Raw genomic sequence first — 144,179 nt, 5'->3', positions numbered from 1 at the left:
ATTGAATATATGCTTTTATATCAACACACAATAAAACTTCAGCCATTCAAACATTGTTCAGGGTCAAAGCCCCATGCATCACTAGAGAAACCCTCATTTTTTAGGGCTTGTTTTCAGAGAGGCAGCTGGCAATTTTTGAAGGAGTTTTTATGGTATTTATTCATTTTTTTTTCTTGGGGTGGGGAGGGGTGCAGGGTCAAGTCTGCTGATCAAATGTTCCACAGTACATATTTATGCTACTGAGAAGGGTTTCACACTTCAGGCTGTGCCCAACAAGTTAACCATCAAACGGTCATAGGTATCTGTGGAAACGAATGATTTTTCATTCATGCATTTCAGACAAAATAATGCAGTATTTATAGTATACAATCCTACAAAATTAAGAAACTAAATTACAACAAATCAAGTCATTAGCTATTTCCTAAAAATCCTCTACCTTACAAATCAAGAAAATGAAATATGAAGAATGATTTTTCATTCATGCATTTCTGACAAAATAATATAGAATTTTTAGTATACAATCCTACAAAATTAAGAAACTAAATTGCCCAAAATCAAGACGTTGGCTAATTCCTAAAAATTCTCTACCCTACAAATCATGAAAATAAAACAGGGAAGTATACAACTATACAATTTCAAAAATTAGGGAATTAATTCTATACAATTATACAATCGCAAAAATTAGAGAATATTGTCAACACTACCCCTTAAGCTAGTTAGTGGATATTAATCTTTTCCAACTTACTAGTTATCCTTTGAATTAGTGGATATTATTCTTTTCCAACTTACTAGTTATCCTTAGAAATGAGTTACTCGATAGTCCCCTTATTAGGATATCAACAAATTGTACATCTATTGAAACATAAGGAGTATAGATCAGTCTACAATAGCTTCTCTTCAATAAAGCGTCAATCCACTTCAACATGTTTTGTACAATCATGTTGAATTGGATTATGAGCAATACTGATTGCTAGTTTATTATTGTAGTATAGCTTCTTAGTCCTCTTCTACTTCACTTCTAGATCACTAAGAATTATTTTGAGCCCAAGTAGTTCACAAATTCCTTATGCCATGACTTTCTACTTCTGCACTGAACCTGACAACTACAATTTGTTTCTTATTTTGCAATGTCACCAAACTTCCTCTAAAAATAGTACAATGCCCAAAAGTTGATATGCAATCTACGGTTAATCCTCTCAATCTACATCAATGTAGGCTTACAAACTTCTCTTCACTTTTCTTGGAGAGTATTCCCTTACCTGAAATGGAATTTAAGTATCACAAAATTTGTGTGCAGCCTGTAAGTGAGCCTCTTCAAGAGAGCGTATGAAATGGCTTACTACAATCACGACATTGGTTATACCAGGCCTCATGTGAGACAAATAAATGAGTTTCACAACTAGTCTCTAGCAACTTTCCGTGTCTATGGTTATGTTTTCAGATGTTTCTCCAAACTCATGATTTGTTCATTAGGAATGTCAATAGGCTTACATTCGAGCATGTAAGTTTCTTTGAGAAGGTCGAGAATATACTTTTGTTGGGAAATAAAAATACTGTTTCTTGAATTAGCCACTTCAATTCCTAAAAAATATTTGAGTTTGCCCAAGTCCTTTATCTCAAATTCTTTGGTCAATAGTTTCTTCAATATCATCCCTAGTCACGATCATATCATTCACATAAACAATTAAAGTTGTGACTTTACCAATTGTTAACCATTTGATAAATAGAGTGTGATTCCCTTGGCTTTGTCAGAACTTCCAATTTCCCATAACTTAACCAATCTTCAAAACTACACTTTAGAAGATTGTTTTAGACCATATATTGCCTTTTTTAGTCGGTATTCTGCCCTGAATCCATCACTAAAACTTGGAAATGCTTCCACAAAGACCACTTCTTCTAGGTTACCATGCAAGGAGTTCTTAATGTCAAACTATTGCAAAGACCAACCAAGGTTAGCTACTAACTTCAACAATATTCATTTAGTATTCATCTTTACTACCAAAGCAAAGGTTTCCCGATAATCCACTTCATATGTCTGAGTGTAGCCTTTGGTTACAAGTTTAGTTTTATATCTCTCCAAGGTTCCATCTACCTTATATTATACAGTAAAAACCTGCTTATACGGTTATACCCTATCAGTTTCTTCCCTTAGAGTAATTCAACAAATTCCCATGTCTTAATTTTTTTTCAAGAGCACTCATCACCTAACACATAACTTTCCTCCAATTCTTATTCCTAATTGTCTCTTGGACAATAGATTTAATTGGGTAATGAAGACTCGATGTTGTGAGGATAATATATCAAAAGATATGAAGTTAGAAATAAGGTGTAGGGTGCATTTTCTGATTCCTTTCCTGGTTTGTTCCCCAATGGTCATCAGTTCGAGTCCCCTCAGGGCCACTGGAGGTTTACCCGATCGTTAACTTCAGGGCTCCGTGGGATTAGTCGAGGTACGCGTAAGCTGGCCCGAACATCCATGGTTATCAAAAAAAAAAAAAAAAATTCTGATTCCTTTCCTAAAAGCTATTAGCAAATTTAGGTCTTTGGCTAGGATTAGATTCAATACCCATCACAGTTTTGGATTCTTGGGTTTGCATGGAAATAAGGTTTGTTAGTCTTCTTGAGTAGACTTGTAGCGGCAGAGCAATAATGTTACCATTTCTCTTGTCCCCATTCTCAAGTTCAAAAGTGTCTAACCATAGGAGTAGATTCAATGATTGCTAATGGGGAAATATCTAGAATACATATAATAGGGGTCATAAGAGATAAATTTGGCAGATCAAGTAAGCTCAAGTTAGTCTAATCTCCGTTTAATGACAAGGACTCCCCCTAAAGATTAGAATCAGTGAAAAAGGTTTGTTTGTTCAACAAAAGTGGCATCCAAGGAAATGGAAAAAAAAATTCATAGAAGTAGGATGATAACATTATACCTATTCTTTATTGGTGAATGACCAATGAAGACACATTTAAGAGCTCGAGGATCAAGTTTACATCGACTTTGAGCATGAAGAAGGACAAGGAGACACATTCAAACGTTTTAGGTGGGATCTTGCTAAATCCATGAAAATCAAGAAAGAATTCAAAGGGAACATTTACTAAGGCTTTGTTACCCAATACCTTAGAAGGTAACCAATTAATGAAGTAAGAAGATGAGAATTTTTTCTTTCTGCAACTCCATTTTGTTATGGAGTATCTTTACATGATGACTCATGTTTTATTCTCTCCCTTCTAGATAAGAAAATAGGGTCATGTTAAAATATTCTTTCCCATTGTCAAGTATGATATTCTTTATTTAAACGTCAAACTGAGTACTAATCATCTTGTGGAAAGTAGAGAAAGCAGAACTAACATCAGATTTGTTTTTTAAAAGGTATAATCAAGTGGCACAAAAACAATCATTGATCAAAAGAACAAACTAACAAGCTCTATTGATATTTAGAATTCAGCTCCCCAAACATTAGTATGAATTAATGTAAAGATATTAGATGTTCTATTATTGCTCAAAGGGAGAGAAACTCAATAATTTTTTTTCAATTAAGAAACTTCATAATAGAAGTCATCAACATTCAAATCTTGAAATAACAGAAGAAACATAATCTTTAATAGCAAAAAAGATGGATGTCCTAAATGTAAATGATGCAGCTAGATTTGGATTTTATTAGATAAAAAACCTCGAAAGATGAGATAAAGGTATATGATCACTACCATTGTCACTCCCAGCATCAAGATAGTAAAGCCCATCTTGTTCCCAAGCATGACCCATCATCATCCCCATATCAAGGTGATGAGGATGAATCTTCAAGATATATATCAAGAAAGGGAATTAGTATTAGTTGTAATTAAAGTAGGATTAATATTACTTGGAATTAAATTAGGATTAATATTTGTTGAAGTCTAATTAGGATTAGCTAGTCGAGTTATAATATAATTAGAATTTAAGTCATGATAGGTTATTAGAGTCCTAGTAGGCTTTGGATGTTATAATTAGAATTAGAATCATAATAGGTTATTAGAGTCCTAGTAGACTTTAGATTTCTTAGAGAAGCCTATAAATAGGCTAATCAATGTAAATCAAAGGGATGAATTTGATGAATAATATTATACTTTCTTTCATTGCAAGGTTGCAACCCTCAATGGTGAGACTCTATTGATTTTCTTTTAGGTGAAACTCCTAGAAGGCCTTAGTGAGACACTAAGGTTTTCCATCTTTTCTTCATTGTTTCTTCTTTCTCTCTATTTCTTATCTTATAATTTTCTCTACCATCAAATTTATTCTTTATTCCTCTCCTTACACCCTAAAAGTAAAACCCTAGCCCACCTACCCTTGAGTGTAGGCAACCATCCTAGGGTTGTCCTACATCACAAGGTCTTGAAAAACAAAGCGGGATGAGAAAATTGTTACTTTGAAATTTAGGTCTTTGGTAACTTGATAAATTGATAGAAGATTTATTGAGAATTTAAGAATGTGTAGAACTGATTTTAGGGAAAGATATGTGTTAAGGGTAATAGTCCTTTATCCAGCCATAGTAGCTAAACTACCACCAGCTACTTTGATTTTTTGGTTTCCATGACATTAGCTAGAGGACAAGAAATGATGAGAGTTATAGGTCAAGTAGCCAATGGCACTAGAGTTTATAACTCAATTTTCATATCAACAATCTTGTAAGGCACTAAAAGAACTAGTCATGGAGCAATAACCTGATTTGGACAAGATGCATGATGCTTTGGGCTTATCTAAAGAGGTGAGGAAACTCCAAAGTCTTTAATCTCTTCCCCTTTTAGTCCAATAAATTCTAAGCTGTTTGAATTCTTATGGTTGGGTTTCTCCTCATTCTGATTAATTCTAGTTTTGGTTCCCACCATTCCTATCGAAGGACTACAGTTTCCCACATAACTACTAACACATCTCTTTTATATACCTTGGTTTTTTGCAATGAGTACACCAACGGTTATCCTTGTTACTTGAGTGCCTAGATATCTCTCCTCCACCAAAAATTGTGCAAAAGGATTGGACCACTTTGAGAGGTTGAAACAATAAGAGTAGAACCTTCACTTACATATTGTCCAGCATTACACTCCTCCATTTTTTAACCTTTATGATTGAGAATATCTCATTCAAGGGTGTTAATTATTCCTTCCCAAGTACTTGAGCAGATACTTTTTTTTTTTTTTATAGATAAAAAAGATGTATATATAGAAAAGAGGAAGCACCAAAAGCAGTGCCCTCAGAGTATACAAAAGAAGCCAAAAGGCTCAAACCGAAGGGGAAGGGATAGAAACAAAAAACATCACATGCCCTTACTTAGAGTCTAATCAATCAATGAAGCTTACAAGTGAAGAAGGGCTCAAAACTATAGACACCCTAACCTAAGATCAAAGATTACATATAAAAGAATTTTTCAATCTTTGGAGCAAAAGCTCCTTATTACCAAACGCTAACATATTCCTTTCCTTCTAGATTGTCCAAAATATACATAAGGGTGTCATTTGCTAAGCCTTTTTATGAGCTTTCCCCACAAAAGCCCCATGCCATCCAAGAAGAGTTTCCTTCACTAAACAAGAAAGAATCCAGGCCACACCAAAGAAGGAGAAAAGAAGATTCCACAAAACCCAAGTCTTTGCACAATGAAGAAGAAGGTGATCCACCGTTTCTACTTCAAAGAGGCATAGAAAACACCTATTTGCCAACGAGTGCCCCCTCCTTTGAAGTTGGTCCAAAGTTAAGACTTTCCCCTAAGAAGCCTCCCAAGCAAAGAAAGGCACCTTAGGAGGCACACTCACTCTCCAAATACTACCACTAGGGAACAAAGGAGAATCTTCGGGCTCCAAAATAGAACAAAGAGACTTGACCATAAAGGTGTCACACCTCGAAGCTGTCTAAATCACTCTATCTTCCACCTCCCTTTGCACCCTAAAAGCTTGGATCTTTTGCAAAAAACACTCCACCAACTCTACCTCCCAATAATTGAACACCCTTGAGAAAAGAGGGGTCCAACCACCCCCATCACCATCAGGGTTCCAAACATTTGAAACCCAAGCTTCCATAGACAAAGAAATGGAAAATAAGGAAGGGAATGACTCACAAAGTGGCTCATCTCCACACCATTTGTCCATCCAGGATCTCACTCTCTACCCATTACCCACTTGGTAGGCCAACCTACCACTCAAATAAATCCACTCCTTCCTAATTGTTTTCCACAATCTTGAGCAGATACTTGATCATATTCCGCGTTAAGTCCAGCCAATAATTCCAATATTTGCTCTTTCAATAAACTTAAGGAACATAGCAACATCCACACTAATATTCATTTTAAGTTTTTGGTAATAATCTAGTTCAAATCACAATCCTTTTATAATATTATAGTACTTAATTATGGATAAGGTACCTTACTTTATAAAGTGAATCTTGGTCTTTATCTTGTAAATCTGAGTAGCATCTACAACTTTGGAATAGGTCTGTTTCACTACCTCCTAGATTTCCTTTGTCCTGGTTAAGAACATGCATGTTCTGCTGATTTTGGATTGCATTGTGTTCTATAGCCAGAACATGATCATTGAGTCCTCCTAAACCTAAGGAGAAGACTTGGAATCATCTTCACTTGATGCTGGTCCTATCAAGTGGTTGAGCTTGCCTTTTTCCCTTCAAAAACATGTGCACATGTTGCAACCATACCAAACAGTTTTGGTCATTAAGTTTGAATGAGGGTTGAAAGTTCTGATATTTACCGATAGGTAGTTAGTTCAAGAAGACAGTGTCTAAGTTTGGATTCCTAAGGTTTTGTTTTCTGAGCTTTTCAACATAGCAGGCATTGAAGTAGAGACCAAACTTGAGTGCAATTTCTGAATTCAAAAAAAACTATTGAATGACAACAGTCTAGAAATGATCACAGTAAAGACGGCCTCTGAGAAGAGAGGAAAAAATACAATGACAACAATGAAGGTCATTTGAGGCAGAAAATAGCAGCAATGAAGGTCATTGGAAGTTGGTGATAATGAAGACCACTAGGAAAAAAATAAAAGAAAACTTAGAGGCCTTGAACAAGCTTTGATACCATGTGAAAAATTAAAATCCATGCATTTCTGACAAAATAATAAAGTATTTATAGTATACAATCCTACAAAATTTGGAAACTAAATTACACAAAATCAGGAAATTGACCGATTTCTAGAGATTGTCTACTCCACAAATGAGGAAAATAAAACAAGAAAGCATCCAACTACAAAATCTTGAAAATTAAGGAATTAATTCCATACAAGTATACGATCTCAAAAATCATGGAAAATTAATTCCCTGGTATGTTCAATCAGATCATCAAGAGTATTAGTGTAAGACACGGTATAGCATTTTTGGCAAAGTAACCTCCAACGATCAGGAATAGAATGCAATTATGCCACAATATGGAGGCCCCTGTCTAACAGATAAAAGGTGTGTCTAATTCAAGAGGAAATAAAAAGACAAAAAGTGTGTCCTTGCTACACAAATGCCTTTGCACCAGTTATTACTACTGAATGCAAAACAGATCAACTTAAGCATGAATATTTTGTAGATTTTCAAGTATCAAACGTCATTACATCAGTAGGTTTAAAAGATCCCTGAGCTATCCAACAGTCCAGAGAAAACAAATTATGGCAGTTTACCTTTTTGTACAAGCTTGGAAGGTCTATCTCATTAAATGGAAGATATCCTGCCATTAGAACATAGAGAATGACTCCACATGACCACACATCAGCAGCTGCACCGTCATAACCTTGGTTACTAAGCACCTAAACAGCAAGGATTTAATGTAAGAAATTATATAACATTAGAAACTCGGAATATGGTCTTTATTCATCTCATAGGAGACAATTAAGAGAAATTTTTATTCATGATTAAGTTCATTAAAGCTTAATAAACACCCAACTTACAAAAAGTTAGGGGTGGTTACAAGTAAGTTATAAAGCCTCCCAAGTGATCATAATACACAAAAGATCAAAAGTTCAGTACTATGATTATCATTCTTTTTATAGGTAAATTTTTGTCCAAAACTTGAACCTGGAACCACCCACAAACCCTGCCCAACCGTTTACCACTTGAGTCAAGCCTCAATGGTTGTACCATACTTATCATTATTTAGTAAATCTAAAGGAGAAGAGACATAAATTACTGATATAATACAAATGACAAGGGTGAGAAAAAAGAAAGACAAGGAATAAAAGATGAAATTATTCCCATAGAAGGGAAGGTAAATCCAGAAGAGTGTAGAATATATGTGAATTCAAGGAAGACATCAGGAGAAACTTCTCCACTACGCTTCTTATACTCAATCAGGAATCCAAACACAGTCTGTTCCCTTTTCCCATTCCCACACCTCACCAACCCCACCACACCCTAAAATGGGTTAAGGGGGAAAAAGGGAGAAAAACAGGAAATAAAAAAAGAAACAAAGTGCAAATGCAGCATGAACACTAATTTCAGTGTTGAAAATATCTCAGATATATGAATTAAGTAACATGACTTTTGTCTCCTTATTGGACAATGATATATATTCAACTTTTAACATGGACAAGTTGATTGTAACCAGAAATAAAGACTTGAGCCCTTGAACTAGCAATAAACAAAGTACACCCTTTTCAAAATTTCTAACAATTATCAATATAATGTCTTCAACATAAACTTAACACAGAAAGATTGCTTATGTTTGAGAGTATGCACCTTAACAATTAAATTCAATCTAACAGCAGAAAATGTAAAACATTGTTAGCATAAATAACAAACACAATGAACTGAGCATAGCTAACCAAATTATACAGTTATGTTAGAAAGCAAATGCAGAAGAAAAGCATGTGAGACCATGTTAGACACATATTGCATTATCTTTTAAATTTTTCATACCATACCTCAGGTGCAACATAATTTGGGGTTCCACATGTGGTATGAAGAAGTCCAACCCCCTGACATGGATATAAACATAAACAATAGAGTGAGCACGCACACACATTTATAAGGTTAAAGGCAGAATTATCCAGTGTCATCTGGTGCAAAACAAAAACAATCATGCTTACTTGTTTAGGCAATGCACTAAGTCCAAAATCAGAAACCTTCAAATTTCCATTCGAATCAAGAAGTAGATTTTCAGGCTAAAATTGAAGGAGAAGCAAAGAAAGATTACAAGGGATCAGATCATGATAGCATGAATTCTAATCATCAAAAGAGATGAGTCACATGCCAAACATTGTGGTGCACCTTCAGATCTCTGTGGTACACACCCTTACTGTGACAATGTGATACAGCATCTATAAGCTGCTGAAAGTATCGCCTGGATTCGTTTTCAGAGAGTCTTCCTTGGTGAACCTGTATATGCATGGCCAGCATAAACAAGAATATTCTGCATCAGAAATGATGGATAGTTTTTTACCTGAATGACATTTTTGGAATGATGTGCAAAACCTACAAGCTTAAAGAAAGTCGATATTCCTGTAGAAGCTAAATACTATATATTACCCATCCACCAGTCCATATATGTAAACATAAACACATATCAACAAAAATGTATCTTACTGTCCAACCTTTACATCCATCAGTCAATTCAGCAACAATTAAAATGTACTTACTGAAGTTATTATAAGCATTAATGAAATGTTAAAACAAAGTACAACAGTGAAGCTAATCCAACCAATGAAATAGCACATGCTCATAACAGAATGCAATATCAACAAAAATGTTTAAAGCTGGAAATTATTCCAGGAAACAAAGAAGAAAAAAATTAGAATCTCAGATGTTACAGAAGTACCACTCGTTGATGGACCAGTGTCTGAAATTGAAAGTCCTCTCTTCCCTCAACCAGATAGATTCTATCAAAGTTTAGATAGGCCCACACATTAGCCTTTTGTCAAAATTGCCATATTCGCTAAATATTCAAATAATTATCATATTCACTTTCTAACTTACATTATCAAAGTAAAAGTGGAGAGAATAAAATAAAGCTGGAAACTACTGCAACCCAATGGTGCAGTAAATTGACGTATGACAATGCAGGTAAGCCACCTGGCTTAGGAAGAATAATGGAGCTGGAGGCATAGCTCACAAGCCAAAAAAAATATGCTACTTTACGACCATACAAAATCATCTGATGATTCAAATAACATATCAACCACCCAACAAGACCAAGCAACATATTCCTTTTTCCAAACACTAGAACAACCATTTATAAGTTTGTTAATCAAAGTAAAATATTTAGGATGCTCCTCATTGAGTGAAACATGATTGAAGAGTTGTCATTTAAAAAGAGTGTAACTCCAGCAGTAGAAGGAGCCTTGAACAAACTGCAGCTCTAAATGTCCTGGTCTTCAATCAGGACCATAGATTAAGCTCAATATTTTTTTTCCTTTTTTTCTCCTGCATCAAATTGTAAGACTTGATTGACTCTTTAAAACACAACCAAGTTAAGTACTTGCTAGAACCAAAGAGTGTGCAGGAACTGTGTTCAATAAAGTCTAACCTTGTCAAATCAATCTCAATTAACAACATGGGGATGCAACATGTAAAAAAATTGGTCACCATGTTGCAAACTCTACATGCAAGAATCTAATAAGAAATTACCCCATGAATATTACAGAGTTCCTCAAATAGAGAGCCTATTTAAAGGAAATAGAGGGGATAGCAAAGTGTTATAGCAGGGAAAAAGCACACAGAAGGTAGTGTAAATTAGAATTGAGATGCAATCAACATGATGAATCATTTAATGACTCTTTTCACTCCAATTAATAAACATATTTCCAAAACTGCCTGAAAACTATGGTCCTTTCTAAGAATTGTGTGATTAACACCTTTCAACGTGACAACTTAGTCTAAGACCAGTTTTGAAACTCAAAACTGGTTTTAGAATCAGAATGAGGAAACTTTCAAACAATGTGACCAAAAGAAAATAGAAACTTTTAATGTCTTATTTCCTTTGTCCATCAAAAAACAAAAAAGAAAAAGGAAAACCCAAAAATAGTTGTCTACAATCAAATAAGAGTGAAGTATGGGGATCTTACCATTAAAGAATAAAAAAATGCAAAATTATCATCAGTCATTCTTTCTTTTTTTCCCTCTTATATCAAATAGCATATTAGAAAGTCAACCTATAAGAACTCCCATTATTTTTCCCAGAACTTCTAAACATTCCAAACAATGAAACCGAAAGAAAAGAAAAACTTATAATGTCTTATTTCCTTTTTCAATCAAAAAAACAAAAAAGAAAAAAGAAAAAAGAAAACCCAAAAATAGTTGTCTACAATCAAATAAGAGTGGACTACAGTTCTACTCTTTTAAGATTTAGGAAGGGGATGATGAATTAAGGTTATGACATCGAAAAAAGTTAAAAATATGAAAAATACAGAGAAGAAAGAGAGATGGAAGAAAAACCTTACAATATCGCTAAAAGCCTTCTAGAAGTCTCAAATAGAAGAAAAAATAAGAAATAGAAAAACCTTATCATCTCACTAAAGCCTCCTCAAAGTCTCATCTAAAAAATTAAAATAACGGATTTAATTATTGTGAAAGATGTTCCAAATATGGAGGAATTGGCTTCTTTGTTGGGATGTGGGGTGGGAAAGTTCCTTTTTACCTTTCTTGGTCTTCCTTTTAAGCCACTTCCAAGTCTTCTACCATGTAGGATGTGCTTGAGAAGAGATAAAACAAAAAACAATCAATGTGAAAGCAACAACGCCTCTCAAAGGGCAGTAGGCTAATTTTGATAAAGGGTACTCTATCAAGCTTACCAATTTATTTTATAGGCTTTTAGTTATTCCAAGAAAAGTGCAAGTGAGATTAGAAAAGATCTAGAGGGATCTCTAGGGGGTGGATCCCTTGAAAAAAAGCCACATTTGGTGAATTGGCAACTATTCGCTTGGATAAGGAGAGAAAGGGCTTTACCCTACTGCTCTTAGATAAAACTTTGTTCAGTAAATGGTGTTGGAGATTTGCTTCAAAAAGGGAGACATTATGGATGTGGGTTATTATTGAGAAGATTGAGGAAGAAATGGGAGGTTGGTGTTCATGTGTGGTGAAGGATGTTTTTGGGATGGGTATGTAGAAAATTATAAGGAGAGGATGGGAACACTTTAAAAATGGAATCAACTTAGTTGTGGGAGGTGGAAGGAGAGTGAAATTTTGGAAAGATGTTTGGTGCATCAATTCACCATTGCGTGTCTTTGTCCCTTCCTTGATCTTCATTGCTACTTCTAAGCAAGCTTGGATGACTAGTATTGAGGAATGGTGGGGGCAAGTTGATTTGGAGAGAAGTCCAGGATGCTAATTTTTCATTTAGAGCTTTCTATCCATATATGGAATGAGAAGGATGAGAGGTGTTCCCTGTGTGGGCAGTTTGAAACTTGTGGGCCCCTATGAAAGTGGACTTCTCTGCTTGGGAAGCTTGTGTTTGAACCTGTTAAATGGGAGAAGTTAGACCTTGGTGAATCAATACTATCTTTGCAGAAAGTGAGGAAGAATCAACTAACTACATTCTCTTTCCTTGTGATAAAACAAGGATTCTCTAGAACTTCTACTTCTTTTTTTCTTTTTCTTTTTTTGTGTTAAAAAAGTTACTTCATCTTCCGCAGGAGGGGCTTTATTGAGCTGGATGGAAGTTTTGTGGGGAAAAAGGACAGGAAGGTTTGGAGAATTGCTCCATTATGCTTATTGAGCTGGATGTGGCTCCCTTCTCCTTGTTAGACTCTATTAATTTGTTGGGCTTTGGTTAAGGGAAGGGAGGTTTTCTCTATTTCTATTCTCTCTCTTTTTTGTCATGTGACTCCTTTTGTATATTGCCTGTGTACTTTGGTTATACTTTTTTGTTGGGCACTTTTAAGAAACATTATCTTTTCCTATCAAAAAAATACATACAAGCTATCCTCTCTACAACACTGTTTGCATCCACATTACCTAGTACTTACACAACTATAGATTTCAAGATATATAAATTTTATAAGCAATGACTCTTAAGCTTCTTTCATTCAAAATATGACCAATATAAATAACATGTTCTGTCCACAAAACATCTCATTACTCTGTGGTAAATCCAAAAAAGAAAAAGGTACATATAAAAGTGTACTAGAAATGAGCAAAGCAAAAATGCAACTTCTAGTTTTCTTATAGATGCAGAAAGTAATAAGTAGCTCCCATTCAAACCAAGGTTTCCATGTAATTGATTCAATACTATGATATGATTTCACATCAAAACTCACCAAGCAAACATAAAAGTAATTAGAAGATAATCATTTCCTATGTACATATATAAGAATAGAAGAAGCCTTACAATTTTATCATATAGTTCTCCTCCAGTGACAAACTCAAGAATAATATATATCGTTGTCTGGCTGGCCAAGACCTAGCATGTGAAAAGATATATATACATATAAATCATCAGAGAGAGAGAGAGAGCAAAAAGTTTAATTGATACACTAATGGAGTTGTTAGACAACCAATTTTCCTAAAAGTTTAAGTTTAAGCCCATAATATATATCATGCACTCTAACAATTACTAGATAGAAGGAAATTTCAAAATGTCATATTATACATTACAAAAAATGTAAACATACCTCATGCAATCTAACTATGTTAGGGTGCCTGACAATCTTCATTATGGATATCTCTTGTTTAATCTGGAAACAACTAACAAAAAAGTTAGCCAAACAATTTACATAGAAAAGGAAGAAGAATCAATAAAACTCAAAAGCATTATACTTTTGGAACATAATTTTATAATCATATCAAACACTTATAGCATGCATAAGCATGACTCATAAAATCTTTTCCAATGGTAAACTAGTGTGAAAGTTGAAATTCCAATAACTAGGAACCAGGTCAAAATTTTTGTTAATGGAGAAACAAGAGTTAAGTGCTTGAAATTCCAATAACCTTAATTTTCTTCAAATCCACCAACGACGCTAACTATGCTTAATAATCAATGTTCTCTATGTTTCTTCTTAAACCATCAATATTGGCATTCAAAATGTTAGTGTACTAGCATACCTAGATTAAGTTCAGAATTTTGTTTTAAAAGCACTTGATCCAATGTTACCACTTCTAATGGTCTTATTGACTTGAAGGGCAAGATTGAAGATTCAAGGAAGTAAAATAAATCAAAGTGACTATGTAATTTTGGATTTGGTTAAGTAATGGCAAAATTAATAATTGAATCTAATGTAAAAAGAAGTTTAAAATATTGTTTTCTTATTAGTTCTCACTTTCCAATTTTATTAGACTTCCTATCATATTCTAACAAGGGTTTGCACTTATAAATAAAATGAAAAAATAATTAAAAATATATATATTTTTTGTAACCCTTATAGAAGGAAGGACACACACTAAAAGGAAATACATACACACACAGACACACATATATATATGCATGAATTTTCTATTACTTCACCAATGTTTCTGAACTCTAAAAAATCTTTCAAGTTGGAAACTTGAAAGTCCTTTTGGTGGAGAGTAATTGGTGGGTTGTTGAGGTGTTTACTAAGGAGTACAAGTTGTTGCATCATGGAAATGAAAGCACGGTGCAGGAGCTAGCCAGAGTAAATCCCCTGGGAGAAGATTGTGTCTTGGTTAGGAAAATTCTGTGTACTTTTCATATTCAGTGGATTTGCTTTGTAGTTGATTGAGACCCATGGTTTTACATTTGTAGATGGTTTCCATGTATATCTCCTAATCATTTTTTCTTTTATCAAAAACAAGAGATGTATTAATTACATATAAAGAGTTCATGAAAAGGATGAAGAATCCTCCCAACAAATACACAAACATAATCAAAACATAAAGAAACCTTCGCTATACAAGGAATTTATACAAAAAGATGGATCACAAAAGAATGTACAAGGATTTCATCTCCTCAAGCCCAAGTAGGCTCCTCTTATTGTTGGCCCAACCCCAACGGGGTACATATAGAATGCCAACTAAACTGGAGGACATTCAAAGGAATGCCTTTAAAATCATCGGTACAAGAGTGCCAAGAAGCCAAGAAATGAAATTCCACAACATCTCTGACATCCTCCATTTATCCTCAAAGATCCTAGCATTTCTCTCTCACCACATAATCCAAATTAGGGTGAGACAAGCAATCTTCCAAACGATCTTGACTCTAGTGGAGTTTCCAAAACTCACATAAGAAATAATCATCATGTCACATAAACTCTTAGGTTGAACCCACACCATCCCAACCTATATGAATAGCCTGTGCCATAACCCCGATGTAATCAAACAATGTAAAAAGTGATGGTCAATTGTCTTTCCACTCCCCCATATATAAGATGCACCAATTAAGACCAAGGGCTTTGAAATATTTTCTCAATTGTAGCATATCATTAGTTCTTGTATCCTAATCATTGTGATTTGTTCTTCTATACTATATATATTGAACAAATTAGGTCTAATAATAATTCATAAAGTTAAAGTTGGGATTAATCAAATTTTCATTTTCCTCAAGTCCACTAAAATTGAATTAATAAATTGGAAAATTAAGAAATCAGAAAATTGGATTTTGACCATATAAATTGAACTACCTATTCACCTCCCTCTAAGTAATTTATGTGGATTAAGAACACTTTCACAAAAGTTCAAATTTTCTTCAGGAAAGCCGCCTGATTTCTCATGGTTAAACACTAAACTCAGTAGGCCTTGCCCATATTTGACTATGTAACTATCAGTTCTTACTTCTAGACACACTAATTAGGTAGTTATTGACCATGTTCTGTCATATGGAAACTTGGGTGCGACACCGCACCAAATGCAACCATCCACACACACACACACAAAAGGAGAAAACAAAACAAAATAAAAGCAACAAACAAGAGGCCAAAGGAAAAGAAAAAAAAAACGCTTCATGGTAGACAGTCTAGCATGGACCCCTATCAATTTATTAATATAATAAAAATATGATGTAGATATCAACTCATGTAAATTCTCTCTCTTTTTTATTTGGCTCATGACATTCTTTTTTTCTCTTTGTCTATTGTTATGTTCTGACATTCAATTTTTCCGTTTACAATCAAATTCATTGTCATTGAAGATTGATTTGTCAACTAGTTTAGCAAAATACTTGAAATTCTAACCACACCCCCCCACCCCAATTTTTAAAGTAAGTTTATAATTTTCCTAAAAGGATATAGTACGGTTTACGACTGAACTTTTCTGCAAGTTTGAACAGGAAGAAAATTTCATATTCTTCTGTGGTTTTCTACTTGAGCATGCATCTCCACATTAATTGGCTGTCAAGAAATTATTATCAGTTCGTAAAAAATCCTCATGCCACCACCATGTAGCTTGTTGATGCAAATACTAATCACAGAATCTGTATTACATATTTTCTAGTTCACTTTAGGAGCACTAATCATTCCATGCTACTTTATTATTAAAGCCATTAAAATATTTCCCCAGCAATGTAAAATAGTAAAGAAGAAGAGGGGAACCAAAAAGATGGGAACCAAACTAACATAGATCAATGAACTGAAATTTTGAAACCTTAGAAACAAGAAATGGTAGACAATATATTGCAACCACAGAAAGGCTTGAAATGATGATGGTGATTGCAACAATGAGGTCCTTACAATTATTCAATTGCACAGGTGAGACACATCTTATTCATGCACATTTCTGCCCTGACCTTCATTCTAAAACCATCTTACAGAGGATTAAGCCACTTTCACCACTCTATAAGCTTATATGAAGTAAGAGATAATGTTAACAGCTGCATCTGTAGTATGCACCCATCTTACAGCAACAAGCTACACCATTACTCAATATTTCGTGTCCTTAGTCAACTTATCATTCCTCTGTTTAGCACATTCTTTTCCCCTATTATAGTGTGCATTTTGAGAAACGAAGACCCAATTGACTTCATTGAGGTATCCACACTCAGTATAAAAAAATAAGATATCTACTGAACAATTTCAACATATTTCAATTTCCGCTAATCAAAATGCAATTCTTCATTCAACAGCCAATACAAATAAGCACTAGGGACTGAAAATTTCACTCCAATGTCCCAAACCAGTTATAAGGTTGATTTCAATTTGCTGACTTTAGGAAGAGCTCCAATGTCCCAAACCAGTTATAAGGTTGATTTCAATTTGCTGACTTTAGGAAGAGAGAACGCACTCATAATTAATAATGAGTAAGGTGTTGTTTGGTTAGAATTTCAGAAATACTTCAATCATATTTTTAGGAGCTAAAAATCAATGCAATTTCCACTTATAAACCCAATCAAATAAGCTGGGAAATGGAAAATGCAGCATACAGCTACTGTTGAAAGTTGAAAAATAACAAGAGAATATGATTGACGATCAAAAGAGAAGTGAAAGGCTAAAGAGATGCACACATGCATACAATATATACAAAATAACTCCAAATTCATAAAGGAAGAGAAATTTGATACCTGATCGACCATCCTATGCTTAAGAATGGTGGACTTTGCCATAACCTTCATAGCTACGCTCTCCCCAGTCTCGGTGTTGTGCGCAAATTTAACCTTGGCGAAAGTTCCTTCGCCAAGTGTTCGGCCGACCTCATACTTTCCGACCTTTCTCGTGACCTTTTTCATGGTGACTCCACGCTCATTTCCCACTAAAAACCCAGTGTTTGCTCCAGTTATCGATCAAAATAGAGATCTGCCAATCAATAAATATGCATATTACCAGGGACTGACTATGAATTAGAAGGAAATCGGAAAACGAATTGATTGTAAACAACAAAAAAACATGTGTTGTGTTGTTGAGAAAAAGAGGAGAGGAAACTGCAAAAGTAAAATCAACCTTGGCTTTTTCCCTTTTTTGCCTAAGAAGAAAAAACAATACAATGCACAGTTTGTTTGCGAAAAGGAAGGAAGACAAAGAAGGAAACAAATGATTTTTCTATTCACTTTTCTCATGTTTTCTTGGGAATCAAATTGAGAATAACTCGGGAGACAAAAAGGTAGAGAATCAGAGAAAGGAGGCGAATGCCAAGACCTAAGAGATAATTGGCACAATTTCGACGGAAGCACGGTGACCTGGATTCCGTCAGCTCCGGCGCGATGCGTGGTGTCCATAAAACAGAGGAAGCGGCCGTCCGCGGTCACAGCTAAAGCTGAGTTGTCAAATACCAACATCTGATCCTCATGCGAAAAAACTCAAACTTTTGATTAATTACAGTGAAAATGCACATATACGTGTAAATTGATTTCAAATAAATAAGTCCACGTCAAATATTCTAAAATTAAAATCTATAAATAGAATACATTTATAAAAATGTTAATTAAACAAATTTAAAACTAATTATGATAGTAGGTATATACACCAAACTTTAAATAAATTAAATTAACAAAAAATATAATTTGAATTCAATTAGGTATTGTTTGGTAACGGGTTTTTAATAACAATATTTTATTTTTTAGTTAAAAAATATAAAAAAAAAAATGATGATTACAAACTATTTTCTATTTTTTTTCTTGAAAAATAAATGTTTTCAAATAACATATATTTGAGTTGTTTTAAAAAGTAAGATGTTTTCAAAAAAACATATTTTCTAAGGATTGTTTTAAAAATTAATTATATATGTATATAAGATAGAATGATTAAAAATAAAAGAATTAGATATAAAAATTATTTTTAAAAATATTTTAGATTCTCGAATATATTTTTGTTTCATAAAATCAAATGATAATTTTTAAAAACTGTTTTCAAAAATTACTTTTTAAAAATGGTTACTAAACACGACCTCATTCTTCCAAAACTTTCATTTTCTTATTAAAAAAAAAATCAAATGCCTAAAAGTGATATCACTTGTAAACATGGTTTTATTTTTTCTTTTTTTTAAAAAAAAAAAAAAAAAAATATATATATATATATATATATATATATATATATATATATATATATATATATATATATAATAACAATTGATCTTATTATTAAAAATTTATAAAAGACTTAAACTATTAAAAAAATTAAAAACTAATTTGAAAACATAATAAATATACTTTGTTAGAGGAAATAAAATGTGGGGAAGGAGGGAGGGATTGGGTGACCAAAAGTAAGATCATCACATTTAGAAGCTGACTAACGAGGGGCGAATAATTTAGTGGCTGCTTTGGGTTTAAGCATGTTTAGGAACTCTTCTTTTTTCTTTAATTAAATTCCGAATGTAGACGTTTGGAAAATGACGTGTTTGGCGTCTTATATTAAAGTATTTGGCTAAGTCCACGTTATGTGCTGGGGTAGATAATTGCCCCTTTCCAAGTCTCATCTTATCTTATTAAAGATTTATGAGTTGACCTGAATAAACATTTAGAAAAAAAACCAAGACAGAATTGTGAAATACTTGAACCTAAATAATTATTTTCTTTAATTACGTTAAGAGTACGTTTTAATTACGTTAAAAAGTATGTTTGATAATGATTTTATGAAGCATTTTTAATTTTTTTAACACTTAAAAATTTTTGTCTTTGAAGTATTAAAAATAGTAAAATTATTTTCTAAAATTACTATCATACACACTTTAAGAACCCGTTTGACAATAATTTTAGGAAGCGCTTTTAACATTTTTAACAATTGAAAAATTTTATCGTTCAAGTGTTAAAACAACTAAAAACGTTTTCTATAATTACTATAAAATACACTCTTTAGAGTGTGTTTTGGTACTAATTTTAAAAAACAGTTTTAAATTTTTTAATACTTAAACGACATAATTTTTCAAGTGTTAAAAAAGTTACAAATGCTTATTAGAATTACGAACCTCTAAAACTTATTTGAAAGTGATTTTGATAAATATATTTTTATAAAAAAAAAAAAAAGTATTTTAATATGTATTATATGACTTAATATTTGAATATAAACTACAAAAGAATCATGCTATCTTTTTAAAATCACTCCCACATGGGTTAAAGCGTTAACTCAAGAATCACTTTAACTACTAATTCTTTCAAAATTATGCCCTTTATACTCAAATTAATATAAAAAAATAAAAATAAAAATAAAAGGCTATGAAATTTTATTGGATTGGTTTTACTTTTAAAATGAAGAGAAAATATTTAGGCTTGTTTTGGTAACTATTTTTTAAAATAATTCTAAAAAGTAGTTTTTGAAAATTGTTTTCTAATTTTTATAAAATAAAAGTTTGTTTGGAAACCTAAAATATTTTTAATATATTTTTAATAATTTTAAATATGTTTTAAAAATCATTTTTATATGTAGTATTTTATTTTTAATCATTTCACATGTTTGTATAATTATTTTTAAAAATAACTCTTAAAAAACAAGTGAAGACAATATAAAATAACTAAAAGATGTTCCCAAAAAATAACTATTAGAAATTTGAGGCTAATCCAACCTATGGTAATCACCCTAGAGGGGGGTGAATAGGATAATGGTCTCTTTTCGCAAATTTAAACAAGTGAATGCAAGAGACAATTATATGCAAGTATATAATAATCAATATATAGACAATTGCATATAAATTAAAGAATAGGGAAGAGAGAATGCAAACACAAAAGTTTATAGTGGTTCGGCGCAACCCGGCCTACATCCACTTTCCTCTAGCTTTAATTCCGAGCTTGAGGTTCCACTAATCCAAGGCTTCCAAACCAAGCCTTCAAGTAATATAATTGGATTATGGTTCCAATTCACCATCTTGGACTTTTGGCTCCAAGCACCCTTTACACTTTTCAAGAGATATCCCACTCTTGAACAACCCCTCAAGTGATACCCCACACTTGAGAAACTTCCTCTCAAAGATTTACAAATGAATGATCTCTCAAAAATCCTAGCACAAGAACTTTAAGCTCAAATGATACAAGAAAAACTAGGATTGAATCATGCACTAAAGATATGCAAATTTTGAAATAATGGTGCACTCAAAAATACTATTCCAAGGCTCAAATATAATTAAGAAAGATTTGGGAAGGTTAAGTTATTGAAACAATGAAGATTGGAGCATTTTTATAGAAGAAAAAAACCAAACTAGCCGTTAGCATTTAATGTTTGGCAAGTGACCGTTGAGCCTCTACCGGACCTCAACTGGACCTCAACCGGACCTCAACTGATTGAGGTTCAACCTTGACCGGGAAGAGAAAGTCACTAGGAGAGAGAGAAATTTTTTTGCCTCCCTCAACCGGTCCTCGATCGGACGAGCACAACCGATCGACCGGTTGAACCGGTTGAGCCATTTTTTGGCTCAACACCCAACCTTTTTCAACTTAAAACCTTTTAACACAAGTTTGAAAATCATTTAACACAAGGTTTTAGTTGAAAACATGAAATCATCCAATTCTTAAGATATTTAAAACAATATTACTCTTGGATAATTTTGGTGCATAAATAAAGAATGAAATGCATAAAAGTCCTAGTGCACCAACAACCTTATAAAGAGATCTTATGAAGCTTTGGTCTTGAAAAACTCTTCTCTTTGAGGTGGTTTTCTTCTTTATGGTTTCTCCTTGACTTGATTTGTCTTTGTGATTGCCACTTTGGAAATCATCTTGCCTAATCACACTTGAAATATGATCATTAGTTCTAAACCTTGTTTTGTTATCATCAAAATCAAGATTAACCAAACCTTAATTTCACAATAACATATTTTTCATTTTTTTTATTCTTAAGAATAGAAAATAGTTTTTTATTGTCAAACATGTTTTCAATATTTTTTGTTATGAAGAATAGAAAAATATTTTAAAAAACAATTCTCAAACAAACCCTTTATCTTTGTTTTCCTTTTAATAATCAAATTAAGCACATAAGACCACATGAATAATTTGCTTTGAATCTAGACTAATTTTCTTAGTAAAATAAGCTCAAATGAAACGCCAGCGGGATATCATCAAATTAACATGTCATTTTCAATCCTAATTGTGAAGTAGGTGGGTATCATTCATTTTCAAACTTTGCATTCATGGGTAAAAAGACTTATGATTAATGGTGTGGAAAATTGAATGCGTGTGCTGTGAAGAATCATATCCATTCCATAATATTTTATTAATAAAGTTTATTAATCATATTCATTTTCTTAGTGATCTCTATCATTTTACAACAAAATTGACTCATCATCTACCATTATATTTTATTAAAAAAGTTTAGTAAAATATTATCGATGTATTAATGTAGGTTGACAATTCTATCACATTTTTTGCCGATCAAGATTCGATATCCTTCCTTTGGTCTTATACATGCTTAAAGTCATTAAAGCTTATGAAAATTCTCAAGAAACAAAGTCCATAGTAGTTTTTGAAAAGGTACATTCAAACGTCTATTAGGAAACATTTGAACCATTAGGAAATGTTTGAACATCGGTTCTTTTTGTAGTGTAATTTCATTCCATCTTCATGTTTTTTTTAGGTAATGGCAAAAAAAGGTTTAACTGCGTTCAAAAAATTAACCTAAGGTTTTGTCTAGTATAAAAGGATTATTTTTCTGAAATTTGAAACCTTTGAAAAAATAGATATTCATTAACTGGTGCATCAATCTCTCAAAACTTTCAAGATCTTTTCTTGCAAGTTTTCATCGAATACAGTAAAAGTATACGACTCGCATCGTAACTTTGATCAAGACTTTGAGTAATACATGAAGGAGCATGAAGAATATCATGTCAAGGATATGAAAAATGAGTGTAAGTGTCATTGTATAAGACCTTAAGAAATATGAGTACTTGATCAAGTACAACTGTGTACAATTTTCTCATATTTAGTGAATTATTTAATTATTGAAATATCATTTATGATTTTTTTACATTTAAGGGTTTTTGGATGGTTTTTCCACATTATATCTTGCGTTTAAATTTGCAATTGAATATTCTTTTATATGAAATTTATCATCTTTTAATCATAATTGATATAATTATTAAAGAAAATTAAAAAGTTGGGGTTAATTGTTTCAACTACCTATTTACCCAATCTTTGGTAGTTTTATTTTATAATAAGACAAAATTCTTTCAAATATATATACATAAAACATTAAATTTAGTAATCATTGGTACGAATTTATATAAGCTTGCAAAGCTCCCTCTTAATAAGCTCATTTCCCCTTAAAAGAAAAAAAATTAAAAAAAAAGGAAGGTTGCTTCAATTTTGTTAAATTTTAATGGGTTATTATTTGTATATTAAATTTTGAATTTTTTTCTATTAATAAATTTGCATTATCTTTGTTATATTTTAATGGATTCTTGTTTGTATATTTTTAATACAAGTTATTTAAAAACTAATGTGAAACAAGATTTTTTATATGAATTTTTGAAAATCATTTTAAATTATAAAATATCATATTAACATATCTATTTTCAAATAAAAAGATATTATTTTTTTTAATATTTTATACATTATATCACATATTAGTTAAGTGTAAAAATTCTTGATTCTATCTATATAGTCAATTTCTCTTAATTATAAAGACATATTCTAAAGTCATAATATTAACTCAAACTTTACACTCTATATTAATATAAAATCAACCAAAAAAAGATTTATATAATCAATGGTAAGTTTAATCATCGTCCTTACAAAACAACATAAAGCATGTTTTGATTGTTTTATTACTTATGGAACTTATTTTCTTGTTACTAATATAAATCAAACTCTAATCTAATTATTAATTAATTACAAATATAAAATAAAAGGCCTTAAACCTTGGAGGTAATTATGATATCTCACATCTCTTTTTAAATATCTAGAAACATTTTATCTACATGAGAAGGTAGAGCAAGTAATCACAAATGATAAAGTCGGATGTTTTTGTATCTAGTCTTGCAAGCTTATGGGACATGATGATGATGTCATGGTTGCATGAGGCATATATGATATCCTACACCAGCTAGAGATAAAAGCTTCTGATAATACATATGTAGTATATTTTTTTTAACCATATAAATGCATTTTAAAATTGTGAAAGTTTATTAAACCTAAAGTAAAAAAATATCTATAGGAGAGGGAGAGGATCATCACAAATGGTGTCAAAGTCAATGTTTAACTTTGATGTGAGACTATGTTTGTTTGTTTCCACAATATGTGTGTCTTTCTCACCCTACAATATGACACAGTAAAGACATCATGTTTGCATCGAGGCGATGATTTCAATATTCCTAGAGTTTCTAATACAATAATATAGTGGACATTTAATTGCATAGATGAATTTTTAAGCCATGAGAATCCATTGGGTCAAGAGTAGACAATATTTATAAGGGATGAAACAAAATGTTATAAATAGTATTAAAATCGATCTCCACTCTAATGTAGACTCTATTTGTGTAGTTTTATAAGCATTGTTTGTTTATCTAATCCCATAATAACATAGGACATAACAAAGACATCATGACTATATAGAGGATGATTATGATATCTCACATCGATGAAGGATAAAAATGTCTAACATTAAATATAAGTGAACTATTTTTAATTATGTAAATACATTTCAAAGCTACGAGAACCCATTAAACTCATAATAGGCAATATTTTTATGAGAATGTACGAATAATTATAAATAATACCGAAGTTAATCCCAACCTGTCATAAATGATATTAAAGTCAATCATCGACTTCAATACGTGATTCTATTTGTCTTACTTATAAGAAAATATCTATCTATTTGATTCTACAATTTTATGGAAATTGAGAATCACCTCTCTACAAATTTTATATTATAAAAGATACATAAAAAAAAATTGAAATTTTATTGGGTTGACTTGACGTTTGAAAGTAAAAAGAAATGTTTATTTTTTCCCCCACCCTCGTTAATCGAATCACGCACATAAGACTAAATTAATAATTTGCTTTGAAAGTGAGACTAGTTTCATATTAAAATAAGCAGGTGGAATAGGCTCTGATGAAAGCCCCCGGCCAGATGTTATCATATTCATATGTCATTTTCAATCCTAGAAGGGCAATGTTAATTATTTAATTAAAAGAAAGCAACTATGAATTGACACAATTGAAAGTGGATGGGCATCTTCATTTTCAAAATTATATTCAAGGATCAAAAGATTTATTATTAATGGTACGGTATGCCTGCTGTGAAGAATCATATCCATTCATAGTTTCAATCATCTTACAACAAAATTGAATGATTATTCACCATTACATCTAAATAATATACATTGATAAAGCATTGGATTCAATAATCCTTGTAAAAATTTATTTAGGGCTGCAAAGCTCCCTCATCATAGGCCCATATGTCACGCACACAAAATCCAACACCAAATTTTTGCGTCCCTCTATGCCAGCCTTTTAATAATGTGTGTGTGACACCATTTAGTATATATATTTAAAAAATTACATTATTTTTTTATTAAATTTGAATTAGTTATTGTTTATACATTAGAAAATTGCATTAACTCCACACATTTTAATTAATTATTGTCTATATAATTTTTTAATTTAAGTTACTTAAAACTTAATGCAAGAGTTTTCATATAACCTTTTGAAAGAATTTTAAATTATATAAAGAAAATCATCATATAACACATTGATTTTCAAATGAAAAACACTATTTGTTTAAATATTTTATATGTGTGTCCCTTATGGCTTAGGGTTAGAAGTTCTTGAGAGTATACGTATTGTGTGAAGTGTAACTAATCCAACTTAGGTATACATTAAAGAGGGAGGGAGAAAGGGGAGTGGGGAGAGAGAAAGATAAGTGTTGTTAAAACTTAAGCCTTTTTTATAAATGTTTTTAGAAACAGTTTTGAAAAATAGTTTTTGAAAGTTATTTTATAATATTTTTATAAAACAAAAGTTAGTTTAAGAACTTAAAATATTTTTAACATGTTTTTTATTTTTAAAAATGATTTTTATATTTAATGTTTTATTTTTAATCATTCTATATATTTATATAAATATATTTTAAAATAGTCATAAAAAAACAACTAAAAAATATTTTCTAAAAATATCTTATTCTTTTTTTGTTTTAAAAAACAGAGACTATAAAACATTTTTTTTTTATTACCAAACATATTTTCTTGGTTTTGTTTAGGAAAAAAAAACTTGAGGAGGTGGTGAATTTAGACGAGTTATATCAAACCATATTAAAATTATTATCTCCATTCTATAATATTTGCTTTTTTATTATTTTCTTATTATTGTTATTAATTATTATATTGTGTCTTTATCTTATAAAAAGGTAAATTTAAAAAAATGAACATCACTTAATTGATCACCATCAATTTGCTATAGTGGACTTCTCAAGGATGAGGAAGGGTGACAACTAAAGGTATCATGATGTTAAGTTTGATTTTATAAGATTAAAAAAAAATTACATGGTTATGTGTTATTATATTTTTATAAAATTATGAATTTTGCTTATGTGGCATTTTGATTTTATAAAATAAATTTTTTTAAAAAAGTTTTAATGTGAACATCTAAAAATTCTAGCATTTTATATAAAAATTAATAGTACTATTTTCTTATTTAAAATATAGAAAATAAGAAATGCATTCAAACATATACTAGTAATTATATTAAACATTGAAGTAATTATGTCCAATTTTATTAGTTTGACAATTTAAAATTTGGTAATCATAGCTACATTAATAAGAATCATACACCCATTCCACTACAACCTTTTGGAAGACATCCTAATTTCACAAAGGAGGGATTGATGTAACCCAAAAATATCATAATAACTAAAAATTATTTATAAAAGACAAATTTCATGTAATTAAATTTCCAAATTGATGATAAATGTATTTCATATAGGGATGGCAATGGAACGAGTTTTTTTGAATATCAGTTCTATCATGTCTCTAACGAGATGAGTTTGAAATTAAATAAATGAGTTTAGGATGAATTTGAGATTTTTTTTTAATACCTGAAACAGGTTTGAGGCGGGTTTGGGTATTACTTTGTCCCGCTCTGCCCCACCCCGATTATATATAAAATTAATTTTAAAAATTAAATTTAAATTTTTTTCTATTTTTAATATATAGATAATAATAAAATAATTTGCAATAAAATAACTTATAAACAATTATAATAATTTCATTATTCATAAAATATATTTATTTTAATGTAATTAAAATAAATAAATAACTTTAAAAAAAATACAATTTTTGAAAGAAAAAACAAAAAGTTAAATGGGTATTTCATACCTACCCGGCTTCACCTTCTCCCCTTTAATTGTTTTAAAGGGATGAGAATGAAAATTATTTTAAATAAATGGGATGGAGCTGGGATCGGGGCGACCTGTCTTGAAGCTGCCTCATTGGCATCCCTAATCCCTATGTAGCATTTCAAAGACCCCACAAACATAATCAAAATCAAAATATATCATTAAAATTTGTAACCATAAAAATAACATTTGTCACCATAAAAATAACATGTTCCTAACATGATGATTGACATAATTATATGCTACATGAATCAAAGATGATACATAAATAACATGTTCCTAAAATAAGTTAGGAACATGATAATTGACATAATTAGATATTATAGCAGTTGACAATGATATATAAGTAATAAATATTAAGTTTTACTAAATACCTTCTACTTTATCAATAAAATTTGATTTTAATAAGAGGTATGTCCTTTCTCAGTTTGCACCCAAGGCCCAATCCCTTTTGCAATTTGAAAGCCCACATGAGTCTGAACAATTAGATCAGGGAGTGAAAAGGGCTTGGGTTGGAATTGCTCCCAAGCCCTTTAAAGCAAAATGAAAAGTTGTACAAAATGGAATTTGCAAATTATATTTTTGAAAAAGTTGGGTAATGTGGAATTATTTAAATTGCCAATAAAATTATACCAATGGAACTGAAAATATCACTAGTTGTTGATCAATCAAATATCCAACTGTACCTTTAATTCAACTAATAAATGGGACCATTCCTTCAATGCTCTAAATAGCCAGAATAGCACTTAGCTTCATCTTCATCAGTAATCATATTAGGAATATTTGTGTTCCAAAGAATATTAAAATTGTTAAGGGGGATAATGTTGGTATTACTTAAAAAATTATCTAGATATTTTTAGACTACTTATCTGAATGGATAGGAATTTGGGGTATTATGACCCCTTAGGAAGTTTAGCTATTTAGTCAATGTGTTGGTTATATAGAGTCTACTTATGCTATAGCCTATAAATAACAACTCTGCAAATCATTTCTGCACCTTCAATACAATTGTATGTGTCCCATCTTGATTGAGAGAGGTCAGGAAAAAGTTTGGTTTGAGAGGACAACACATGAGTTTATAAAAATTAAATTTGAAGTAATTATTTAAAAATTATTAGTAATTTATATATTTTTTTAGTTAAATATATTACATTTAACTATATTATCTTTGATCATATGAAGTATTATATTTGATCGATCAATATATGAAATTTAAATTATTTTTAGAAGGTTCATATTTTGTAATTATTTATATATGAATATGTGAAAACATATTTTTTTTCTAATTAGAGTGTATAAAAAGTTAATTTTTAATTTTTATCCAATTTATTAACCCTAGTTTTTAAAAAAAATCACAATTTTTAATTATTTTTAATTTTTTACACTTTTTCTTTAGGTTATGCAATGTAGGGCTTTGGGATTCGTAGCTTTGAAAATAACAATGATAATGGAAGTTCATGGTAAGGGAAAGTATTTTTCTTAAAAAGGTAAGTATTTCAAGAAGCTTTGAAAATTAATTTTAAATATTTAGTGAATTTAATGTGATTTTCACATTAATATTTAATTTTAAAAATCATTTTTTATATCATATATCATAAAAAAATTTATTAAAACCTTTTTTTTGTGTTTATAAACATGTGATCATGATCTAATTTTTATATAAGCTTTAATGCTAAAAGTGTTATTAATAAAAATATACAAAAATATTAGGACTACGTTTTGTTGCTAAACTAGGTTAAGATAAAGATAGTTTATATATATATATATATATATATATATATATATATATAAAACTCATTTTTATGCCTCCGCCGCAAAAGGAGGTTTCAAGTTATTCGACTTAAAACTATTACTTAAGGATGCCAACCAACTCGGATGGAGTGAGTTCATATCTTATAAATTAGGGAACTTCTAAATGACAACTATCTTGATCCATGTCCTGTGAAATCGTTACTACTTATGACTTCAACACTCTTTATTCTACATTCCAAGCTATGATGAACAACGGTTGAGAGATAAATAAATCCACTTTTTTATTATTATTATTATTATTATTAATCTCATCTAACTCACTTTATGGATCTTAATATTTCATATCTAAGGATATATAATTTTTTTTTTAATATTACATTTAATGACATATTATATCATGCTTATATTTAAAATTTAACATACCATACTTCAATTTTTGATATGTTTTTTAACAAAAGTTTGAAATATCTCTCAAATTTAGTATTATACAATTTATTATTTAATAAATATTTTTTATTTCTTTGTTAATAATATTAATGATTAAAAATTTAAAATTTATAAATAATATATGAAACTATTCAGTATATATTAAATAATACATATGTTAATATTATTTTATGTTGCATTTTGTACATAATTTTTTAACTCTTTTATGTTTTTAACAACAATTTTGCCTTTTACAAAATGCATAATGTAAAAATTGAACACTAAAGAGTAAACTCACTATCTAATTATCATAAAATTTCAATTGAACTTTAAATATAATAAATGATAAAATAACTTATTATATGTTATTGTGAATCCAACGTAATCTTGTCATCAATAATCCAACATAATTATATCATGGACTCACTTAGAATATGATATATTATTTGAAAATGTTAAGGGACTGTAGCGGTTCTTATTGAATAAAAGATTCAGACTATTAAATATATATGATAAGATTTAGATTGTTAAATAAGAACATAAATAAATAGAATCAAAGTATAAAAATATGAAAAAAAAATAAAATTAGAATACAAATAATAAGATCTAAAAATAAAAAAGTACACCATGTATTATAGCAGACCATATATTATTTTATTTTTTTAGACTTGCTTTTTTAATGGTTTTTTAGAGGTAAAAATGCTTTTACAAGGATGGTTGGCAAGGAGGCCTAAACAGTTGGACGAGGCAATAGGAAGAAGTACACCCTTGTGCCCTTTTTGGTCATATAAGGCACCAATAATTCTGATTTCTCAGAACCGCCAAGGGGAGAGCAATCAAGGACAACTCAGAAAGGTAAGAAAAAGAACTGAACTGGTCAATTTTCACATTCCCATTGGAGGAGACAAGGAAAAAAGAAACAAGTACATTTAGTGTGAGATAAGATGGTGGGCAGTGTGGGCTGCCCTTGACCTCCACGACACCTTGTGACAGCTTCCTGACTCCTGAGGGTTGAGGCTGATTTTTGGAAGCATGCCACGGTCAAATCCAATTAATCTCCTTCACACAACTCACTCATCTCCTTCAAATCTCTCCCTCTCTCTGTCTCTCTCTGTGGTCCATTGTAGGTTTATAGAGATGGAGACATGGGTCTGTTTCCTTCTCTGGGAATGTTTATTTAGGGTTGATCATGCAGCATAATTAATCAATTTTGTACTTACAATTTTCCTTTTATTTTTGTTCCTCATAGCTTGTGAAAATCAACATGAGCTTAGGGAAATTTTGAATTAATTTTTGTGATTTCTTTTCCAATTTGGTGAAGGTCAATTCATATCTCACCCCCATTGCTTGTAAAGGTGGCAATTGGATGCTCCCATCTCTCTCCACCACCCGACATTGCAAAAATGGATACACATTTGCCCAAAACTATCCTTTTTGTTCTTCATCTACATTTTGTCGTATATTTTTTATGAACCAATTTTTAAGTGCAATAATGTCATTTTTGATACATTTTTTTTTCTAACAATATAATCCTATAGTCAACTGCAAATTTATCAAATTATAATACAAATTATTGTCTTCAAAACAAAAATTTCCATTTGATAGTGTTTTTAAAAAGTAATTAAACAAAATTTAAAAAATCACTTATAGTATTTCTTGAACCAACATTTAATCGATGAAAAACACTTATAATAAAAGTCAAATAAAACTACATGTCTTCCAAATAAGAATTAGTAAAATAGTAACTGAATTATTTGTTCAAAATTTGTCGATTACCTTTAATACAACCAAATTACTTTCTAATTATGATTAAAAAGATTAAATGGCTATAAACAATTAGAAAGGGGTGTCATTCTATGGTCAAACCAAAAAATGTGACCCTTGAATATTAAACACCTTTAATACAACCAAATCACTTTTTTAATTATGATTAGAAAGATTAAACAACCAAATTACTTTTTAATTATGATTAGAAAGATTAAACGGCTATAAACAATTAGAAAGGGGAGGTGTCATTCTATGGCCAAGCCAAAAAATGTGGCCCTTAAATATTAAACACCTTTAATACAACCAAATTAGTTTTTAATTATGATTAGAAAGATTAAACAAGCAAATTACTTTTTAATTATGATTAGAAAGATTAAACGGCTATAAACAATTAGAAAGGGGAGGTGTCATTCTATGGCCAAGCCAAAAAATGTGGCCCTTATGACATGATGTAAATCAATATAAAACAAAACAAAAAAAAAAATTCAAAATTAATCCATGATATTTTTATTCAATAAATTTTTCATTATTATTCATATGAATTCTTATTTAAATTATTTGATTATGAATATTTTTCTCAATCCATATGGATTGATTCATATTTATTTAATTACATAATTATTTTAATAAATTAAATAAGTTCATTATTTTAGTATTAATTTTTTTAAAATTAATATACAAACAGCTATTATAGAGAAAAGAAAATGTAAATAATTATAAGAAATTCCTTTTTTTTTTTCTAAATGTGCAAAAAATATTAAAATTAAAAATTTAATTATATGTAAGTAACTTTGAAGTTCCTGTCATAAAATATTAAAATTGAAAACAGAAAAATAGCTTGTTATATAACAAAGATTTGTTTTAAAAAAAAGCGGGTTTCAATATCCTTTCAATGGATTTCTTTAATAGATTCAAAATCTTCTTTGTGAATGTTACGAGGTATTTGATAATTACATTTTAGTTTCTTAAGCTTCTAAAATCACTTTAATATCTCAATGACCGACCATGATGTAAGATGACAACCCCTTGAGTAATATTGATCAACCTTCAAAATTAACTATTATTTTTTAAAAATCTTTTTTCAAAAACCGTTTTTTAAAGCAGTTACCAAAAAATACCTTTTTTTTTTATATCTATTTTCTATTTTTTTTTCTTTTATTTTCTTCCTCAAATATTTTATTTTTTATTTTTTGTTTCAATATGGAAAAAAAAAATTTGAGGAAGAAAACAAGGAAAAGGAAGGAGAAAAAAAAGAAAGAAAGAAGAAATAGACTCACAATTTTGGATAATAAATATAAAGAAGTTGGAAAATAAGATTATTTTTATAATTTAATGTTTATATTTTATTTTTTAAAAAAGATCAGGGGATGAACGGAGAGTTCAAGTGGTTGGATTTAACCGTTTAAAACGTTTTAAATATAATTGAAATGATAATTTTGCCCATCCCATTCAAATTGCACACAAAGACAAGAGCCCATATTAGGTGGGCCACACAAAAATCTGTCCAACTCTATGCATTGCATGCGTCCGCAGCCCAAAGAGATCAGTCCAAGATGTGATGGCTAACCTGAACCGTCTATACAACGTATGGGCTCCACCCACGGGCGCTGAAGTTTTTGCGGCTAGCACCACCTGGACCCACCCCAGCAACAATGCCAGCCACTGAATGAGGTGCAGTGGCAGAATCGTCAATTCCGAGACCTTCAAGGTCTCTTTTGTTAACTTTGGCGGAGCCGCGTAAAAATCTCCTGCTGTCGCTTTCAGAACGACAGTGGTTTTGTGGAGGAGACGGCTGAGGGAGGGGAGCTTCACATGATGAGACTGAATCAGGGCCTTTGAAGCAACATCAGGCGGGGATCGGACGGTTGGGATGGGTTCGTGACACGTGATAGTGTCGAAGTGGGGTCTACCTGGTGGAATGTGAGCCGTACATCAGCGGAGAAGTCGACTTAAGACTCTAGAGTTTTGTTGGGACTTTACTTCCCTTTCCATGGTGGGAGCCTCCATAAACTGAGGATGACGTCCATTATTCGTAAAAAGTAATTTAATGTTTTTAGTTTAAAAAAACATGTTTTTAAAGAAATCATTTGATAAAATTCTAGAAATATTTTAAAAAATTTTAAAATACGTTTTAAAAAATATTTCAAATAAAAACATTCTTAAATTAAATTCAGAAAGAAACGAAAGTATTTTTTTTTTTTATCAATCATCATAATTTTGTTTTTTAAAAATTTAATTGTATGACAAATTTTTAAAAATTTAGAAAATCAAGTGATTTTTAAATAATCAAGATGTTATTTTAAAAATTATTTTATCATTGTATAATAAAACATAAAAAAATATTATCATAACATTTTTTTTTATCCTTAAAAGGTATTTTTAGTGGAAGCTAAACCACTCTGTGCTAATTATTTTTTAAAACAATTTTAAGAAAATGGTTTTTATGAACGATTTTTAAAAATGGTTTTATAATGTTTTATAAAATAAAAATTCGTTTGAAAACTTAAAATATTTTTAACATATTTTTTAATATTTTTAAATATGTTTTAAAAATAATTTTTATTTTTATAGTTTTATTTTTAATCGTTATATATGTATTTATAATGATTTTTTAAAATAAATTTTAAAAATTGAAAAAAATATTATTTTTTTCTGTTCTTAAAAACATACGTAGAAAGCTGGAAATAGTTTATAATTGTTAAACATGTTTTTTTTTATGAAAAATAGAAAACCGTTCTAATAAACAACAATCAAACAGATCATCCGAATTTTTGGTAAATTTGAGTTAATAATAATTTAATTTAAGTTATTAAATATATTTACAACATAATTCAAATTACTAATTAAAATAAAAAAATTTAATATTAAATTTCCAATTTTATCAACCACTTAAATTTAATAAAACTAAAATGATAAATATAAGATCTTGTTTGACAACTATTTTTAAGAATAATTTTATGCTTTTTTTTTTAAAATATAACTTTTTTAGATAATTTCTTTTAGTTATTTTTAATTATTTTTTTGAGTTATTTTAAAGAATAATTATACAAACATATAATGATTAAAAATAAAGTTACAGACATAAAAATAATTTTTAAAATATATTTAAAAATATTAAAAGTAAATCAAAAATAATTTTAAATTTTCAAATAGACTTTTATTTTATAAAATATTATAAAATAATTTTCAAAAACTATTTTTAAAACCTATTTTTTCATAACTATTTTAAAACAAAATGACTAAATTAGAGTCATACTTCTTCATTTAACCAGGCTGCAGTAGATCCTATTCATTCGATGGTTAACAATCAACGGCTGAGATCTCTTCCCACTTCCTCTATAAATATCACACAAGCAGTCCTTCTCCTTCCATCATCTCCTACGGTCGGTGGAACAGAGTCTTAAATTTACCTGTTTCTAAAACCCCTTTCTAGGGTTTAAGCCTTCCCTCTCCCAAACCAACGTCTAGGGTTTATCATAGCTATGCTTCTCCGAAGTTCATCGACGCCGATACTGGATTCATGGCCCCCCAATTCCAAAGAATCATCATCCGAGCCAGAGATGGTACCCCAAATTCTTCTCAGTCGTTCCATTTCATTGACAACGAGTTCTTTGTCTTCAGTGGAAGGCTCATCCAAGAACATGTCCAGAGCGCTGTCTGAGACCGATCTCCGGGAGCTTTCGCTCCCCAAACGGAAGCCTATAACGAAAACTGTAAATCGGCTCTCATCATTGCCGGTTGACGAGAGAGAGGAAGAAGATTCGTGTCCGATTTCGAGAACGGCGTCGTATGGAGGGTTGTGGTGGGGTGTTGGATCGGATGCAGGGTGTGAAGGTGTTTGTGTTGAGGGTGGGAGCGAAGGTGGCGGAGGTTCGGACGGTGGATATGCGCATGGGAAATCAGGTTATGGAGACTCCAATAACGGGAATGGTCATATGGAATCTTATTATCGGACGATGATTGAGGCTAATCCTGGGAACGCCCTTCTTCTTGGCAATTACGCAAGGTTCTTAAAAGAGGTATCTACATATTTTTCCTGTTAATTCATGCATGTCCTGTTTGGTTGCCGAGAAAGCAATGAAGTATCTAATGTTTGCAAATTTTTTGTTGCATTTTTTCTTTAAGCATAACTAGCTTTCGAATTTTCCAAGCTCTGCTTGCAAAACAATTCCCATATATGCTAATTTGTTTGTTTATTTGGAGTGGGCTCAGGTTCGTGGAGATTACATCAAAGCAGAAGAGTACTGTGGGAGAGCAATTTTGGCAAACCCAAATGATGGAAATATTCTCTCACTCTTCGCTGATCTCATATGGCAGGTTCACAAGGATAGTGATCGCGCTGAGAGTTACTTCGATCAAGCTGTTAAAGCCTCCCCTGATGACTGGTAAGTATTCTTAATTTTCCCTGCATGCATGCTATGAAAATCCAAGCGTTTGGAAAGTAAGACCTTGTTGTAATTGCATGTGTTTTGATTATGCAGTTTTGTTCTAGCTTCTTATGCCCACTTTCTTTGGGAAGAGGAAGAGGAAGAGGAAGAGGAAGAAAAGGAAAGGGTAGAGGGAGAATACATGAAGGAAACATCATCACACTCAGTCTTCCAAGGCGCTCCTCCATCACTACCTCCTTTAGCTGCTGCCTACTAGGCTATATTTTCCTCACCCTACTACTTGTATAAAAGCGTGGTTTTATGAATCTCTGTTTTCTCATTTCTATTGTAAACCTTTTAGTTATTCTCGTTCCGTAATTATTTTTGGAGTTTTGTAAGAGTTGTAAATTTGCTGGTGAAATGAAAATTCTTTTTGGTATCTGGAAAAAACTGGTTGCAAATATGAATGGAGCTAATTTTTCCTGACCCAGTCGCCCTCTTTTCCCTTATTTTCCATTCACTTGAGACAATGATTTTGGAAAGGTATTTATAAGGAGACAAAAAGGAATTTGGGGGCCGGCGAACAACCCCTTAGCATCAACTTTGTTATCATTTCTATGAAGATTCTGTTGTTGCGGCAGCATGATGTCATGCTCCGATAATTTAATTAATAGAATACAGTACACAAGTGATTTGGTGCCCAAGCTTGGGTGGATATACATGGTGATGGCTTAAAGTATAAGGGTATATAAGCAAACGGGATTAGAGTATGTAGTATGGTGATGGCTTATCGGTAGGAGGCTTTTCTACACGGTGCCCTTGAAGATGAGGATAGTGTTTTCAGAGTAGTCAGAATAAGTGCCAGGGAAAAAAAATCAACATCCTAGAATTTTCACCCAGTTGTGTCATTTAAGGCAAAGTAAAAGAATCCCATGCAAGAGATCATCATCCCACAAAAAGGTTTAATCAAAATTTCACCCAGTTATTTCAGTAAAAACCAAGGTCAAGCATCACCTGGATAACGACTGAAGAGCTACCAAATTAAGTTACATTCATTCATTCAATTTGCAGGAGTTTTTCCACCAGCCCAGATCTTCTATAGAAATTATATGCTGAAATTGTGACCAAATATTCTGGCTTGACTAAGTGACCGATTCAAATGATATTTAGTGCACATGAACTGTTAACACTACATAAATGTCTAGGTGGTTAGGTATTTTCAGATTTTGATTTGACTTCTGGGCCAAATTCAATATAAAATAATCATACAGGTTTCAGCCATCAACAATCTTGAATAAAAGAGCAATTGTCTATTAAAAACAAACTTGATGAGGAAGCTTAAACCCATACTAATAAACTAGGGCTGTAAGACCATTTGTTTATGAAGACGAAGCAAGAACTGAGGTCAGTTTCTCCTTGTGATTTATATTCCCATTTATAGTCTATTACTGGATACATGACTGGAAAACACAAATATGCAAACCCGGTCTTGGGATGAAAAACCTTTTATACGAGTTAAGAAATTTTAGCATAACATAGAAATTTATCTGAAGCTTGATTCTTTCTTCTTCTTCTTTCCATGGCTTAAGATTCGGATTCCAGAGAACCTTTGTAGCTTTAAGAGTTTTATCATGGATAAGGACTTTACTCACACATAGAGATCATCCCTTCTGTTTCAAGTTTCAGTCTCTGACAGCCTGACAGTAACAATGTATTCTGCGGGTGAATCCATAGACTTTATGTGGCCATAGAAATTCTGGTTTTTCCAATTTTACAGGTTCATGTGTTTGTCACCGACTCACTTGTCCTTCTTTCTGATGCTACTCTTGCCAGTCTTCAGTTTATTGGTCCCAAACCCTTTTTATGAGTTTAGTACTGTAGCATAACACAGAAATTTATCCAAGCTTGTTTCATTTTTTCTTTTTGCATGGTTTAAGATTTTTCTTGAAGACAATGTGTCACATAAGAGTTTGTTCATGGTACAGGGAGTTGCATTTGCTACAAAACATCCTTTCTCTGCAGGTGAACTCATACACTGTATGCAGGATGGAAATGTTGGGTTTCTTCCAATTTTTTGGGTTCATGAGTTTGTCACTTGTTCTCCTGTCTGAAATCTCTGTTGCCAGTCATTTTATTGGTAGAATTTACCCAGGTTTTCAAGCAGCTCAGATTAATTGGATTGATAATAATGGAAAGTTTTTGTTCTCTAACAACTCGAATTTTGCTTTTGGATTCTCTTCTACAAAGAACCCCTCTTTGTTTCTGTTGAATGTTGTGCATGTGGGCAGTGCAAGAATTGTCTGGACTGCTAACAGAGGCTCTGCTGTTGGAATTAATGACAAATTTGTTTTCAACAAAACTGGGAATGTGCACTTGGAGACACAGGAAGGTATAATCTGGGAAGCCCTTACTGCTGGAAAAGGAGTCTATGCTATGGAGTTGCAAGACTCGGGCAATTTGGTTTTGCTTGGTAATGATTCTAATGACAGTAAGCCTGTCTGGCAAAGTTTTAGCTATCCCACAGACACCCTTTTATCAAATCAAGTGTTCATGGAAGGAATGAGACTTGCAAGTGATCCTAACCCCAATAACTTGACCTTCTACCTTGAAATGAAGTGGGGAGACATGATTCTATATGCAGGATATCAAACTCGTCAAACCTATTGGTCTATGGCCAACGAGGTCCGGAAAATCATTAACAAAAATACTGGGGTAGTTACCTTGGCTTCACTAACTTCCAATTCATGGAAATTCTTCACTCAAAACCAGACTCTAGTTTGGCAATTTATATTAAGAGACAATCTTGATCCCAATACAACTTGGGCTGCAGTTCTAGGGTCTGATGGGATTATCTCATTCTACAATCTTCAGAAAGAGCTATCTGCTGTTACCGGGATACCAGAATACCGGTGCAGCACACCTGAGCCTTGTGATCCTTATAATATTTGTTATGCTGGCAACAGCTGCAAATGCCTTCCAGTTCTTAGTTCTCAGCAAGATTGTAAACCAGGGATCACCTCTCCTTGTGATGGCTCAAGAAGTTCTGTGGAGCTTGTAAATTCTGGGGATGCATTCAACTATTTTGCTCTTGGGTTTGATCCTCCCACTTTCAAATCAACTCTGGGCCATTGCCAAGAAGCTTGCCTCGGTAACTGTTCATGCATGGTCTTATTCTTTGAAAACAATTCAGGGAATTGCTTTCTGTTCGACCAGATAGGGACCTTGCAGCAGAGCAACAAACAGGGTTCCTCAGAATTTGTTTCATACATTAAAATCTCTAGCGGTGAAGAAAGCAGAGGTCAGAACACTCAGAATCACTGGGTGCTTGTTTCAATTGTAGCAGCTACTACTTCGTTGGTTGTTGTAGGTTTACTTTGTTTGGGGCTCTGGTGTAGCCAGAAAAAGAAAAGGCTGCTGGGGTCTCCACAAAATTTCTCTAGGGAGGGTAATTTTTCTTCCAAATATGCCTCAGAAGAGGATGATCTATTTGAGAATATGTCTTGGTGGCTAGTCCGCTTCAGTTACAAAGATCTTCAAACTGCGACTAACAACTTCTCGGTAAAACTTGGTCAGGGTGGGTTTGGTTCAGTCTACAAAGGAGTACTCCCAGATGGAACTGCCATTGCAGTGAAGATGCTGGAGGGAATTGGTCAGGGTAAGAAAGAATTTCAGTCTGAAGTAACCACCATAGGTAGAATCCACCATGTCCACTTGGTCAGGCTCAAAGGCTTCTGTACTGAGGGGTCTCACCGGCTTCTTGCTTATGAGTACATGGCAAAAGGGTCTCTGGACAGATGCTTTAAGAACAATGGAGAAGGTTTAGTTTTGGACTGGGAGACAAGATTCAATATAGCTTTGGGTACAGCAAAGGGACTGGCTTATCTCCATGATGGCTGCAGTGTAAAGATAGTTCACTGTGATATAAAACCAGAAAATGTGCTTCTTGATGACAATTACCAAGCCAAGGTTTCGGATTTCGGTTTGGCAAAGTTGATGACAAGGGAACAGAGCCGTGTGGTGACAACAATAAGGGGTACTAGGGGGTACTTGGCACCTGAGTGGGTCACGGACTACGCCATATCAGAGAAGAGTGATGTATATAGCTTTGGCATGGTTTTGCTTGAAATCATCGGAGGAAGAAGAAACTTCGATCCTGAGGAAAATTCAGAGAAGGCCTATTTCCCCTCTTTTGCCCTCAAGATGATGGAAGAAGGGAAACCAAAAAAAATAGTTGACTCAAAGCTCAAGATTGAGGAAGATGATGAGAGGGTTTATACTGCAATAAAAGTTGCTTTGTGGTGTATACAGGGGAATATGTCCCAAAGGCCATCAATGGCCAAAGTGGTTCAAATGCTTGAAGGTAGCTGTGTTGTACCTCAGCCTCCAAGTTATTCTCAAATGGGTTCCCACTTTTTCGACAATTTCGTTAGGCCAGTCAAGAAGTTGGGAACTTTTTCCGGATCACCTTCTTGTCATATTGATGCATCCCTTTCATCTACGCAGCTATCTGGTCCAAGATAATAGAAGACATATGCTAAACATGAAGGAATGGCTATCCAGATTGGGGGTAGAGGTGGATATATTTTAGAAGCTTTCAGATTTATATTCTTCTTCCATCTTCTTGGCAAGCAAACAAAGTATTTGAGAGGTGTATAAGTATATATCATATTTGGAAGCTTTTTTTTGTTATGGCTGTTATGTTTATGAAAAGTAATTCGTGATATTTATCATCCTCTAGAACCCAGAAGCATAAGCTTTCATATAGATCATTAATTCTTGAAGTAACTTACCAATCTTAATCCCTGTTCTTTATGTGTCCTCTCAATTATTTTCTCACAATAATCTTGAAGTCAATAGACACTAATAAATGAATTACAGGTACCACTTTTTGTCATGAGGGTGTATTTATGTTGTGGAGGATGCATCACATCTACTATAAGGGAGGCAATTTTGACATGAATTTTAGCAGGTTCGGGTTAGGTATAATTGTGTTCATGTCATGATCATGTGGAAGGATGGGTTCTCAACCAAATGGTATCTCAGGTGCATACATCTTGTGTTTGGAAGTTGTTCATATGGATGATATGATTGTAAAGAGTTATTCATCATTCTATAGACCACACAAGCATAGACTGCAAAAAGAAGTCGTCTAGCAGATGGCCAAGGTTCTGACATTTCAAACTACTGATAACAACTAACATATTCTTAGAATTTGACATATTGTGCTGGTCATTAGAGCTCAAAGAGGGCTCAAATAATCCAAAACCAACTAAGAACTGAACCACCAACCAATCCCATTCCCAAGAACACAGTCATCACAATTGCAGCTGTTTCTGCTTCCAAAACTGGCACTGATTTAGGGGTGAGGATCATGATGACACTTGTGAGATACCCATTGGTGACTCCAAGCATGAATGTCAGAACTACCACTGGTGCCTCAGTCTTCAGCCACTTGGGTCCATGGAGACAAGCTGCAAAGAGGGGATAGAACAAAAGCCTGGCAACACATGCGAATGTAGCCTTCCCAATACTCTTCAGAACATATATTGCAGTCAAAGACTTCCCTACTAAATCTGAGATATTATATACCGTTATCAGCAAAATAGGATACCAGTCTCGCAGAAGCTTGGATTTCAGATTTTCAGCTAAGAAGCCTGGAAATATGGACAGAGTTACAACATATATCATGAAAACACCCACAGCTGGCCACCGGATTTTTCTTGCCACTTCCCAGAACTTTGGTCTTGGGCTCAGCCGGTCATCTCCAATAAGTCTCTGATGATGTCGCATGACTGGTAACTTGTATAACAGGTTGCAACTGAGAGTGCAGCATAGCAAGATCATGGTGCTTACTATGAAGTATAAGTGTGCACTTGTTCTGAGGCCCTGCGGAGTCTGTGGAAGCGATGCCTTTGTTATAATCCTCAAGATGGAAACCAAAACACCTGTTACAAAACATTGGATTTAATCAGGGTAGGCAGCCATGGTAAGTAGAATTTGAAGTTGATGATGTAGCATAGACTCCTACACAGCTTGAGCTGTTTTCTAGTTGAAGCAGGAACATCAGTAAAATCAGAAAGAAGAATTTTCTTCCTTCAAAGCTTGTTCAGGGCAAAAACAAGGAAGAAATTGGAATGGAATATTGTTATATCAGTTTGTCTCTGGACTTGGTCTCTGAAATCACTTGATTTTAATGGAATTTTTCGAACTACAGTATGGTAATTCTTGAACCTTTTCCAAGGAGACTAGGGATGATTTTGCCCAAAAACAGTTCCCATCAGTGATTGCAGGAATCTAAAAGAAAACTTGGAACAGCAAGGAATGAGCACTCTATTTTGAGGAATATCTTCTTAAGAAAAACAGTGGAGGTGAAGATGTAGTGTCTGGAAATTTAAATCTTGGAAAATTCTTTCCAGCTGGAATCTTTTAACTTATTTCTAGGTATCACTTCAACAGTATGTACAAGCAAATTGCATACAGAACCATAGTGACTGTTTTGGAAGTTAGCATTACTAGAACATATATTAGATCTCGGTGAATCAATGATACTTATTTGGCAGTAACTCAACTGATCAACACAGCCTAAAGCTTTGCATACAGTTTTGAATTCACTTTCCCAAGCTTTTGACCACCTTCTTTCTGTCTTGGTTCAATCAGAAAAGAAAAGAAAAGAAACCAAAAGAAAAGAAAACAAGACAACAAAGCCAAGATCTTCAGAATACCTGAAGAAGCTGTCCCAGCAAAAACAGCCTGCATATACTGTTTTGGAAGCTTTCCAGCAGATCCTATCAAGCTTCCACCGACCAAGCCGTCGGCCAAACCGCAGATCACAACTGATGCAACAGTCAAAGCATAGGCTCCACTTGATTTCCTCATTGATAAACTCCTGCACCAACTCCAGTCTAACATGGGAGCCACCATTAGGGAGAGAACAAGCATAGAGAACCCCATGTTCATCCTCAGTCTAAAACTAAGCTTCCTACTCCAGCAGCCCCAACTCAACATCAGAACGAGAACTAGCACCGAAGAACTCATGTAAGCTATGGAGAAAACCTTCTCCACATGTTTGGCTGGATAAAAATAGCCAAAGTAATCAACAGCTGTGATTAAAGCATTCCATGGAAGCAAATTGCCAGCACCAAGCAAGAAATGAATAGCATAAGCAATTCTGTAGGTGTCTCTAGGCAAATTCTGATCTTCTTGGCACTTCACTCCTTCCATTTTTCGGCTTTCCTACAGACTTCCAAGTTGCAACCACCTTCACTTTATTTTAAGCATCTCAGTTAAGCGGCGATGGGACATTGTAAAGATTAATGATTAGTTGATGATTATGAGGAGGGTGCAAATTAAACTCAGCATAGTTAAGCTCTGTTTAGCTGTTGGGGGCTAGGCTTCACAAGAATAGCTTCTTATTTCTGTGATTCAACCTTGCTTGCCTACGACCAATCCGGAAAGATGAAGCCAGCTCAAGTTGCTATCAAACGGGATGGGCCAATGGGGCTCTTGAGCTTCTACTTACTTGACCATGGATTTGATTGATGGATTGGATTTGGAATCTTGAAGCCCATGTATGTTGAAAAATTTGTGCTATGTGGGGACGGCAATGGATGGGTGGTATTAGAAGTACTGTACTCTTTATTCTACTGCTACACATGGGAAAGCTTGCTGGCATTGTCAAAGCTTGCCGGAACCTTACAGGAATCATTGGAAATTAACTGGCAACTGATTAACATTCATCCAGGAGTAGTTGTGTCCATCAAATATTGTTCATGTGTCTTTTTCAGATGTTCTAATCTTCCCCTTCATCTTTCACCTAGTTGCAATAATTCCCAACCCCATGAAAAAGGGGGAAAAAATCAAGTACCTGACATCTCTATCAAGAAATTCTCACATTTTAGTATCTCCTCATGTTGTATGGCCTATACTAATCCCTTTGATGTTGCAGTAAGACAGAATTAACAGGGATGAAGCGGACCATCTACAGTACACTCTCACTTCTCTTTTGGGTTGGCAGGCAGGAGGGGATGTAATTGGCTACTGAAACTATCCTGGAGGGGCCTTGGTGCCACCATTGGTGATCGGTCAGAGCTCAAGAAATGATGGTTGTGAAATGAAAGAAGGGTCCTTTCGCAAGTCGACGGCCCTTGGTGAGCAGAATTAGATTCCATTCTCTACTGTCAGGAATCATAATTGGAGAGCCTGCTCAATCACCCCTCTTTGACATGTGTCATTTCGGCCCATCGGCTACTGTTGTATCCCTCCTCCCTGTGTCCTTTTTTCCCAGCTCCACATTTCTGACTTTCTACTACCTTTCTATTTCAGCTGCCGCTACTTCATTGCCCAGCACACAGCCAACTTCACAGTGCTGCTAGTACAAGTGTTGGTGACAGCCATGCATTACATCTGCTTCTTTACTTTGGATCAATCATATCCGACTCAATTCTATAAAATGAAGAGAAATCATGATAGCAGAGTATTGTAAAGGAAGGCTTGAAAGGAAATTTGAGTTTTGGGTCAAAATGGCCCTTTTAAAAAAAAAAATTGTAACATCTTACCATTCTTTGAAACTTATATGTTTAAATTGGCTTATTTAGTGCCACGAAAACACCGTATCATTAAAAAAAAAAAAAAAAATTGTCATTAAAAAATTTTAAAAATATACTTAAATAATAAATTATTTATATTTAAACTTATTATATTTAAATATGAATATAAATAATTTATTATTCAAGTATATTTTTTAAATTTCAATCATAAATTATAATTTAATAGTTTTTAATTAAATTTGAAAGTAAAAAAATAAAATTATAATTGAAATAATTGCGGCTTAAAAGTATATTATTATTTTGATAAAGATAAATGTATCATAATACAAATAAATTAATATCTTAAAAAACAACAAATCAAATATTTTAAATTAATAAATTATATAATTTTATATATTATTTATATGTTATATAAGTTTATTATTTTAAGATTATTAATTTATTAATAAATAAAATACTAATTTATAATATCTTCTATTAATCAATTTATGTTTATTGAAATAATACTAAATTTTTAAATTTAAATATAAATAATTTATTATTTAAATATATTTTTAAATTTCAATCATAAATTGTAATTTTATAATTTTTAAATTAAAAAAAAATTAACTAAAGCCTAGCGCAGCTGCGGCTTTAACCAAAATGATTAAAAAAAAATTTAATGATATGTCGTTTACGTGACACCAAAGAGGTTAATTTGAACATAAGTTTCAAAGAGTGGTTAGATGTTATAATTTTTTTTTAAAATGAACATTTTGACCCAGGAAATTTAGACTTCTGGTTAAGAAAAATTGTAGAGTGTCCGAGCATGGAAAATTGTGCACTTAATCCAAACCCATTGTCCTTATCAAATCTCTCATTAATCAAAAGTTAATTATGAAGTCAATCAATCACTTTGCTGAAAAAACTTTCTAACAAAAGTGTAAGACAAGACTAAAAAGCAAGAGGCATGCCCAACTAATACGTTCAATCTGCCATAATTGAAGAAACAAAAGTGATGGCTTTTTTCTTTTCTTTTCTTCTTCCTTTGTTAGGATAGATTAGCTATACATCACCTACTCATTGTCTCATGGAGATGACACAAGTGGATTAAATTGATCTTCTGTTTGAAACCACGCACTAACAATGAAAAACATTGATATATAGAGAGCCAGTTACATCACAATTGATTAGGTACAAGTCAAGCTATATTACAATCAAAGCAAAAATTCGTGGACTACCTGAAAGACTTTTGTGAGAAAAGGGCTTTTAAGCTTTAGAGAGCAGGCCTAAGGAAAAAGGGTGATTTACTCCAAAGTCTCTAAAGTAGTATTAATGGCTTGTCTCTACCCAAGCAAGTGGCTTACTTGAATCAAAATTTAACGAGTCAAATGCACTCACCATGGATTGTTAAGATCAAAGGTACAGGTATGGCCTAAAGAGCTAGAGATTAGCTTCAAAGATAGTGATCAAGATTGAAATTTAAGTCCAAGATTTTCAGTATTCACAATTATCCTAAACTGGGCACTTGATTAAAAGTTCCCTTTGTATACCAAGTAGTACTAGATTTATTTCCTTCCAAAACCATATATTAAAAGATTGACAGGTCAACCAATGGATCAAAATATCCAAAAGTCTTACATGTAAGAAACTAAAAGTAATTGTAGGAAAATGGAGTGGAATCCTTTTAAGTGGGTAGATGTGTTTTAAATTCACTAAGGTTCATTAGATTCAAAGTAGACAATATTTACATGAGAGAGAATGAATTATTATAAACAGTATCAAAATTGATTTTTGATATGTTGTGAGCCTTTGTTTATTTGGTCCCACAATGGGTGTTTGTCTTACTAGCCTTGCAATTCCATGAGTAGTATGGAAATGTGCTTGTGATATCCTATATCAAATAAACAAGAATGTTCCTTACATTATTTACGTAGTAGATTTTTCTTAATTATGTGAATATGTTTTAAAGTCATAAAAACCCATTGAAGTTAGAGCAAACAATATCTACATTGAAGCTAGTGAGTTATTATAAATGATATCACATCAAAGTCAATCCAACAATGAGGAGATTTTGTTTGATTATGATATCTATTATTGGTTAGAGGTTCCTTTTATTGGGTTGATGCATTTTAAAGTCATTATGATGGGCAATATCTACATGGTTGAAACGATTTAATAATGAGGATATTATGTTTACATGAGGGTTATGGACAATATCTATATAGTTGAAACAATCCAATAATGAGAATATTATGTCAACATAGGGGTTGTAATTATGATTGATAAGGAGAAGAAGTTCCTAGTGATAGTGTATTCCTCTCTTCTTAATTTGGTAGATGCATTTTAAAGTCGTAATGGTCTATTGGCCCTAAAGTGGATGATAAAAGGGTCCAATAATGAGAACATCATGTTGGCATGAGGGTTGTGATTATGATATCTCATACTGGTTGGGGAAAAAACTCCTAGTAAGGTGATATTCCTCTTAATTGGGTAGATGTGTTTTAAAGTTGTAATTTTCTATTGGATCCAAAATGGACAATATCTACATGATTGAAATGGTTTAGTAAATGAGGACATTGTATCAAATATTATGATTATGATATCTCATATTGGTTAAGGGAAGAAGTTCCTAGTAGTGAAATATTCCTTTTAATCGGGTAGACACCATTGACTCCTAAATAGATAATTGCTTAATAAAACAAGTCCTTATAAACTTGTAATTTTACATAATTGTATAGATAATGGATGAAAAGGGAGGTGGAAGGAAAAAATGAAAAGTTAACCTACAAGTCATTGATGGGAAGACCATGTGATAGTAATGGTTTAGTACTAATCTCTGCATGTTTAATTGAATCTTTTGGAAAAATTAATTAGTTTTTGATTTAATAGTTTTATTTCATTATGTTGTCATTCTACATAATATGAAGGCTTTTTAATATAAGTTTCTTATAGGCCTATTAGGATTTATCTAGGAGAGGGGCTATACATTCCTCCTAAATGTCATGGTTCAACCGAAAAGAAATGATGGTTTAATGGGAGTTAAAAGTTTATGCACATCATATCTTGTATATAGTGCTAATTTGTTCTATGTATATTTGATAATGAAGAATTTTAAAATTGCTTTATAAGATTTTAATGTGATTTGGTCAATATGTTTATGTCTACGGAATAGAAAGAATTTTTTTATTAGACCATAGAAAATATTACAAATGATAAAAACTGGATATAACTTTTTGTTTCAAAACATTTCATGTTTCAAAACTTCTCGTATCCACACCCTAAACCACAATTCCCTTACTTCATCAGCTGTTTCATATTGTTCTTCGATCTCTATCCACCTCTTATAGTCTTTATAATTCTAGGTCCATCGAGTGTCTCTCAATCTTCCTTAGTCTCTATCCATCTCTTAGAATCTTTATAAGTCTATTTCTATCTTATAATTTTTTCTTCTTATAATCTAGAATATTTATAGAAATATTCTTAATAACTTTCATTATTTTATAAGGAAATAAAAAGAATTTATACTAATTAGGAATTTAAAACATTTTCTATCAAATTCCAATAAGTCAAATTTTCATCTCTCCATAATACATACTTCCTGTATCACATTTTGATGGAAAACACTCTACTTCACCTTCAACTAAAATTCATCTTGTACGCTGTATTTTTTTTTCTTGTTCTTCCATAAATCTTTGTCCTGAGTTATGTTGTGTCAACAGAAGTTTTAATATAAATAATCTTAATTCAATAATATAAAGATAAAACAATCCACACAAAAGTACATAAGGTTTTAACTTGGTTTAGCTAATATGCTTACCTCCATGGACGAGAAAAAATCTTTTAACTATACCATAAAGAATATTATAGAACATATCAATTATATACAATTATTGGGTTCCTAAAACATTTCATATTTTTCACTCCTTGTATTATATCTATACCTTGAACTATGAGTCATTGTTGCTCCATCGAGTGCCTTTTATTTTTCCACACATCCCTGTCCATTTAATATAATCTTTACAAGTCATCTCAATCTTGTAAATTTCCCCCCTCATAATTTAAAATATTTATAAAAATATTCTTAATAACTTTTTTTTATAAGAAAATTTAATATTAAAATGAGATATGAATATAGGAAATATTCTTTATAAAAAATATATACGGAATTTGAAACATTTTCCAACAATCTATCACCTGTAACAATATAACATGAGATAACTAATTTATAAAGTGTGTTATACATTTAGTTCACACTTACAAGTTATGAACATATGCTTTGGGAAAGAATGAATAGAGACAATTGTGTCTCCTAGTAAATTGATCACTATCATTTATATAATTTTTGTACAATGTCACATGTGTACAAAACATATACAATGTAAGCTATGGACAAAACATAGTATCTTAATGTGAAGTTAATAATTAAATTCATGTATTTGGATATATTAATGAAGTTAATTTTTTAAGTAATATCACTTATTGGCTTTGTACCCAATAGTGTTTCTAGTAAAGATTATTCAAAGATTATAGGTCTAGTTTGGATAACACCTAGAGGTGGTGAATAGGTGATTGTAACATTTTTAAATCAAAATTGATTATTTTTAATTTTGTAACATTTTCCTTTGATAAAGAAATATAACAAATGAAAGTAATAAAAAAGACACAAAATTTTTTTATGTGAAAAACCATCCATATAGACATTGTGCAAATGAAAACACCAAGAGATCAAATATTTTTAATAAAAAATTTACTATTTCAAAGAATAATCCATGGATTTATCTGATAGATGTTATTCTTGAATCTTACTCCTCAACACCTATATTAAACTTCATGTTAGTAATGCGGGACTACATGTGGTTACAATGGAGATCATCTCAGTGTTTGAGGGGATGCAGATCTTCTTCTCAATCCAACGAATATTAGAATAAATGTTTTTGAGGGTTTTGAAAATAAGAAGGCAAATTAAGTTTTTTCGTTTGGATCAAAAGCCCAAAATCATTTTTATCATAGTATTTATAAGATACAAATAACTAATGGACTCAAATTCGGATTTTCAAAATAAAATCCATTAAAATATGAAATAAAAATACTAGTAGAGATTAAAATCTTTCAAGAAGTTTTAAAACACTTAAAAAACATTTTACCTCAATTTAAAAATAAATGATCCACACCATTATTTAATCAAATCTAATTTATCTTTCCCAATCTTTCTATACTTACCAGTATCATCCAATTGATTATGCGATAACCTTAGTTTTTAACATAGAAGTGAAGTTACCTAACTTTAAAATACATAGCCTAATGTACCAATAGTTATCACTACATCATACATTGAAAAGAGAGTTCCAATAATATAGCGGACTAATACCATTTTATCAAATTTCTTTTTTGTCAAGTCTCTTTTCTTATTCAAACTATTCCAATGTTCAAATAGAGAGAATATCTTTAATTTTTTTTAAAAATTAATTTGATTTTTAAAGAATGACTTATCATTAAACATATTGAGATCTCAAGGAACTTAAAATAAGTTTTTGTGGATTATTCAATGAAAAGATTTTATATTATTGTCTTTTTGTACCTCATTTATTTAAAGATATTGCTTCTGATTTCATTATTTTTTTTAACCTTTGGAAGCTTTGTTAATGAAAGAGAAAAATTGTAAGCTAATTGGGATTCTTTGGGTGACTTGGCATTTGATGATTTTCCAAAGAAAATTATTTATTTTAAAAGATAGGGTTTGAAAGAGTTTTTATTTTTATTCAATTGACTTCTTACCTCTTGCAAATGAAATGAGATTGACTGGGTCATTATAAATTCAACATAAAGTTTCTAAACCAATATTTTCATAATTGAATTAGTCATTAAATTAAAAAAGTTATCAATTCACGGTTTAGTGATAGGATCGGTTCGTTGAACGGTAGTTGATAACGTTACAAATATATAATTTATATTTTATTAAAATTAAAAATAATTTAAAATTATATATATAATTTAAATTTAATAATATTTATTTTTTATCTTTTATATAAATATATTAATATTTTAAATTTTATTAAATACAAAATATATATAATATTTAAATGTCAAAATATATATTGAAAATGGAAGAGTATTATGTTATATTATATTATATATATACTATAATTTTAAAAAATATGTCTTATTATTTTGTAAGTTTAAAAATATAGTAAATATTTAATAAGAATTTTCTAAATAAAACATCTATTTTATTATTTTTTACAACTCTTAGCACAAGCCAATGAGTAGCCGGTTGGTGCAATCATGCTTAACTTGAAAGGTTCACGCTCGAGGCCCACAAGTTATGCATGTTTAAAGATCAAAAGACCTTTAAATTCCTCATTCACTTAATTAGATCATAAGTGGCTATTGGGTCATGGAATGCAAGGCCATGAATGAATGCGTGGCCCAATAGCACAATCAAGGCCCAATTTCGCCAAAAATTAAAAGCCCAGTGCAGAAAATTTGTTGAACCCAATCATCCGGTTCTTTCCGGATTGACTTCCTGGTATGGGGAATGAATAGTGAGGATAAACATCTTTCCTTCATTCATTCTTTCCACTTATTGAAATTTCAATTAATTAAGAGGTATTTTGATTCTTATTTTTAAAAATACTTTTTAATATTAAAAATATTTTTTAAATATTAAAAAACTAATGACTTTTTTAGATAATTTTTTTTAAAAATAATTTTTTATTTTAATTTTATAACATAAATTGTAAATTCAATTTATATAATATAAATTAAATTTAACTCACGTCTTATTAAGAATAAATAAATTGACTACAAATAAATATAAAAAATAAATAGTTTTTAATGAAAATGAATATTAATAATATAATAAAAATCATAAATTATATTGTTATAAATAATATAAAAAATATAGATATTAACATTAATTGATTTATTTTGTTAAAAATAAATAATAATTAATTAATAATTTCTAATACTATTTATGCGATTTTATATATTTTATAAATATTATAAAAATATGGATATTAACATCTTATAAAATCATAATTAATTTATTTTGTTAAAAATAAAGAATAATTATTTAAAATTAATACTTGGTAATACTATTATATTTTAAATGAATATAAAAGTAAATAAATTTTAATTTTTTAAGATATAAATGAGTCAAATTTTTCATTATATGCATACATTTATTACTCAATTATGAAGATGACATTTTGGATTATTTTATTTAATCTATAATTAATTAATCAAGTTTTTAAATTTCAAATTATAAGATTTATTAACCGGTTTAAAGCATTAATTATGTCTATTATTTTTTATAATCATTAGATATATTTTTGAATTTTAAATTATTTTTTAAAATTATTAAACTTATTAATAAATTCAATACAAAGTCTCACTTGATTTGAAATTCATTTTCTTGGTGAAAAAAAATCAAAACAATTTTCTATTTTACTTTGTTTTTAAAAATTATTTATAAAAAACATTATTAAATTTTTTATTTAATCTATAATTAATTAATCAATTTTTTGAAATTTAAATTTTTCATAAAAATTATAAGATTTATTAAAGAATTTAAAATATTAATTATGTCTATTATTTTTTATAGTCATTAGATATATTTTTTGAGTTTTAAACTATTTTTAAAATTATTAAACTTATTAATAAATTCAATATAAACTTTCACTTGATTTGAAATTCATTTTCCTCGGTGAAAAAAATCAAAATAATTCTCTATTTTACTTTATTTTTAAAAATTATTTCTAAAAATTAATAATTTTGTTTTAAAATCACACATCCAAATAGGGTTTTATTATTTAGCAAAGAAAAAACTCTTAAGGATTTTTTTCAAATGAAAATAAAAATATATTTTATTTACAATGTGAGATTTTTTTTTAATTAAAAATAAAGAATTATTTTAAACCATATGTAAGGATATTATTGATAATTTTTTTTTTCATTTTCATTTATATTTTTACTGAATATTGAAATGAAACAAATTATCATTTCAACCTTACATTTCTAGATGTATCCAAACACAATAATTGAAATTACAAAATTCATTCTTATTTATGGATAATAAAAATGGAAACAAAATAATAATTCTCATTTTTCATTCCTGTATTAAAACACATCGAATAAATGACCTTCTTACAACGTTATATTCATGTCAATTCTTATTAGATAAAATTATGTTTCATCCCAAACATAGAATAGATAAAAATTATTATATTTCATTCCAAAAATATAATAGATAAAATTATTCCATAAATATGTACTTCAATAATAATCATATAAAAATTTCATAATTAATCTTTTTGTGATAAGTCAATGGGAAATGGGGTAATTCATGCGTTCTATTTGTTTTTTTAGTAATGATTATTTTTATTAATTAAGAATTTTAAGATATCTTTTTATCATTTTAACTTCTCCATAAAAATAAATTTATAAAAATACTAATCTAGAAAATTCAATATTTAATAATTAATTGATTAAATATATTTATACAAAGATTAATATTTTACCCTATAACACAAATAAAGATTATTTAAATGTGCATAAATCACAAATAACTAAAAAATCATTTAAAAATAAATATTTTAAAAACAATTCTTTCCTTGTTTTGAGATAAAGTATTCTTTCCTAATAGAAATAATAAGAGGAATGAAGAGTGAAAAGAAGAAAAACAGTGAGAAGAAAAAGTACTTCTCAAAATATTGTTGTCATTTAATGGATGAGATATCCATTCTATAGGTTCAGAAAATGCCCTTAAGCTTTCAAATTCACTACTTCATTTATGTAAATGTTTTAATTTACAAATTGAAGTGGTGCTTGGTCACCATTAATGACCATTTATAAGACTACCCTTGAACGTTCACTACATAAACAATCATATACTTCATTAAAACTTAGTAAAAAAAATCTTATAGGAAAAATTTAGCCAAAAAAAGTACGATATTCTTATGAATTTTTAGATTATTCTTAATCTATTAGGTTTGTTTTGTTAAAAAACTTTTATAGTAAAACCCAATGAAACAAAACATATATGATGGGAAAAATAGTACAATATATTAATATTATTTTATAAACATGGTCCCCTCATGTCAATATCCTTATGTTGACGGATTTTAATTTTGTATATTAATTTTTGAATACTGAGGTTGACAATAACTTTATAAATAAATTTAGTAGATTACCATAAATAATTTGAAAATATTTGTGTATACGATAAGTATGCGATTAATGTTTGTGTGTGTGTTTTCTTTTTTTCTTGGGAATTTGAGGAATGATTACCATGGACATCATGGTATTAAGTCTTCATTTCATGACCATACCCTCATCCTTGTCCACATTTTTTTTTTTAATAAAAAGCTTGTTATTTTGTTTAACAATAAAAAATACATGATATTAATTCAAAGTATTTTGTAAATCTACACTTTAATATTGTTATTACATAAATAAATTTGAGACATAAAAATGTATTAAAGCTTTTCCTCTAACATGTTTTCTTTTATGATTTTATGACTTTAATGTTATAATCATTGACAATTTTAAAATCTTACAGGTATACCTAATCATATCGAGTTTTCAAGAGAATCATAATTTTGATTATATATTTCCTTCAAATTACTCTAAGGGGGTGTTTGGTACGTCGGAATAGGAAATGGAAATAATATTTTGTTTCATTTCCTATTTCTTAGTGGAATGGAATGAATTTGATGATTCCATTTCTAGCATTTGGATGAACTTAGGAATGTAATATTGGAATGATTATTTGTTTCCATTCTAATGTTTGATAATAATAGGAATGGAAATGAAAAAGAAATAAATTTACAATAATATCCTTACATATAATTTAATTTTTTTTTTTTACTTTTATTTTAAAAAAGTAAAATTTGAGAGGTTTTTTGTTATTAAATAATAAGACTAAAAAATATATATATACTCAATAAATAAAAAATTAACTATAAAAAATCGTATAACCCTAATGCACAAATATTCAATTATTATTTTTATTAAAAATTTGAATAATTTGTCATGCTTAAGTAGTTATAAAATTATATTTTTCAAAAAAAAATTATTTATTATAATATTTAAATTCTCAAAGCTAACAAATGTTTTTCCTATTTTCAAAAGAGGAAATAAAAGAATTCAAATCTATTCTGCGAGACGGCAGAATCCATAGCTTTAACTAGGAAAGGAAGACGCCGATAATAATAAACAAAGGGGAAAAAAAACCAAAAGTTTTGTTTTTGTTTGTTTTTTTCTTTTTATTTTTTTCCTAACCATTAAAAATTTTCAATATTGTAAACACATGAAATCGAAAAATCTTTTTCCAACCATTTCAATTTTTCTCTCTAGTTTTCATTAATACAAGATAAAGAAACATCAAAGATTCCAAACATAAATTAATAAAAAAAAATTAATCAATTTATAGAGAATAAGAAACACATATAAAGAAGTAGAAGAAAAAAGAGAAAATAAGGTAAACCTGATCGAAGATGTAGAAGGGAGTTTTCAGAATCTAGTTGCAGCAAACAATGATGAATCCTAGATCCAACAATCAAAATGAACATCCAAAACCCTATAAATTAAAAATTGATTTTTTTTTTTTTTAAATATCGTGGAAGGTTTAATTGATTCAATTTGGAAGAATCACTTGTTGCAGAGAATTGGATGATGAGTGGGTCTCTAGCTTTGCAAAGAAGATAAGAAGTGGATGATGAATAGATCTCTACCTTTACAAAGAAGATAAACATCGGGTTTGAAGAACAAGATAAGAGGGTAAAATAGTAATTTAGGTTATGTGGACCCCGCATTTCGGTGCTCATGCGTTTCCCACTCGATGGCGAGCTCGATTTTTATATTTGAAAAATTGATTTTTTATTGATTAAGAAAATGACTTGGAGTCGCCACTTATTTTTGTTTTATTTTTAAAGGGTAAACAAAATAAGAAAGAAAAACCCTAAGTGTGACTCCTTATTTTTGGAAAAGGCGGTCTATGAAAAACCGGATCGGGTTCGGGGGCCAGGTTACTTATCGGGAAGGTACGGTAAAGACCGTAGCACCCCTCTAAATCCCTACAGTCGGGTCTCTACTAATAAAATGAAGCTAACGTGGCAATCAACAAGAAAATCGATGAATACTCAAATCGATCATGCACAATATGAGAAGCAAAGCATGTATAAAGAATGAGCGAAATATGAATAGATACGTACCTGGGCGGCAATCACGAACGCACTATCATGAAACATGGTTAGTGAACAATGAACAAATATAATTAAGCGCATAGCAGGGAATAGAGTAAATCAATCATGCATGTCAAATAAATCAATCAATCGGTCAATCAATCATGAAATCTCATATGTAGGGCCCCCACCAAAGCCCGATTTATTTTGAGCGAATTAATTTTGTAGATTCCATTATTTGGAATTACAGAAAACAAATTCACACTTATTTTAAAACATCTCAAAATCATGGAAGTTGTGAAAAGCGTGTTGCCGAAGAAAATGACAACGAATTTTATTGGAAAATGGATTTTTCGGGACCTAAGAAGAAGGCTAAGGATGGGGAAATTTGAAGTTGGGATTATTTAAAAACCAAAACCAGGGAACTTATTTGAAGAGAAAGGATTTGGAAAGTGATTTTTAAAAAAGTTAAAGATGGTAAAAAGAAGATAGCACTCGGGTCAAAGGTGGCCACACGTTGACGCACAAGTGGAAAGGTGATGAAGAAAAATCCAATGAGAATGTAATCTATTTCCCTTGGTTTTTTCAATGGAAATGACGAAAAAGTCCCTGGTTTCCACGGGCATCATGCTGAGCCTTCATCCAGATGCGCAACTCTGGCAACTCTCAGTGGCATATCTATGGCATTGCGGAGCAGACTAGAGCTTGCATGGACACTAATGATATCGGATTCGGCAGGCCCAGTAGAGAGAGACTCAAATCCAGATCAACACCTGTCTGCAGTTCCAGTGCTTTCAGACTTGTGTCAGAATATTTCTTTGGGCTGGGTGCTTGCTCGTTGCCAAGCCGCAGAGTGAAGTCCGATTCAGGATTTATAGAGGACTTCACTTCATTTTCTTTGGCGGAGGGCATTGTGGTGCAAGCAGTGGCTGAACTCCCTTTGTTGTTTTGTGGGGATATATTGAGCTGTATTTCTCTCTTTCAGTTCAGAAAACCTCCTGGACAAAGATTCTCTGGAAGGCATCTTGGTGTAGATGACTGCACCAACTCTGGTGAACGAAACTGCTTGCCTTCCGGTCAATGAGAAACTGAACGAGAGGGACGATCTCGACGAGGTCATTATAGAGGAGCCTGTCAACATTGGCAGCAGTAGCAAGTCTAGTCTCAGCAGCCAATTTCTGAATATCTATCACCTTGTTGTGAGATCTATCAACTGCAATAACCTCCCCTTGATCCTTCATAAGGATAGCAATTGCAGTAGTTTTCCCTCCTGGGGCTGCACACATGTCCAATATCCTCTCATCCTGTTGAGGATCTAGGGCATGTGCAGCGACAATGCTTGGCAGGTTTTGAAGAAATATTTCCCCTTTCTCAGCATGAGAACTGCAAGCCAATACACCAGGGACGTATACCTGAGCCCCTCGAAGAACTGCCTCAGCACATTTACGACTCACAATAACCTCCTTTGGAGGTCTATCAATTTCATAGCCATATTCAATTGTGTGTGGTCCTGAGCCTCTGACAAAGTCAACATAGTCTAGCCCGGGTAACTGGCACTTAGAAATTGAACCAGTTTCCAAGCTTTTCTTCTGAGAATCCAACTGTTCAAAGTTTCCAAAGGCAACCTTCTCTTGCTCATCCAAATTCAGGTGATTATTATATTCTCTCAGAGAGCTTTTTAAATTCCCTCCCATATCAATTTTGGCAGTGGCATTACTTTCACTTAAATGCATGCCATCAACAGTGTTACCAAGCTCTGTTTCCTGTATAATTGCCAATAGCTTCTCAATAACAGCATCACTTGTTGATTTGAGTGTATTCACACGGATACAAGAGTAGCAAGATGGACGTGCTAGGGCTTGAGAGATGCGAGAGAAATGGTGAGGACCGTCTGCCTTGGAGAAGTAGGCTTCCACCTGAGGGTTCCAGCGCAAGACGGGGTTGTAGCAGTAGCGGTCTGATGGATCCATTTGCGCCGAAGTAGGGGAGCGGGCAGTAGAGAAGCTGCGCAGTACGCTTTTCACCAAGTCCCTCGCTTTGCATGCACTAAGTGGAATGGTGGGCTGGATGAATGGAGTTTCAGAACGGCATATAGTTTGAAGGTGATTTCAAATGGTTGAATGAACGAGAGATATGGACGGAATGATTAGTCGGCTGAGGGTATAGGGGAGTGATGAACATATTAATGAACATGGAAGACATGAGGAATAGTGGGTTAGATGGGTAGTGAGATGGGTTTAAACCAAAAGCACCATAGCAGTACGACCCTCATAATGGTGATTCATGAATGCTTCTGTCCGTGAAACTGCATCACTATGGATTTCTGGAGCATGGGATGCGTCCCACTGAAGCACTGCCCACTGATCATCATAACGAGCAGGGATTGGGCGCTCCGGCGCTGATTCTGACGATGAGAACTCGACTCAGATTTGCATAGGGTATGAGACATAGGTGTAAGCATGAAGATATGAATATGAAGTGCAGAGGTATGGGCATGCAAGGCTCAGCACAGCAACTGTCATCACTGTTGTAGCTCTGAAGAAAATCTCATTCACACTTCTATCCACTCTCTTCATCATTTCCTCTTCCTTCAAGGTTAACATGCCCGCGTTCTTGCTTATATGGATAATGGTGTCCCTCAGTTTATTCACAGCCCAGAACAGCAAAACCAGACCAAACCCAAATCTGGTGCTCAAGAATTTGGATGCACAAAAAGGTACCCTCCCACTCTTCTGCTGCCTTCTGTACATGACTGTCCATGCATGCCACGTCTGCTGCCATCTTTCTCTCTTTCTGTCTCTCCTCACTTCAATTTCTTGGATATCATCAGAGCCATATTCGCCTCTGCTCTTCCAACATCTTCACTAAAAAAAACAAGTAGCGCGTCAAGTGTGTGGGCCCAGTAGCTGTGACGGGTGTAGGAAATGGGTATGGAGGCGTGTAGTGTAGAGAGGGAAAGGTGACACGGTTAGGGAAGTGATGGGCGTGAGTGGTGGTGGGTATGAATTTGATGTGGGTATGAAGAGAGGGAAATGGGTATGGGAATAATGAGTGAGAAATGGTGTGATGGCTGCATGACATACAGGGTTGGATGATCATGAAGTATGGCTGCCAATAGGTGTCACCAAGTATGGTAATGAAGAGAGGGAACGAGTGAGGACAAATATGCATGGATATGAGATGACATGGGTATTGTGGCGTGGCGGCATGGTGATAATATGAGGGATAGGTTTTATGGGCATAGCAGAGAGGTAATAGCATGGGGTGATAATGGGATAAGTGGCAGAACGTGTGAGAAGGAGGGATTTACAGGTGGATGGGTATGATGCGATATGGCACTGGGACGTTAACAGTGACACCTTCTGCCTATATACCAGAAAACGTTAGAAAGCACCAGTGGAGCTGACGGTAGCAGCATGGAAACCAGAGAAGACTCTTGGCACAAAACTTCCCGAGAGGGTTCAAGCTGTTACCCGTTGAGGAGAGGACCACAACCTCTTCATATCGTCCACTTCATGCATTTCCAGCCGTGCTCCCAGCTACTCTGGAATAATTGAGACTCCCGTTGGTCCAAACTGGGTCAATATAATGCAGGCTCACTCAGCAGATGGAGTTAGAGACTCCAAACAATTAATATCAGAAATCAAATGCGATTCAAATTTCCAGTCATTGCAATATTCCCTCCATTGATTCCCTTCGACCATTGAAGCAACCAGAGCCATCTCACCAGCATTAGTAACAAATACAGGCAGATCTCTATAAAACCATCTTCCAGCAAACGTTCACTATTACCATCTCATAAGCTAAACACAACGGATTTTCCTGGCATTCCAGCTACTGCACATCTTGAGCATGACAATGAATCCTCATAAATGCCTTCAGGATCAAATCCCACACAGAGCTCATGATATCATATGGTCGCAATGAATCGCATGCCATTGATGTATTCAAGATTGGAATCTTCTGTAATTGTTGCAGATTCACTACCCATTACAGCTTCATGTCCAAGAAAATCCCAACGTCGAGAACGGAGAGAAAAAGTAGTAAGATAGAACAATGACGGAAGAAAATAAGATGAAGCATGAAGAACCACATTTCATCTCTTAGTCAATGGGCTTGCAGGTGGGTGAATTAAAAGGTTTGTTTCCATTAAAAATGCCACAGAGCAGATAAAATGGGATTAAAATCAATTTTGAGCACAAACAGAAGCAATAGAGGAAATAACAACTATGAAGAATAATAAAAAAAAACAATGCATCATCCAGAGGTCAGTAGCAGCACGTCTTGATAAAAGTGGATGAAGAGAAAGAAAAGGAAAACTTACTTCCTTGTTTGCTCCTTGGTTTTCTCAAACTCCGCTCTCCAGATATCCTCCCAAAAATGGCCCTCAAAATACGCCCTCAAAACTCTCTCAAGATATCTCGCTGAGAACGGCCAGGAAGTCCTCTCTCCCGGCAACCCAAAAGCACCCAAAACTCTCTATTCTCTGCAAACCTCCCCCAAAAGAAGAACCTCTCAAAATCACCAAACCAAAAAGTCCTCCCCTCTGAAAGCTCTCTGTCGTCTCCCCCAAAACCCAGGATACCTCCCCTAAAAGCTCCCTCTGGTATCCTCCAAAAAAAACGAATACCTCTCTCTACAGCCAAACAAAAAGCTCCTCCCCTAAAAGCTCCCTCTGGTAGCCTCCTCTCCCTCTCTACAGCTACCCAGAATCCCCTCCAAAACAGAAAACGCACCCCCCACTTCCTTTCCCTGCCTGTCTCTGCCAAAAAGCAAAATCCCTTTTTCTTTTCTCCCGGATTTGCCCCTCTAACCACCTGCAGAGACAGCCACCAAAAACACCACACCCTCAGCCTCTCTCTCCCCCGCTCCTGCTAACGGCATGCAGGAATCTTCTAGAATCTCCCTCCACGTGTCGACCTCTCATTGGTCCTCCAAACCACCAATCTGATTCCTCAACAACCAATCCGAGAGTGACACGTGGCTCGCTGGGGCTCCTCCACGTGGCAAAATCAGCTGCATGGAGAATGAGGCCCAAGTGGGGGTCTACAGGTTATTTTATATTATCAAATAGGTTTAATGAATCAGAATACCACCTACTTTTAATGAATCCAAATCCGACTCATAAGTTGGATTTGAGTTCTGTCGGAATAATTTTTTATTTAATTTCCGCATTCTTAACATTTATCCAAACATAGGAATAAGGGAGAAAAGGAATGAGATGTCTATTCCCACTCTCTATTCCCGTGCACCAAACACCCCCTAAAAGTAACAAAATCTTTTACTTTAAAATATTTATTTTTAAACCTCTATCGAGATAACAAAAGAAAATCAAAAGTTTTTTGTGATCTTACAATGATGTTTGATTTCCTTCCTTAATTACAACTCCAAGATTCATTGGATCAAGATGTATTTCAACATCAAAATTCACGTTAAAATTTTTTTTTAAATGACAAGCCACACATAATATCTTATAATGATAATATTAAATGGGATTTGTGCATAGTTTCTCATCACGACAAAGCCAAATAATTTGCTTATAACTTCCGACAATATATAACATAAATTAAATGAATGAAAGCAATACTAATAGAAAATATGTAAAATTTATTTACCATTATTGACCATTTATAACATTTATAAGCTTTTATTTCTTTTTCCTTTTTATATTTTTCTTATTTACTGCATTTGTTACTTGCAGTAAATTCTGACAAGGAAGTAGACTGTGGTTGTTATCTCAGGCTCCAAGCCTCGATTCCAAAAAGCCGAGTGTTCCCAAAAAAGGCACTTCTGGATCTCTTTGCTATTTCAACCCCTACATCAATGGTGTCTTAATTGCCCCATTCAGGTTATACCCAAGTGTTTTTCTTCTCTGTTTTCCTCTCAAATTCTACTGCATTTCTCTCTGTATGTATAATTGATGTGAATTGAGTAGTACTGTTTTCACCGACCAATTTAGTGTTAACTTGATGCCCTAGTTCCTGTAGATTTCATGCTTCGCTGGAATGGTGTTTGTGAAATCGGGTCTCTATCAGTTTCTGAACTTGCAATTTGGGTTGATTTGAAAATGGCATTTTGTTGTGTGTATTTTTTATTTATTTATTTTATTTTTTTGTGATTTGAAGCTTAGTCTGCCAATGCTTTGGTTTTGGATCGATGAGATTTTGAGATATGGCCAAATTCTCTGTTCTTGAACAATGTCTTGCTCATGATTGTGGCTTTTGGGGAAATCCAAAGTTTCTTTTAGTGGAGAAAATGAAATTGGTTTCTGAAGAGCGTTGTTGTTGTCGTGTTTTTTTTCCCCTTGGAAATTAAGATAATCGATATGCCTGAAAATAGCTGTTTTCTTGTTAAAGTGTTGGAAGCCTGGAGAACGGGAATTTGTTGTTTCTTGACAATGGCTTACTTTGGGGGAATTCTCTGGGAGCCATTTCTATGTGGGCAATTGCTGTATCAGTTTCATTTTGGAACTGGAAATAGTTCTGGCCTTCATTTCCTTCTTCTGTTGAATCAGTTTTGTGTTACATTATGTTTCTTTGCAGTGTATGATGTTTTGGATCAGTTAGTGTGTTGGATATTGGCAATTCCATGGTTGATGTGGAGATGAGCCACCAAAATGAGGTTCCTAACTCTGATGCAGAAGGGTTTTTCATGCGAAAAGTAAATGGGATTCTTAATGGTCCCATGGAAAATGAAGCACCAGATGGGAGTACCAAAATAATTTCTGAGTTGGGAGAGAGTGAAACTCTTGAATCTCTGGCACAGAAAGCTGGAGACGGGTCTAATCTCCTTGCTGATGGAAGTGTTTCAATTGTGTCTAAGGTATGTTTTTTTGGTGTAACCATTGCATACTTTTCTATTGCTTAATCTAAAAGCATCTCTCTGTCGATTTCAATTTAAAGGAATCTAGAGTAGAAGGCACAAATAACACAAACCTCTCCAGAAAAGGTCAAGGAAAGACTGATGCTGAGAAGCTTTCAAACAACAAGAGTACTGAAAGAAATAACAAATATGGGAAACATTTAGATGCAATATATGCTGTTTCAAATGGCTCTGTCGCTTTGAAGCAACCTCTTGCTCTTGCCACCAACCAGAGATCATCTGATGAGAGGCAGATTGCTGAAGGCATCTCAAATATTGATTCAAGCAGGGATGCAATGTTGGCAGCTGAGCCTAGTACCACCAAACTGTCCCTGGTAATTTGTTTCTTTAAATAACCTAATCACAGGTTGGAATCTAAGTTTAAAACAATTTCTTTTTAAGCTTTTGGACACACCCCTTAACAGTTAGTGATCGCAGTTTAATTCCATGTGTGTTGCACAGCAATCTAAAAAGTCTTACATGGTACCCCCTCCCATGAGCATGAAGGAATTGCAAGGCCATAAGTAAGTTGCAAGCAAAAGCTGAGATCATTGATTTTTTTTTATTTGAATAATGACAAAATATCTACTGGCTGAAAACTTAATCTGGGGTTCTGAAATATGGTTTTGCACCACAGGGAACAGACAAAGCATTTGAAACCTGTGAAACAGGGATCACCTGCTAAAGTTGAAGAAACAGCACATTCTGCTTCTTTGTATCCTTCTCACATTAATTCTTTTGCCAAGTTCTTATACTTCCTCAATATTCATGTCTTCTAGCAATTCCATTTTCACCTAAGGTTTTGTTATCCTTATTACTTCATAGAAGCCCTGAGGAAGGAGATGCTAAACCTCAACGAACAGGCCATCTTCCTGCATATGGCTTCAGTTTCAAGTGTGATGAGAGAGCTGAGAAACGAAAAGAAGTTAGTTTGATTCTTATTTGCACAAATTTACATTCATTTTGTGTTTCAGCTTCACTTGATCAAATTCAGGGATATTATTTTTTTATTTCTTTTTTGATTGGGCAGTTCTATTTGAAGCTTGAGGAAAAGACTCATGCGAAGGAAGTGGAAAGAACTAATAGGCAAGCCAAATCCAAGGTGAGAACATTCTGTGTTTACTGTTTGAATGGTTTTGTTGACTTTGATTCATTGATTTCAGCTGTCCTTTTTGGTGACTTTGAGCTCAAATGTTCTATAGGAGACTCAAGAAGCAGAGATTAAGATGCTACGGAAGAGCTTAAATTTTAAAGCAACCCCTATGCCAAGCTTCTACCATGAACCTACACCCAAGGTGGAGTTGAAGAAGGTAACTTCTATTCTAGTTGTCATGGATTGATATTAAGTACTGTTTGTTTTTAGTTTCTCACATGGGCATAAACGTCTCCAGTTATATCATATGTTTAGGACCTGAAATATGTTTTTGGAACCTTCTACTTAAAAGTAATCACCCCTCTTTTTTTCTTTGTTCTCATCCTCATTACCTAGAAAATTAATAACATCTACTGTTGATTCTTGGTCTATTCTTTGTTGTTAGCTAAGGTTCTCTATAGAATGGTTTATCCCCTAAGGATGTCAGTTTTGCTTCTGAAAAACTTTATTTTTTGGAGAAAGCTTTCCAGATAGATGTTTGTGCATAAAAAATTGTCTGCCTCTTGTAATTACTAAAACACACACCATTTACTCATGAAGTTGTGGTGAAATAATTATTTACATTTGAACCCACAACCAATAACCTAGGTTTGCGAGTTCAAGTTCCACCACTCATTGTTAGGTTGTTAACTACTGTACATTTTCTCATTTCCAGATCGAGTTGTCAATATGACTGTTTATCTAAACCCATCAAGGTATGGGATGAATGTTTGGTTGACTGCATACAATCATTCAGATACTCTAATTATGCTTTCTGATTGTATGTACAAGCATATTTATTCTCTATAGTACCTTTTGGTTACCTGATTTGAGTGTAAACCGAGATTCCAATAAAATATTTAGTTCTTAACCTTGTATTTCTCAAGCTCTGATGCAATATTCGGTTATTAACCTTCAGACTAAATGTTGATGGTCATGTGTCACAATTTGAGAGTGCAAACCTTTGTGGAAGTTATGATATCACAGTGGACTATTGAAGCCGCTGTAACTTCTGGTAAATATTTTAGGTTTGGTTGAAATATTTTTTGAACTTTGTCAAATGTGTGCTGATTTTCACTTCTATGTAGCTCCTGAAACTTAGAGGGATTTGATAAGACTCTTCTCTCCGCCTTAAGATTTTGTGGCCCTAACACTACCAAGAGCGTGCGGGTGTATCCCACTGGTTTTACTTCCGTCTTTTGACAGCTTCAATATGGAATATTTTAGTAGACAGATTAATGAGTTAGCTATTTAGGTCAGTCTGGAATTTGATTTGGGAAGAGTGTAGATGCACAACTAATCAACTTTCATTTATATGCAAAGATATGACTCCCTTGGCAGTTGAATCATGCACTGGTAATGAAATAAATTTCTGTTGGGCTTGTCTAATATACTGAGAGGATATTAAATTTTGTAGCTAGGGTTTGGGTTGTTAAGAATAGCAAGGGTTATAAGTATGTTTTCTGCTGGCTTCTGCTGATGGCAAATGCTTGGTTTGCATACACGATTTATGTGTCCAGTGTTAGTGTCGCAGGTGTCAAAATTCATTTCATCCCCAGATCATAGGATGTAGAAACTCATTTCTATTTCTAATTGGATACACACTAGGCCAAATTGCCATTTATATATTTGAACATTTTCAGTTTGGTGTTCTTTTTCTCAAATTCTTTAAATGATGCAGATGCCACCAACAAAAGCTAAATCTCCCAAGCTCAGCTGCCAGAAGAACTCACCAATGGCAGTCACAGAAGAGAACAGCAGCCAAAGCACTCGTTTGGGCCGTCTAAGTCTAGATGAGAAAACCACCCAAAATGGTCCCACCAAAAGATCATCCCCTCAGCAATTGAAGAAGCCACTCCGAAAATCTCTACCAAAACTTCCCTCACAGAAAACCACCTTAGCTAGTGGAACAGAGAATACCACGTCTCTTGCCCAACATCAGGAACATCATAAGGTGGAGCAGGAGGCAGGACAGACTTGTGAGCCAGCCAAAAGCCAAGTTCATGTAGATACAGAGTCTGCAGAAGAAAAGGAGCAAGAGCAAGAGCAAGAGCAAGATTCCTTTGGGGAACTAAAGACCGAGCCAACTGCTTGCTGAGTTCAACCAGGGGCAGCATTGAAATGGGGAATATGTATTCAAAGAACCCCAAATTCCATTTCTACTGAAATATGAAATAGTAGAATTATGAAGGTGTGAATGATCTTGACTCATGTTTTAGTAATGTTCACTTGTTCATAGCCTGTGGCAAAGAGGAGTTGCTATTTGTCTGCTAGTCCCAGTTATGGTTGTGTATCAGGATTTGATTTGCATTTCAGTATCATATTTTCTAATGATCACTTGTTTTATGCTCATTTGTAATTATTATTATTATTATTATTATTTTAAAATACCTTAATTTTAGCAAACAAAATGGAACCTCGGCAGCCTCTTAGAATTTAGAAATACCCACAAATCATGTAGGTTATGTTTGGTTCCCGGAAAATACTAAGGAAAGAAAAAAAATGCAAAGAAAAATGATTTTTTTATGTTTGGTTGTTCTATGAAAAATATAAAAGAAAATCAAATATGATTAAAACTAATTAAAAACTTATGTATTTTTAAATTATTTAATCTTTATATTGATGAGTTAAAATAAATAAAATGAGTTTGAAGTAACAAAAAAAATAATTTATTAATTTTTAATCTATTTTTTTATTTTCCTTCACTTTTTCTTTTCCTCTGCTTTTCCTTTGTATTTTCTTTTCTTTGTATTTTCTTTCAAATTTTCTAGAAACCAAACATAGCCGTAAGAAAAAGGCCGGAAAAACCGGGAAATGAAAAATATTCATCATGGCTTTCCGGGGCATTTCCGCAGAAATCTCAGCTGGATTTCCTGCCATTTTCCACATGAATTTGAAATTAAATTCATTTAAATTTATTAAAAGGAAAATTCTCATTTAGAAGGATTCTCCACGTGTTTGAATTTCACAGGTGGAGGTGGTTGAATCTTTTGAATTAAAAATAGAAGATTATAATTAGTATGAGAGACAGATGGGTGATAAAATAAGAGCCGTTGATGAAGAAATCAAACCACGTGGCAGTATCGTAGTTATGGTGGGGCCAAAATCAAATGGGAAATTCTGCGTAGAATAGAATCATAAGTGACTGGCTTAGTGGGGATAAAAATGGGAAAAAAAGAGTAAAAAACCGCAAACATAGCAGACTCAACACTCCTATTTGTAGTGAAAGGCCTAAAAGCAGCGCACAAGCTGCCAGTGATATGAAAAGGGCGAGAAAAAGAGAAGACGAAAAAAGAGGCGCTTGAGAGAGAGAGAGGAGATGCAGAGGCAAGATGAAACGACGTCGTCGGGGCTGTACGGAGGGGAGAGAGGTGCTGGCGGCAAGCTCCGCAAACCGCCATCACGGAAGCCGCACGCCACTCCCTATGACCGGCCCCCGCCCAATCAATCCCGCTCCGACAACGGGCGAGGTGGAGGCGGCGGCTGGTTCTCCAAGCCCGTGAATTTAGCCTACCGCCTAATATCCGGCGGCGCCACAAGGATGTTGCCGTATTTCTTCTCTAAATCGCCTTCCACTGATGTTCTTCCGACCTCCGATGACCAGGATCACGGTGAAGTTTCTTTCCTCTGAAATCTCTTTCTTCTTTATTCTAAAATAAATTGATTAGGGTTTCAGATTCAGGACCTGTTTGGATGTGTGTTTATGGTATATTGACTTGACTTGCCCTTTACTTTTTGCCCGTTTGGTCTTCATTTGTAATTGGCATTGTGGGTTTAGGCATTTGATGTCGAGTCGTGTCTGTTTAAGAATGAGATGGTTTGGAATATCCTAATCTTATCACAAAAAAAAGAAAAGAAAGAAGGAATATCCTAATCTTTCTTGCCCTCATTTACATGCAGACACAAACTATTAGAGGGAGCTCTCATTACGAATGCATATATCTGCTCCTTTTTTTGGTTGAAAATAACATAGTAATTTAACAAAGTTTTAAACGTTCCCAACTCATTAACCATCTTTTTGGAAGAAACCCACCGCCGCTTTAAAGTCACAGACGGCAGATTCAGTGACTCAGATGATCTGGAGGACGCTTCTTCCGTTGGGCACATTGGACACGTCCAAACTTCTGTACAACTGCAACGAGTTTGGATGCGTTGGCTGAGAAGTCTTTGTCATGCTTGTCTTTGTCATGCCTTTTCCTTCTGAATGCATTAGTAAACTTACCACCTTTCTCCATTTGTAACTTTTTGTTTACTGCACCGCAAATGGTTCTTTCAGCGCATAAGAAAGCTCAAATACATGGATCAATCCATATGTTGGGAGGGAGTAAATTGATAAATACAAAAAGAAAAAAAAAGGCTGCATTCGTTTTTGGAAGTGGTAATGCTTGGCATCTTGTCTCCATATCAATGGGATGTAGATTTTGGTCATAATGGAAGAAAGTTAATCTGCTGTTAGTAAAATGGGCAATGCTTTGTGGACCGTAGTGCTTTTCTATATAGAAATAGAACATGTCTAGAATATATGAAGTTGGAATATGAATCTTGAGTAGTTGATGCAAGTCAATAATGCAGGATTGTTTCAGAATTACATTATGAAAGGACTTCGTTTGGATGGACCATAGGAGTTGCTCTAATGGTAGTTGGCTAATAGGTATTAACTATCAGTCCATGGACAATGCATTGCTTGGATATGGGAGTCTTTTTGGTTGAGATGGTTTAGTCCCACTCCCACTTTGCTTGGTAGAACTATTGGGCTTTGGCTCTTGGTCCACTCCTGCCCTTTGTAGTGCTTCCGCAAGCCCTGTCATATCTTCTGTCATGCGTTCTGCCTTCCCTGTGGAAGAATGTTCAGCTCCTGTGTTTCAATGGAAGTTGGAATTGGATCTCTTATTTCTGCGAGCCATTTCTAGTCCTTTTTAAGCCCAGTAGAAAAATGAAAGATTACTTGTCTTTTCTTTCGCCTTAAATTGCTAATGCTCCGATGCTGTGAAACCCATTGGCAAGAGCAACAAAAGTGAGGAGTCACTCTGGGAAACTTATTGCTGGCATAAACAACAATGAGGAGTCGCCCCCTTGAGGCTTGGCTTAAATGGAAACCGTTAGGGTGGGAATAGGGAATTTCCGGTTTGATTGTGGATAACAATAGGAAAAAAATCACATTACCAATTAAAAGAAAAAGAGGGGGAAAACAACAATAAGAAGTGCACTTGTGTGACTTGAAGTCTCTAAAAAGATGGGGGTGGCTAAGGGGCATGGATTTTGATGGTTAGAAGGATTCTATTTGACAAAATATGGCTAGAAGGCTTGATGCATATCTTCTTTGCTAAAGAGTTTGTAATGGTTAGAATATGATGTTGGTAGCCAAATTTGTGAAATTTACAAGAAACTGATATTTGCATTTGGAGGCATTAGGAGTGTCATGTATATTAACAAACAACAATCATAATTGATTTGATTGTCCGAAGTTTGTTTTTTCTTTTCCTTTTGGAAGCTGCTACATATAACTTGTATTCCTAGAATATATTATAAAATATTTTTTTAATTAAAGTGAGTGAAAATGTGTTGGAAGTATTTTATCTGACATGAATATTTAAGAATAGTTTGAAAGTGAAACTTTTGGTATTAAATCAAAAAGGAGATGAGAGGAATTAAAAGATGTAAGCCTAGTAGCTTGGTAAAGGGATATATCAGTTACTGGCTAAGGTTCTAGCGCAAAAACTAAGTAGAGTGATAAGGAAATGGGTATCAGGCTTGCAGATGCTTTGTGGAGGATAGGTGAATTTTGAATGCGACACTAGTTACTTGAAACGCTTCATTGGAGATTGAAGAAGAGTAAGAGGGCAGAGGTTGTAAGTTTAAGATTGAGTAAACATTCAACCAGTTGAGAGTTTATGGAGATAACATTTGCACAGTGGATGGATCACTAGAATTTTCTTAAATGTAATTTGCTTGTCTTTGAGGTAGTTTAAGGGTTGAAGATGAGCTAGAAAAGAGTGAACTTATCCTAGTTGGTTGTTGCAGGCATACATAGGTTTGTAGCAATTTTGGAATTTGTTATAGAGATTACATCCTATAAGGCTAAGACAATGTGTTTTTAGTTATGGAGAGATTTGAGAGAAGATTGACCATTGGCAAGCTAGAAAAAAATTGTATTTGCTTGAGGTGGACTAATAGTTATTAGAAGTGCCCTATTAGCTTGGTGGGTATCCTTTATAAGATTTTGGCTAAAGTGTTAGTGACAAAAGAAGGTGGTGGGTAAAGTGGTCTCCAAGTCCCAAAATGCTTTTGTGAATGGAAAACAAATCTTGGATGCAATTTTTATTGCTAATGAGGCCATTGACTTGATGTTGAAAAGTGATGAATGTAGAGTTCTCTATAAGCTTGATATTGGATGCAATTTGTATAAGTATACGTCGTGCATTCATTTTCTTTAATACAACGCATGTTTTACTTATCACAAAAAAAAAAGCTTGATATTGAAAGACTTATGATCATGTAAATTGTAACTTCTTACTTTTGGTAGATAAGATGGGTTTTGGGAAGAAGTGGATTGGTTAGATTAACTAGAGGAGGTATAAGCCTTTTTGGGAGGTTGTTTGCACACCCATTTCTATGGAGGCTGACGATGTTATGGTTTGCCCACAAATAATGATCCTTTATAGTTAAGTCCTTCTACTCCTTTTTGGAAAATAGGAGAGTGGTGCCGTTCGCTTATGGTTATTCTTGGGTGCCATCGAGAATTAACTTTTTTGCTTGGGAAGCAACTTGGGTCAGGATTTTGACTCTAGATCAGCTCAAAAGGAGAAGTTGGAGGATTCCTAATAGATGCTACTTGAGTAAGAAAGTAGAAGAAATGACCATATTCTCATTCATTGTTCAAAAGCTCACTTATTGTGGCTGTTGATTTTTGAGGTGATTAAGTTAATTATACCCAAGTCCCAAGCTCGAAGAGGTGGTGTTGTATTTGTTGCAATCTCAGGTCAAGCTTGGTAGACAGGAGGCATTCCCTTGTGGATTTTGTCAGTAGTTTGAGTGCTTCACCTGATTGTTGAGTATTGTTCAATATTTTATTTTGTTTTTCTTCTTTTCCTATATTGCTTTGTTTTTCCTGGTGCAGTCTGAGTTCGTTTCCTGTTTACATGGTTTGTGCCATCCTTGGCACTTTTTTATTTATCTTATTAACGAACATGCTGAGAGAAATAAATAGATATTGTGTACTTCAGATCCCTCAAAAGTAGCTTTCTTTATATTGGCGGCTGTTTGGAAGAAGATATTATCAGTGGATTAGCTGCTGAGGAGAGAGCTCCTGTAAATTGGATTCCTGCGTGTGAGAGGGATTTAGAATGTGTCAAACATAAACGATTAATTTCTCGGTGGCCCAAGATCTTTTTCAAGGTGGCTTTGCAATTTGGTACAGTATCAGTTCTCTTGGAACAATAAGGGATGTGTTTCTCAAAGCTGGCATGGTAGGTTTATCTGGAGATGTATCAGAAAGATGTGGTTGGTAACCTTCTCCTTTGTTTGGTCTGAAGCTCATCCTGGAAAGATAGGGATGGGGTGATATTTTGATGTGCTCAAACTTATGCAGAGGAAGCTGGAGGTTTGAGTCCATCAAAAGATCACCTATCCATATCTTTCCATCTGCTTCAGACCAAACAAAAGGAGGTTAGCATTGCATGAGGTTTGAGTGAGACTTGGGAAGCTTGTGGATGTAAATTTTTCGTTTGTCTTTTCTTTTCGTGTAACTTGTGTACTCATGTACTTGGTTTACATGTCCTTTGATGTTTTCTAATAATATTTTGCATATTTTGGCTTTTAAAAAGATTGTTTATCTTAGTTGTGAAAAATAATTGCTCTTCTTCCTATCACAAGAACAAGGGATTGCTCTTCTGATATATTTTTTGATAGGTTACTCTTCTGATATATTTGTATCACTATGATACTTTTTGTCAGGTGAATTGTGGAGCTAGGTTCTCTAAGGTTATTATTCAACCAGTACTTTCTATTTCTTAATTTTTTTTTTTTATTTTTATTTTTTATTTTTTGTGTTCTTGTTCTGTTGCATATATCTGTCTCAAGCTTGTTCATGTTCAACATTGGTTATTTGCTTCAAATATTTCTAATTGATTAGTCCTTCTGAAACAGATAAATTGCATACTGAGGCGCAAGAAGATGCCAATAATGACAGAAAGGGCACTTTAAATGTAAGCTTTTTTCATTTTTATTGCTTATATTCATGCTTTTCCATGTGTTTTTAGGGCTATCCCATTGCTTGACATTAGTAACATGTACTAATCATCTATGCATGGAAGTGCAAACACTTATTACTTAGCTATATTTGCTTCAACAGAGCAGATTCTATTAGCTTGAAAACTTGACATTAGCAACAGCAACATTTTTGTTTGCTAGGGAATAACAATCTCTTTGAGTCGTATATGATTATTCTGCTTGGGTTCATATCCCAATTATGAGGGGAAAACATGAAACTTTGGAAGGCTTCATATATTTTAAATGTTGTAATTCATGAAAACATGAAACTTTGTTGTTAATCAGATTGTGTGGGTGGAGGATCAAGCAGTTGGGCTAGATGATTTCCTTGCCTCCTCACCTACATGCCATAACCTTTATTACTTAGTTTGCGCTTTCACTCAATTTCTCATTAAGCAGAGGGTTTAAGCTCAAACATACTTTCTCAACAAGAATGTGAGAAAGTGTTAATGTGGACACTCTTATTTCTGCTTGCGATGTATTCTTGGAACTCTTAGTAGCATTGACCTGAAGACAGTTATATTTAATTCTTTCTGATTCATTGTAATCAAAGAATTATTCAGTAGTTGTAGTTCTTATACTTTTACCACATCTCTATAATTTGATGGCTATGTTCTTTCGTTGAAAATACATATTTGTTTTCACCCCTAAAAGAATTGGGAATTATTTTATGCAGTTTGAAATATCCAGATCTGCTGGAGTAGCAGGTCCTAGTGGAACTGCAGAGGGAGCTAAGCCCGTTTCTGGTTTTGATCGGCACATACAAGATAAACAGGACAACCTACCTGATGATAGCGGGCTTTCTGAAATTGAGCAGCTGATGAAAGGGAAAAAATTTTCTAGGTAAACAACGATTTTCTGTTGTCCTGCCTGAATTGGTAGCAAATAGCTCTTCAACACGGAGCTCAAGTTTTATTGGCTAATTATAGTAACTACCTTTATTTTTACAGTTTCTGTTTCCTTCGTGTTTGTGTTGTCACATGCATGCAAATTTTCCTGTCTGTGCTTGTCAAACTTATCAATACCCATGCTTCCCCTTGCTATGTAGGGACCAAATTGATCGCCTAACAGAGATACTGTATTCAAGGGCAGCTGATCTTTCTAATTTTGAGCGGGAAAAGAAAAATTCAATTGTAAATACAGGAAGAGAAGCTGAAGGGAATCTCAATGCCCATGAAATTTCAAGAAAATCTGTGGAAGTAAAGCTGGACTTGAACAGATCTATTTGGGGAGTCTCTACTCCTCTTCCCTCGTCAACTGTGAGTGGAGTGGATAGTCACATTACCTGGTCTCTTGGGTCAATTATTTATGCATGAAAAATTATTTTTTTTCTTAGTAGATTAACTTAAAGCATTTGGCTTTTGATGAAGATCTCTTTATTAGTTACCTTCATTAGTTTACCTTTCGATTTCATAATAAATTTTTAGATGAAGCACATAGTCTACAAACATCTCTTTATTAGATGAAGAACTATAAGAGAATTTGCTATAACTTTCTTCAAGTGCTAAGTGGACAAGGAAAAAAAGGTAAAAGAAGATCAAATTTCATCTTACTCAATTATTGAAAATTGACAATATCATTTATGTGATTGGATGTACATTATAATTTCTAATTTTAGTTGCATATCCATGTCAAAAGAAAACAGCACACTGTAGTACATAAAATGTATGCAATGGGCACAAAAGGGCAAAACCATAAAAAAGAGAGAATACAAAAAACACCACTCTTTCTCAACAAGATCCCAACCCATCGACAAATTCAAATGAAAGGCATAAAGCCTTCTTTAATGTACATCCCAACCTTAGCTAGTAGGTTACTTAGGAACAAACATTTCAACATCTAATCAAAAAGGGCAAAGCCATAAAAAAGAGAGAATACAAAAAACACCACTCTTTCTCAACAAGATCCCAACCCATCGACAAATTCAAATGAAAGGCATAAAGCCTTCTTTAATGTACATCCCAACCTTTAGGTTACTTAGGAACAAACATTTCAACATCTAATCAAAATGCTCAATTTCAAATGCTCTTCGATTTCTTTTCCTTCCATAACGTCCAAAAAATACATGAAGGAGCAACTCATCAAATTCTCTTCTGTTTCTCCTTAACAATGAGCCATCCCAACTTAATAGAGGTTCTCTGACTATGGAAGGAAGTACCCAAATTACGTCAAATAAGAACAACAACTGTCATAAAGCCCTTGATTTGGCTTAGTGGAGAAGGATATGGTCAATTGATTCTACTTAGATTTTACACAAAAAAATCTATTTGCCAGTAGCTACCTCTTCTTTGGAGTCGATCTAACATTAATACTTTTCTCTAACCAGTTTCCCAAGCAAAAAAGGTTGCTTTGGATGGAACTCATAAATTCTAAAAGATCTTGATGGAAAGAGAATTGATCTCTCCCACTCCAAGTTAGAGTAGAGGGATTTAACAAAAATACTTCATTCTTGGACTCCTTCTAGATCATCCTGACATTATCATCCCTCCTCACCGACTTATCTTGCAATCTTGAAAAAAACATCTCAACAATATCCAACTCCCCATCATTTGTGTCTAGAGAAACAAAGATTCCAATGACCCATTGCACTTGTCACATCCCAATAATTTAGCACCCAAGCTTCTTTAGTTATTTCTAATGCAACTAAGAAAGGAAAGAATACGCACAAGGGATCCTCTCACACCATCTATCCTTTAACCCCTTCCTATTACCCCCTTACAAAAATAGTTTTACTATTGAATTACTCCCACCTTTTTTCTAATAGCTTTCCAAGCTCCAACCCCCTACCTATCTCTCACTTTAGGTGAATGCCAACCCCTTCATCCTTCCCAAACTTCCCCTTCAAAGATGAATATTTAAATCTATTCACCAAGAAGAGTCCAATTAAGGGATAAAAGACTTCTAAATAACCACCTCCCCTCTCTTTCTTCTTCTCTCTTTACTTCTTTCTATGCTAACATATGCTCATCTTACTAAATGCGGCCTCTTCTCCATAACCTCACCTCCCTATAGAAAACCTCTTTGAATCTTCTCTAGCCTTTACCTTATATTTCAAGGGATTGCAACTGAGGGCATGTGCAGATAGGCATAATGGATAAAGTACCTCAAATCAATGTGAGCCTTCCCTTTTTTAGAAATATATTGCTTTTTCCACATCGACAATCTTCTATGAAACCTTTGTTCCACTCCATCCTACACTGATATTGATATGAAAGGGGCATACCAAAGGCAAGCTTAAGTAGTAGACTAAAGCTCCTTAGCCCTACGACCTAACTCCATTGCCAACTCCTCCATATTAGCAATCCTTCAATTGGGATCAATTCACTTTTTTCCAAGTCTATTTTCAGCCCCAAGATTGCTTCAAACAATATAACTTAAACGAACCATTTAATCTTGAGAATCTTCACAAAAGATCAACGTATCATCTACAAATAAAAGGTGGGACATCTCCACTACCTCACCACCTTTCCCTTTCATTGTAAAGCTCGACAAATAACCACCCTCCCTAGCCCTCTCCAAAAGTTGATTCCAAACCTCCATGGCCAACACAAGTAAATATAGTGTGAGAGGGTCTCCTTGTCTCAAACCTTTAAAGTTCTCAAAAAAACTTGAGGGGGTGCTAATCAACTACCTCACCACCCTTCCTTCACTTTAAAGCTTGACAAATAACCACCCTTCTTGGCCTTCTCCAAAAGTTGACTCAAAACCTCCATAGCTAACATGGGTAAATACGGTGAGAGAGAGTCTCCTTGTTGCAAACCCATAGAGTTCTCAAAAAAACCCAAGGGGGTCCCATTGACTAGCATTGAAAACTTTGCTGTGGATATACACCATTTGATTCATCCAATCAATTTCTAGCCAAATCTTATCTTTTCAAAAATTAACAAAAAAACACAGTTAACATGGTGATATGCCTTTTCAATGTCAAACTTACAAATTACTCCACTAGATCCACCCTTTAGCTTGGAATCTATAGCCTCATTGGCTATAAGTGCTTCATCTAGAATTTGTCTTCCTCTCTAAAGTCATTATGGAACTGGGAGACCATTTTTCCCATCACCTTCTTTAGTTTATTGGTTAACACCTTGGCTAGGAGCTTATACAAGCCACCCACTAGGCTTAAGGCGTGAAATCTTTCAAATCCTTTGCACCATCTTTCTTTAGGATTAACATAAAAAAGGTAGCGTTTGGACTCCTTTTAAATTTTCCTTGATGATAGAAATCCCTAAAGAAACCCATAATCTTATCTTTCACAAAATCCCAATTGTAATGTCAAAAAACCCTAGGGAACCCATTAGGACCGAGAGCCTTATCCTAGTTTAAAACTAACAAAGCACAAAACACCTCGTGCCTTGTGAATGACCTCTTTAAACGCTTTATCTCTTGCCTTTCCAAAACATGGAAGGATATGCCATTGATATCATATCTCTAATCCCTTATTTCAAACAACAGATTATGGAAAGCCTATGGCACTCCTTCCTTAATCTTGTCCTCTTGATAGAGCCACTCCATTTATTTATCAAATTTTTACAATAGAACATTTTGTGTTTTCATATACTATTTTGATATTATTTCTTTGTTTCATCAATATAGAAAGCCCATAACCCAATTTTTTCTCTCTTTTATTTTTCATCACCTTCTCAGAATGGTAAAGTAACAATTGTACCTCTTTATTTGATATCAACCAATGAAGATATAAACTATGTATTTATCTATATTTTTTTGATAACAAACAACGATTTCTTACAGAAGGAAAGAATGAAATAGTGTTCAATGATAATGAACGGTTTGACCAAGCTATAAAACATTCTTTTTTGTATACCTTTGTGAATTGGGCTAGGGTGTATTTAGAGTATTATACTTTGTCCATGATTGATTTTATAGAGTGGTTGTTTGTCAAGTTAGGGGAAAGGTTTTTTATCTTTCTTTTTGTCTAATTTCTTAGGCAATGTTTGTATACCTCGTGTGTACTGTTCTCGCCGCTTCTAGGCATTTCTAATATAAACAAACAATGATTTCATTGTGATGAAATATTACGTGCCAAGTAGTATTTATCTATATTTATGGCAACTCTTTTTCTCTCTGTCTTGTATCTTCCTCTCACGATACTAAGATATTAATTGTAACCATCTATTTATTGTTAACCAACCAATTAAGTTGTCAACTTGAAACTTGAAAGTCAACCACAAAAAATGACTATTCTACTTTCTCCATCTATCTATGCCTTTGCATCTTATAAAGAGGCTTGGATAGAGGAGATGTGGGATCATTCTGGAGGTGAAGGGGTTTGGAGTCCCAAATTCTCTAGGCCCTTTAATGACTGAGAGGTGGAGGAGGTGGAAAGATTACTTGTGATAATTCAGGGGAGGAGGCTTAATCCTCTTGCGGAAGATTGTTTGTTGTGGAAAGAGACAAAGGATGGGATTTTCTCAGTTAAATCTCTTTATAGCATTTTAGTTTCAAGAAGAGGTGTTCAATTCCCTATCAACATTATATGGAATCCTTGTGTGCCTACTAAAGTGGGTTTCTTTGCTTAGGAAGCTTTTTGGGGTAAGGTGTTAACTTTGGATCAACTCAAAAAGAGGGGTCGGTGTTTAGCCAATAGATGCTTTCTTTGATGTGAGGAAGAAGAATCTATTGATCATATTCTTATTCAGTGCTCTAAGGCTAGAGTGTTATGGGAATTATTATTTGCTCTTTTTGGTGTTTCTTGGGTCCTGCCTTGTTCGGTTAGAGATACCCTTAGTGGGTGGAGTGGCCTTAATATGGGCAAGAAGCGCAGAAAGGTGTGGAAGGCAGCCCCCTCGTGTATCTTTTGGACGGTGTGGAAGGAAAGAAATAGGATTGCCTTTGACAATGAGGAGCTATAAATGAATAGGTTGAAAAATTCTTTTGTTTGTAATCTTTGGGCGTGGTCTAAACCAGTTGTAAATGAAGGTCCTCTCTCTTTACTTGGTTTTTTTGATTGGCTAGGTGCTAGGTGAGGGCTGGTATTGTATTGCTGCTTCTTTTTGTGCCCTAGGGCGTCTCTTGTATACTCCCTGTATGCTTTTGGGCCTGTTTTTGGGGCTCCTTGCTATTATATGCTTCTTTGTGTGTTTGCCAATAAAAAAAAAAAAAAAATTAGGACTTTCAACTTTTCAATTAGCTGTATATACTTTCCAACCATATTAATTTGTTTAAAAGATTGTATAGTGTTATACTAGTGTATGTATTATGTTTGCTACCACCTCTAGCTATTATTAGGGTGCGGGTAATTTGACAAAGATGTTTAGATATGTCAAGGTAGTTCATGAATAAAGAAAGATAAGGGTTGTACAAAAAAAATAAGATATTAGAAATAATCACATTACTTGTTGAAGAATATAAATAAACAAATACATCAAATGCCTTCAAGAAAGAAGTATAAGAAAATGTCTTTTGAGAATAGAAGAAGAGAAGAATATGAATGTGATCGGTGTATGGTTTGGGGAATGAAATGTCTCTTTCTTTACCATTGGTAGTCATCATTTCTTCTCCCTCTTCCTTATTCTTCCAAAAGCCTCATTGTCTGTCAAACCAACTAGGCAAACCATACATGATTCAACACATTGATAACAAATTAACTGATTTTCCCTTCCTGAAATGCCAAAGTAGATAACCTACTATGGCAAAGGGATCCTGAACACCAGCTTTAGCTTTAAAATGCCCATATCTCTCCCTATAGACTTCCTCCTCTTTGATTTCTTCCAAGTCCACAACAAACACAAGGAGCTATCACCCATGTACCTCCACTCTTCTTCCTAAGAAATCTTCCATGACATTGCTCATGTAGATTTACCATTATCCTGACATCACACACTATATCACCTATGAACAGAATCAAAATACAGATTCAATGCAAAATCTTGATGAGGAAGCAAGTGGTTGGCCATCCATTTGGTACTTTGCAAATGCAACACCAGTTTTCTAGCACCACCACTTTTCATACAAGGTGGTTAATGGTGAATATTACTATTAGAGCCCTCTATATAGCTTGCAGGTGCTATTTTTGCCTCCTTTGGTGGTTCCATTTTTCCATTTCCCTCTAAATGAAAAAGGAAAAATTACGATTGAACAGCAGTCCAAAAAAGGAATGACATTTAAAGGCACCCTCATCCATTTGGTACTTTGCAAATGCAACACCAGTTTTCTAGCACCACCACTTTTCATACAAGGTGGTTACTGGTGAATATTACTCTTAGAGCCCTCTATATAGCTTGCAGGCGCTATATTTGCCTCCTTCCTTTGGTGGTTCCATTTTTCCATTTCCCTCTTAAGTGAAAAAGGAAAAATTACTGATTGAACTGCAGTTCAAAAAAGGAATGACATTTGAAGGCACCCTCTTGCACCACACCCCTTTCTATGGGAACCTTCTCATCCATTCAATTTCCATCCTTGCTTGGTTGCTGGTGAATGGCATCCTCTCCTGTTGCTTCTCTCCCACCTCCCACAACTGTAGCCTGTAAAGGGTATAAAGAAAATCTGTCTCCCGCTTCTCTTCCATCCCCACAACTCCAGCCTGTAGATGGTATGAAGAAAATCATTGACCATGTCTAACTCTGACTCTTACAAATGTCTGGAAAATCAAGTCCAAAAGGAACTCACCTCACCCTCCAATCCAGCATATAATCCTCCAAAATAAATAATTGGTATAGAACTTGGTTGTTTGTCTTTGCCCAATGTGCATTGAATGCAATATTTTCTTCACTACATATCTTAATTTGGATATTGTATGAAATTTTGCAGATACAAGATGAAGTTGGTGCTTCACCTGTTGAAATTGCAAGAGCATATATGGGAACTCGAACATCAGAAATAGGACTTGGTTCTAAGAGCATAATAGCAAAAGATGAAAGAACTTTCCTACATAGTGATGATATTGCATCAAATCCATTTATTGCATCACCTTCACCAAAGCCACCTATATGCTGGCCAGGTGCTATGGTACAGGATCAACGCAGTTATTTAACCCCACAGGGTCAAAGAAGCAGATTAGGAGTTAATAATTTTCCCCGAACTCCCTATTCTAGAACTATTTTTTCAAAGCCCCACTCCAAGGTATGTGGAAATGAATTCTTTTTATTATGTTTTTATTTTTAAATTTTTTAAACATGCTTCCTTTTATGATTGTTTTCTTCTTTCATGTCATCAGTCAACTCAATCACAAGCTGATAGCAGTAGGCACCTAAACACTCCATCAACGCCCTTGCTGCAATCACAATCTCCCATTTTTGAACAGGTACGTTTTCATTTTGACAATCTTCTGAATTTATGACTTGATATTGATGTTATTTCTTTCAGCTACAATGATCCTCAAAAAGTATGGGGTGAATTTTGTGGGAATTTTCTTTCTTGGTTTGTACTCAGGGTTATAAACAACTTAATGAGAACCAGTAAGTCATAATGAATTATTGTTATTGTATTGGCTCTTTCAGCTTGAAATAATCCATTGTTTCTTGAAAGTTGAAAGGATAAAAATGGTCAATGCCATAAAATCAATTTTCTAAAAACCAAAGAATGGATTCTGTGGACATTTTTTTATTGGTACTACCCCTATTAGCCACACTGAGTCTTTATTAATATATTAATTGTTAGTAATGTTGACAGATACTGTGAACAGATAAAACCCCAAATGGTTAAGCTCTTTGTAATCTTTTTGTCTTTCAAATAACCAAGCAAATGTTTCACAGGTCATGAATGAAAAAGGAGTAATTACAGTTTAGATATGTTCCTGGTTGTTGAATTCCATCTTGCACTCTCTGAATGAATCTTCATTAATCTATTAGTTGTTAAATAATGCTTACAAAATAGAGTGAACAGATGAAATTACACATGTTTAAGCACCTTGTTATCTTTTGGTCATTCAAATGCCAAGCATCTGTTTCACAGCTTATTAATGAAAGAGGATTCATTACAATTTTGATAGTTTCCTGATTGTTGAATTCCAAATCGCTCCCTCTGAATAAATCTTGTTTTTTCTATTATTGTTTGGATGCTACAGTGTTGCCTCTCTCTCCCTCTCTCCCTCTCTCTACCCCTCTCCCTCTCCCTCTCCTTCTCTCCCTCCCTCTCTCTCTCTCTCCGGTGTAGCATTTAGCATCTTTTTGTAGTGTTGTTGGCCACTTGCTCACTTTTTGCAGTGTACCTTGTAGTGTTTCTTTGGAGTGTATTGATGGTCTCTTTCTCTCTTTTAATAGTGTACCATGTAGTCTCTTTGTAATGTGTTGGTGGTCTCTCTCCACCACCACCACCACCACCACCTCCTCCACTTCATGAACTCATACAACTTATAGGTGTATATGTATATTTACAAGCAGATACACATGCCATCATTATGCTAGTGGGCATCATATTGTGCTCTCTCTCTCTTGTTTGCTTACTTGCTCCCTCCACCACCACTTAATACACCAAATACTACATATGTATTTGTATAATACGCATGTATATACACATGTATATACACACATGCTATCACATGTATGCTAGTGGGTATGGCATGGTTTGCTCTTAAGGTAGTTGTGATGGTATTTTTGAGGTTGGCGGGGGGTGTGTGGTAACAAAAGCAAGGTAATACCATATTTGCAACCACCACCACCACCACTTAATACACCAAATACTACATATGTATTTGTATAATACACATGTATATACACACATACATGTGTACACACATGCTATCACATGTATGCTTGTGGGTATGGCATAGTTTGGTCTTAAGGTAGTTGTGATGGTATTTTTGAGGCGGGTGGAGGGTGTGGTAACAAAAGCAAGCTAATACCATATTTGCAATTCGGTGTTTGAAGTATGATGTGAAATGGCATGGTTTGGGGTATAAGATATATGTTAAACATGCCTATTGGTTATATATGCATTCAGGTGATATGTTCATCTAAGGAAAAGAAGGATTCATTCTTGTTTATTTCAATTGACCTTGGAATTTTTTTGGCAATCTTAGTGATACAATTTAATTAAGCATAAGGTGTAGAACTAGAAAATTGGAAATTCGTTATTTAGTCTTGTCTCCATGGTGATTTGTTAGACTAAACAAATCTGACTTGTAAACGTGTGTCAACATTCAACACTTGCACCCAAGACCTTATAATAATATAGGATGATACTAACTAGAAACCATAAGGAATGTAGTTGAAAATTTTAATAGAGTATTAGTACATTTCTCCATTCAAAATAAAGATTGTAGCATCAAGTGCCAAATCCAAATTATGGTGGAGGTTGTTGAAAAGAATTCTACCATCATGAGAGGGTCTTATTGGAAAAGCGATTTAATGTGGGAGTTTAAGCTGTGTGGTGAATAAAATAAGTTTAGCCATTAAACAGGAGCAAAGAATACAATGGGGAGGAGTGTTATTGAAGAAATAATATTTTAGTGGGGAAGGTTAAAGTGCCCATGGCGGAGCTCCATGTCTAGTTTATTATATTTTTTACTTGAAAACAATGTCTCTTATAACTCGTTTGTATATTTTACACTGTTAACTTTATGGTGTATTCCCTTTTTGTTTCTTGCTGAATTCTCATCAGTATAAGCAAGTAGCTGTACTCTGATCTATTTCTATCTGTTGAGGATTGCGGTGTTTGTTGGGTCAATCAAGCTGGACATTTGGTCTGACCCTATAGTTCAAAACTGGGAAGAAACTGGCTTATTGGCTGAACACACCAATAAGTCTTATTTTTCTTTTAATAGATAACCCTTTTTTTCCTGGTCAGAATTGAACCTGGAACTCCCTACATCCCCAACTTAATCCTTTGCCACCTGAGCTAGGCTCAAAGGGCTGGGCACACCAATAAGTCTAAAAAAATGTGAAAAAGCTCTGCATGCATAAGAAAAAAGATTGGAATGCGATAAATGTAAAACTTGTGATGGTTTGCTTTTAGCAGGAATGCCTGAATATGTTTTATCACCAAACTTTAGGTTCAGTATTTCTCTAACTCAGGCTAAAATATGGAATGCCTCCACTTTCTCTTTTATTTTAGTTTATTTTGGCGAGCATAATGCAACCTTTTACCTGATTGGAAAGGAATAGCTTTCTTTTTCATGCTATCTCACACATCTGTTTTCTATGTTAAAAGCAGAAAAGTACCTATAAAAAAAAATGTTAAAAGCAGAAAAGTGAAGTCATGCTGTTGGTTCTTGCGCTAAATGGAACTTTTAGGGTCTAATCGAATTCTGTTAATTGCCCAGATTGCCGGGATTGACTGGCCAGCTATTAAACTAACTGGTTTAGTGGATTTTATTTTCCCCCAAGAAATTTGTGGTCCAGTTATGTTAGAATATCATTCCCTCATATTGATTCTTGGAAGTCTTCATTTTAGCACTAGTTTTAGCTAATTTTCAATTAACATCTAGAACTATTAAGGTTTTCTGTTTTTGTTTTTTATTATTTATTATTTATTTTTTGTGCTGCAATAGAAAATTCCTCTCTACTTCATTTTTTTTTTTTTGGATAGGCTTCTCTCTACTTCATTTTATTTAATGCTATAGTTGTTTGCTTGTTCTATGCCTATACTTTTTGCAGTGCGTATGCACTCACAAATGTACATATCTATTGTGTTTTATATTCATTCTTCTCACAAATTATTACAATATGCAGGTTTTGAAAATTGGAATTATAAACACATGCACACACGCAAACACGCACGCATGTATACCTATCCCAACTTAATATGTATTTGGAATTAAATATTTGTTGTGTCCTTTATATGAAGCCTAATAGTGAAATTTTGGTTGCATTTTCTCAAGTCTGTGTCTTACATCATAGCATGAAGTTATACAGTATTATTATTATTATTATTATTATTATTATTTTTTCTGAAAATTGAATTCTTATGGGTAAATGTTTTGAAATTTGAAATGGCTACTCTTGTTTATTGTATCCATAGGTGAAATCAAGGAGCAATGTGTTGGATGACGGCAATGGATCTGTAGGGCCCATTCGTAGGATAAGAAAAAAGACTGTTTTGAGAACTCCCAGAGGACCTTCATTTTCTCATTCTGCTTTACATGGCCCTGCACTGGTGGAAAATTCTGATGCATCCAAAGGCTTCTTCCCTGATGTCAAGAAGAATTTGCAACCTGGAGCATCAAGTAGCACTTCTAAATTTCTGTCACTAGACAATAAGCCACACAGCAATGAAGTCAGTGTTCCAACCGTTCATCCACAATCTTCTCTGATGGCTCGTAAGATATTGGAGCACCTTGATAGAAATCCACCGACCCCCAAAGAAAAGTTGGATGAATTAAAGCTAGCCACTACATGGAAGAAACCGTCATCTTCTGAAGTTGCTACCACAAGTGAAAATACTGGTACGTCACATTTAGGAGGTTTTGATTTTCATAAAAATAAAAATGTAGTTGACCGGAAGTTTTCTGCTCTAGGGAGTGAACACAGAAGTAACTCTCTTTTCAAAGTTCAGCAGCCAGAAAGGAGGGCCAATGAAGTCACTGATTCTGTAAACAAGAACGCTTCAGTGTCCAACATAGTCTTTGGCAACACCACTACAAAACATAATGAAAATGCAGGGCCTTCATTAGTTTCCAAAAAAAGTCTTGATGTTCAAATCAAGAGTCCACATGAGGTATTTCATCTGTCTAATGTACTCCATACTTTGTCTTGAATGAATGTGTCTATAATATAGATACCAATATTTTCACATTCAGCTTTAAACTTGAGATTCAAGGCCTTGGAGGAGATTACTGCTTCAACTTTAACTGAATTGGTCCTTAAACTATCATGCCACGTTGCTTTGATGCATGTCTTGATATATGGGTACCGTAGTAGTAAGACCTTAAAACTGTCATGTTCTATTGATATTAGGTTGGTAAGATCTTACACCAAATGTTGCTTTGATATATAGTTACCTCATTGAGGTTTTCTTGGGTTCAGAAGTTTAAGGTCATTGTCTTCTAAATCCACTTAAATGTCCCCTTCAAATAATTTAGTATGGATCTTTTTTCCCTTTTGGTATGTTCTTTTATGACTCACATTGTCTGTTTTTTCCAGAAGATCATGGGGTTCCATGATGGGAAGCAGAATGAGAAAAATCAGCTTTGGCCTCTTCAAATTCAAACTAATGGGCAGCATACATCTAAGATGGTTCACTTTGGTGCTGGGTCTGAAGTACCCAACCTACAAAAGAAGCCCCAACCTCAGGTTTCGGGTATTAAACCGATCTTGACATCTATTTCCATCAACAAACCTGATCCAAGCACAATTTCTTCTAATAATAGCTCTGGATTTACATTCCCTGTTTCTGCTTCTTTTGGTGTACACTCTGAGCCACCAACTCCATCAATCATGCCGTTATTCTCAGCCAGCAGTGTTCATCAGCCAAAGGAGGGACATGCTATTCCTTCATACAGTTTTGGCTCCAAGAGCTCTAACCCAGCTCTTGTTTTCTCTTTCCCCTCTACAAGTAGTGCCTCTGTCCCTAATGATGCTTCCAACCTCAAGTTCAACATCGGATCCGATCAGAAGACTAGGTTATCTTTCAGTTCAGTAGGGAAAGATGCCATCACTTATGTCAACTGAAATAGTGTTTAAATATTAGTTTTTTTTTTCTTTTTTCCTTGTTCCTTTTATCTTTTTTAATATACTTCTTATGGGTATAAGCCGATTCTTTTTTTTTTTTTTGCTTTTGTGTGTGTGTGTGAAGAATCCTGAGTTCTAGCTCACATGCTATTGCCACTCTTTTTCCCGTTCTTTACTTTTCATCTTTTTAGATGTTTGATTCGAATTTTATTAGCTACAAAAACGGAGAAAGATTGGTGCATTTAGCTTATTTGCTTTATTTTCTGATCAGTTTGTGTTTTCTTGTAAGTGCTTCCTCTGATTTTATTCCTTGAAAAGGAAGGCACTAAGAAGGGGCTGTTGTTCGCGTGATTCTGTGAAATCAGAGCATCCCCATAACTTCATGATCAGAGGCTGTAATGTGACCAATGCCATTAGAAATCAGAGCCATCCCCATGGCCCATGGTACCCACCGTTAGACCCTCAAAAGAATTTTCTACTTTTGTTCCCTAAAACACTCCGCCTTAGTGGTTTCTGATAATATCAATGTGTCACCCATGCGTCAGAACTTGTGATTCTATTCTTTTAAGTGGGAGTATGTTTGGTATACGTTTTTTCAGGTTGGGATGGCTGTGACTTGGGTAGTTGATATTTTGGAATCACACTGCACGCTTTAATTAAATAAAAATACCCTTCTGTATATGAAAAAATAGCAGGTTGTTTGGTGATTGCCTCGATCAATTGGAGACAGTGGTGACGTGGAAACCACCTCTGACTCTGATGAGATGTTAAGGTTTACAAATCTAGGATTCTTGATGAGAAACATGAAATGATGATCATAGATTTTATTGTCTGTAAGGACTAAGGAGGGAGTCAAGCAAACAAAACTATATAGATTAGATTCCTCTTTGTCTGATGAGTGCTGCCTGTAATCGAGTTTTTCTCTCCTTTAACTCCTAATAATGGTTTTTATTTTTTTTTATTTTTTAAATAGATGTGAAATAATATTTTATTCATATTAATTTTTTTTCTATTTATAATGTTGATATTTCTTTTATATCATGGATTTTATTCCTCTTCTCTGTTTTTATTTCTTTAAAAAATTGATTTTACCCATTTAGGAAAATTTTAAAAATACCAAATTGATAAAGGAATGTTTTTTTTTTTAAATGTTAGAAAAACCTTAAAGAATGTTTTATTTGGGCTTATGCATATTTGTTGGGATTGAGGAATCTATATGAATAGTTGATGAGATGAGATGCCTCCTGTTGAATTTTCATTTTAGATTTTTTAATATCTTTTATATAATTAAAAAAATCATTTTAAGAAGAGTAATTATTCACCGAAGTAGTAAATGAAGAGACATGAAACCCAGGGTAAAGTCGACAGTTTTAACGGGCTAGGGGTGAAGTGCCATTTTATTGAAACGACGTCGGTTTGATAACGGAACGCGCCCTCGCCAACTGGGCTTCGCTCCTATATACGCGTTTCCTTTCTAGGACTTCGTCTACTACCGAGCACCTCTCTGCTACTTTCTTCATTTCCAATTCTCTGATCCTTACCCTCCGCCGTTCCGTTCAGGGTTCCGGGGCCCACTAAGTCCGACGCCTCTTATCTCCATTTTTCTTTTCGGATCGAATCCTCATCTTCTCAGATCTACCACCATTCATGGCTCCCAGCACCATCAAAAAAGCAATCGGAGCCGTCAAAGACCAAACCAGCATCGGCATAGCCAAAGTCGCCGGCAACGTGGCGCCTGACCTCGAAGTTTTGATCGTCAAGGCCACTAGTCACGACGAAGATCCCGCCGACGAGAAGTACTTGAGGGAGATCCTCAACCTCACCTCTTATTCCAGAGGATACGTGAGTGCCTGCGTTGTCACCATCGCCAAGCGCCTCGGCAAGACTCGGGATTGGATGGTGGCGCTCAAGGCGTTGATGCTCGTTCACAGGCTTGTATCCGATGGAGATCCAATCTTCAAGGAGGAGATCGTCTACGCCACGCGAAGAGGTGCTAGGCTCTTGAATATGTCTGATTTTCGCGATGAGGCGCACTCGAATTCGTGGGATTATTCGGGGTTTGTGAGGACTTATGGCTTGTATCTTGATGAGAAGCTTGAGTTTATGGTGTATGAGAAAAAATTGAGTCCCGGTGGTGACGACGACCGACGACGACGTGATGAGTATGGAGATTATAGAGATGAGCCCATGTATGGAATGCCGCGGAGATCTAGATCGTACGGGGATTTGAATGAATCTTCTGTGAGGGAGCAGAAGGATGTGGGGACGCCAGTAAAAGACATGAAGACAGAGAGAGTTTTGGGGAAATTGAATGGTTTGATGCGGATTGTTGATCGCTTTTTGGCTTGTCGTCCCACCGGTGTGGCAAAAAATAGTAGGATGGTACTTGTTGCGCTTTACCAGATTGTGAAGGAGAGTTTTGGGCTATATGCTGATATATCCGAGGCATTGGCGGTGCTGCAGGATCGGTTTTTTGAAATGGAGTATGCAGATTGTGTTAAGGTTTTTGATGCACATGTGGGTGCTGCGAAGCTGATTGATGAACTCGTGGGGTTCTATAATTGGTGTAGGGATACTGGGGTGGCGAGGTCTTCAGAGTACCCGGAGGTGCATAGAATTACGGACAAGGTTTTGGGGTCAATGGATGGATTTTTGAAAGACAAGGGGAAGTCATCCAAAAGTCCTGAGAGGAGGGAGGAGAACCCACCAATAGTTGAGGAGCGGGAACCAGATATGAATGAGATAAAGGCTCTTCCTCCGCCTGAGAATTACAGTCCACCTCCACCCCCACCCCCACCCCCATCTGAGCCACAACCCAAGCCACAGCCTCAACAGCAGACGGAAGACTTGGTGAATTTAAGGGATGATGCAGTGTCTGCTGATGATCAAGGCAACAAATTGGCGTTAGCCTTGTTCTCAGGGCCTCCAACTTCTAACAATAATGGATCATGGGAAGCATTCCCATCTAATGGAGGGCCGGAGGTAACATCTGCATGGCAGACACCCGCCGCTGAGAGTGGTAAAGCAGATTGGGAACTGGCTTTGGTTGAGACTGCTAGTAATTTATCAAAGCAGAAAAATGCTATGGCAGGTGGCTTTGATCCATTGCTGTTGAATGGCATGTACGATCAGGGAGCAGTGAGGCAACATGTGAGCACTGCTCAGCTGACCGGGGGAAGTGCAAGCAGTGTGGCACTCCCTGGACAGGGCAAGAATGCTACACCAGTTCTAGCACTGCCTGCACCGGATGGGACTGTCCAAGCAGTGGGTCATCAGGATCCATTTGCAGCATCGCTTGCAGTGCCACCTCCTTCATACGTGCAGATAGCTGACATGGAAAAGAAGCAGCACCTGCTTGTGCAGGAACAGCAAGTTTGGCAGCAGTATGGAAGGGAGGGGATGCAAGGCCAAGTGGGTTTGGCCAAGATTGGTGGGCCTGGTTACTATAGCGCAGCTGCTCCACAGCAAATGATGCAAATGATGCCTTATGGGATGCCACCAACCAATGGCATGGTGCAGCCAGGAGGGTACCAGTACACACCTTACTGAATTGGCTTTGACAAGGAACTGCTTTTATTCATGCTACAATGCACATAAGTATGTATATCATACATCATAATTTTTTCTGTTGATTGCCATTGTTATTAGTATGCATCTGACCGGAATGAACAGAGAGTCACAGGAGTTTGAGAATACATAAAAGATACTATACTATGCACAATGGAGATTTGATATTTTTTTTCTTTGTGGTTTGAAATCTCATTCTGTAATTGTCATTCAGAAAGATGTTGGATGTTCAGCCGCTTCTAGAAGCTGGATTTATTTTATGTAATTGATGGAAAAGGAAAAAAAGTCCCATTGAAACCTTTGACTAATTTTTCAAATTTTTTTTTCGGTGGCCGACCATTAATGCTTGTCGTGACTCGTGACCGGGTGCTTTTGAGCGTGTCCCTGAGAGACGTTTTGGACCTGGTCCTTTATCTGGTTGTCATATTACATGCTTCAATGGTTTTTTGGATTTGGTCAAGTCCTAGTATTTGGATCGGTGGAATGGGACATTTATTGGATGCCACAAAGAACATGAATGGGGTCCACCCATGGCTTTTGTCACCTCCTTTCCCCTGTGATCAATGATCAATTCACCCTTGTCCCTATGCCAAAAAGACAAATCAATAATTCTCAGTTGGATGGCAATTTTACCTAAATGTTAAAGAACAGATTTTCTTTTCACAGAGAAAATTCTACTATGAAGCAATGACATCCTTTTTTTTCCTTCTTGAAGTGAGGAGTCCAAAAGTGCAAAATTAACATCACTAAAATCACAACTTGCCATCTACAAATTTGGATAAATTAAACCCACATCTATGGACCACGGATGAAGAGATCTCGTGGCTACATTTCTAATGCAATAAATATCTCAGAGACACAAATAACAGGATTAAACAAAAACAACCACTAGCCCCAATGTATAGAGTCACTGGATTAAGCAAGATAGTCAGATGCCAAAGACCTAGGCCTGAATGCACATTCTTCTTAAAGACTACAAGATTGTATAGTTCTTACCGAAGCCTCAGCAGTAAGCCCAAATCAGGTGGGACTTTCGAAAACAGGAGTCAGCAAGCAGCAATCTCAATTGGGAGTGTCACCATCTCTAAAATTCATGGTTGAAAGTACAAAATCTTCTTGCACATCCCAACAATGCTGCGGACACTTCGTCCTCAGATTCATTCTTCTCCCTGATATAAGGTGACTTGAGTGTGTCTTGATAGGCAAACATGAAGCTCAAGTCTTAAAAGAGTACTTCAGCTGGAAGAAACAAACAGCCGAGAACCCAGACAGTAGCATGTCACCACATCATGAAGATCAACGCTTCAACTTCAAACCAGTTTTCCACTTCTCATGTAAATCATGCTTACAAAACCTGAAAGAACAGTGAACATTCAGCTGCATTTTTCCTTGTGCATTGTCCAGTTGAGAATCTGTAGGAAAATTCACAGAAATTTCACCTGTCATAACTAAGTTGGGGGTCATATGTGACTCCAAATATTTATTCCTAACCCTCAACCTGATCAAATGGAACATATATCACAAAATAATGTGAGAAGCAAATATACCTTCTTCATTTCATCACTCAATGAAAGAATCGCTTGCGACACCGAGCAGATCCAAGCTCCTCGTACTCAGACTTGGTGACACACATAGCTTCAAAATCAGGGCTAGATGCCAAAAGTGATCCCCCACGCCACACACCTAATATGGGACTGGACAAGCACTGTCAGATTTTCAGAGAACATCATTTTAAACAAATTGTTACTTTTTAGGAGGAAAGGCTTTACTCTTCTTGAGTTGTTATCTTGACTTGGTAATCATCAGGTACAAGAGGTCGAAGCTCCATTTCTCTACATTTGAAGAAACCAAAATGAGTTAAAAGTTTAGATGATCGTATGCAATTAAATTGAAAAGATTTGAATGTATTAGAAGAGAGATTATAGCTTACAGTCTTTGTGCAAACTGAGGAAATAATGTGCTTCCACCAGTCAAAATAATGCTGACAAATTTTAAAGACAGAAATGGGTATTAGGAAATGGAGCTAAAAAAAGGATTCTAATATGTATCTTTCAATGATCAAGCATTCAAAAACTTTGTAAAACAACCTTTGATAGAGTACAGGGTGAAGATCAGGATGACAGGAGTTGACAGCTCGGATAATGCACTCTGCTAACCCAGCCTGGTTCATGCCTGTGAAAACAGCAGCAAGTTGACAATGAAGTTCAAATACAAACGCACAAGGCAAACAGCAATTGATATTATTTTTTTTTCAATCAGATTTTATCCTTTATCATAAGCTTCAAGCCTTCATCCATACAATTCCTTCTACCACCACGCTTTCACAATTTATTCATGAATCATAACAATGGTAAGAACACATTTGCAGGCTATGGTTTCCAAGCTGCAATTGTGTCATTGAAGGTTGCATGATCAAGGTGGTATAGCCTTGTAACATTAAATTCTGAAATAATAACCATTCAATAGCTTGGGCAAATAGATCAAACAATCTCAAACTGCAGTCCTCAGATTGAACTGAAAACTTCAAAGACTGCTTTATGAAAAAGGAACCAGATACAGACCCAAATCAGCAGGACGGAAGATCATCTCTGGGACTAGGAAGCGCTCATTTGTCAAGTTAAACTCCTGAACAGAAGGTAAATATTAAAAAGGTGATACAATTAGAAAGGGGACCAGTTTCCAAAGGAATATTGAGCCTTACAGTTTTTGTTAAATCAATTCTCCTTCTGTCCTCGGGCTTTTCTGTAACTTCACACTGATCCATATCCTCCTTTGTTACTGTTGATGGAGGGGCTTCGCCATCCAAAGTGCGGTATCTCCCTGCTTCATTTGGGTCTTTTACAAAACCCTTCATATATGTGATACCATCAGGAAGGACATATGTACATCTAAAGAGATTATCTTTCCCAGGTCTCCTACAAACATATTTCAAAATATTGTTACCCATAAGAGCCAATGATTGTTTTCATAGTAAAAATAAATAGCAACTGAATAACAGAGTGAATTTTTTATCACCAAAAGAAAAAGGGGAAAAAAAAAGAAGAAAAACCTAGACAGACAAACAATGTGTAATTTGGGAACCGAGAAGAGAAAAAAAAAAAGGAAAAACCTTAAACACAGCTATATGTGTGTATGCGAGCACATGCACATAGATATATTCACATTCTTATAACAGATAAATTAAAATGTCAATATGAATAAATAAAACCAGTCCCTTCAATCTAACTCATTGTGCATTCACACAGCCCAGTAGCCTAACCTGCACTAGTTAACTAAGAATGGAAGCCTATAATGTAGCCTAGCCATATGAGTTAATGATTTTTGCATCTCAACAACTTAAAAACTGTGGGGTAAATCAAAAGGAGTAGAAAGATTTTCCATTGGTTGTTTGCAAGGGAAACAACATGGGGAAGGATTTTAACATTGGATCAATTGAAAAAGAGATGTGTGTTTGTGGGGAATAGATGTTACATATGTAAAAGGGAAGAAGAATCTGTTGACTATATTCTTCTACATTTGTCTAGTAAGTATGTTGTGGTAGTTGGTCTTTTCCATGTTTGGGATAGCTCGAGTGATCCACTCTTCAACAAGACTCATGCTGCTTAGCTAGAATGGGTCCTATGTTGGGAAGACACGGAAGAGAGTGTAGACAAGTGCCCCTTTGTGTTTATTTTGGACAATCCGGTGGGAGCGAAATCAAAGGGCTATTGATAATGTGGAACATTCAGAAAGCAAGTGCTCGAATCCTTGTATACGTGCAATTTTTTGGAATGTGTAAGGCATTGAATAGAAGAGGCACCTAAGTCTGGTAGATTTTGTTGATTGGTTGGGTTTGAATTAGTAGAGAGATAAAGTTGTGTCTTTCCTTTTTGTTCTTTTTACTTGGTGCTACTTGGTGCCCTATGTATACTCCCTATGTATTTTGGTTCACCTCTACTCTAGCCCTTTCTGTTACTTTCATTCACATATATAATTGCTTTTATATATATATATATATATAAAGAGAGAGAGAGAGAGAGAGAGAAATAAAAATTAAAAAGAAAAATAAAAACAACTTCAATACTATGTCCTCACCTGAGCAAGATTCAGGTGGCAATTCCAAATAAATAAATACTTGCCGGAAAAAAAAATACATATATCATTCACCTCTGTTATCATTTAATTCCCCTGAAGCCAACATTATAGCATCAATTTATGCAAACAGTTATTGCCAATTTGTATTCCCAGAAATTCATAAAGTTTTTGTGGTTTTAAGTGGTTTGAGACCACAATACTGTTATTCCAAAGTCAGTTCGTGACAATGGTTTATATGAAGGAATTTGATGGATTGCATACTTAGAACTCCATAGAACACAAGAAAGATACCTCAAGGTTTCACCTCAAATGTTTCAAAAACAGGAATTTTACTGAAATGCTCATAAAGGGTGCATGTTTCTTGCCTGGGGCTTGGTTCTCCCGACTCGAGAAAGTGAAATTCTAATATAATTTCCATATCATGAAACTCACACACACACACATACACAAATCATCCAAAGACTTGTTATTCATGTTCCAAAGTTTTATTCAATACCAACCTTCATTACATAGGGGCTGATGATAAAATTACTTGCACTGACTGGAACTCAAGGATTTTTGAACTTTTCCACAAACAACTAAACAAGGAATACTATTTGATCTTCTTGTTTTTTTTTTTTTCAAGAGTCACTGATAAATTCCCAAAACAATAGGAAGCCTAAAACGTCATAATTTTCTACACATTATACTAATTTTAAGGACAGCATATATTTATTTGACATTTACCATAGTTCTTTGAAACCCTTTCCTTTTTTCTCCTTTTTCTTACATTTGTTTTTCATTTCTCGTATGTTTGGTTGCCAAGAAAGCAGAGGAAAATTTTCACATTTTCTTTGAGACAAAATGCCTCAAACTGGTTTCTTTTCTGCTGTTCTGCTAGAGTAGAAGCAGAGTGGAATAAATAAGGGAATAAGCAAAAGTACGTACCTGGCAATCTGGAGATCGCGAGGGACATCAAGAGAGACGAAGCAGAGCTTCTCCTTGACATCGTCCATAATGAAAGTCTCATCCATAACATTAACGGCACGATAAGACACCAGTTCCTTGAGATAATTAGTCAATGCCTTGCCTCCCAAATCGAGGCGCTTCACGGCGTAGTTAATGGTGAAATTCTGGAAGACGGGGGCGGCATGGGTGAAGGAGAAGCCGCAATCCACAACAAGACTACACTGGGACTTAGCGAGGAGACCATAGGGGCAGTGGCTAGCCTCGTAGAGGTGGACGAGGGAAGGTGAATCGGCGACAAAAAGGGAGCGGAAGCCTAGGTCTTCGAAAACGAGCTCGTCTATGGAGCGTTGAATAGAAGGGAGATTGAAGAGGGGTTCGACGAGGAGGAGAGATGACTGGGAAGGGGAGATGCGGAGAAGGTTGGAGAAGAGGTGGGACCAGATGTCACGTTGGAGGTCGGGGTTGAGGAGGTATCCGCGGTCGAATGGGCGGCGGAGGGAGACTGAGGTGAGGTCCGAGTGGGAGTGGAGTTGGTCGCCCATCAGCCACTTCTTCGAGGAGGGAGGCTTCCCCATGCAGTTGGGGATCACGGCACTAGGATCCCGTTCGCCGCCTATTCCGGCCTTGATTAGGCCTCCGCCGTTGTCTAGCACCACCACGTTCGACGTCGTCATCGCCTCCACATGAATCTCCTCTCCCCTCTCTAGATGCTATACTAGACTAGCAGTGGCGGTAGCTGGACCCAGTATATCGTGAGTTGGGCCAACGAAAGCCCAGTCCTCTCTTTTCCACAGAAAATTATGCATTGTTTGCACAATGCTGCGTGGGAATGGGAATGGGAATGAGAATGAGAAAGTGAAAGGACATTTTGTTATTTTGTTTTTATTTTTATTTCTCCCTTAATAAGTATTTTCAATTCTTGTATTTGAAGGGAGGTAGGAATGTAATTATTTGTTGCGATTTTAATGTTAGGTAATGATAAAAGGGAGAATTGTGTTTTGGGCCCAATGGTCCATATATCTAACCAAATTAAGCTCACCACCCAAGTAAAGTCTCAATATTAATAAGAAGGATATCCCATTTATAATATTCCAAAAATGCCCTTGGCTGGGATTTAAAAAAAAAAACCTGAAATCCACGTTGGATTTCCCTTTGTTTTCCCCAAATTGGACTCGTTTTCAACTTTTCACATTCTCGGCTTCGTCCCCCTCTTCCGCCCAAAGAATGCCCTAATCCTCAGTCCCAATCTCGTGATCTCTGAAGCTCGTGTTTCCCGGCCTTCTGATTGTTGGTGTAGGCAGTCTCGTTTTTCATCTGTATCGATCCATTGGCGTCGACGATCACAACTACATTTCGGCACCGTGGCGAAGCAGTTTATAGGTGAGGTTAGTAGGTTGATCAATTTCATCTTTTTTATGCTTCATTTCGGCTATCCGGACCATTTGATTTCAGCCCAAATACATTGCCCTAATTTATCTCGCCATTTCAGTTTGCCATATATTGTGGCTTGATCCATCCCCACCGGCGGTGCCCTCCGTATTGGTTATATTTACTGGTTATATTTTTTCTATTTTTTTCCCCTTGCATTAGTGCAGACATATTTTTCCTCCGTTGGTTGAAATCAAATCTTTCAGCAGTATAGTGACTTCATCGTGTGGCAGTCTAGTTAAATACGATAGTTTGTATGTTAACTTTCTTCGATAAAACCCAAGTTATGGTGAGCCTATAGTATGAGATATTGTTGTGTACTTAGTATGTGTCGATAGATTATCATTTCCAATTTCATGAAATCTGTAGCTAACATGAATATAAGTGGCAAATAAAGAAACAAATCAGTTCAATTGATTCAAAACACTAACCACATAGCCAGCATATGTACATTTATGAGTGTCAAAAGTAACTGTTATGTTCCCATTGGGATCCAGAGGGTGATAGCAGTATGCAAAAACAGAGAAAGAGTCAACCAATTTGTGGAAAAAAAAATAATAAGTGAAGTAACAAAAGGAAAAGTATATGTATAAATGATATATTATATACTTGACATGGCGACTAATAATAATGTCAACTTCAAAGGCAAAGGCCACATGGGAGAGAATATCAACCCCATTTTCTATACTATGCATAATTGATTGTTCTATAATATGAAATTTCTGCTATGTTTGTATAGGTTGATGGACGCAACTAATATGATATATTGTTACATTTTTGTGGGAGGCAAACTTGTCCAAAAAAATGATGGGCAATGGGAATACGTGGGTGGAAGAAGCAAAGGTATTCACATATATAAAGGAATGCCATTTGAAGAATTCACCAAAAAAATCTTGGAGAAATTCGACATCTCGTTTGATGCGATGAAGATGCACTACACCCTCAAGTTCAACCCCAGAGTCATCCAAGATTTAGAAGATGAGGATGACTTGGATAAGGTGGTTTCCCACAGTGATGACTTTGCAAATGTATACCTAGTAGACTTACCTTGTGTGGAAGGCATTGAAGCAAATATACCGAATAGAGAATTGGCAATTGGGTAATGGACGTTAACGTGAATGTCTATTTAAAATATTGTGAATATCACTTTTATGCATCACGTAGTTTAATTATGTTAATGTATGTAAATGCAGAGGTCCACCTGTGCCGTTTCCTTCCTCTAATGCATCATGCGATGCAATTCCTAATACTATGATGCTATCAAGAGGTTTTGTGTCGCGTTGTGCAGATAGTGAGTACACCCCTTTGGAATCGATTCGTTTTTGTGAGGCAATATTAGGGTCGGGACATACATTTAAAAATGCAGAGGAGTTTCGCAACGCAATTTACCATATGTCATTAGGTGGAAGGTTTGAATACAAGTACAAGAAAAATTCTCCTACGCATATGTCTGTAAAGTGTTCAGTTGAGGGTTGTCCTTGAAAGATAACAGCTCACGCTGTCGAGGGAAATGTCATCTTGTGAGTTCATACTTACCAAGTGAATCATAATCATATAGCTCAGGATGAGTGCTCATCTAAAGTCAAGGTTTCTTCAAAGAGAGGCGCGGTTGTTGTTGAAGATGTGTTTAGAACCACTCCAGACTATCTTCCCCGTCAAATTTGTAAGGATTTTGAACGTGATCATGGAGTTCAATTGACATATAACCAAGCATGGCACCTTAAAGAGAAGGCAAAAGAGCGCATATATGGAGCTCCACGTGAGTCCTACACGTTTGTCCCTTGGTTATGCCATAGGCTAAGGGAAATCAACCCCGGCACAATTGCGGAGTACACTTCGGACGAAGGTCACTTCATGCAATTGTTCATTGCCCATGCATTTTCAATTCAAGGGTTCATCAAGGGGTGTCGACCAATATTGGCTATTGATTCTTGCCATCTAAGCGGACCATACAAGGGAGCTCTTTTGTCGGCCATTGCATATGATGCAGATGATGGAATGTTCCCTCTTGCCCTTGGTGTGGTCAGTTCAGAAAATTATGAGGATTGGTATTGGTTTTTGGAGAAATTAAAGGGTGTCTTAGATGGTAAAGAAGTTGTTATTATATCTGATAGACATCAAGGAATCTTGCGTAGTGTTTCCGAGTTGTTCGGGATAGGAAATCATGCATATTGTTATCGACATGTTAAGGAAAACTTTTCTAGCTTCTTGAATAAGCAAAACATTAGAGGAAAGAAAGGGAAAGAAGATGCTTTGTTACTTCTAGACAGCATTGCATACGCTAGGTTGGAGATAGACTACAATGAGGCATTTGAAAAACTTGTGCGCTTCAATGACAACCTCGGTAAATGGGTTGTGGATAACAATCCGGAACATTGGGCAATGTCAAAGTTTCCAAAAAAACGATGGGATAAAATGACAAGTAACATTGCAGAGTCCTTCAATGCGTGGTTAAGAGATGAGCGTCACCAAACAATTTATACTTATTGTTAATGCACATGGATAAGCTTGTAGCCATGTTGGACACCCATATGCGTGGTACAGAAAAATGGAAGAGTGTGGTTGGACCGAAAACTGAAGAGAATCTAATGTCAAATATCATGAGGTCCGATCCGATTAGTGTGTTGCCATATTTGGGGGGGACGTTTAAGGTGTTTACCGGGGAGGTTTATTTGGTTGTGGATATCAATCAACGTACGTGTACTTGCATGACATGGCAAATGTCCGGCTTGCCGTGCTCCCATGTATGTGCTGTCATCCGCACACTCAGACACGACGTGTATGACTATATTGACCCATGTTTTAATGTCTCCACCCAACATTTGATTTACTCTGGTCAGTTTCAACCATTACCAACACACAATATGCCGAAAGTTTGTGAGGATGGGAGTTTGCAAGATTGCGCCGACAACTTCTTTTCTACTCTCCAACCCCCTCATGTCAAACGTCCTCCAGGAAGACCCCGCAAAGGCGCATTGAGTCACAGTTTACTCATAAGAGAGCAATTCATTGCTCTCGATGCAATGGCATAGGTCACAACCGCTCTAAATGTAATAATCCGTTGCCGTGACATGTGGCTTGTTTGTGCTTGTACGATTCTCAAACTTTGTATCAGCCCATACATTCTATTGTAGGGTATATGGTACGGTATTATTGTGTTGCGTTCCTATGTATTGGCCTCGTTATAGGCACGATGCACTATCTTGTTATTTTCATGATTTATAGTTGCTTTGCTTAACCTACGTAATTAAAATTGCAATTTGAATGTGGATTCTTTAAAGTTGTTATTTAATTCCATCAGTGTCTCTACATTATCAAGCATTTGTGGTTCCAGCTACTAAAAAATGTCTTTCCATTTGTCTTCAATTAGATATACTCGTTTCACACTTTGTAAGCATTGCATTTATAATCTTGTAATTCATATGATCTGTTTGCAGTAGCATAGTACTACACTCACATATTTGCACCCAAACTGTTAGTGCTTTCCTCAAATGTTTTTTTTTTATTTATTTTTACCTTATACAGCTGAATATGGTATAGCCTGACAAAATTTATCCAACTTATTAATGGTACGATAGTGAACTGACCTTTCCCTTTATTATTAGTCTCTCCATCTCATCGATCACTACTATAGCAGCATTTGGAAGTGACCGGTTATTCTAAGGTTCAAACCTCTCCAGCAATAAATTGATTCTTCAATGGCCACTGTGGAGGTATTGCATTATTTCTTTGTTATTATTTTTCATTACTTATTTTGGATACTTGCTATTTTAACCTACTTAACACAATTACTTGTTATGGGTCTTACATATTCATTATCATATAAACATCGAGTTGTAAATTATTCATCCACATATTTTGTTTGTTAGTTCATTCAATTGTATTTCCTTTTGCACCACGTTTATGTATTCATAATGTCTTTGTTATTTTTATGTTGATTACTAAAATGCATCTCTAAGTTACTAATTATGTCCTTCACTTTTAATGCAGCCCACAAGATTGTTCACACGTTGTTCATCTTCGAGATTCTTAAAATATGCAACAGGCTGCCAGTGGATAAATTGGAAGTTGTTCGAGACCTTCGGTTTGGAGGTCTTCTCAACTTAAATTGCAAGGAGATACGCCACAATATATGTCTATGGCTGATCGACCATTTTAATGTTGGCTTCAGACGCATAGACATATCATCCGACAAAAGCTATGAGCTGACTGCTGCAGATGTTGGCCTTGTATTTGGCCTCCCGACAAGCGGCCGGATTCTACAGATTGCATCAACCTCGTCTGAGCATCCATTCGGTTCACTTAACACTTGTGAGGAGAGACTCCTCAACTTACCTGTCGGGGAGGAGTTCCGTAGATGCTTCCTTTACTACGCATGTGCGACGATATTGGCGCCAACGTCAAGGATAGCTGGATGCCGAAACTTATGGCATACCATCCATGAAGATGGTTTTCGAAATGATGTAAACTGGGGCCAATTTGTTGTTGACCAGCTGGTTGAGGGTATTAGACGATTTAAACAAGGGAACAGTGTTTGGGTACATGGTTGCATCCTCTTCCTCCAGGTATTGCCCTGCTTTTACATTGATAACTTTGTCACTTTTACATTGTTCACATCACTACCATAAAGTAACGAATCCACATTTGTTAATTTCCATTGTGCAGCTCCACTACGTAATTAAATTCAAGATTCCTTCAGTTCATGTTCCCGTGACAGTGCCCCTCCTCTCCGCATGGTCAGATGATTTGATAAAGGAGCGCTTAGCTGCTGAGATAAGTCAGTTTGGTAGTTTCGGACATGGCGAGGTAGCCATTTACTCCACATTCATTTTTTCCTAAAATTAGATGACATCGAAATTGAATACCATCAAGGTTTATACGTTCTTAATTTGCGTCATGAAATCAATTATAGGGGTTTGATTATTCGTCACCGCCCCGTACCTCACCGCCCCGTACACATGTGGAGTCTGGTAGTGGGCCGACAAGTAGTCATGTACGGATACTTTTTGTTACTTTACGCATTAATTAGCTTCAATATTTTTATAGTAATTTATGTGCAAGCTATTTGTTAACATGTCACAGGAACTCCTTGAGCAATACTATGCAGCAGAACGTGCAATATATCAATATCAAAAGGGCATTCAGCACCAGCTAGGCATCATGCGTGGTGTGATGCATACATTGCAAGGCCGAAAACAAGGAAGTCAACCTTCGCCGGACGCAGGTCACTCAAGCTATGCAGCCCATGAATTTCCGCAGCCCGATCCGCATTCAGACTATGGCGGAGATGACATCGCTTCCCATGGCACTGCAGACGTGCCTGACACACCAATTCGACATCCATCACATATTGGTAACAGTATGGGGGACATTCATTACTGCATGAATTTGTACATAATAACTCATATTATATTACTATGCATTACGAATTAACTGTTGTTACTCCAAATTTACAGCCGATGAAGAGGTAGTCGTCCTTGAACAGTTGCCTTTGCAATCTATGGTTGTGGCTCCATCTAATAGGAGTGGCAGGCGACGAAGAGTGCGTCGGTTGGCTCCCAATCTATTGTCGCCATTCATAGCGCAACCACAAACACGCCAGTCTGCCATCAAGATGGACCTTAAAGCAACAGCTGCAATTGTTTTTTATGGCGCCTTAGACCCGAGGTTTGACATAGCATATAATATTCCACTTTCAAATGTATTCACCTCCACATATTTGATATTACCCTAACGTTGATGGTTTTGTTGACAGCGAGGAACTTGTTGCACTGCATGACACAACTTTAAGCAGAGGCAACCTCGCCTCTTTCCAAGGAGACAGCTGGATTGGCAATCATGTTAATATATCAATTTCTCGATTACTTTGCAATATTTTTAATTTAATATTCATGTACCATCTTGTCATTAGTGACTCTGAATATTGCTTACATATTAATCACTTCTTCTCTTAGGTGGTGGATGCGTATTGTAGATTGCTGCAATTCGATGATGCATCAAGGACCAAACTCTATCTATCGCCCTACATAGCGGTAATGGAGGGCTTTGCTGGACACTACAATTCAATGTTATTTTGTTATAACATGTCAACAAGTTTCCTTATCCTTTAAAGCTTAAACTTTTTTCATATCGTATGCAGGAAATCGTAATGTGTTCCAATGGCAAACATTTGACGCGAGAAGGAGTAATTGGCCGTTATGAGCGATATTTGTATCCCATCGATGTTTCCTATCAGAATGTTAATGAGGTCAGTTTAAATGCATTGTTCGAGGTTTCTACACTTGTTATCTCCTTCACCCAAATATATGTTATAATCCATTCTGATTGGCATCATGCAGGTGTACTTACCGGTCCTTCTCAAAAACCATTGGTCGCTGTATGTTTATGACATCCATAACAAACGAATCCAACTCTTGGATTCTCGACCTGGAAGGAGAAGGAGTAGTATGAGTGGGATACAACAAAATTTGGTAAAGTAGCTGTTAGTTGCGTTAAATTTTTTGCTTCCATTGTACCTCAGATGGGAAATTTGAATGCATCTACTTTCTTTATTGAAGGCCAAGGTTGTTCTATGGCTTGTTGCCTACAAGAAACAAATGGTTGATGTAGACTTCAAGATGTTCCGTTTTGTCATGCCAGACGTACCAAGTCAACCAAATGAGTTAGTGTTTACTTTGCATTCCGTGACTAGATTTAAATTTTATTGCAAGTCAATTTATGTATATTATCGTTGCCATGTCACGCCTAATAATTAATTACCCGTTACTTTCTGTGTTAGCAATGACTGCGGAGTATTTGTGATGAAATTCATGGAGAACTGGTCAAATGGAGGCCTCTCCAAATCCATCGATGTGGTATGACCATACACAATTTTAGTATACCATGATTATATCAAAGTTGCATTCCATGTCCAACATGTTTAACATTTCCTAATATGCCTTTTAAACATTAATGAATGCAGGGCAAGATTAACAAGTATAGTTGAAGATATTAGGGAGATTGTTGCTTTCTTCACATAATGCCCATCGACATCGCTTTCTCGTGGAGTGAGGGACACTATTCAAGTGGCTGTAGCAAGGATATTTTCAATTGATTGTACATTATTTTGTGAAACCTAAACTATTTGCAATGAATTGTATATAGAAGTTAGTGATTAATTCACAGCTAAGGTTAACAACAGTACGATTCATTTTGACACCAAACACGTTAAGCGTTCAACCTAAACTATTTTCAATGTATTGTATATAGAAGTTAGTGATGAAATGTATATAGTATACACAATTGAGTCGGAATAAGAGTCGTACTTTGATTTGCCATTCCATGGATCACACATTGCTACTTCACTTTACATGAATCTCTCTCATTCTCACTCTCACTCTCACATGTCTTTAATTTCCACTACCGTCACATGATGAAATGAAGCATGGCCATATAATTTCTATCATGGACCACACTATCACAGAATCTTTGTACGAGGTTTATAGACAGGGTGCAAGGGCGTTGAAGTGATTGTACATTCGTATGTTCACCTACCTACTTGTCTGTTGAGTTGGTATGACTGTATGAGGGCTACGTCATAAAATAATGTCAACAAAATTCAATTAAATAAAAAGAAAACAGTTGCCGCGTCTTGTGATCGACCGGATAGCGACCGGCCAAGCTCACCCGGTCGACCGGTCAACCTGTTTTACACATAGATGTATTCGACCGGGTTTCGACCGGGATTCATGGGGATGCGACCGGTCACACACAGCCACTGGGAGAGAGAGAATGTAAAAAAACACATTCGACCGGAATTCGACCGGTTGTCGACCGGGAAGACTCCAGCAGCGACCGGGCATACACAGCCACTGGGAGAGAGAGAATGTTAAAATGAATACTGACCGGTATTCAACCGGATATCGACCGGTCGCGTTGAATCCTCGACCGGTCATGCACAGCTACTGGGAGAGAGAGAAAATGATAAGTGCGTTGCGACCGGTGTTCGACCGGCTGAAGTTAACCGATCGACCGGTCTCTGAAGCGGTCGCCTTTTCTACGACCGATCGAACTACATTTGCCATTGTTTTTGCTATTAAAAAAAAGGTGTTTTCTATTTAATTATTGATGAAAGATGTAATAGCTAGACAAAAAAGGTTAGCTTTGTTTTTTTATTTAACAAATTGATGCTAAAATAGAGGATTTGTGTTGTTTTTAAAAATGGTCATTAATGTTAATAGAAAGTATCCAATATAAAGAAATTTATTAAAAATTAAATATTAAGTTAGTCCAATTAAAATGAATTTTGAAAAACTCATTTTCCATTCTCCATGTGATAAATTTGAAAGGAAGCATCAATTATCAATGTCAATTATTGTAACATTGAACAACAATAAAATAATAAATTTTAAAAATTAAAAATACCATTAAAACTAAAAATACTTTAAAATTTACATTCTTATTCTCTATTTTACGATTCCAAACATGGCATAAAATGCTTATTTCCAATTTAGTTTGTAACATCTTAATTATTTTGTAAAATTTAGGAGTGGTAAATGTTATTTTCTAAAATAAAAACAAAATATCCATTAAAATTTATTTTATTTTTCCCATTTTCCCACGATTTTCATATTTATACTTTAGTTTATAGGTGGTTTTGTTATACTAGTGGTTTAAAATACTTATATTTTTTAACATGTATATCTATATATAATAATAAATCAATATTATTTTATTCAATAATAAGATTAAAAATATAAAATAAACATTAAGCCAATCCCAAAAGAATAAAATAAAATAAAACATTTTTTCGGAAATTATTTATTTTATCTTATTTTAATTTACGAAATGTAATTCTTCAACTATTCGAACAATTTAAGAAAACTTTATATCTCAATATGAAATTTTCTTAAATTAAATGAAGTATTTATTTATAAATTGGAAATAAATCAATTAGAAATTAAAATTAAATTCAATTTCATTTCATTGTTCTAGAGTATCGGAATTCCAAGAGACAAAGCAACTCTCACACTTTCCAAGCCAGCGTGACTGTTCGGCATCTTACTTACAGGGGGCGTCAACCGCGGGTGGACCGGTAGATCGATTGGTGGGGTTGTCTTTTCAAATACCCCCCGCGCGACATTTTGACAATCTCAGGCTTCAAGGGTTTTACGTATTCAGCTTGGGAAACCTACTTTGAAAGGCATTGCAGCTATTTCATGGCTTCGAAGTGGGTTTTGAAAGGTGTGGAATGATCTTTGGGAGGTCGGCCGTGTGTATTGGAAGGGCTCATTGTTCACCGCGTGTCAAAGGCGGTTTCTCACCTGTTCCCGCGCGCCAATCCGCTTAGCTAAGGTTTGTTATCAATGTGATCCGCTCGTTTATTTGTCTACCACCGTCGTCCCCTTCAGTTTGACTCTCTGATGCCGCCTAGGAGAGATACCGCTGCCTCTAGGGCACAGGGCAAGCGCCCTGCTGAGCCATCTCAGCCCGGTGAGGTGGAGACTCGCCGCAAGGCAAGGTTTGACACCGGTCTTTTCACTTCCATGGAGGAATACCAAAGGTACAAGCAAAAGTTTTCCCACAGGAAGGTTGTTCCAGGGAGAAATATTAATTTCTCCCAACTACAGCATTTCGACTTTCAGGGACTATTCGCACGTATGGGGTGGCCGCCATTAGTGAGTATTTCCGAGCCGATATTTCCCACATTAGTAAGGGCATTTTATTCACGAGTTACATATGGACATGGAGGGCCCATTGTTTCAACTGTTAGAGGTGTGCAGATCAAGCTTGACCCGGAGAGCATATGCCGCATTTTAGACATCGCTCATGTCGGACTTAGGGTATATGAGTCAAAGGCTTGGCCGATTGTGGCGGGTTTCGAGCCTAGAGAGGCTATACAGAGGATGTGCGGCCTTCCTGATGCGCAGGGGATGGGCAAACCATCGGCACATAGCCTGACAGTCAGATGTCGCATCCTTCACCACATGATCCTGTACATTCTCTTGTCACGAGGCGGCCACCGGGATGAGGTATCATATCTGGAGGCATTTCTCATTGATTCTATTATTACGGGGAGACGGATTGACGTTGGATATGTGATGATCATGCACATGCTTGCATGCTGCGATAGCTCCACCCGCGTTCTCCCTTATGGCCGTTTTCTGACACGAGTATTCAAGGATGCGGGGGTTGATTTGAGCAAGGAGCAGGACTTTGAGGCCCCAAGTAGTTATGACACATATGATGAGCAATCGTTGGCCCGTATGAAGTTTGAGAAGGGGGCCGATGGATCATGGATTAGGAAAGTGGAGCGACCTGTACCACATCCTGGCGTTGAGGAGGAGGCGAAGATTGGGGAGATGGAGGGTGGGGTTGCCCCTGAGAGAGATTATGAGCATACACAGACTGAGTTTGATATCCATGCACAGCAGTCCGAGGGTTGCCAGTTGGGGGCGACTGTATCAGGGGGGATGACGTCTGAGCCAGTGCACACAGCGGGAACATCTACGCAACCATCATTCACTGATCCACCTCATGCGCATACATCACCTCATCAAGCTCCATACGGCCCTAGTCAGGCTTGGCAGGATTTATCTGCTCAGATCAGCTCACTAGGCGCTCGGATTGAGGAGCTAGCAGTTGTGAAAGATATGCGATTCTACTCTATGGAGGATCGCATGGATCATTATCAGACAGGCTTCACCGACCAATTCCAGTGTATGCAGCAGAGATTTCAGAGTATTGAGGATCGCATGGATCAGCAGCAGGCTACCTTTGAGCATATCATCCAGAGGCTTGATCGCCAGGACAGTCAGCATGAGGACATGATGGCTTACCTCCGATCGGTGTTTCCACCACCCCCTCCTAAATCGTGATAGCAGCGAGAGCTATTTAGGATTAGCATACGTAGATGCAAATCATTACCATCTTTGTTTCTGTTGTCTATGTTTACTCTATATTTCACTTGACTATATATATATATGTCTATGTTTATGTCTATATATGTCTATGTTTCCTCTATATTTCAGCTAACTATATATATACAAATTTGCCCTCTCTAGCAGAGCCATCTTTATGATCACGGATAAACCTGCTTCCTCAAGTGTTTAATATGAATCTGTATCCCTCCTTCATTATTGCTACAAACATGATGCATAGTCAAGAGGTGAGCTCTTCCTGGATAGATATCATCATTCAGCGGGCCGCCATAGCTTTTGGGCTTGTTGACAAAATGTTGAAACGCTGAATTTTTCATTTCATTGGAGTTCCTCCAAATGGAACCTATAAAGCAGCAGCCAGGTTAAGATCCTTCTTCTTTGCAAATTCAGTCCTATGCTTCATTTCTGATGAGTTTATCATAATGGATTCATTCTCAGTTTGTGTTCATTTGGGGAGTTTAAGGGAAAAATAGCCTATTATTGAAGAAAAAAAGTTAATGTTAACCACTTTTTCAAATTTATATTCAAAATGAAATTTTTGTTGTCACGAAGGAGCCACGATATTATTATTATTTTTGTAATTTAAATTAAAGCCGTAATCGATAAATATGAACTTCATTTTTATACAGAAACCTTAATTGTCAAATGCAACTTCAATTTTGAAGTGAAGCATCAATTATCAAATACGCCTATAATTTTAAAATAAAGCCTCAATCATTAAATGTGGCTTAAATTTTTAACTGAAGTCTCAATTGTCAAATACGATATCAATTTTGGATTGAAATTTTAATTATCAAATGCGATTTTGTTGTTAAACTTTAAAATTAAATTAAAACTAACCTAAATAAAAAAATTTATTAAATTTAAATTTAATGTCGAAATTTAAATATATTGTAATAATAAAATTTTTATATATTTAAAATGTTATTTCAATAAATATAAATTGGAAAAAATGAATATTAAATTCTCCAGAGAAGTGGGTGATCAGTGTTTGGTTGCAAACTCAATGAATTCATTTATGGTTGAATGAAGCATAGTCAGAGAAGCTGTTTTTTATTATTAGTATTATTATTATTTTTAATGATTCTCATTTTAAGGGGCCCAAGGGCAATTTTTTTTTAACTATTTGTTTCCAAAATCAAAAAATTAAGATTGGGGAAAAAAAAAATATGTGGGTGCTAAACAATAACTATTTGTTCCCAAAATCAAAACAATAAGTATGTGTAAAAAATTTATGTGGGTGCTAAAACATTTTGTAAGAAGTTAAAGTAAAACCTCCATGCGGTTACAGGCGAGGGCGTGTTCGACCGGTCGTACAAAGATTTAACCGGTCGACCGGTTACACTTTCCCGGTCGCATACCGGTCGTGAACCGGTCGTGTACCGGTCGACGTGGCCAACTCATTATCTCTGGAATAGGTGCTTGCATCTTGTAGAGTCAACAGTGTATGACTGTGGTTTTGCATTATATGGGGTTAAATAATGAACTAGTAATTGGTCGTTGAAATGACATCGCTTTTTACGTTTTCACTGTGATTTGCCTTGGATCCATGTCCGAAGGCGCTGACACAGGGCCAGTGAAGGGGATAATACAAGGCACCATTCGAAAGTTATCACTGCCCTCACAGAAAGGCTACGTGTTACTTCAATTATGGAACCGTAAATGGAAGGGGTCCTTCCAATTATATCCAGTTATAGTATGGTTATATAATGCATTCGGATAACATTTCAAGAATATAAATACAGTAACTAATAGATCAACATGTCCATTATGTCAAGACTTAAGTAATGGTAATAAATCGAAAAACATTATGAATTATGTACATCAATTGATATTTTGTTGTTGTTTATATTTAATTCAAAACTCCTAACACAAGTATGATCATAACATGTTAATTCAGTTTTGTTCCTTGTAGTCTCCACATTCGCTTTCCTCAGCTGTAGCAACCATCAATTCATCAAAGTTCTCGGTCGTGCAACCAAAAATTCAATCTGAGAGCAAACAAAACAAAGAGCGTAAAGTCAGTCTCGCATCCTCCAAGGTGCCTTGAAACAGTAGGAATTAATGACTCATAATAAATTAATATGACATCATGTCAGAACTTGGATGTTGTCTTCCTCTTTTTCATGCACACACATACAACACTTACATAAATCAAGACAATTAGAAGAGACTATGTCACTCGAAATTAGTTTGTCATGGTAGGCAACATTATGTGACATCCAAAGTAAGGAGGATGAATATAGGAAGAAGGGAGGTTTGAAAGAATATTGAAAAAAGAAATGAGCAAAGAATTTTGCGAAAATCGTTTGAAATCCTTCAAGTTAGGTGGCCTTGTACACCCTTGTACACTTAGTGTAAATGCCTTGTACACTTAGTGTAAATGCCTTGTACAGTTGGAGAAATCTGACATAGCTATAGCTGAATGAGTGTAAATGGGCGGGATAGCCACTCGCCGATGTCATGGGTCAGTGAAAAGGGGGAAAATGAAACCCAATTTAGTTTCCCATTCATCATACGTGTGGGGGACATTCCAATGAATGTGTGCGAAGGGAAATGAGGAGGGAGTACGAGGCATGTCCCCCTTTGAAAAAAGAAATGAGCAAAGAATTTTGCGAAAATCGTTTGAAATCCTTCAAGTTAGTTGGCCTTGTACACCCTTGTACACTTAGTGTAAATGCCTTGTACACTTAGTGTAAATGCCTTGTACAGTTGGAGAAATCCGACATAGCTATAGCTCTATGAGTGTAAATGGGCGGGATAGCCACTCGCCGATGTCATGGGTCAGTGAAAAGGAGGAAAATGAAACCCAATTTAGGTTCCCATTCATCATACGTGTGGGGGACATTCTAATGAATGTGTGCGAAGGGAAATGAGGAGGGAGTACGAGGCATGTCCCCCTTTGAAAAAAGAAATGAGCAAAGAATTTTTCGAAAATCGTTTGAAATCCTTCAAGTTAGGTAGCCTTGTACACCCTTGTACACTTAGTGTAAATGCCTTGTACAGTTGGAGAAATCCGACATAGCTATAGCTGAATGAGTGTAAATGGGCGGGATAGCCACTCGCCGATGTCATGGGTCAGTGAAAAGGGGGAAAATGAAACCCAATTTAGGTTCCCATTCATCATACGTGTGGGGGACATTCCAATGAATGTGTGCGAAGGGAAATGAGGAGGGAGTACGAGGCATGTCCCCCTTTGAAAAAACAAATGAGCAAAGAATTTTGCAAAAATCGTTTGAAATCCTTCAAGTTAGGTGGCCTTGTACACCCTTGTACACTTAGTGTAAATGCCTTGTACACTTAGTGTAAATGCCTTGTACAGTTGGAGAAATCCATAATAGGGACGACCAACCAAGTGCATATGGGTGGGAAAACAATGCTTCCACTCTCATGGATAAGGGAAAAGGATGAAAAAGTTAAGCCTTGTTTCACTTCATATGCATCATTAGTAGGGGAGCTAATAGCATGAATTAACATGGTAGCCATCAAATAAAATGTGTGCATTGAGGCACCATTCAAGCAATATGTGTGAGGAATGTCCCCGACGATTGGAAAAAGTAAATGAGTAAGTTCTTCAAAATCACTTGAAAACCCTTAAGATACACGCCCTTGTACACCCTTGTACATTTAGTACATTGGCCTTGTACACTTAGTGTAAATTCCTTGTACACTTGAAGGAAATCGACCTAGGTACACCTTAATGAGTGCATATGGGCCGGTTAACCACTTCCCAATGTCATGGCTCAGTGAAAAGGGCGAAAATGAAACTCAATTTAGTTTCCTATTCATCATAAGTGCACTAACTAGTCCCCACAGCTCACCTTCTGCACCATACCCATTCATTCTCTAGAATATAAACCCAACAACCAGATTATAAAGTGAGGAATTTTCAAACAGCTGAAATGCCAATTTTAAGGAGATCTTTTTCAACGGATTAACTGGAAGTTTCTTTCATTTACTTACCTTGTGCTTCATTCGTATGAGGCAAGATGGATATGATCAAAGCCTCATTTATACCCCACCCTGCACCCTAAAACACGTTGTTATTAAGTTCAAATTTTTTTAAGAACACCCCAACACCAGATCAAAACGGACGCCTTTCCTAAAACCTTGTAAACAAACATCCACCACATTATCAAAGGAACCAACATGAAATCAAAATCTCAGAAAATTTAATCACACCCACCTTCATTTCGATTTGGGAATGATGATGATCACATACATGCGAAGGCGTTTCTGAGTTGCTCACAATCCTCGGCTGCACGATTGGGGGACATTCATAGTTGACCATGGTGTTTACGGAGGGAGAGAAAGGGGCAGGAGACCATGGTGTTTACGGAGGAAGAGAAAGGGGCAGGAGACTGGTGACCCTTTTTGCTATTATTTGAGATTTTTCAGTCAAAATGACATGACAACATCCAGCTGACTTGGAACTAATGAAGGGCATATTGGTCAGTTAATATCTCATAGCCTTCCTGTTAATTTTGATAGATACATGGACCATTTGTTAATTTTTGGGCCCAGCTGGGCCCAAACATAATTCTCCCATGATAATAAAATGAGAATGAAAGAGAAATGATTTAACACATAATTTAAAATATTTTTTTTTAAAAAAAATCTCAAAATATATAGCTTAAAATAATTTTATATTTTAAGAGTTATTTTCAACTATTTAATAAATGTCTATTTGATTGTATGATTTAAAAATGATGTTTTATTTTTAAAAATAAAAAATTATTTTTAAAAATTTATAAGTTATTCTATAAAAATAGTTTTTAAAAATAAAAAGGAAAACATAAAGAAATAAGAAAAAAATTAAGAATAATTAAGTGAGACATAATTAACACTTTAAATTCTTTAATGAATTTCCTAATTTTTAAGAAAAAATTAATTTAAAAAAATTAATGATAGATTAGATAAATTTTTTTTTTAGAATACTCTATTATGCACATAATGAAAAACTTGACTCATTTATAATTAAAAATAATAATTTTTATTTTTAAATTCAATTAAAATAAAATAGCATTAATAATTATTGATTTTAAATTATTATTATTATTTATTTTTAATAAAATAAATCAATTGTATTTGAGGATGTCAATAATATCCATGTTTTTATAACATTTATTAAAAAAAAACATAATTTATGATTTTATTATAAAATTAGTATTCATATTCTATTAAAAATAATTATTTTTAAATTTAATTATAATTACAAAATTATTTAATAAAACTTGAATTTCATTTAATTTATATCATATAAATCGAATTAAGAAGAATACTTGCTATTAGAAATGAAATGAAGGTTGGAATAATTTTTTACTTCGAATCTTATTGTCATTTAAGTTATCCAGATATGAAAATGAATAAGATATTTATTCCCGATCATGTGCTATATAATATGCTCAAATTTTGAAGTTATACACATAGAAATATGCCATATCCTATCTCCTTCAAAAGAATGCAATTTGAATATTTTGAAAATAAAATTACAATCATAGTGTTGACAACATTTCTTCCATATGAATGAAACACAAAATTTTTGAGCCACCATACAACATTAACAGCCTTGCAGTCGCACTTCACGTTTTCAAAAACAAACTTTGCAGGAATCGTTCTTTCAAAAATGGATACAACACAGCAGATTCAGAATTTCCAAGAGTTGCTGTGACCAACACAGATACTCCTCTCCACAACTTGCTCAAATGCATCCTACATTCCAATTCTCCCAAGTATTAGTATCACAACAATTTCTACCTCTGCGTCCGGAAAAAGAGCTTTGAATCATAAACAGCCTCTCTTCGGATTGCCATGGATGGTTGGTCTCGGATAATAAATTGACCAGTTTTCCATGCAAAAACAGAGATGTCTCAGCATCTGACAAAGCCATGTTGCTCAGTCAAAGGATGGCTGTGAGTCCATGCACAAATGCACTAGTTTTCTTTGGTACTGCTCATAAAATTCACCAACTGCAATCACATCTTCGTTCTCTGGGTCCAAACCAGGCAAGTTAAGCTGCTGAGCCTTGGTTGAAGACTTCGATTCATCATCTGAATCTCCCAGATTGGAGATGATTTCTGCATGGATTTCACGGCATGCAACTATGAACATGGCAGCTGTATCTGGTAGCTTTGCCTCGCGAAGTGCAGCCAATGCCTCTTGCAATGCACCAGCTGCAACGTACAAAATCAGAGCCCTGCATTGGCCCCCCCATAATTAGGCATCGGATACAACAAGGGCAAATTAAAGAAATTGTGTAAGGAGAAAACTGAACGCTAACAGTACCTCCAGATGTTGTGTTCAGTGTGAAGGACATGGTCCGCCCATCTTTGCAACACCCTACAGGATCAGAACTTTCAACATCAAGGTTTCAAGACAAAGGTCATAAAATTTCTGCCAATCAGGGTACAGCACTTTCAAACAGCTTTGCCCAACACTTCATGCATGCAATGAGATAAAATAGATTTTAAATCCCAAATTCTAATTGCACTTGCCTCCAAAAGTACCAAAGGCATCTGGAACATTTTAAATGTTTAATTTTAGCTAAGAATACTTGGAAGTGCTGAAAAATAAAATAAAATAATAAAAAAATTGACCCAAAACCATGAACAGCACTCAACAAAATCAGATGCAATTGTGAAATTCACTTTAGATATAGATGACAACGTGGAACAAAAAAGAAAATAAATAAAATTTTTCCACTAATAAAAGTTCTATAAGGGGACTGCAGCAGAGTACCATGAAGGAAATATCTTATAACATAAGATTTGCAAGATGCAGACAGAAAGTCTTGCAAGTGTTCAATCATAAAGAACAGAAACAAACCTTGCATAATCAGATCCCTTTAAATGTGTAGCAGCTAAAGTTGCAGCATCTGTCCAGCATCCGGCATCTTGTAGCTGCATAGGAAATAAGATAGCAATTAGCTGAGTAAGAATTACAAAGCCTTGTCTGTTGACTGCTTTTTCATGTTTATGTATCATCGGAGAGAGTACCACTTCCTTCTAAACCTAAGAAATCAAGGCCATAGAAAATCCTCAATTTAATCAATTGAGCATCCTTAATCACATGAAGCCTTCAGGAGGCACTCTGCACTCTGCACTCTTTTCCCATTTTCTGACAGCATGCTTGGTGTGTGTATATATATATAATATACCACAATCCCATTACTGACACCTTTATCTTATCAATACTCCTTGGTGTCTTAATGGCATGAGCTCCATGGAAAATTTGTTATTAACATTTGCATATTTATTATATGTATTTTATTGACAAATAACACTATGTCTTATCATTTTCAGTAAGTTTAAATTGTCGAAACATCCACTTCCTTACCCTGTACCAAAACAACCTCGGTGACAGGAACTCTGTTCTAGCAATATATCATGATACTTGGATCAAATGAAACTACTGAAAACATGAGCTATACTTGAGAATGCAACTTTAGTTGGAATTAACAAATTCCTGTAAGTCATTTAAGTGTTAAACCAATAGTCACAAGGATTCCATTTCTCTTGCTTTTTCTTAATATCTGAAACAAAAACTAGAAATTGACTGAGAGTTGGGATGATTTGCATTACAGGTCTTAAACTAAGCACCAAAATATGACCATTAAAGCTATATCCTTTAAAGTTCTAGTAGCACTTAATGCACAACTGGCCATCATGATGGTTGGCCATCACTTGATAAGAGTGCAATTAAAAAACAGAACATAACATGGCAGTTGATTAAGAACACAAGTGTATACAACAAAGGAGGGTAAAATACAAGTTGCATTTCTTTTCCGCTGCCTTCCTATTTCATCCCTCCTTTCATAAAAGCAGAGGATTTTTAATCTATGCAACCCCCATATCTCTGAAAAAGTGGGGATTGGCCGCATACTTCTGCCTCTAAGATAATATAAGAAATTGGTATCATCCTCCACACAATTGCTTTTTCCTAACAATCTTATGCATCTTACCAAGAGGGTTTCATACATAGCAGGCTGAGTGGATCAGAGATTGACATCCTCACTGGTTTCCTGAATTGTAGCACAACAGCTGAGGATTTCGATGCACTTGCTTCAACATGCTAGCAAAGACATTTTGCCAGGAATAACAAACTTCATGTATGCAAAATTTTCAAATTATTACCTTATTTTTTGAATTCCACTAAATTTTTTCACGAGTGTACAAAACCCAAATTTATTGCATATGATTCAACAACTCCCAAATTCTTTGGAAAAAAAAGAGTACTCAAAATATTGTGAGTAATTCCCAATTTATTTGCAGGCACTTTCAGCTTCCCATGCTCCCAGCCAAGGATGAAAATATCAATAAACACGGATATATCAATACTTGGATTTTATAGATATCAGAAATATTAGTAAAATATTGGTGGGGAGGAAATTGTTCAAAATTCATAGAAATAGTTGGAAAAACTTTAAAAAATGATAAAATAAGCAAGAATACACATGTTAAGGTTATTTTGTAAGTGTGATTAATAATAGGTATGGTTAAGGATAAAAATATCGATAAACACAAATATATCGATATTTGGATTTTAAGGATACAAAATATGTATTTTGGAAGTGCACGCTTAGAATTAAGATAAGAAATATTTGATTTCATTCAATGAGAATAATTTATACATATTACATGACAATAATCCTTTAGTACTAAAATGAATATCATTGTGGTTCCATTGCATTGTTAGACAAAGGAATCCCTTCAACAATACTAATTATAAGTACAAACATGTCATGCATAAATTTATGGCATTGATAATAATGTCTAACTTGAAAATATATTTAATATTAAAACTATAATTTATTTAATTCAAATGTATTTAATGATGTAAAATAAATTATGATACATGTATGATTTTCTTTTTAATATTTATATTCTTTATATTTAATTATCATATATAAAAAAAAAAAAAGCACTTGTCAAAAAAATTATAATGGTGGTATTCTATTTTTGGCAATCAATTAAACAAAATTTAAAATAAAATAATTAGAATTAATTTATTTATTAAAATATTCTTTTAATATTAAAACTATAATCTATTTAATATAGTAATATTTGTCCATATACAACGAAGAGCAGAGTTGGCTTAGTGGTTGCCAAGGGTTCAATTTGAACCTTTTAACATGGGTTTGAATCCCTTTCCCATGTAAAGTTATCATTTTTGTGCTTTGACCAAGTTGACCAAGTAGGCAAGAGGAGTGGAGTGTGGCTAGAGTGTGCTTTGACCGAGTTGACCAAGCAAGAAGGCATGAGGAGTGCAAAAAAACCAGCAAAAAATCAGAAAATGCTGAAATATCGCCGTTATATTGACAATTTTGCCGTTTTTTCAGCAATTTTTTACCTAACCAATAATCAGTGGCTGATTTCATATCGACCACTCCCAATATCCGAAATTTCACCAATATTTCGGTGAAATTTCCCAACATTTTCATCCATGCTCCTAGCATAAGCAGCAAGGAAATCACAAATATGTGGAAGGGGAAGTACTACTAATGAAAAAGAGGAGCACAAACAACAGTTCATCTTCTCAAGTTGCTCAAAATAATTTTAGCATGACATTTTCTTCTCCTTGATATCCATTGCCCATCCCACCTCCAAAGTTCATTTAGGTTTTTCCCTGAATATTCAGATTAAATCCAACATTTTGAATCACATGGGCACTAAATAATTGCCGGATTCTAATTGTGTCACTATACCCTGTAGGGACTCCAAGATTGACGCATTTAAGCAGTTGTAAATTTATCTGACAAGGTCCAGTTTTTGGACTAGAACATCTAATAAACAAATCAGAATCTAAGTAACAAAAAACATACCATAACATCTACATTTCATTAGTTTACTGGAGGATTAGTCAACTATTCTTGTGATTGGTGGGTCCCTTAACAATTATCCTAAATGTTCAGGCAAACTCATACTTGGTTTTATGATTCTGTAATTGAACATCAGGACTGCCTTGGCTCCCTTGCGTCATGAAATCATTAACTTAGTGAAATCCAGGCAAACATATGCCAGGTTTTCTTATGTTAGCTTTTGAACTATAAGTGCTTATGCCCCATGCTTGTTGTTCCTTTACATATAATTTTGCCTCTTTTATTTTATGTCTCTAAAATTCTGAATTGTAATAGAACCAGAAAGAACCAAAATTCTCTTGATAAGGAAATGTCGTATCCAGTCATGTCATATCTCATGACAACAACACTCTAATCAGTGAATAAGGCAATGAAGAAATAGGAAAGAAGGCCTCATAATGATTTACACATTCTATGAAGTTTAAGAATATACTTGTATATTGCTATTTATTCATCAAAAAGAATATACTTGTAAAATTCAGCTATGCAAGTAATTACAGAAAGCTGAATCATATGGACAGCAGTTCATCAGGCCAGCCAGCAAAGGTAGCACATAAAATCAAACAGACCAAAAACCAAAATGACTAAATGTCATCATCATCTGAGTTTCAAACAAGGACTCAACTTTGATCAACGATTTTAAAAGTAGGAAAGATGTACTGGAAAATTTTGTTTCAGTATAGTGCCTAACCTGAGAACAAGCTTCTTGATACCTTCCAACAGCACAGAGAAGATGAGTCCCTGACAATGACTTGTCAATCCTGACCATATTGGCAGCAACAACCTATATATTCACACAGTAGTAAGTAGGCAAATTACATGGAAAGGTGAACCACTTTAATTTCAATCATAATATGAGCAGTCTGAAATGAACACTCACCTTAACTGCAAGCTCAAGCAGTGACCTTGACACAGCAGAGGAAAGAGCAACTGCACGCAGTGCATTTGTAGAGAAGTAAGGGCTCTCTGGAGGAGTGGAAAGCAGTATACTAACAGCAGTTTCTAAATTCCCAACTGACACAAGCCTGATTATCAAGGATAAAAAGTTACTAGAAGAGTGAATGTAGCAACTAATAACAATGTCAACAGACGGTGAAGCCTACCCACAAGATGCAAGAGCCACTATGACATAATTAAGTCCCTTTATGATGGACACTCATAATAAACAATGGATTTTGAATGGATGCAAGCAAGGAACCCTAACGGTATCTTCCTTACTTTTCATGTAAGTTAATAAAGAACCATACTTTCTCCTAAAACCTGGAACCCTAATGGTATCTTCCTTAGTCACTTTTCTCCTTCTAAACAATCCTCGGTTATCTTTTCTGATGGTTCTAAAAGTCAAGTCTCAGGTGAAGGAAGTGTTTACTACTTCGCCTCTTTCATTAATTTTATATCTTCTGAATTTTCTTATTAATCTTTTATTTGCCAGGCAACTCATAAAAAGGACTGTTCAATCGCCTTTTTTCCTTCTTGTGTATTTTGGGATCTTTGCACCATAAAGATAATTGGAGGGCATGAAAGGAATGAAGTATATCTTCTATCAGCTTCTATACTGTCTACTCAATACGCACTCTCTTCGTCTGTCTCTCCAACACAGGGGCATTTCATATTTAGCACCCTCCTCCAAGACCTCTAGATTTTAGGGTTTCTAGTTACTTCAAGTCTATCCTTTGATTGTGAGTCATATCAACTAAGGAAATACCATTGATCTTCGTTTGCCCGTCAAGTCAATAAAGTTAGTCCTGAGTTGTTTTTGTTAGTTCATTTGATTTGTGGGGACTTTGTAAAATTCCTAATGTCAATGGGTTCAAATATTTTGTGTTTTCTTAATGAGAGCTCAAGAGCTACTTGGTTATACTTGTTAAAAGAGCAGTCAAAAGTCCCTTTTGCTGGTGATACATGGACACTTTAATCTCAACCAAAATATCCATGTCGACATGGTGCGGGTGTGAGATCTATGACTGATATGGATATATTGCATATGATATGACTATTAATTGTACTATCTCTTTCTTTAGGCTATGTTTGGTTCTCGGAAAATTTGAGGGAAAATGCAAAAGAAAGAAAATAGAGAGGAAAAGTAAAAGGAAAGAAAAGTGAAAAAATAAAAAAAAAAAATAGATTTAAAATTAATAAATTATTTTTATATGCTACTTCAAACTTATTTAACTTATTTTAACTCTTCTATAAAAAATTAAATAATTTGAAAATGAATAAGTTTCTAACTAATTTTAATTATATTTTATTTTCTTTGATATTTTCCACAGCACAACCAAACATGATAAAATAATTTTCCTTATCATTTTTCTTTCTTTCTTTAACACTTTCTCGTAACCAAACATAACCTTAATTTTTTTAAAATTGATAAATTTATTTCTCTCTTTATCTCTTTCTTAATTTTTTTTAAATAATACTATAAATAAATTATAATAAATAATAAATAATTTTTAAATTAATTTCTAACTCTTGTAACTAAATTGTTTTATTTATTTCTTAATTTTTTTTTTAAATATTAAGTTATAATAAAATAAAATAATTAATTTTATATAAAATTTAAAGATAAATATAATAAGTAATATTAAATAAAATTTAATGATAAATATAATAACTAATTGAATAAATATCAAAATTAATACCTTAAAAAATCTAGAGATGAATTATAATAATTAATATAAAATTCAATTTTTTGATAAGAAATTAAATATGAATCATATTTTGTCAATATCTAATCTATTAAAATTACAAAACCAAGATAAAATTTTAAAATTTTAAACAAATCAAAATTTGTTGGTATAATATTGTCTTAAATATTTTTCTCAGCAACTTATTAAACTAAAAGACAAATAGTAGTAACATCAAAGATAGTGATTTACTCTTCAATGAAGATCCAAGGTTGTTGTTGGCTCAATCGGATAGTCACAAATAAGCCTAAAAAGTTTTGGTTAGTGGTAAGTTAGGTGCTCAAAGGGTAAATATGGATCGATATTTTTTTGTGCTTTAAAATACTTAAATTAATGTTTTGGAAAAACAAGGATGCTCAAGCGATGGAAGCAACGCTCAAGCATTGAAACCATTCAAGCGCTTATTCAACACTCAAGCGTCCGAGGCACTCGAGGGGTGGGTAAGTGCACTCGAGCGCTCGTCTTGAATCTACTAGAATATGGAAAAATATTTTTTGAAAATTCACGAATATTGTATTTGGAAAATTCAGGATATTCGATCTCCTAAGACTTCAAAGTTTAAATCTTGGGTCGTTAGAAGACTTGTATCCCTTCAACAAGGTTGAGGAGAATTCACTAGAGCAATTGGAGATTGCTACATCACAGACATGGATCAAGTTGTAGGTTCCGGAGAGTAAGTCTTAGGGGTAAGCAACCAGGTAATTATATGTGACTTGATCTGAAATAGTGGATTTTATATAGGTCTTAGATCCCGTGGTTTTTTATTCCCATAGATAGTATGAGGGTTTTCCACGTAAAAATTTCCTATGTCCCTTGCTTATTTGTTTGATTTTAGTTATTTTGTTTAGTTTATCTTTGATATCATCTTGGAATTAATTTGGGTTAATAATTCAATTCTTAAATTATAATCTTTTTAGATATACACAGTCACCCCCCTCTAGGTATTACCTTATTGGACAACGGTTTTTCAAAAGTAAAATAAGCTTTGCATCTTATTAAAATAGAAAAGATATAATAAATATATTCCTCAATTACAATTAACCATGTAATATTATAATGACTAATACTTATCTTACTATGTTCATATTTTGTGTTAATTTATTTTTGCTTGATGTTGTATCCAAGTACCCACACCTATAGTTGAGATCATTCTTAGCTGAATCTCTGAATCCAGATTTTAGAATGCAAAGGATCCAACACCTAGACACATACATGCACCCGATGCTTGTACCTGAACCCGTGAAACATAACCCTTTTGTATTCCAATCTTTTCTCAATGAAATAAGAATCAATTCGATTTATCTATTACAATACTTCGTTCTAACAATGTTTTGGAGTTTTCTAATGCTTCTATTTCAAATGTCTACACAAAGAATGGAGTTGTTCACCAAACATCCTATTCATACACCCCACAAAAGAATGGGGTAATAGAAGGAGCGAGAGAGCAAGCGAGAGAGTGAGGGCGATGGCGATGAGGGAGAAAGCCAATCGGGGAGGCGGAGAAAACTGCAGGAGAGTAGCTTTGGGGTGGAGTCGAAGGTTTTTGAAGTCAAAGTGGAGGAGAGAAGAGGCAAAACCCTGGTTTTCATTGTGGAAAGCAAGAGAGGGGTTTCGTCATGGGTCCGACTAGGGCCGACAAGTGTTAGGCTCTTTCTGGAGGGTCTGGATCAGTGCGTTAAGAATGGGAATGAAGATAAATGGGAGAAGGGTTGGAAGGAAAAGGGGAGAAGTTACTCTATGGTGCGCAAAGCCAACAGGGCGAGCTGTTTTCTCTAGTTAGGGGTCGTCGACTCGGAGGAGAAGAGATATAGTATTTGTATCTCGAAAGGCAAAGGGGAAAGGGGGGGATGGTTAGCTATGGCGGAGGTCTTACAGAAATTGATCGCTAGTTTCGACAAGAAGGAGAACAAAAAGGAAAAGAAGACCTCCGGAAGGTTGCAAGTAGAAATGGGGAAGAGGTTGGGGAGCAGGGATAGGAATTTGGTCAGAGTGGAGGTAGAAGGGGAGGAAATTAGTAGAAATTTGAGTAGATTGGAACATTGCTTAGTCGGAAGCTGGAACCCTAGGGTAGCAGGAGGAGAGAATCTGGAGAGGTTGGGGTGGTTAATGGTGAGTTCTTGGGGGTTGAAAGGAAAGCTTGGTTTGGCAAGGCTGGAAAAGGGACGGGTCCTTTTGGAATTCGAACTTGTGGAAGAAGCTAGATGAGTCCTCACCTCCGGGAAAAGGTCGATAGGAGGGATTCAAGTAGGTTTGGAGTTTTGGAATCCAAGGTACGGGTGCTTGGAAGAAGGGGAAATAAGAAACGAAGCATGGGTGAGGATCCTGGGTCTGCCAAACTTGCTTTGGGTCCCGTCCATTTTGAGAAGAGTGGGGGAAGAGTGCGGCAGTTTTTTAGCTATTGACCCACAGACGGAAAGAATGGAGGAACTCCAGTGGGCTAGGATCCTAGTTAAATCAAATGGAGAAGATCTGCCAAGCTCGCTGGAGATCAAGGTCGAGGAGACAACCTATCACCTTCTCCTTTGGAGGGAGGTTTCGCCGTCGTTCAAACAGAACTCGGGGGGCTATCGTGGTTCAACTGGTCGTTCCAGTGGAGAGGTTAGGGGTGACAGTGGTGCAAGCGTTGGCCCACGAGTGGAAGAGCGAGTAAACGCAAGGCTCGAGGCGCTGTCACGGACAGCAGATGGGACTGAAGGGCAGGTGGACGGGGTGGGCAGTGACTTGACTGAGGGTTGGATTCAATTCGAGTCGGCAACTCGGTTTCCTGTGGATTGTTCAGTAGCTGGGCCGTCTTCGACTGGCCTTGCCGAGGATCTTTCGGGCGTGAAGAAGGCTGAGGGGCCTCTTTTGCAAGGCCCTTCAGAGGGTGAAATTTTAAAAGGGGTTGGGCCTGTGGTTGGGCTGACGGGCTCTAAGGGTAAGGAGAAGGTCACAGTTGTGGAGAACGGGCCGCCCTTTGGGCCTTCTGTTCCTTTAAGGAACAGACTTGGCCCGTCTCTAACCCAACTTAAGGCTTTTGGGGTGCAGCCTATTGGGCCTTCTGTTCTGTTAAGGGACAACCATGGCCCATCCGAGATTCAGCCTACTGATAAAGAACTTTCTGTGAAGGTTTGCTCCTCTTCTCAACCTGAATTCTGCAAGGAAAGCAATTTTGAGCTTGAGTTTATAAGCCTGCGAGAGAAGGAAACCGGGAGAAAGCAGCAGGTGGACTCCCACTACTCATTGACAGACCGCGTGTTAGTGGAAGAAGATTCGAGGTATGGGTCCCTATCAAATTCGGGGGGCTTAAGGGATTCGGGGTCTACTTCTCCTTTTATCTCTTTTTCTTTTGGTCGGACTTTGGAGGGGGAGTTTTACGACCATTCTAGGGAGATAAGGGAGGTTTGCCAGAATGGAAATTTGCTAAGTTTCCAAAACACAGCTGGGCCCATTGTGAATGGCAATGGCTGCTTAGAATTGGTTGAGTTTAACGGTCCTATTTTAGTGGCAAGGTTTTCTGAGGGAGGGGGGGGGTTCAGCTCAGTCTGAGTCCCAAGAAGGAAGGGGGGAAAGGGAACTTACTTGGGAAGAAAGTAGCCTAGTGAAGTTCAGCCACTTCTTGGGGTTCTCGACTGAAGGTTTGGAAAAGGAAATCCTGAGTTTCCTGATCAAAATTAGAAAAAGGCGGGAAAGGATTCACAGTAAAGGTCTCTTGGAAAAATCAAAATTTGAAAGGGAGCTAAAGAGGTTGGAATGCTCAATTAACTATGAGGAGGAAGGTAAGAAGAAATGCCCTATTCAGGGCAGAGGGGGTCAACCAGTGGTTGTCCAATGAACCTCAAACTGTTGAGCTGGAATGCGAGGGGAGCAAACGACAGCTCTAAAAGGAAAGTAATCAAGTCTGTCATAAGGAAGCAGACGGTGGATCTGTTTTGCATTCAGGAGACAAAAATTCAAGTTAGGGTGGTGAGAAGTTTAGGGTCAGGAAGATTCTTAAACTAGAAGGACCTGGATGCTTTTGGATCGGCAGGAGGCATTTTGATTTATTGGGACAAAAGATCTCTAGAAATTCTAGAATGGGAGGAGGGCCAGTTTTCTATATCCCGGTGGCAGCTTCCCAATTGTTGTTTTATGTGTGGTTGTGAAGAGGAAAATGTAAATCATATTCTCATACATTGTACAGTGGCCAGAGTGCTGTGGGATTTAGTTTTGGGATTGTTTGGGGTTCAGTGGGTGTTTCCAGAAACTGTAAAGAAGGTTTTATTTAGTTGGAGGGGATCCTTTGTGGGGAAAAAAAGGAAAAAACTTTGGAATTTCATTCTGTTGTTTATTTTTTGGATGGTTTGGAAGGAGAGGAATAGATTAGCTTTTAGGGGGGGGGGGGTGTGAGCAATTCAAAGACTTAAATATTCTTTTGTTTGTAATATATGAGGTTGGGCTAAATTGTATATTGGAGAGGAGCCGCCTTCCCTCATAGGCTTTCTGGAGTGGTTAGCCTCCGAATAAGGGGTGATGGGTTTTTTTGGTTTTTTGCTTGTGAGGCCTATTTTGCCTTTTTTTTTTTTTAATTTTGTGCTTACTTATCAAAAAAAAAAAGAATGGGGTAATTGAAAGAAAAAATAAGCATCTCTTAAACATGGAAGGAACCATCATGTTTCATATGTAATTTCCAATTAGATTTTAGGATGAAGCTATCCTCACTGCCTGTTATCATATCAATACACTTCCTTCATCAGTTCTGAATTTTAAAACTCCAATATTTTGTACCTTCCCCTGGTGAACCACCTTAAGTGCGCCTAGACTCAAGGCGCCACCACTCCCAAGTTATAGCACTTGCTTGCCAAGATATGTGCCTTATTGAAAAAGTGTGCCTTGTCAGCTTTACTCTTCCTTTGTAAACACTTTTATTTTTTAAATTTCTAATTATATACTGAAATGTATATAATTTCATTACTTTTTTATTGAATGCTTCTTTTAAATGTTTCAAATCTTAAATTTTTTATTGATCAGATTAGATTTTGAATCATATTTTACAAAATTGATGTGTATTCTAGGTCTCATTTCACTTCACTCAAGCGCACACCTTGTGTTGCGCCTTGCGCTTAAGCTATAGGAGACTTTTGCGTCTTAGGTGCGCCTTGCGCCTTTTAAAACTATGTTGTGCAGATGTAACTTTTTTCGAGTCTGCTCCTTTCTTTTCAACCTCTGAATCAATTTTTGGTTCTGAATTATTTCCTTCCCCTACTCCTATCCCTAATCCTATAGTTTTGTCATCAAAACCACTTCAAGTTTATGCTAGGAGGAGAATAGGACAGCATGATGACCAGAAAAACTAATATTTTCCCAATCTTAATGACCTCTACTCAAAAGCCAATCTCAGATTAGAGATCCTACTCCTGATAGTGAGTTCTCTGACCTTGATTTACCTGTCGCTCTTTAGAAAGGTAAGAGATCCACCACAAGGTATCCACTTGCTAACTATGTTTCATTGGAGAATCTTTCACTTTCATCTTGATCCTTCGCCTTTTCTCTTTTTATTATCTCTCTTCCTAAAACCTATCAGGAAACACTTATAACTCCTGGCTGGAGGGTAGCTATGGGGGAAGAAATGAAAGCCTTGCATGACCATAGCACCAGGGAATACAAGCTCTTCCTAGGGGTAAAGAAGTTGAGTGTAGATGGATCTTTACCATCAAATGCCAACCTGATGGGTCTATTTTGCGGCTGAAAGCTCAAATTGTAGCCAAGGGATATACACAAACTTATGGAGCAGATTATTTTGAGACATTTTTGACAGTTGCTAGACGCAACTCTGTTCGGGTTCTTATATCCTTAGCAGTTTCTATGATTAGCCTTTGTATCAACTAGATGTTAAAAATCCCTTTTTAGGAGATTCGCAAGGAGAGAATTCAAGACATTTTTGCCAATTGCTAGACTCAACTCTGTTCGTGTTCTTATATCCTTAGGCAGTTTCTATGATTAGGCTTTGTATCAACTAGATGTTAAAAATGCCTTTTTAGGAGATTTGCAAGGAGAGGTTTAAGTGGAGCAACCTCCTAAATTTGTTACTAAGGGGGAGTCTAGCATGGCATATAAATTAAAGAAAGTTATTTACGGTTTGAAACAATCAACCCAAGCTTGGTTTGATAAGCTAAATGGAGTAATAGAATCTCTTAGCTTTGCATGCTGTCATTCTAATCATTCAATGTTTGTAAAGCATACTTGTTATCATTATTATTGTTATTTATGTGGATGGTACTATTGTCTTTGGCAATGATCTTAATGGCATAGAGGAGGTGAAAAGTCAATTCAAGGAACATTTGCAAACAAAAATTTTGGGACAAATTAGATACTTTCTTGGGATTGAAGTTGCTCATAGCAAAAGAGAAGTGCTTTTGTCCCAGAGGAAAAATGTTCAAGACCTCCTAATTGAAAAAGGAATGTTAGGGTCCCAACCTACAAATACTCCTATGGATCCCAACTTATAACTTGATGATGAGAGAAGTTCTAACTTTGAAAACAAAAAGAAATATAGAAGCCCTGTGGGCAAATTAATCTATCTGATAGCGACAAGGTCCAACATTACTTTTATAGTAAGTGCAATTAGTCAATATATGCAGAGTCCAAGACAAATTCAATGGGAAGCAGCTTGTCGAATCCTCAGATATCTCAAACAAACAATTGGTATGGGTGTCTTATACAAGAGAGGTAAAATTTTGGATATAGTAAGCTACTCAGATGCTGATTGGGCTGGTTCTAAGTCCGATAAGAGATTGACAGGCAGGTATTGTAACCTTATTGATGGAAACTTAGTCACTTGGAGGATTAAGAAGCAAAATATCGTAGTCAGGTCTTGTGTTGAGGCAGAATACCATGCAATGGCTCATATTGCCTGTCAGCTCATGTGGCTGAGAAACCTATTGAAAGAGTTTGGAATTACAATTAAAACTCCTTTAGTCATGTATTGTAACAACCAGGCAGCTACTTATATAGCTAGTCATCCGATTTTTCATGAGAAGACTAAGCATATTGAGATTGAATGTCACTTCATTAGAGAAGTTGTGATGACCGAAGAGATTGTCTCCCCATATATAAAGTCAGAAGATCAAATTGGTGATCTCTTCACTAAAGTGATGCATAAGAGCCCATTTCTTCTTTATTATTCCAAGTTAAGCATTGAGAATATTTATACTCCAGCTTGAGGGGGAGTGTTAAAAAAGGATTGAAGATAATATCATTTTTCTTAAAAGTATTTTCTTCCTTTTCCATGAGTTGGACTTTCCTTGTTGAAATAGGAATCCTTCACTATATATTTATGAGGTGGACTTTCCTTTTGGATATAGGAATGTACTCTATATATTTGTATAGTTTTCCCATACTTTCAAGGTGAGTATATGAAATTTTAGCTTTCTTTTATCAACTATCTTATGTTTAACCTCCTTTCATGCATAGGATCAAAAAAGAGGAGAATAAATAATAGAGAAATTTAAAGGAAAGACTATCAAGTGTATCTATTATTCAAAATGTTAGTCAAGATCAAAAGCAAGGACATTTGAGGAGTTTTAAAGGAGGATAAACGAAGCAAGACTAATAATAGGCACTTAAAGGCAACATTACAAACCAAAGCTCTGATACTTCGAAGTTACATATCTCTATTATTAAAGGAATTCTAAATGTTGGTCAAGATTAAAAGCAAGGACAATTGAGGTGATACTCAGCAGTCACTATTTTGGACATTCATCTCCAGTCTGATCTGGGTAGGCTAGATACCGAGAATCCAGGCACCGCTTGGATTCAGAAACTATGATCTGTATGTTTGCGCTTTCGAGTCTAAATAAATTTACTATAACTAGCAATGAATACATGCATTCCCATAATTAAGTTGACTTGACAGCATGAATTCATACTCATCTTGTGCTAATTAAGATTGGCAAAAACAACCACCTTCAGAAACAACAAAATAATGAGCATGTGGATGAGAAGACTCACTCATGTACACGGTTCTGAATAGCCTCTGCTCCCTCCAGTTTCTCATGCCAAGTAATCCGCTCATTAGCAGTTTCCCACAACTCTTCTTGTTCAAAGGTCATCAACTTAAGTTGACCACAATCCTGCTAACCACATAAGCTAATTTAAAGTAGAGAAGCTGGCATACTTAAAATATCACAACAATTCCCTAAAACATCTTGTCATACATAGCAGACCTCATCTAGTCAAGTTATAAGATGTAGCAGCCCATCTAGTGGTATTAATATTCCATAACTAAAGGATTAAGGATCTGAAAATAAATTTGAAGATAAGTGTAAGAATGGTGTCTAAAAACAAAGTGAATTACCAGTGCATCCCTCTTCCTTGCACCTGAAATTGACTTCCCCTTTGATGTTATCCTACTCAGTATAGATGCATCATCAAGCTCTGAAATTGATGCTTGTACAGAGGCCTTCTGTGGAGACTTGTTAATTAACTTATTCATTAAATGGTTAACAGCATGACGCAACTGTAACCAAAAAATTGCTTCTAAGGAATCACCAAAGATAGCAGCTGCAAAGGCAAACCTCACAGCAGAACCTTTTTTCACCACAGCAGCATATAGTCTTGCCCTCTCATCATCAAGTATGGAGCCTTGTGTGGTAGAAAATTAGCAATAGGTAAGAAGATATGATCAAATGCTCAAGTGCAAAACCTTTGAAAGAAAAAACCACCACCATAGAAGACAAAAACCCACCTTCTTTTCTGTAAGGTTCTAACACCTTAAGAAGCATCTCTGGCACCACAGAGTCACCAACAGGTGGTGAATCAATCATATAACTGCGGAGATCTCCTGCACCTGAAGCAGTTCCTGGAATCAGGTGGTGTCTCTTATCCTTAGTTGTGCTGCATGTATTGAACCAATGTGGCTTTACCCCCAATTGCAAGATCATCCGCAGTGCCTGTAGTGAAGAGACAAAGTTGAAAATTTAGTAGCTTAACAAAAATGGAAATCTGTAGTCATTCTCTATAGTCCATTAAAGGTAAGGGAGTTTTCGCATTAAATTTTGAGATAGCTATATTTGGCCATATCATCGTGATTCTGGATGCCCCAACATCATTTCTGAGCAATGAACAACAGATTCTGTGCCAGTGGTACAAGAGTTGTAGAACTTTGTCAATATTTTCTCTAAAAGATAAAAAAAAGAGATGAAAAAATAGTTGAGATGAAATATATGCTCATGTAATATTTGGTTTTTGAGTGTCTTTCCCTTTATTCCAAGCTAAGCACTCCCCTCATGTTGTACATTTTACCCATATATTCATATGACACAATACTCAGACCAATATAATTAGTTATTACAGACAATTGGCACAAAAACAAGTAAAAATAGGGATTTAGCATGCTGAGTTAGAAGAAAATGAAAAGACAAGAAAAAAATGATACCACAGCATGTGGCGTAGGAAGCAGTATGGGAGAACATAGAGGCATTGGCCGGAATCTCTCTTTAATAGCTCTAGGATGGGGCCCATAGCTAGTTTTTTTGTCATTTCTGCATGAAAATAAACGTGGTTACTATTGTAGATAATAGCAAGTTTCCTAACAAATTACTACTCAAGAATAAATGTCATAACTTCAAGGTGGAAGTTTTACTTCAAGTGGTACCAAAGTACAATCCAAACAATCCTTTAATGAAGAGAATTACTCTCTAAGTATTATCAAAGCACAATCCAAACAATACCTAAATTCAGAGAATTAATTCAATGTAATAAAAATACCAAAGGGTTTGGCATACTGTACAAAATACAAAACAATCTGCTTCATCGTTAGAGTGACAACATGTTGGCATTAAATTTATCTTCAGTGAAACCTTGCAACCAATCAATTGGGAGCAATGGATTTGTCACATAGCAGCAACTTATTTATTTATTTATTTATTGATGAGTAACTTTTTTTTTTTCCTTTTTCCTTTTTCCTTTATGGTACTTGCCAAGACTTGAACCTTGAACCTCCCACACTTTTTTAATCAGAAACACACTAGATCTTTTTTGATAGATAAGTGCTGAATATATTAAAAAGAGGCCAAAAAGCCACAAAGTATACAGGGAGTATACAAACCAACTAAGCCTCACAACCAAAAAAGAAAAGCAAAAAACCCCACCAACCCTTAGCTGGAGGCTAACCACTCCAAGAAGCCTAAAAGGGACAGCGAATTCTCTCCACTATACAATCTAGCCCAACACCATAAATTACAAACAAAAGATTTTTTTAGTTTCTGAATTGCTATCACTCCCCCCCCCCCCCCCCCCCCCCACATAAATGCTAACCTATTTCTTTCCTTCCAAAGCGTCCAAAAAATGTACAACGAGATAGACTTCCATATCTTTTTCCTTTTTTTCCCTACAAAAGGGTCCCTCCAGCTCAATAAGACCTCTTTTATAGTTTCTGGAAAGACCCACTGAACACCAAACAAAGCAAAGACCATATCCCACAGGACTTTTGCCACTATACAGTGTATGAGAATGTGATTTACAGTTTCCTCTTCACAACCACACAAGAAACAACAATTCGGGAGTTGCCACCCTCTTTTCTAGAGCCTATCTAACGTAAGCATCTTCCCCCAAGTGGCCTCCCAAGCAAAAAACACTATTTTAGTTGGAACTTTATCCACCCAAATGCTACTTTTCAGAAAGCCGGTGACAACGGTATTGACCACCAAATTGTACGCTTCCTTGATTTTAAACTGCCCATTTCTTTCTCCCTTCCAATAGACTAAATCTTCCTCTAAAGTAGGTTTATAGCTCCTCAAAACATGAAGCAAGTTACCTACCATATCCAATTCCCAATCATTGAAATCCCTCATAAACCTTAAATCCCAACCTCCTTGACCGACATTCTGATCCCACATTTCTTCTACCGTGGCGTTTCTATGAGCAGCCATGCCATAAAGGTGAGGGAATCTTTGGGACAGCACTGTACAACCGCACCAAAGATCAGTCCAGAATCTGATTTTGGTGCCATTTCCAACAGTAAACGCCATATTTTCCCAGCACCAATCATTTTCCTTCAAAATCTCCTTCCATACCCCTAGATCTTTTGTACTAATTAAAAAGATGAAGGATGAAACATTCTTCCACAATATACAACTCTGATTAAGACAAGAGAATAGACCCTTTCACAAGAAGCCTTACAAACTGAACAAACAAAAATAGGTTAAAAAAAAACTGAAGCAACACTTTTTTTTTTTTTTTTTGATAGGTTGTAAGAAAGTTATTGACAAGGGTACATTCTTTTAGACTATCATATTACAAAAAATATAGAAGCGTTTGAACAACAGTCTACATGAACTGTGAAGGCAAATTAGCATCAGGCTTTCCATTGTCTTCCAATCCCACAAGATGCCGCAAATTCCGCAAAACTTGAGAAGGCAAAGCCCCCAACACATCACCCAACCCATCATTTGCTGATCCAAAGAAATGACAAATGAGCCGAGCCATTACCCTAAGAATTTGCATTTGGTTCTGACAAGCATCAGGCATGTATTTGCAGCATTTGCTTCTCAAGCTCAATCTGCAAACCCATCACCCTCTTTTTCCACTCCATCTCCTCCTCTTCCCTCTTCTCCTCCATCCTCATCCTTCTCCAGCGCTCCCCATCAAATTCCTGTTCCAACTTCAACTGCCTTTCCAATTCCCACCTCACCCACATCATTTGCCTCTCCTCCAATTCCAAACACTAATTGGAGGCAAATAGACTACAACAAAAGACACCTTAACCTTGAACCTCTCACATCCCTAGGCCATCCTCTTGCCAATTGAGACAAGCCTCAAAGCCCTCAAGGGCAACATTCGCTGTCAGACACACATTCTCAAAAGGACTAAAGCTTTTTAACCCTTTTTAGTCCAGAAATCATCTTATCAAAGAACAATATAACATAGTATTGAGTCCAGGTATGTTCTTGAGGTCTTTTCCAAGTAGATCTAATTTCCCAATTCAAAATTTGGTTCCATTTTTGGCATAAAGCAAAGTTATTTTATTGAAGTGAAATGTATGAACAAATGATGGGCAAGAAAAGGGTAGCACATCATCAAGGGAGAGAATAAGAGAATAACATGCTCCAGCAAGGAGAAAAAGGGGGGGAAAACTAATGAAATTCCTCCAATCCAATTCACTCCTTGTTCTTCCAAGAAATTAGCTGCTGAATTAGAATTATGTAATCAAATGTAAGAAGAGAAGATTGTCAGACAATCTCCCTCCCATAATAGATATCAAAGATATTCTCTAAGGTATTATAATGATGTACTGATGTAGTAAAGATGTAGTATTAAGAACATAAAGAAGAGTTAAGTAAATTGTGACACATACATATTAACCTCAACAAGTCGAAAGCTACTATCAGCCCCTGCAATGCACAATACCAGAGGATCATTTTTATCAGTTCGAAGGGGCAACCAGTCAAGTTCCAATACAAGGGTTCCAGGAAACTGTGGTTGCAGGAGAGAATTGGCTAATGGGTCCTGTGAATCCTGTAAAAATATACAGATTTAGTTATCATAACTAGAAAGATTCTTTGAAAAATATAGTGAACCAAAATGAATAACTAAATAAATTCCAAAGACATATCATCCACAGAATATGCAACTTATGTACATAATATTTTCAACATATGTTAGTTGGAGACTCAACAGAAGTTGTGAAGTGAGTGCTTCCCAGCCCCCTAATACTGACAACCACAAAAAGTCAAATATTAGAAAATGGGCGGAAATGTTGTGGGAAGTCAGAAAAGAGCAGTCTATTCCTTGTTATCTAGTAGGCTTAAACACGTTGCTGACTATGCAGAAAGAATAAGCATTCCCTTATCAATGCAACATATATGGTTCCCCAGTAACAGCTCCATTTGGCAAACATGAGAAAATAATTGACCATCAAGTTACCATTTATTTAAATCATATGCACACCACTAGTCAAATATGAGAATGAACAATTACATTCACACTAGAAAAATGGAAATTAATAAATCCCGACTTTTTTATGCTTACAAGATCAAAAATAGAGAATGTATTGTCATAAAATAGTACAGCAATACGCCCTCGGCTACGGTCTCCGGCAACAACTGGCGAGAATTTTATTCTCCGGATTCCTTCTCTGTGGGTGTTAAATGAAGAAGACTGTCCGGTTGTTACATCCCACCACCGTATGTTTCCTGATCTGTCCCCCATAACCTGAGAAATACTGAAGTTATTGACTCAAATGACGTAAAAATAAAAGGTTAGGGATTCTGATTCAGACTGCTAATTAAATGAAGATAATTCAGATGTATGACACATACTACATGAGGCACGCGGTAAGCCATGGCTGTAATCAATCCATCAGATGAAACAAATGAAGAAGAAGGCCATTTTGGTCTGTGGACCAGCAATAGGAAACCTTATGAGATAGTGAGCTAAATCAAATTATAAAAACAAATGATAAACAAATCAAAAGAGATAATCAGAACTAAAGCTTAATCAGTAATACACCTTTAATTTCTGGGAAAAAAATAACTAGAAGTTCAAGTTCAGATACCCGATATAGGTAGAACATTTTTGACAATATGGTAATTAGTCAGAGTAATGGTACATTTTGTTAGCCATTTATGATATCTCTTCTCATTTTTTTAATGACTAAAAAACTAGTCCTTCCCTTTTTTTGTTTTTTTTTTTTTTTTTTGGAGATATCTGAATAACTGAGCAAAGAATTAAGAAACAAGGATGTCAATATAGGAGTTGATGCCCAATAAAGATTAGTTTTAACTATAGCATCTTCAGAAACCTAATAAGATGTTGTGAAACCTTTTAACAAGGATGTGGACATGTGGTAGGGAAAGGTTCAAGAGAATACTTGCTTCCTGGAAAGAGCAAATATTTGTCCAAGGGGATTATTTTTTGATAAGTAAAAAGAGATAAATATATATTAAAAAGAGACGCCAAAACGGCATTTGTCCAAGGGAATTAAATAGTGCAATGGTAATGGTAAGAAAGTTTTCTTTCAAATTGGTAATTGGGGTTTATATGAAACCTTCATAACAGTTTGCTTGTGATCAAAATGTTCCTCTCATGGACTGGAATCCTAAAGTGAATGATTTTGTTATCAATCTTATTGTCAGAATCTTTAAGATTTGGTCTTATAGTGTCTCCACTACCAACTCATAATGAAGAAAAAAGAATACCTGAAGTCTCGGATCCTTCGTCCATGAACCTCAAAAACTCCAAGAGCACCATTTACTAGCGCAAATGCAAAACTTTCAGAGGTGTCATCTTGAGGTTCATCTGTGCTCGCTGCCTCTGCACATTAAAATTACTTTCACCATTCAGAGGATAAAAAAATCCAAGAAAAACAGTTGAAAATATTTTAGAACAGCCACTGCTCCAAATAATATGCAAACATATTGAGTAAAATGAGCTCACTAGAATCTGTTGAAGATGCTGTTTTGGGGGAAGAAGCCTCTGCTGGAGCCACAGATGTACGATCTCTGGAAGATGATGCTTGCCTAGAAGGTCCATTCTGAACTGGCCGTGGTGCTGTTGGAAGAGTCCATTCCAATACTGTGAATGGAAGAGCTAACGATCTAAGCTACAGGGTGAAATGAAGTACAATGGTATCAAGATGAGAAAACAAATAGGTCCACCACATGCATATTTATACACTCTGCAAATGGCATATTGGTTCATACACTGAAAACCATGTTCAATGTGACACAAAATAATGATGAAAAGATAAAGAGTATATATAACTCATCAACTATTGATCATTTACAATGCCAATGAATGGGATCAACATGATGCAAAAGTATCATGAAATTTTCCTTCACTCAAATCAACAAGAGAAAAAAAAAATTAAACCTAACATTCTGTAGTCTATAGGTTATGGTAAATTGAAGGATGGAGCATAAGAAACTAATTGTATATTTGTTTGTCCCATTCAGAAAGAAGCATGCCTAAGGAAGCAACAAGGAAGAACTATAAGCAAGAAAAGTGAGAAAATCCAAAATAAAAGATGACACAGGCAACAGCTAAGAAGGATTTTTAGCATGCAACATCCCACCAAAACAGCACTATTGTGTTTCATATAGATTTTAAATCATGTTTCTCATGTACTTAAAATTGACAGGAATAGAAATATTATATAACAATGCTTAAACAAAAAAGGAGGGGGAGTGGGGGGGGGAACCTCTGTTCCATCGAATGAGTGATCAACAATCAACAAAATCTAATATAGACGGGCTGTCCCATCGATAAGCTCCGTGGCCCAAAGCCAAAAGAGCTTTAGAAACAAGTTTTTGAGAGCATGATCCACTTGTTCCATGTTTTCAAATGAGACTCTTCTTCTTCCAAATAGGCCAGTCAAGAAAAAATCTCATTAATAGAATGAACGATAGATAAACACAACGAAGCTGAGAGGGGTTTTATACATTTCTTCCCCGCAAAGGTCTCGCACCAACTCAATAGAGTCTCTTAAACAATAGAAGGCAACATCTATTCAATGTCAAACAAAAAGAATACCAAGTATGACAAGAGCCTCATTTTAGCATAATAAAAAATAAGATGATCAGTTGATTCTTCTTCATCCTTACAAAGGTGGCATCTATTCACTAAGGTCAATCCTTTTCCTTTTTAGTTGATCTGAAACTATAATTCTCCCCCAAATTACTTCCCATGTAAAGAACCAACTCTTGATGACACCCAAGAGTTCCAAACTACATTTATTGAAAAAATCCCTCCTCTTTTGGATACAAACAAGAAGGCTTTGATTGAGAAATTTCCCCCTAGTACAATCTATATTCACCATCCATCCTTAATGATTGCTTTTGCAACTATAAAAGAAAAGCCTCAGAAATTTTCAGCTCTTAGTGATGAAATGTCTTGAGAAACAGGAGCTCCAATGCCTCCCTCACCCAATTCATCCCACATGTCCACAACCCACGCATCCTTTGAGATGGCTATGGTAAATGATGAATAAAAAGAGATTCTCAAGGCTAAATCACCACAGCAAATATCCTTCCAAAACTTCATTCTCTTTCCATTTCCCCACAACAAAACGTGTTTTACCTTTAAAATCATCTCACCCTCTCCTTATTGCCTTCCACAACCGCACCCCATACCAATCCCTCAACTCATGAGAACACTAGTATCTCCACCAAACTTCCCAAAAATCACTCACTTCCATAAGAGTTCACTTTCTAAAGCAAACTTCTAACCCCACTTTCCTAGAAGGGCCTTGTTAAAAATAGATAAATCTCTAATACCCAAATATCCTTGTGCTTGGTGAGGCTTTTTCTCAAAAGCTCCCTTCCACAACGGAAATCTCTTTGAATCTTTTCAAGCCCCTAGCTTATTTTTCTTGAAATGACAAACAGGGGCACAACGAGAATTGACAAGTTGACAGTGTTCCTTTAATCAATGTAAGCCTTCCACCCTTTGATAGATATTACCTTTTCCACAGCAATCCTCTTGAGAAACCACTCACAACTTAAAGTAAATTGAAACCATTTGGTTCTCTAAATATTTTCTTAAAGCAATGTCAATTTAGCATAGAGTTGCCCTTTTTCCACCAAACTTATTGTTGCCTCTGCTCCTCCTGTAAAACATGAAACTTGCATATATACAAAGCAAGGAGTGGATGCAGCAAAAGTTTGGGGAAAAATAGGCTACTAGTAGGTAATCTAATTTTCATTTATTTCCATCATTTTTGTGATCAGTCAATTTGATTTAGACCAAAAAAAAAAAAAAAGGGTGTTTAAATGCTATGTAAAACACAATGTATTACTCAATTTCCAAGGTACATCCAAACACTCACAAACCAACTCATCAAAAATTTCAAGCACAAACCATAGAGATCAAGGAGGAATCATGAGTAGGTGGAGCCAAAGACACTGGGAACTGAGAGGCAAATATGGTTTTTCTTAATTAAAAAGAAAAGGAACAGAAGACACAAATTGCACATGAAGTGATCACACACTTCCATTTCCTTTCTTGAATATAGAGCGGAATAACACTTCCTTCTACACATGGCAAGTGGAACTTATTCTAAATGCATCAATTGAGAGCCACATGTTAAGAAGGCCACTTAAGCATTTACCATTTCAAACACATTGAATTGTGGACATACTGACATGAAAAAAAATTATGATACTTTAGCTTTTGGTTCAGTGTTTTGTATATGCATCCTAGAACAACATCTGTATTTGTGTCCATATAACAAAAAGAACCTAAATGTAGAAAAAGTTGCATTCACATTGCCATTTAAGCTGAATTTCAACCGGTAGAAACAGTATGTGTTGTACTCATATGTTCATAGCCCATGACACATTGGCATGAACTTCAAACATACTTAGCCAATCACCAAATCACTATTTCTTCAAGAAGCAAACTAGTTTGTGAATTGTTATTCTCCTGAACAAACTTCAAGAGCTATTGACACAACTATCAGTATATCCAATCAGAAATGGACAAGAAAAAGAACCAGCCAACTTACCATAATGGGACTCTTCGTCATTGCCCACACCTCCACAGGTGCATCACGAAACAAAATTAAAAGATACCTGAAATTTTGTTAGTGCCGTAAGAAAATTTCACTACTAGTTTCCGGTGGTGTTGGGAACATCAATTATAGAACATCAAACTGTGAAATGAATAAAAAAGCAGCCAAGTCACTAAAAGACAATATTGAAGATTCTTGGTTTGTATAATCAATTGTTTCTAATTTCTTTTATTCAAGAATGATTCTTTATTCTTCTTTTATGGATTGTGTGAATGAAATCATCACCATGAAAGGCTAAAAAGCCATTTTAGGGTGTGAAACATGAAAACCTATGGTTAAAACCAAGGGAAAAGAATGGGTGAAATCAAACTAAAAATGAAATGAATAAACGGTTAAGACATAATAAAATAAAACAGAGATATCCCCTAATGTTAGTTTGAATTAGGGGATGATACAATAACCCATTCCTTGATACTAAGGATTCTTGGTAATTCCCGATCCCTAGTTATCTGAGGTTTTGCTATTGTTCTATACCCTAAAACAAATCTACACAAAGTGGTAAAGGCCTAAGTCCTAGACCTAAACCCAATTTTCATACTCATTCATATATTTGGTATTTCAATAATGGAATAAAATATTAAAAGTTAGGATACAGATGCAACCCAGAGTTATGAAACTCAAGTTGATCTTGTTTGACCCTACATTCTAAGACTAACTACAATCGATACCCTTGTTTTGCTTGAGGCCCTATACCCAAAGTTGGATTATGGAATCCCCAACCTTGAATCATTTGAATTAGAAATCAATAATTGTTTGCAATTTATTTAGGTTTATTTTATTAAATTCAATTTCATTCAAATCAATTTTATATATTTTCAATTCAAGAAATTAGGTCAAAAGCAATCATTTAGACCTAGTTTGACAACTTCCATAGGTCAGTCCTTGAAGACAATACCCAGAGTACTACAAAAGCTGTAGTGACTCATTCTGGTTTTTCTTTGCCAGAGTTGTGACATAAAAAGGCTTGATATTTTGGACAACAAAGTATCGCGATCAACCTCCACTAAATGCAACAAATGTTGGCCCACAACTCTTATTGAGGTCATTCCTATTTTAGTGGCTTGCTTCCTTTTCCTTGATGAAGGACTTTCAATCTAGTCCAATCCTTTGTTTTGGCCCACTAAACAACTTTGGATTCCTTCATGAGATTGGCCTATCTTTCCCCCGCAACCTCCTCATCTTCCCAACCTTCTTTAGCTAAGACAAAAGGTTTGGAAACTTGAAAGGAATAGGTCCAACTCATTCTCGTTGGGTTACCTAATTTGAAATTTAAAATATTGAGTTAGGTATGGGGTGCAACTATCCTCCACCTGCTCCTTACCATACCCATGTGGTGTATAGCGTGGTGTCATCCTACCCATCCGATATGCCTCATGCCCATCTTTACTAACACGTTCCCCTAAGTTAGGTATCAACCAACCCTGAATTGACTCAATGTTTGCTTCTTAGGAGATGTCATCTTCTCCAACCATTGCAGTAGTTGCAACAAATAGCTAAGCTCCATCTATAACTCACAAATCACAAGGATTGCTACATTATCCTTCACCTCTACCTTATTGTGTATCTTGGATAAGTCAACTAATTTTGTGGTGCAACTATCAATCTTTATAACCTTTCCCCACCCATCAATACTGAAGCAAATACTTCTTAGTCCACAAATGGAACGGTACTTCTTTCACCTCAATTCACCCCTTTCTAAAAGTTCCCAAAATTGTTGCATTTACCCTCAAATTCCATTTGTACACCTTGACCTTTACCTCTTCATTCATTGAAATGAGCCTTTTCTTATGTAAAATTTTGCAATATTTATGGATTTCACAAAGAACACCCACACCCCACCCCCACCCGCTCTAGACTCTAAAATGGGGGTGATGGAGATCACCCCTCTCATCCCCAAATTTTTAGCTAAAGCTCTACCTAAAGCAACTTTGCTCACACATCTTCCTAAAGGTTCGTAAACCATCACCCTAGCCCATCCCTCTATCGGTTCAAATAGCATAATGAGGCTAAACAGATGGTTACTCCTTTAGAGCACTACAAACTACTTGATCGTCAAAGCCTCAACATGGAGAAAGACACAAGAATGGAAATACAACAATAATAAAACATAATGGCTAGGATTCCTCATTTTAGTGACATGTTGAAGATGAAGCAAGATGATTACTCCTTTGAGACACTTTAAAATTAATTGCCACAAAGTCCTCACTCCCCGAGAAGAAAACACTCTAGATAAGCAAGGGAATATTGAGGGGCCTTTTCAAGCAACTTTGAGTCCCTATGAACTTTTTCTTCTCTTTTTTGTTCCTTGGGGTTTTTTATTCTTTTGGATAATCATTAAATGTTTTTGGGTTTTTTTTTTTTATTTATTCCATTTTTTTCTTCACCAAACAGATTAGATTTAAAGATGCAAAATAATCAGAGAAATGAATAGAAGTATAATTCATACAAATTCTAGTTTTCTTTTGTGTAATTCAATTCCAATGTTTGAGGCATAGATATTCCATATATATGTAAGCTACAATTACAAGGCATATGTTGTCCCTACTTTTCCATGGATAGAGATATAAAAGTAACTGCAGGTGCAATGAATAAACAAGTCAGACGAGATTCCAGGTTGAATACCAACCTTCCAGAAGAGGAAGTCCTTAAAGCTCTTATAGGAGCTCGTTCTGGCTTTTGCAAAACCCGAAATTTTCGATTAAGGCCACTTCTAACACATGTCACAACAAGCCTATTAATGTAGCCTCCAGTTTTTTCATTCACCTGAGTCCAGCAAAGTACAAATTGCATGTCATAGTAGTACATTGATGAACACATAAATATTGTAAGAAAATTAAAGGCCCACTTGAAGTTAACTAAAGCATAATACAAGAAATGCAAGAAGAGAAGGGGCACGATTGTGAGTTTTTTGCGTATGCATGCACATGCTTGTGCGTGTGTATGACAAAAAGAGGGAAAGAATGAGAAGCGAGAGGAGAACATCAAGACAAATGAAAAAAAAAATACATGAAATGATGTATTCAACAAAAATGATAATGTTCAAATGGATGTTATATACCTGAGCATAAGAGAATGAGACCAATCTAGAATTTCCAAGCCACCGCAATCCCCTAACAGTACTGTTATGAACGGAGAAGCTTGCAGCAACTGCATTGGCTGAAACATCAATGACATCAATTGTCCCACTTTGAGTTCCCAAAGCAACCAGTGGAACTGCTACAGCAGGACTGTTTCCCCCTCCTTCACATGTAATGATGAAATCTTATATTAAGTTTAAGAAATAATGTCAACTCTCTATAAAAATAAAAATTCAACAGATATTTGTAAATTGAAGGAAGATGAAACTCACGGGCCAAAGTGGCTGTTAAAGAAGGGGATGGTACAGCCAGCATGGTTGCTGTCGAAGAAAGAAGCTGAAGCTGTCCAACTAGGCTGATCTGCACTGGGGATTTGGTCTATAAGTATATACATAGATAGCTGAAATAAATTACAGAAATAAAGAATTTTTTTTTTTTATATAGGTAAATTTTGTTCCCATTGGGACTTGATCCTGGAACCTCCCACAAACCCTCCCCATCCCTTTACCAATTGAGTCAAGCCTCAAGAGCAAAAATAAAGAACAATACTACTATTTACCATTTCTTTTCTTGTTTTTTTTTTCTTAAAAGATCAAGGGAAGAAATATATCAAAGTGTACTCAACAATCAGGGGACGCAACCCATGTACACAAGAAGTACACAGCACATCAAAAGACTAAAAAGAAAAGGAAAATAAAGGAAACAACAAGGGATAAAGCCCTAAGCCTTGCCCAACCCATCAATGAAGTTCAAAAGAGGAATGCTTGCACCCACCCAGGGAATCCTGCACCACTCAGATGAAAATTTGAAGGAAAAACACCTTCAGTAACTGATCATTCAGCTCCTCATCTTAGAAGACTCTTCCATTGCCTCTCTCAATATACACCAAAGACGAACAAAGTGGGGCCACATTCCAAACCCTTTTTAGCCACTTTCCTACCCCTTTGCCATGCCATTGCAATAACAGCTGTTCCATTGACCTTGGAAAACTCATTGAGACCCAAACAAAGAGCGAACAAAATCCCAAAAAAACAAGCCTTATCACAGTGGATAATAATGCTATTCGCTAATGATTTGCCATCCTTCATGTATTATACAACAGTTAACAGAAACCCAACCCTGTGCTGCCTCTGCAATTTGGGTGTAATCATGAAACTCAAAGATCACTTCCAAAATAAAATAATATTCACATCAGTAATCATGATCTTTTATCGAACCCAACAATCCTGACTTTCAGTTCAGTAGGCATGAATAACTGATAACCAGATCAATCATATCCCATCAGCTATATTAATGTGGATTTCTTACAAAATGTGCAACCTTTTCAGGATTGCTCTAAGCTATTGCTTCATGTATTATTTGGTCTATTGCCAAAAGGTTTATTCAGATGATCTATTTCCACTTCTCCTGCAGCCAATCATCCAAATAAAGCCCATGAAAATGGCCGCAGTTTTCATTGTGCCAAGCAGTCCGTATAACTAAGGAAATTGAACCCAGTGTCCAATGCCAAAAGCTATTGAGTCCCATACCTAAATTCTTATTTATCTTGCATGAATGGTAATCAATCATCACTTCAAACACAAAAAAATGGGTTACTCCAATTAAATGAGGCAAGCAGCTTTTTAGGGTGAGGATGAGGCAGTTCATGGGGTGGGAGCACATAAAAAAGATCAAGGTGGTGTTTGTTTTTTTGGCTTTTTGCTGAAATCAATTTAGTTTTAGAATTTAGGTTGTTTGTTTTTCTACTTTTTCATGACTTATTATAAACTTTTTACTAAATAGAAAAAACCAAAATATGTAGCTTTTTTTAAATAGAAAAAATAACATATTGGTTTTTTTTACTTTTTAATATTTAATATAAATAAAATACTACAAAAACAAACAACCTAATATTTAACACTATTAAGCATTAAGTTTCTATTTAGAATTAAGTAAAAAAACAAACACCACCCAAGAACAAATAACTTCACTTTAGGAACAAATAATACTGATAGATTCAGGCTTTCCCTCATTCATTTTATAAAAAGAATCTTCAGTGACTGAATGAGAACCATAAATATTGATAGAAGAAAATTGTATTGTGGCAAACCTTGGGTGACAGATCTGCCTGGTTTAGAGTTGAGTTAGATGAGCGGCTTCTGATGCTGGTCACACAGTCTGGTTGTTTAACCAAGTCTGCCGTTCCATCAATATTGTTGGTATTTGTCCCTGAAACGGGCCCTTCACCAACATCAGCACCCTTGCCCACATTTGTAGCCTCCTTATGAGTGTCTTCAGTCCCCTCAGAAGTCAGAAGCCAGTTCCATATTTTCCCATCATCAGAAATGGAGATCAAATGTGTCTTGGAAACATAAAATGATTCATCACAAAAATCAAAAGGATTATCGAAGTCCATATCAAAAGAAGAACTACAAGATCCAGAAGAATAAAGGTTGCCAACACATTGGAGGGTTGAATCTGACTTGCATATAACGACAGCAAGAATGGAAGGAGAAGGCACAGGAGTACCGATTGAGGGCATCAACTCTTCCATGGTACACATCACATGCACCTGTTCTCCTCTGCAATAATGTTCAAATAAGCACATTCTCTCAAAGTCCAGGAAAAAAATTACTTCAGCAGTTTGCAGACTTGTGCATCAGCAAAATTGGACAGCATTCAGAGCCTTTCAAAAAACAACTTCAACACCATAAAGAAAAACAATTCTAGTCCACTTTCAATTGATGAGAAGTTCAGAGACATAAAGTAATAAAGGAAGAAAGAAAGAAAAGCACAAGTATGCAGACATATAAGGTGAAACTTAAGTACACACGAAGTTTGAACCAATTTGTATGATTAGCTTGGATTCTTGAAATTTCTAATAGAATTCAAGCTTTAGCCAAGATATTTTGAAGGTATGCTTTAGTAGTGAAACAATTTTGACATACTTCATTGAAATTCTTGTTACAATAAAAGGATCAAACTGAGTATAAATAACATGTTGTCCACACAAAAGAAAAACAAGAATGCAGGTCTAATTTGAGCTCACTCTTTCCGTCGCCAAGTGCTAAGCCTCCCATCAAGATGGGCACAATACAGCAACTCGTTATTCGGATCCGGCAAGACATCCAGAAACTTGCCGCACCCGCGAGGCAGAGCCGCGGCAAAAAGTGACGTCTCATATTGCAAATCAAACACGATCAACTCTCTAGGAAATGCCACAAACAAAATGTGCTTCCACAGCGGAGAAAAACTGAAACGCACAATGTAAAGAGGAAATACCGCCAATGCCGGTGACGAAGCAGCTGTGCCGGAGGCGTCCCTCTCCAGCTTCTGCAACTCCGAGGAATCGTTCGGAATATGAAACTCCTTGATCACAACATCATCCTCGGTATCCCCAAGAACTTTGATGGATAGCAGAAACCCTTTAAGCCCAATTGCGCATAAATGCCGAGAATCAAAAGGGTCACGGCGAATGCAGGAGAAAAACTCTGGCGAAACGTCGTACTTCCAGATGCAGCGACCGGTGGAGGCGTTCCAGATAGAGAGAAGCGAAGGACCAGAGAGAGAGGCGAGGACCCAGTCGGATCGGCCTTGAACCCAACAGAGATCCTGGATACCGGGTTTGGAAGCGGGGTCGGACTCGAACCAGAGGAGAACGGAGCGGAGGCGGAAATCGAATAGGGCGATGCGGCCTTGGCGGTCTCCGGCGGCGAGGAGAAGGTGTTGGTAGTTAGTGAGGTCGTGGGGGAGGGGAAAGGGAGCCCATCGGACAGAGGTTACGAAGGGGGAGAGAGACGATGAGGAGGAGGAGGCGGCGGAGTTGGTGTTGGAGGAGGAGGTGCCGGTGGGAGGAGGCATGGGGAGGACGGAGACGAGTTGCATTGAGCGGGAGTCGACGACTGAGACGCTGCTGGAGGAGGGGAAGGCGAGGAGACCGGAGGGGTGACAGTCGGCGGATCCGCCGTTGTTCCGGCTGGGAGGCCCCGGAAGCATGCAGTCCCATGACTCATGTGGTGGTCGAGCCATGGCGTTTGGAACAGCAGCTGCTGCTGATTTCAGTTATCGTTGGGGTATTTACCACTTTCTATCCCATCGGATCATATGCCCCTGAGAAAAAGGTTTGAATTTTTTGAGTGGAAATGGGCCTTTGTTTCTATGAATCAATTTGGGTCTTTTTCTCTCCCTATTCCCCCGTCGATCGAGAGAGAGAAAGATGGTCTGAAATTGTACACTTGTGAGTTAGCAACTCAGTAGAGCGGACTCGGAGACAGCGAGTTAACCCAGAAAAAAAATTGTTTACTAAGTTCTTAAAATCAGTCCCTCAAATGCTAAGATGTGCTAAAATTGATTTTGATCCTTTTCGCTATACATTTGCCGAATCTCCCCTCTCAACCCAACCGAGTTGACTCACATGGCCTTTCTTTAAAATTTGTAGCACATCAAGCTTTTGAACAGTCTTGAATCTGAAGAATGCTGTATTTGACTTAGTAATATTGTTTTGGGTTGGTGGATCCGGGTGTCACTCATAAAAAAGAGTGTCCCGGGCCCAATCTCCGATTGAGCACCTTTATTACGTATGGACCCATCTTACGGGGCCAGGAGTCTTTCTTTGTTCCTTGGTTACACAAAATGAGCCTATCCATGGCCCAAATGATCCTAATTGCCCTTGGTGTCCACATGGGTGGTGTAACCAACGCTTTAATGACAATTTTATATAGGGTTATTTGATTAAAAGGATTTTTAAAAATCCAATTTTTGAAATTTGACCCTTCATCTTTTTAAAATTTTATTTGGACAAAAATACCCTTATTATTTTCTTATAAAAATAACTTTTTTTTAAAACCTTAGTGTAATAACTTGGAATGATAAAGGACATTTATTATTTATTAGTTGTCACAATAAACGATTTATATGTGCAATATATGAAATTAGACAAAGTTTATTCAGAACAGAAAACATTTGGACAATTAAAATTTTTTTACATCATACTTTAAAGAAATAAAAATAGAGTGGGTCTCTGGACACGAAGTAACATCCCCTATCTGATGTAGGATATGGGATATCACTTCGATAAATACCTTGATATATTTTGTAAGATCAAATAAACAACTCACCTTTCTTGTGTAACTATTACTTGTTTTGGATTCAATATGCTCGGATTTAAAATATATCTACACAATGATTAGA

At 35.2% G+C, this 144,179-nt stretch overlaps 11 protein-coding genes and 1 long non-coding RNA gene across 19 annotated transcripts in view; 8 read left to right on the top strand and 4 right to left on the bottom strand.

Moving 5' to 3' along the window:
* Positions 1-18,102, bottom strand: part of LOC117925227 (CBL-interacting serine/threonine-protein kinase 24) — a 30,223-nt gene extending 12,121 nt beyond the window's left edge. The window contains exons 1-8 of one of the 3 annotated variants that reach the window (XR_004652966.1): positions 17,968-18,102; positions 17,397-17,628; positions 13,561-13,623; positions 13,278-13,349; positions 9,224-9,331; positions 9,043-9,117; positions 8,878-8,931; positions 7,639-7,764 (exon numbers count right to left, since the gene is read on the bottom strand). Coding sequence is in view for 2 of the 3 variants with exons in the window: in XM_034844180.1 (XP_034700071.1) it covers positions 7,639-7,764; positions 8,878-8,931; positions 9,043-9,117; positions 9,224-9,331; positions 13,278-13,349; positions 13,561-13,623; positions 17,397-17,561 (663 nt within the window). In the remaining variant the exon portion in view is untranslated. Of the gene's footprint in view, positions 1-7,638; positions 7,765-8,877; positions 8,932-9,042; positions 9,118-9,223; positions 9,332-13,277; positions 13,350-13,560; positions 13,624-17,396; positions 17,629-17,772; positions 17,947-17,967 lie in introns of those variants that run through there. The other 2 variants (XM_034844180.1, XM_034844181.1) reach the window with 2 other exon arrangements.
* A 16,312-nt stretch (positions 18,103-34,414) lies between these two features.
* Positions 34,415-35,843, top strand: LOC117924521. Of its 2 annotated transcripts, none has more exons than XM_034843154.1 (3): positions 34,415-35,045; positions 35,230-35,411; positions 35,508-35,843. In XM_034843154.1, exons 1-3 carry the CDS (start codon positions 34,509-34,511, stop codon positions 35,668-35,670), a joined length of 882 nt encoding a protein of 293 aa, XP_034699045.1. In that variant the 5' UTR covers positions 34,415-34,508; the 3' UTR covers positions 35,671-35,843. The 2 variants fall into 2 exon arrangements, with proteins under 2 accessions (XP_034699045.1, XP_034699046.1); XM_034843155.1 differs by having other exon boundaries at positions 34,416-35,045; positions 35,239-35,411.
* A 742-nt stretch (positions 35,844-36,585) lies between these two features.
* LOC117924571 (G-type lectin S-receptor-like serine/threonine-protein kinase SD2-5) lies at positions 36,586-40,076 on the top strand. The gene is made up of 2 exons (XM_034843228.1): positions 36,586-36,797; positions 37,379-40,076. Exons 1-2 carry the CDS (start codon positions 36,775-36,777, stop codon positions 39,912-39,914), a joined length of 2,559 nt encoding a protein of 852 aa, XP_034699119.1. The 5' UTR covers positions 36,586-36,774; the 3' UTR covers positions 39,915-40,076.
* A 393-nt stretch (positions 40,077-40,469) lies between these two features.
* LOC117924572 (equilibrative nucleotide transporter 8) lies at positions 40,470-42,853 on the bottom strand. Its single transcript, XM_034843229.1, has 2 exons — positions 42,116-42,853; positions 40,470-41,338 (listed from the first exon to the last, which is right to left on the bottom strand). Exons 1-2 carry the CDS (start codon positions 42,612-42,614, stop codon positions 40,644-40,646), a joined length of 1,194 nt encoding a protein of 397 aa, XP_034699120.1. The 5' UTR covers positions 42,615-42,853; the 3' UTR covers positions 40,470-40,643.
* Positions 42,854-60,844: 17,991 nt separating this feature from the next.
* LOC117925701 (protein WVD2-like 5) lies at positions 60,845-65,449 on the top strand. Of its 2 annotated transcripts, none has more exons than XM_034844775.1 (9): positions 60,845-60,952; positions 61,647-61,926; positions 62,007-62,300; positions 62,428-62,489; positions 62,603-62,680; positions 62,791-62,890; positions 62,996-63,067; positions 63,168-63,275; positions 64,779-65,449. In XM_034844775.1, exons 2-9 carry the CDS (start codon positions 61,693-61,695, stop codon positions 65,193-65,195), a joined length of 1,365 nt encoding a protein of 454 aa, XP_034700666.1. In that variant the 5' UTR covers positions 60,845-60,952; positions 61,647-61,692; the 3' UTR covers positions 65,196-65,449. The 2 variants fall into 2 exon arrangements, with proteins under 2 accessions (XP_034700666.1, XP_034700669.1); XM_034844778.1 differs by lacking the exon at positions 60,845-60,952 and adding an exon at positions 60,987-61,011.
* Positions 65,450-66,323: 874 nt separating this feature from the next.
* Positions 66,324-85,218, top strand: LOC117925211 (nuclear pore complex protein NUP1). Of its 2 annotated transcripts, none has more exons than XM_034844149.1 (9): positions 66,324-66,708; positions 71,243-71,301; positions 72,042-72,208; positions 72,414-72,624; positions 79,133-79,444; positions 79,539-79,625; positions 83,282-83,705; positions 83,778-83,977; positions 84,406-85,218. In XM_034844149.1, the coding sequence occupies exons 1-9, from the start codon at positions 66,417-66,419 to the stop codon at positions 84,928-84,930; spliced, it is 2,277 nt and encodes a 758-aa protein (XP_034700040.1). In that variant the 5' UTR covers positions 66,324-66,416; the 3' UTR covers positions 84,931-85,218. The 2 variants fall into 2 exon arrangements, with proteins under 2 accessions (XP_034700040.1, XP_034700039.1); XM_034844148.1 differs by having other exon boundaries at positions 84,403-85,218.
* A 952-nt stretch (positions 85,219-86,170) lies between these two features.
* Positions 86,171-88,801, top strand: LOC117925031 (putative clathrin assembly protein At2g25430). Its single transcript, XM_034843834.1, has one exon. The coding sequence runs from the start codon at positions 86,578-86,580 to the stop codon at positions 88,477-88,479; it is 1,902 nt and encodes a 633-aa protein (XP_034699725.1). The 5' UTR covers positions 86,171-86,577; the 3' UTR covers positions 88,480-88,801.
* A 376-nt stretch (positions 88,802-89,177) lies between these two features.
* Positions 89,178-94,262, bottom strand: LOC117925032 (actin-related protein 6). 2 transcript variants are annotated; one of them, XM_034843836.1, is made up of 8 exons: positions 93,499-94,262; positions 91,199-91,412; positions 91,059-91,122; positions 90,585-90,669; positions 90,428-90,478; positions 90,267-90,329; positions 90,045-90,191; positions 89,178-89,851 (listed from the first exon to the last, which is right to left on the bottom strand). In XM_034843836.1, exons 1-7 carry the CDS (start codon positions 94,191-94,193, stop codon positions 90,062-90,064), a joined length of 1,302 nt encoding a protein of 433 aa, XP_034699727.1. In that variant the 5' UTR covers positions 94,194-94,262; the 3' UTR covers positions 89,178-89,851; positions 90,045-90,061. The 2 variants fall into 2 exon arrangements, with proteins under 2 accessions (XP_034699727.1, XP_034699726.1); XM_034843835.1 differs by having other exon boundaries at positions 89,178-89,909; positions 93,499-94,260.
* A 3,183-nt stretch (positions 94,263-97,445) lies between these two features.
* LOC117924789 lies at positions 97,446-97,979 on the top strand. The gene has a single exon (XM_034843503.1). It carries the CDS (start codon positions 97,446-97,448, stop codon positions 97,977-97,979), a length of 534 nt encoding a protein of 177 aa, XP_034699394.1.
* A 2,600-nt stretch (positions 97,980-100,579) lies between these two features.
* Positions 100,580-100,994, top strand: LOC117925654. The gene is made up of 3 exons (XR_004653005.1): positions 100,580-100,614; positions 100,703-100,787; positions 100,902-100,994. It is a non-coding gene; the product is annotated as an uncharacterized LOC117925654 (long non-coding RNA).
* A 101-nt stretch (positions 100,995-101,095) lies between these two features.
* Positions 101,096-101,941, top strand: LOC117924787 (ubiquitin-like-specific protease 1). Its single transcript, XM_034843502.1, has 5 exons — positions 101,096-101,194; positions 101,286-101,417; positions 101,505-101,608; positions 101,726-101,801; positions 101,909-101,941. The coding sequence occupies exons 1-5, from the start codon at positions 101,096-101,098 to the stop codon at positions 101,930-101,932; spliced, it is 435 nt and encodes a 144-aa protein (XP_034699393.1). The 3' UTR covers positions 101,933-101,941.
* A 9,299-nt stretch (positions 101,942-111,240) lies between these two features.
* On the bottom strand, positions 111,241-143,423 carry LOC117924631 (WD repeat-containing protein 11). Of its 2 annotated transcripts, none has more exons than XM_034843315.1 (20): positions 142,039-143,423; positions 141,100-141,571; positions 139,283-139,370; positions 138,992-139,173; positions 138,560-138,696; positions 135,868-135,934; positions 132,801-132,966; positions 132,563-132,677; positions 131,684-131,759; positions 131,394-131,576; positions 130,720-130,880; positions 127,801-127,906; positions 127,111-127,315; positions 126,721-127,007; positions 126,375-126,499; positions 116,603-116,747; positions 116,414-116,506; positions 112,692-112,765; positions 112,152-112,205; positions 111,241-112,062 (listed from the first exon to the last, which is right to left on the bottom strand). In XM_034843315.1, the coding sequence occupies exons 1-20, from the start codon at positions 143,016-143,018 to the stop codon at positions 111,762-111,764; spliced, it is 4,017 nt and encodes a 1,338-aa protein (XP_034699206.1). In that variant the 5' UTR covers positions 143,019-143,423; the 3' UTR covers positions 111,241-111,761. The 2 variants fall into 2 exon arrangements, with proteins under 2 accessions (XP_034699206.1, XP_034699207.1); XM_034843316.1 differs by having other exon boundaries at positions 126,375-126,496; positions 142,039-143,422.
* Between the last annotated feature and the right edge of the window lie 756 nt (positions 143,424-144,179).

Source organism: Vitis riparia, chromosome 11 (assembly GCF_004353265.1).
Source record: "Vitis riparia cultivar Riparia Gloire de Montpellier isolate 1030 chromosome 11, EGFV_Vit.rip_1.0, whole genome shotgun sequence".
Taxonomy (NCBI): domain Eukaryota; kingdom Viridiplantae; phylum Streptophyta; class Magnoliopsida; order Vitales; family Vitaceae; genus Vitis; species Vitis riparia.
The sequence above is the reverse complement of the archived record's forward strand: the minus strand, read 5'-3'. Positions and strand labels throughout refer to the sequence as shown.

Bases quoted from the DNA above. Each gene is read 5' to 3' on its own strand.
- LOC117924631 (XM_034843315.1), bottom strand. From the start codon at position 143,018: ATGGCTCGACCACCACATGAGTCATGGGACTGCATGCTTCCGGGGCCT. The intron at 132,967-135,867 runs GTAAGTTGGCTG...TTCACCCTGTAG, and splicing joins TGACGAAGAGTCCCATTATG to CTTAGATCGTTAGCTCTTCC. The intron at 127,316-127,800 runs GTATCATTTTTT...TCTTCACTACAG, and splicing joins TTCCTACGCCACATGCTGTG to GCACTGCGGATGATCTTGCA.
- LOC117925701 (XM_034844775.1), top strand. From the start codon at position 61,693: ATGGTTGATGTGGAGATGAGCCACCAAAATGAGGTTCCTAACTCTGAT. The intron at 63,068-63,167 runs GTGAGAACATTC...AATGTTCTATAG, and splicing joins ATAGGCAAGCCAAATCCAAG to GAGACTCAAGAAGCAGAGAT. The intron at 63,276-64,778 runs GTAACTTCTATT...TAAATGATGCAG, and splicing joins CCAAGGTGGAGTTGAAGAAG to ATGCCACCAACAAAAGCTAA.
- LOC117924572 (XM_034843229.1), bottom strand. From the start codon at position 42,614: ATGGAAGGAGTGAAGTGCCAAGAAGATCAGAATTTGCCTAGAGACACC. The intron at 41,339-42,115 runs GTATTCTGAAGA...GTTTTGTAACAG, and splicing joins TGCTGGGACAGCTTCTTCAG to GTGTTTTGGTTTCCATCTTG.
- LOC117924571 (XM_034843228.1), top strand. From the start codon at position 36,775: ATGAAGACGAAGCAAGAACTGAG. The intron at 36,798-37,378 runs GTCAGTTTCTCC...TTCATGGTACAG, and splicing joins AAGACGAAGCAAGAACTGAG to GGAGTTGCATTTGCTACAAA.
- LOC117924787 (XM_034843502.1), top strand. From the start codon at position 101,096: ATGTGTTCCAATGGCAAACATTTGACGCGAGAAGGAGTAATTGGCCGT. The intron at 101,418-101,504 runs GTAAAGTAGCTG...TCTTTATTGAAG, and splicing joins GTGGGATACAACAAAATTTG to GCCAAGGTTGTTCTATGGCT. The intron at 101,609-101,725 runs GTTAGTGTTTAC...TTTCTGTGTTAG, and splicing joins GTACCAAGTCAACCAAATGA to CAATGACTGCGGAGTATTTG.
- LOC117925211 (XM_034844148.1), top strand. From the start codon at position 66,417: ATGCAGAGGCAAGATGAAACGACGTCGTCGGGGCTGTACGGAGGGGAG. The intron at 66,709-71,242 runs GTGAAGTTTCTT...CTTCTGAAACAG, and splicing joins CTCCGATGACCAGGATCACG to ATAAATTGCATACTGAGGCG. The intron at 83,706-83,777 runs GTACGTCACATT...TTTCTGCTCTAG, and splicing joins TACCACAAGTGAAAATACTG to GGAGTGAACACAGAAGTAAC.
- LOC117924521 (XM_034843154.1), top strand. From the start codon at position 34,509: ATGCTTCTCCGAAGTTCATCGACGCCGATACTGGATTCATGGCCCCCC. The intron at 35,046-35,229 runs GTATCTACATAT...GTTTATTTGGAG, and splicing joins ACGCAAGGTTCTTAAAAGAG to TGGGCTCAGGTTCGTGGAGA. The intron at 35,412-35,507 runs GTAAGTATTCTT...TTGATTATGCAG, and splicing joins AAAGCCTCCCCTGATGACTG to TTTTGTTCTAGCTTCTTATG.
- LOC117925031 (XM_034843834.1), top strand. From the start codon at position 86,578: ATGGCTCCCAGCACCATCAAAAAAGCAATCGGAGCCGTCAAAGACCAA.
- LOC117924789 (XM_034843503.1), top strand. From the start codon at position 97,446: ATGGATAAGCTTGTAGCCATGTTGGACACCCATATGCGTGGTACAGAA.
- LOC117925032 (XM_034843836.1), bottom strand. From the start codon at position 94,193: ATGACGACGTCGAACGTGGTGGTGCTAGACAACGGCGGAGGCCTAATC. The intron at 90,670-91,058 runs GTCTGTATCTGG...CTGTTTTCACAG, and splicing joins CTTCCGTCCTGCTGATTTGG to GCATGAACCAGGCTGGGTTA. The intron at 90,479-90,584 runs GTTGTTTTACAA...AAAATTTGTCAG, and splicing joins CACCCTGTACTCTATCAAAG to CATTATTTTGACTGGTGGAA.